This window comes from Macrobrachium rosenbergii, chromosome 57 (genome assembly GCF_040412425.1).
Source record: "Macrobrachium rosenbergii isolate ZJJX-2024 chromosome 57, ASM4041242v1, whole genome shotgun sequence".
Classification (NCBI taxonomy): Eukaryota; Metazoa; Arthropoda; class Malacostraca; order Decapoda; family Palaemonidae; genus Macrobrachium; species Macrobrachium rosenbergii.
In genome coordinates this window covers 6,920,391-7,040,390 of record NC_089797.1, presented here as the reverse complement: position 1 = coordinate 7,040,390, position 120,000 = coordinate 6,920,391, and the positions used below count along the sequence as shown (strand labels likewise).

At 37.6% G+C, this 120,000-nt stretch overlaps 3 protein-coding genes and 2 long non-coding RNA genes across 7 annotated transcripts in view; 3 read left to right on the top strand and 2 right to left on the bottom strand.

The window, feature by feature from the left end:
• LOC136836939 (arginine kinase Met e 2) overlaps positions 1-11,748 on the top strand; it is a 69,589-nt gene extending 57,841 nt beyond the window's left edge. Inside the window, exons 2-3 of the mRNA XM_067101457.1 lie at positions 6,472-6,659; positions 10,588-11,748. Of these exons, the coding sequence (XP_066957558.1) occupies positions 6,472-6,659; positions 10,588-11,489 (1,090 nt within the window). The 3' untranslated portion in view covers positions 11,490-11,748. The remainder of the gene's footprint in view (positions 1-6,471; positions 6,660-10,587) is intronic.
• Positions 11,749-25,840: 14,092 nt separating this feature from the next.
• LOC136836940 (protein tramtrack, beta isoform-like) lies at positions 25,841-55,618 on the bottom strand. The gene is made up of 7 exons (XM_067101458.1): positions 55,509-55,618; positions 47,588-47,676; positions 46,938-47,129; positions 44,064-44,780; positions 43,292-43,576; positions 34,790-34,938; positions 25,841-26,677 (listed from the first exon to the last, which is right to left on the bottom strand). The coding sequence occupies exons 1-7, from the start codon at positions 55,513-55,515 to the stop codon at positions 26,383-26,385; spliced, it is 1,734 nt and encodes a 577-aa protein (XP_066957559.1). The 5' UTR covers positions 55,516-55,618; the 3' UTR covers positions 25,841-26,382.
• Positions 55,619-55,710: 92 nt separating this feature from the next.
• LOC136836941 (longitudinals lacking protein, isoforms H/M/V-like) lies at positions 55,711-91,941 on the top strand. 3 transcript variants are annotated; one of them, XM_067101460.1, is made up of 5 exons: positions 55,711-55,846; positions 73,203-73,995; positions 74,340-74,523; positions 74,802-74,884; positions 79,991-83,366. In XM_067101460.1, exons 2-5 carry the CDS (start codon positions 73,213-73,215, stop codon positions 80,579-80,581), a joined length of 1,641 nt encoding a protein of 546 aa, XP_066957561.1. In that variant the 5' UTR covers positions 55,711-55,846; positions 73,203-73,212; the 3' UTR covers positions 80,582-83,366. The 3 variants fall into 3 exon arrangements, with proteins under 3 accessions (XP_066957561.1, XP_066957562.1, XP_066957560.1); XM_067101461.1 differs by lacking the exon at positions 79,991-83,366 and adding an exon at positions 87,587-91,941 and having other exon boundaries at positions 55,749-56,276; XM_067101459.1 differs by lacking the exon at positions 55,711-55,846 and adding an exon at positions 56,057-56,276 and having other exon boundaries at positions 79,991-82,429.
• Positions 91,942-99,137: 7,196 nt separating this feature from the next.
• On the top strand, positions 99,138-107,633 carry LOC136836961 (uncharacterized). Its single transcript, XR_010852516.1, has 2 exons — positions 99,138-99,913; positions 100,203-107,633. It is a non-coding gene; the product is annotated as an uncharacterized lncRNA (long non-coding RNA).
• Positions 107,634-112,016: 4,383 nt separating this feature from the next.
• The window catches only part of LOC136836938 (uncharacterized), a 235,111-nt gene continuing 227,127 nt past the window's right edge, over positions 112,017-120,000 (bottom strand). Inside the window, exons 3-4 of the long non-coding RNA XR_010852509.1 lie at positions 113,085-113,355; positions 112,017-112,822 (exon numbers count right to left, since the gene is read on the bottom strand). This is a non-coding gene — a long non-coding RNA (uncharacterized lncRNA). The remainder of the gene's footprint in view (positions 112,823-113,084; positions 113,356-120,000) is intronic.

The following is a 120,000-nucleotide window of genomic DNA, read 5'->3' as shown; positions in this document are numbered from 1 at the left end:
ATGTATGTATGTATGTATGTATATAATATATATGTACACACACACACACATATATATACAGTATATTATATATATAGTATATATTGTATATATACACACATGCACACACACACATATATATATACTGTATATATATATATATATATATATATATATATATATATATATATATATATATATATATATATATACACATACAGTATATATATCAGTAATAAGCCATTTCCTTTAGCAGGGGATGGCTCCAAAGAAAACAAGACAAATATTACTCCACTTTTCCACACTGCCTGTTGATCAGGAATGAACCCCATGTGCAGAAAGCTTCCACAGCAGTAGACGCTTCTTACACATAAAAGGAAGGCTCATCATCTAGCGCTCTCTAGTTCTTTCTCTCCTCTTCTCTCCTAACACATCCGAATTAAACAATCTCTTTTCCAGTTAATAGTCTCCCATTCTTTCTACATGACCAAACCTTCTCAAAACACTTTGATCCATCCTTCAGTTTACTCCTATATTTTTACCAGGACGCAATCTTTTGTTCTTCCTGTTCCTCAATACCCGGTCCTTTCACCTTTGCCTCACTGCTTTCTCTCCTAAAACAGAGAAATATTATTCGTTTTTTATTTTCTTCATTACATACATGAACATTTAAATCTTCATATTTATGTATATGTATTATATACATAATATATATATACATATATACCTTTGTATGCATATATACACTTATATATATATATATGATGTATATATATATACTGTATATATATATATATATGCTTTATATATAAAATATATATATATATCATTATATTTTATATTTTATATATATATATATATATATATATGTAATATTATATAATATATATATATATATATATATATATATATATATACATAGAGAGAGAGAGAGAGAGAGAGAGAGAGAGAGAGAGAGAGAGAGTACTATGTCAACGTTACATGCACTTTTCGTTAAAAAAACATCATCATCATCATTAGGGCCTTGATCATCATATAGCATTATAATGATATAGTCCACAGGTGGTCCTTGCAAAGCACAACTCTACGGATTGAGCGCAAAAGATTTCAATTACACCTCTCCCGAAGAGTGTACTGACATTGCAATCTGCGATCACATCACCAGTACCAATTTTTGTAAAGGGTGATTTGCGTCTGTTGTTTAAATACGTAAAAGGACGTCAACTCTTGTGAGTTCGGTACGAAGGTCTCAGCATGCGGAGAATTAATGAAGTGGATAATTTCTTTATCATTTTTTCTTATACTGTAATTACTTTTATGTCAGCATTATTGTTGTCATTATTATTATTATTATAAATATTGTTACTGTTACTTCAGCAACTGTTTGGGTATAGCCTATAATTTTGTGTTGTATTGCCTCTACTTTTTATATTCCTTGTTTATGTCCCTGAGCTGAAATAAAGGATATTTATTATTATTATTATTATTATTATTATTATTATTATTATTATTATTATTATTATTATTATTATTACGCTCCGAAACGTTCGGAATAACCATTTTTCTTAATTAAAACCAGTTTTACGCTGAGATTAATTTTTGCATATTCACGGTAATTTTTGGTGAAATTAGTACACACATTTTCTGTGGTCGCGTGGCCGTGTTGTCGTAAGTTAAAAAAAGTAAATGAATGAATACGTTCCCGGTCCTGAGATGAAACTGTCTTAATATTAGATGTGTTGCCAGTATGAGATTCTGTGTATACTAAATTAATGCCGTTATAAGATAAAAAAATAAATGACAGTAAGAAGTACAACAAAGCGGGAAGAAAGTGTATTAGCATGCTATGAACACCGTCTGTGCATAAGAGAAAGGCATTAATAAGGTATAATTGGCTAAAATGTTCATTATTAAAGGAATAACCTTGGATGAACATTTATATGCTATAAACCTAATTACATAATAGGAAGGGTTCTGTGAATTTTTTTACTGATATGGGAAATATACTGAGAAACCAACAATTGGACTAATGTATAGAAAAGAACAATAAAGCTTGCCAGTGGGCTCATTTTTCTTTTCTTTAATACTTAAGAGTTTCCCGTTCTTATGTTTTAGTTCTGACAGTTCCGTATCATTGCAGTTTTAGTGGTGCACTTTCCAGTTTTTTTCCAATTATGTTTAAAGCCTAAAGTTCATTGCTCTCTCTGTTGTATTGTCCTTGACACTCTTCCTGTGAGCAAGGCCAATTATTGTACCAACCTATCGTAAATAGGCTATTAAATAAGTTCTGCAGATACCATTGCACTAGTTTTTTCCTGAATATCCCCTGTTTATTGATTATATATATATATATATATATATATATATATATATATATATATATATATATATATATATATATATATATATATATATATATATATATGTACATAGTGGCTGTGTTTATTCCATTGTATATTTTCCACAACTATCAATGAGCACTTAACAACCATAACGTATCTGCCACAGCTTTCATCTGGTCCTTTGTGTATTATTATTATTAACTCTGTATGCGTTAACTCTGTATGATGTACAGTGTGAGCACATTAGTAACATACTGAGTCAGTCACATTTCATTCATGGTTTTTGTGCATTGCTGTTGTGAAGAAGCAACAACTCTCATTGGTTGCACTTTCGTGTGACGTCACGCTGTGCCGCGAGTCCCTCCAATGAAACTTTGTTGACAGTTGCCGACGAGTTGATGATTACACTTCATTTTATTATTAATCTGTTTATATAAACTTTAAAAAAACAATATAACATGCGGTGTTATGTTATTTAGTTTTATATTCAAAATACATATCAAAAGTATGATTTGAGATAAAATACTACGGATACCAGGTTGTGGCAGGAAGCCACGCCCCTCTGCAGTTCTAGCGTGACTAATGTTGTTTATAGAGTGGTAGCACTTGCTGTTCAGTGTCATTTGGTGTCTCCCATTTGCGAGGTCTTCGTAATATCTACGGTTTTCGTTGTTCGCAGGTTGGTAAAATCAAAAGTTAATCTGTCAGAAAATTTATTTTGATTTTATTCTTAGTTTACGGCAGTTGACTAAATAAATAACTGTGCTTCTTTAAGAAAACCTATTTTATATAATAAACACTAGCCTAGCATATTGCTATTGGTTTTAACTGGTTTTTAGTTTTAGGGTACAAAAATATTTTTGTGTAGGGTACTGATTGTTTTCTACAACTGTGCATTTCCTTCAAATGCAATTTCAGTATTTTATACCCTTACCAATGCTATCACCGACGCCAGTGAGCCATATGTATGCTCAAGTAACCCTTTGTACCCATGTAAAATTTTAGTTGAAGCTGTCGCAGTTTGGACTTCAAAATGAGTGTGTTCCTTATGTTTCTGCTGGGCCTTTCACTAGTAAATGACTTAACCAACCACACCTAACCTAACCTAGGGACCAGGTTCTTACTGGAGTACATAATTTTTGTGAGAGAACATTCCATATAAGTTCCTTAGTCACAATCAGTGGGATGAATGTCCGTTATTTCACTCGATTCGTGTCACATACTCCCCCCAACCACATTCCTGTTGTGGGCACTCAAATTGTATGATTTATGGGTAGGATCCACCATCTCAAAAAGTACTCATTTGCTAACAAATGAATACTTTTTTTAGATTAAAAATTTTAAAGTCCAATTTTGGACTTGTTCCATGTTATGCATTGAATGTTCAAACATTTTGGTAACAAGATGTTAGATATGCTCAAAGCATACTTTAAAACATAGGAAAATATTTTTGAGTCCATGTGTGAATATTGGTTTAAAGTGTAATACAGTTTCCCCATATGGAATAAAGTAGGCTTAGCGTAAGCAAAGAAGTGTGCAATGCATTGACTATTTAAAACACGGTGGAAAACTACATGTTCCAAAGAATAATTCGGTAGATCTAAGCCAGCATTCTGTGGCAAGCCCCCCACCCCCCTCCATAGCTAATACGGCAAAATTGTAACCAGTAAACACCCCTAGGGTATGATAGGTTGGTATTTTTAGGGGTGTTTACTGGTTACAATTTTGCCATATTAGCTATGGATGGGGTGGGGAGTAGTCTTCAAGGTCAATTACAGTTTAGTTACAGAATGCATCAATTGCTTAGATCTACCTCAGTATGGCTTAGAATTACCAATAATTCACCAATTCGTCAATACTGATTACAGTCTTCAAAGGTCAATTACAAAAATCGTTTAGTTACAATGCTGGCTTGAAATTACGAGTTTTACAAAAAAACCTTATTACTTTGGGGCCAAATTCTTGTAAAGCAAGTAAAATAACATAGGAAAATGCGTCAATTGCCATAATTTCTAGCTCATATTTGAAACTATGGCTTAGAATTACCAATAATTCACCAATATATTTGAAAGCGTGTCAATACTGATTACTGAGGTCGGGTTCCCAGCCATTGTTAGGTTATGACCACCAACTGGTATTTTCCTCCAATTATCCTATGAGAACACCACCAAAATAGCTGGTAAGTTAGTGGTGTTGATTTTAAAGCCCATGTCAACTTGAAATTATGTGCACAGAAGATTCACTAAATACTGTACGACTGTTGATGTTTACTTGGAAGTTATAATTTACCAAAGTCATATATACTGAATGCTCTGAATTGTTGCAATATTAATAAAATAGGAAAATAATTTTATGAACTTCAAAAGTTTTGAGATGTTGTGAATGACTATTATTCTTAATCAAATACTGACAAACCAAATAAGTTGCAACTTAGAACTTATTATGAAATCTGTAACACTCAAGTTCTCCATGTGAGATAGGCTTATTTTATAGCCTTAATCCCATGAGTTACAGGAAATGCTTGCTAATAACATGCTTATTTTCCTAATAATTGTTTTAATAAAAATAAAAGAGGAAAACCAGCAAATCTCTCTGGGAAAAACTTGAAAGTAGTTGACAGTATTTTAAATTTAAAAAATCACTTTTTGACAAAAGATTGACATATCTGTTCCTTGATGAACATTTACTGCACATGTTTCATGTAAGCAGTGCAGATGTTTGCCTCCAAAAGTAATATATTTGCTGATGTTAATCATTTTGCAGTATGTGCAACTGATAGCAGTGATTGCCCTTCCCACTACTTCCTTGTAGTACTCTTCCAAACAAAGTTTTTTGTTAATACACTGTATTATGCTATGAGTGGAACAGTGTCTTCAGAATTTGGAAATTACAAGTTCCTTAGGTTTAGTGCACAAGTTGGAATGAATGCTTGGTTAACCAGTTACATCTTCCTTATATTTTTAACAGTTACAGGGAATGACAGTAAAAAATGGGTTTTAGGGGTTGGTAAATCTAGAGCTATTGAAATACATGGGCTATTTTAACTTGACTCAGGGCACAATATCCTACCAGACCAGGGACCTAAAACCCTCAACTTGTGGTGCACAAGTTTCAGCAGTGACATTGAGGGAAGCACTGAAACTTAACTTAGGGTGACTTTGTGACAGGAAAAAATGGTTGTTTTAAGTGTAATATTAGATAAAATTGGAAGTTAATGTAAAAAGATTGGTAATGGGCAATTTGCAGGGTCATGGGATAATAATAGATTAGGATTGATAGGCTGTTGTACAATTTTCAAGATAAATACAAGAGCATCCCAAGAATTGTGAAGTTCTCGCTGAATTTTAATACAAGAGCATCCCAAGAATTGTGAAGTTCTCGCTGAATTTTAAAGCTTTTTAATTGGAGTTATGTGCTCTTAATATGGAACAACGACCAATTTATTTAATAATACAGAAGAGCACTTCTATTACATACATAAAAAGTCAGTCCTGTGCATGATGCAGATTATAGCGCAGTTCTGGATATAAAATAATTTGCAATATGGTGACTACCTTTTGTAAAGAAACTTTGTGGCATTGGAGTTGACTTATATGCACCAGTAATTGCACAAATACTGGTCAGATAGGCACAAACAAAAAAGTAGTTATGCATATTAGCAAATAAAATTTATGAATGCTAAAAGAAAAGCTTCATTTTTTTTTTTTTTTGGCATTAAGGGAACAGAAAATTAAGTTAAGAAGCATGGTAATGTGGTTGCTCTATGTACTGATGATTCCCACGTTATGGAACTAGCCTGAAATTAACTTTTAACTGGCCTCCAGGACAAGAATTTAGTTATAGCTACTGTATTAAATTTTTGGTTAATTTTCATTTCACCCCATAAAAATGTTTGGTAATGATCCCCCCCCCCCTTATGTCTTGTATGTTTTGCAAGAATGATAGTAGGCCTACTGCACTGTGATGAAAGTTTAATATTTTTTCAGTATTGACTATTGTGATACATAAGGAAAGGTTAGGGCGGCTTAAGCATCCTTGTTAAGATTTGAGCTCAGTGCAAAAATTTAAGGAAAGCTACAATTAAAAGAATACAGTTAAGATGATTAGGCTTGAACAATTATGGGAGTTTAAAATTTGTTTTCATTTTCAGTGACGACTCTGCCAGCAAGATGGTTGATGCTGAAGTACTTGAGAAACTTGAAGCCAGTTTTGGTAAACTGGAAGCTGCAACAGACTGCAAATCCTTGCTTAAGAAATACCTAACTAAGGAAGTTTTCGATGACTTGAAGGCAAAGAAGACTTCTTTGGGTGCCTCCCTACTTGATGTCATACAGTCCGGTAAGCTATTAAACTTAAAGATTACAAAAACTTATAAAGACTTATCATTTAGGCTGCTGGCTCTTACTGTGAATACTACGTGTTAGTTGGATATAGATTTTCATTGTCATAATAGGTACTTTGTACTTCGTTTCCAATGTTTCTTCTGTTGCACATTGTTTGCTATCCTAGTACAGTATGAATAATTTGCATTACCTCTTTTTGTTTGGTATTGCCAGCGTGTATTTTCTATAATAGTGAAATGCCTTTGTTACAGTTTATGCAAGAGCTTTCAGTGAAAGGTAGTCATTTTAGGGATACCACAACTAGTAGAATATCAGCAAGTAAAAGATAATTCAAGAATTTTTAATAAGTCAGTATGTGGAAGTTACATCAGATGTTTCTCAAGTTGTGAGAAATTGGTAAAACAAAGATAACTAGTATAGGCTATATTCTGATTTTTCTGTCTTCTGTTGGATTAAGGCTAGATGTTACTCATCTCTGCTTGTGTAATCCTTCAACCACAAGACCTCAGTATATGTAGGACATGAACTTCAGTACTATTTTGTATTTGGCATTTATGGGTATTGCTGGCAAACTTATTCGGATTGAAACACTCCATATGCAGTCTTAATAGGTATGCCTGTGTATGTTACTGTTCTAGTTTTCAGTTTGTTTTGCTCTACTACATTCAGTTACCTTCGGTAACTTTTGTACTTATCCAGACATGACCTTGCAACTCGACCTTGGCGGTTTGTCAACCTCAATTTGTAGCTATCTTTATAGTTGAGAACTAACTTTTATGGGTTAAATCCTGATAGCAGTTAAGATGATTAAGTTTTTCTGAAGTACTGAGAGGTCCTTCCACTGCCTTCCACCTTGCTTTAAGGAGGCATCACCATATGTCGATCAAAACATAACTTCAAAGACTGGAGTTCCAATAAACCATGATTAACCAAATATACAGTAGTCTTCAACACATTGCTAAGTCTAAAAGATGTTTACACCTCTTAAACTGTACTGATCGCTGCTCATGTAGGCACTAAGGAAAAATACAGAAAAGTCACCAAGTCAAATGTTCTATAAATAAATGAGACAAATATTTTAAGTCCGTCATAATGCGTAAAAAGCAAGATTTCTTTGATGATGAAAGACAGAAACAAATGAAGATAAACACAAACAGATTGTAGCTTTCAGTACAAAGAGAAATGTTGAGGTTCCTAAATTTCAGTGTACAGTGAATTACAGAAAAGTACTGGACAGAGAAGAAATGGTCAGAATCTTTAGCATTTTCAGCATGTCCAGTTAGGAACATTTGTACAAAGCTGTAGGAAGGTGCAATCTAACTTATTAATTTTATAAGATTTATTAGATTTGTATAGGCGATCCTTGGGTTATGATGGTCTCAACCTACGTTTCGTGGTTGCGATCCGGTCCCCATAAATGATTAAATATTTCTTCCTTTTTTTTTTTTTTTTTTTACTGTTTCATTGCATTTTTTACATTAATTCACATTATACTATACTGTATTTTGCATTTATGTCCATATGTTTTTCTTAGTCTCTAAGCCATAGCAACGGTGTTTTGATGTCCTATATTATGTCTTTACTACTGCGTTAGCAAGGTGGGTGACAAAGGCACTTATTCAGGCATGTTCCGATTTGCATCGAGAATTGGGTTAAAACACGTTGTTATGAACGTATTTCCGGTGTAACCCGAGGATTGCCTGTAGTTTGGTGATCTAGTAAAATTTACAACTGGACCACAGAGGGGTTACAAGAATATACTGACACAGGCTACTTGGTGATCAGTTAAATCTATCCAGGAACTAAAAGACCTTTCCTAAGGACTTTTGTAAGTGTAAATTATGGTGTGGTACCACATGGTCTATAATGCCCCCTTTTGCCTGAAGTATGCTCTGTGAAGATCCCTAGTTTAATCTGCCAAGACAGATCCAGCACTGAATTGTCTTGATACCACAAGGTACTAATATATCCAGTTATATTCTGTATACTGTATTTTGTAATAAAATAAAAAAGCTGAATATTCTCAGTGAGTAAATCTGCCGGTGGTATTGTACTTGCTGTGCAGTGCCTATCAAAATGTCAGGTTCCACCTTACTTTTAACATGGCCTGTGGTGTGGTTGCAAAGATTAGAAGGTGTCCATTTTAAGGGGATAAGAATGCCATGAATTTTTGTTGCATTATTTTTAGGATATTGAAAATTCCAAAAATCTAGGAGCAGGCTAGAACACATTGAAAGTTTTCACATGACAAAATTTTCTCATGTAAAAAATTGACAATGTAATTAAAGTTTGTAAATTAAGATTAGCTGCACTTATTTATGTTTGACAGATAAAATAAAATGCATTCTGGCTACCTACTGTAAATTAAGATCAGCTACACTTATGCCTGGCAGATAAAGTAAAATGCATTCTGACTACCTACTGAGACCAACTTCTTTCAGCTTCAGCAGAGTTTACCATAATTTTCTAATTTGGGATACGTTGTTTGCAAAGTGTCTAGGGCTGATATCTTGCTTTCTTTATTTTTCCTTAGGTGAATCTTTCTCAAAAGTATGTGTGTGTCCAAAGTGAATACAGTCCTGTATATCTTGGATGTAAAAATTTGTCGTCTTGGTGGCGGTGGATTTTGTAGCTAGTATTGAGAATGTAGTTGAAGTTGGAATTCCCTGGATAATGTAGAGAGACATTCCTTAACTGCTGATATGGCCTGTATGTCAAATGCACTGGAGACATGAGCAAGTAATGAAAGGTCTTACTACTAAAAGTTTTCAGGATGCAATGCATTAGAGGGATAATTACAAATGATGCTGACAGGTGTCCAAGGATGAGAAATAAAGACTCCCAAGACTTGTTTCGAGCATGTAGAAAGAATAGTGTAGATAGAAGTAGCAGGACAGATACTGGTCGGGTTGAAGAGAGTCAAGATGGAAATGATGGCAGAAATCTGTAAGGGGAGTCTCACTTCAATGGTAACACTCTTGAGCCCTAAACATGAAATTGGGGACATCAGTAACTTTCAAAGTGGGAAAACTTATAAGCAAATTTTAGTTTTAGAAATAAACCAAAAATATTTTTGCAAAACCTAGTATACTGCCACTACTTTAAATATTGATTGTGAACTTTCTTTTTCCATCTAATTTAGTTTTATGGTTGTTGTTGTCTTTCTTCCTTATTCCATGCATGTTTCTTCTCAATCTCTCATGCTTCCCTTTTAATTTTTCCTGCCAGACACTCCAGACCCACCCTCCCTAGCAGTTGCTGTCTCCTAGTGGTCTTAAGCATTTGGCCCTTTTTAAAATTTCTTATATGACATGGAAGACAGTCCTCTGACTTCCTCCACTACCACATCTTTGTCACTTCCAGTGTTTTCCATTCTCTAGCTTATCATCCATCTTTTGCATCCATACAAAAGACAGGACCAAATTTATGTTTCTGATCATTGTATTCCTGTTCTCTATGGACAAACTACTACTTTACTGCTTTTTTTTTTTTTCATTAAATCCCATTTTTGACAAGACATGAATCACAAACACATGAAAACCTTCAATATTTTCCATTTTTTATGAAAAAGAAAAATACAGTAGGAATCCCGCAAGGAGTCACCTTAAGTGTAGATAATAGTTGAGGGGGGGAACTACCTTCTGTGTGGGAGTCTTGTCTGTCAACTGACTGAATATCTGATTAGTTTGTCAGCTGTAAAAGAACTTTAGCCCAAGTTTAGAGGATTTTTCACATTTTACTCAGGTTTAAAACCCCAGCATAGTATTTCCTTTGTTGTTAACTCTTAATTTTTTTTCAAATATTTTCCATAAGTGAAAAACCAAATTTTAGTTTAAAACCATTTTGAATAACAATTTTATACATTAGCAAAACCATTTATATCCTGTACTAATTTTTGTACTAATTTTTTCCATGACTTACAGGTGTGGAGAACTTGGATTCTGGAGTCGGCATCTATGCACCAGATGCTGAAGCATACACCCTCTTCGCACCATTGTTTGATCCCATTATAGAAGACTATCACGTTGGCTTTAAGAAAGAAGACCAACACCCTCCTAAGGACTTCGGTGATCTTGACAAGTTTGTGAACGTGGATCCTGAAGGTGCCTATGTGGTTTCCACTCGTGTTCGTTGTGGCCGTTCCATGGAGGGTTACCCTTTTAATCCTTGCCTTACTGAAGCACAGTACAGAGAGATGGAAGAGAAAGTATCTTCTACCCTTTCTGCTCTTGAAGGAGAACTCAAAGGCACATACTACCCTCTCACTGGTATGTCGAAAGAAGTGCAGCAGAAGCTAATTGATGATCACTTCTTATTTAAAGAAGGTGACCGCTTCCTACAGGCTGCCAATGCATGTCGCTATTGGCCAACAGGTCGTGGCATTTATCACAATGACAAGAAAACCTTCTTGGTATGGGTGAATGAGGAAGATCACCTTCGTATCATATCCATGCAGAAAGGTGGTGATCTTGGAGAAGTCTACAGGCGTTTGGTAAGTGCTGTGGGCGAGATAGAGAAACGTGTGCCATTTTCACATCATGACAGACTAGGCTTTTTGACCTTCTGCCCCACTAACCTTGGTACCACTGTCAGGGCTTCAGTTCACATCAAGTTGCCAAAGCTTGCTGCTAACAAGACCAAGCTTGAAGAAGTAGCAGCTAAATATAACTTGCAAGTGCGAGGTACTCGAGGGGAGCACACTGAAGCAGAAGGTGGCATTTATGATATCTCCAATAAGCGCCGCATGGGACTGACTGAATACCAGGCTGTGAAAGAAATGCAAGATGGCATCCTCGAGCTGATAAAGATAGAAAAGGGAATGTAATTTAATGGAGACTGTGTGTATTAGAGTTTATGAAACCCATTGGCTTTCCAGTGTTCCAGTTGTTTGAAGATCACTGCAGTGAGGAGGAAGGGTTGAGGGAATCTGTGATTTATCCCTGGGAAGATTCCTAATGTAGTACTCTGACCAGTGTGTGGTCTTGTTGAACTGTACATAACATTATTAATGTGTTAAAATGCATCAATACATTGTTTTTATTATATTGCAGAGAATGTAAAAGATATTAAAAGTATTTATCACAGTGCACTTTTTAGACTTAACAATAACAAGCTGAAACGATAACAAGCTGAATTTTTAATTTCATGGGGGATAATTTTACTTGTGTAAGCTAAGAAGAGGAAAAATATTCTTGTAAAAAAGGAACAGTGCTTGAACAAGCATCATTGCGGATTACTAATAAGCATTTGTACATCACATCAGTAAATTAAGGACTTGGTTGTTTAGTAGATGTAATGCCTCAGTTGGTATAGCAAAATGCTTCAAGGCCAATAGGGAGAGCATTTAAGTGGAAAGATAAGTAAATAAAAAACTAAAAAAATCTTAAAGAAAACCACTACCAAAGTGACTCAAGTACTTCCGCTGTAAAAATGCTTTTGCACCCTGATTGAAATTCTGATGTTCTGAAAGTTCAACTACATGAGTAGGAGGGTAATTCCACTATTTGGTCACAGGTGGAATAGTGTTAATCAATATGGTGTTATTGAAACTAGTAAAAGGGCAACACATATTGAAACTAGTAAAAGGGCAAAGCTGTAAATAAGATTAACAAAATTGACTTTGACTTACCTGGTGCACTTTGATAATCAGGATATTTGTGAAAAGAAAACTCAACTTCACACATCACACTTTTATTATGATATAAAAGATACATTAAATACATTCTGACTAGTGAAGTACATTAAACAGCCTCTGAATATAAACTGGGTCACACGGCACTGGAGTCTGTGCCGTTTTTGAGAAGGCGGAAGAAATGTGGCACACGCATCAAGTATAAACCCTTGTTTGCCTTGAATGTGAAGGGATAAACTACATCTGTGCAGCATAAAACAAATTCCTACATTTTATCTTTGATAATACTGCACACCAAGATATTACACCCTTTACTGTAAGGATTCCACTTTGCAAGTACTGGATATCACAATAGGTGCATAAAATGGAAAGAGATGCTTTTCCAGCAGCTCTCGAAAAAAGAATGCCTTATTACCAGGCAACTAAAAAATTTCCCCAAAATACACTCCAAAATATACTGGCCCTGTTCAATATGGGGTTCCCTAACCAGTGACAACTGTCACTTAAACTTTACAGTTCTTAACACTGTTAAATGTACCCAAAACTTGATATTACTCTTTAATCAGTTAATTGTACTAAGTTATTATAGAACATTTAAAGTAAGGGCAGTTGAACTGGCTGTTCAGAGACAGCAAGTTTTAGATTGTGTAACGTGCAATGCCGACCAAACGGAATACGTCTTGAAGGACATTCTTCATTTCAAACCAACTACTGAATTATTCAGTAACTAAAAATTATGGGATTCTTACTTATATGCAATGCAAAAAATTAAGATTTAAATAAAAAAAATCAACAGATTGCTTTAATGGGCAAAAAATTAAAAACTAAAAATGCAGTCGATTATGCAACTGGCATCTAGAATGCATCTTTAAAAACAACATAATTTTCTCAATTACTGTACAATGAAATTATTTAATTTGGGATCGTTAACAAGCACTGCTTTTTAAAATGGTACATCATGGAAAAGAATGGTGCACTAATTTACATATATGGTTCAAATTACCCATGTACAGTACCAGATATATAAGTTTGAGTGGTCATTAACTTCAAGCTACAGAAAAACAGAACAAATCTTTTGAAGAGCAAAAAACAGAAATATCAGATTGTCAATTTCAATGCTATATGGATAAACACATTACAAATCTAGAACTAAATTGTCCTGCTAGGAAACATACAATATTGAAAACTTCACATAAGGTCAAATGTGACAAAGTCTGATTTCTGCATGGCAATAACAGGTTAACTTTCTACTGTGCAAAAAAAAAAATTCATTTCAGTCAATGTATGTTAGTCAACTACAACAAATGAGCTCTCCAAGAGCTTGAAGACTGTCTGCATATATATATCAATAATTGAACTTAAAAATTACACCAAAAAATCATTTCATCCTGTAGTTTATTTATGGATCCCATTCTTATATTAAAAAAAATGATATAAAATAAAATAAAAATTAAGCAACTGACACATCTTTGTACCCTACAAAAAATTAAATACCAACTAAATCACAACTCTGCTACAGAACTGTCACAAGCACGCACTCACACACACATACTAACACAAAACTTGTATCCCCCAACAATCCAAAACAAAAGAACTAAATCAGTAAGTGCAATTATATATTCTGAGCAACATATTCAGCTATTCTGTTTGGTAATGATAAATATAGTTTCTTTGCTGTCAAACTTGAGTGACTTAAAAGAAAACACAAGAAGGGAAGTAGTAGTCCTGAGCCATGCTTCTTGTGAGGAAGGAGGGTCATTATCCCTTTCACCTCTCACTGTTGATAAAATGACTGTGAATACCTTCCTAAGAAGAGAACTAAACCCCTATAGAGGTATGGCAATCAGCCATCTAGGATATTTTTATGGAGATCACAAGTGAGCGTTTCGACTGCCTGCCAGATAGTACAGTATGTCACTTCTTTAGAAGGAGACCCAAAATCATATGATACACAAACTATACAATACCCTGAATATATGCAAATTTGATCCATTAAGCAAGTCTCCTGAACAGGATCAAGAAATATAAGCAAACAAGTTTTGGCTAACATAACTTAGCTTGAGACTTCCTTCATTTAGAAATGAAGTCTTGATTTTTCAAATCATAGAGGTAAAAACACATGCCATCACTGTTTCCAGAAGCACTTCTTGATCAAACTTACATAGTGACAACACTATAAAACGGTAACCAAACATAGAATTATAACGACAATCACGACAAGCAAATCGTACATATACAGTAAATATCTAGAAAATAATACCCTAATTACAGCATCTACAAAAAGAAATTAACCTGCAACAAGTACAGCATAAAGTTTGCAATAGTATCTATAGCGCAATCAGGTATCTATGTACTCAAACACACTGGAAATACTAGGTGAGGCCTGTAAGAAATACAATGAATGTGTAATTATCTAAGTAACCCAATGATACAGAATACTATCCCAAACATCATAAGACATCAAAACCAAGCAAAATAAAAGAGAAACCTTACACATTTCTACTCAGCAAATGAACCAGCTTGTTCCTTAAGTCATTGTCTCCAGACACAAATCAACGCAGGTCCCACTCATTCTTAAAATTAACGCTGACATTTCAAAGAAGTGCGATGTGTATTGTGAAAATGGAGTAACTACAGCAAAAAAGTCATGCCTAAAGCATAGGAATACCATACACATCAAGGTTATGATTATTATTGTAGGGACTTCATTAACATCAAAAAGTATTCAAATCAATTTCACCACAGAGGAGCCACTAACACATTCAGTTGATATCACCCATTGTCTTCCTTGTCATTAGATGTACCCGTTATGCCTTTCACTTTGTTCTTTTCAAACCTCAGGGTATAACAATTTTGCATATATCAGCAATACAGTTTCAAAACTACTACATGCAAAACCACAGACAATAATTCTGCCGTTCCTTCACAATATATCCATGGTGTCAAAGGAACCAATGCCACACCAGAACCTTCAGTCTTTTTTTTTTATTTCAGGAAACAGAATTTACATTTCTTCATTCAAGAAAAAACTGGAAAAGATTTCACTTCCTAAAATATCTAATAGCTGGTACAACTACTTGAAAAAATCCCTAATGACTTCTTAATGCCAAAAGGAAAGCCACATGGGTACTCCTAATGCCACAACTACGCTTTATTAGCTACAAAATAGTTTGTGGTCGTTTCAAAACCATGATAATTTCAATCTTGGCTATATCACTACGCAATGGAAAAAGGAACCTTAGGGGACTCCTATCTAAGGCTTAAAATTGCAGGTCACACTTGTATGTCCAGCAGCTCCTATTAAGCTACGGAACTATTATTTTAAGTAAGGCACATCATGAGCTGCGGCTTTTACACTAAGAGAAAAAAAGCAAATGGCTGAATCTATAGAAAAATTTGCATCTCAAAAATTGCATGTACTGGAATCTATGAGACCACAGACTAAAAGTTATTAGTGGAATCTATCAAGATCAAAATCAAGAAATACAACAATGTCAATACACTGCTCACTGACATCTGTTCTGCTTGCCATCTTCTCTAATCAACCAGGAGTGGTTTGGCTCATTTTAAAATTACTAATGCATATTAAAGTAAAATTTAATTTTACATTATTAAATAATTGAACGACAAAGTTAAATTTTCAAATTATTACATAATTAAATGACAGTGTCAAATTTCTCAGCAACCATCACTCTAAGCTTTCCTTTTCAAAGCAGCTCTGTAATGGGACAAAAAAATAAAAGAACTTCAGCTTTCCTTTTTAAAGCAGCTCTGTAATGGGACAAAAAATAAAAGAACTTCCATATCCAAGAATCAGGTAAAAATACAAATCATAGATTCTTTACAGAATAACTAAAATACTGAAGCAAATAAACAGATACCACTTCCTTAACATCTCAGAAACTGAGAGGATGCTCCTCCGAAGTTTTTGAGAATGAATGAAACATACCACTCCTTTCTTTTCAATAACAAGATCAAATGACGTGACAATCCTTTCACATGATAATAAGCAAGCAAAATCCTTTATGTTAAGAAAAGTAAGACAACAGTCATTGCACAGTATAGCAAAAAGTTTAATACAAAAATTCTAAATTTTCTACAATTATCACATTTGGATACAAATCACTTCGTCTACAGTTAGACATGCCTGACCATACAAAGAACACAAGGCATGGAAGCGCAACAGTGATGGTAAAGTCTCTATCACAGGTGCTCCCACTGAACCACAGCTCAGAATGATGTTTAGTATGACAACTGCAGCACTTGAAGATAAACCTTAATTTGATGAAAGATTTCCTTATCCCTTCCCCTTCACTGAGAAAGGAGAACCAATGTCATAATTAGGCCATACAGTATTCAACATTGCTAAAACTGTCTATAAACAAAATTTACTTACTGCAGCTAAACAGCAAAAACTCAGCTTACGTGCAAACTTCTAGCCTCGTTATTACAATCCATTATCATTACATTTGTCTCTATATATTTTGTCTTGTGCACGTTCTGCCTGAATTCCAATCTGATCTAGTTCTTCTATGACCTCTTACCATTAGTCTTCATTCTGCTACTCCCATAGCTGTTAATTTTCTGACTAACTGCTCCTTACCATTTCAAACATGTTCAACCATCTCATCTTTTGAGTTCTTTTTATTTTAATTATCAGGTAGTTCAATCAGAAAACTTTAGTTGAATTTCTACTTAAACAGGGCATGGACCAAAGATTTAGTTTTTAAAGTAGAGATGAAAAAGAAATAAGAAAAAGTTTTAAAAGGTAAGTAATTTCTATCTTTTTATTTTTCCAGTGGTTAATAACTCCATTTAATAAGTTTCAGTCCCAATGCGGGGTTTATACATCCATACTCAATCTATGGCATTCCACCATCTACTATGATTGCACATACAACTCTCCCTTCCTTATCACCATGAGCATCAGTTGGTACAGATACACATCAATGTGTAAAACTGATGGTCTGTTGAGAGAACAGATCAGCCTCATGGTTTCACTCTCTTCAATCAAAATGGTACCGATATTACCTAACCCACTCTAGCCTACTGATTATGGCTAAGGATCCTTTAAAAACCTCACGGTGGTATCAATCTTGGCTGGCAACACCATAACTGATGATAAAGTAAAGAAGTTGGAGTTCTTATGGCAATGCCCTCAGTTGCAGAGGAAACATGGTAGGTATAGCAACCCTGAATCTTATAAAAACAACAGTCAATGGTCAGGGGGGCCATCACTGGTTAATCATAACCTCTCGAAGTTCCTCTTTCTTCCAGTCTTAACTTGACATCTACAAGGATGTCCTTCCCTGCAGTGGCTTACAAAACCTCTTCATACTTATGGCCACATTTAAAATGTCCCTGACCACAATTCATCTGCAAAAGCTCTTTTTTCAGTTGTTGGGGAGTTGGAAGCTTGAAGTCTCACAGACACTTCCAAAATGTAACTTGCAGAGATCAGACAGCTTTATTAACAAAGAAAATTCCACTAAGTGAATATCATCCACAACTGTACTGAATAGGTCTCATTAGGGTAGATGGAGTGCTTGAACTCAGGGAAGACTGTGAGAAGAAACCCCAGAAAATCTTGACTTCCTTGTCCAGCGCAGACTGAAACATTTGTTGTACTAAAAACGACTCAAAAAGTAAGGAAGACGACTTAATAAAAACCTTTTTCTGCAGTATGCAGGTCTGATCCTAAAGGAAGCCACTGGTAGGTGCTTTGCTGCAAGCTCAGAATAGCTGGTGAAAGGTCTACTTTCCCATGAACACAAAAAGCATATAAAGAAAATATAAGTGACTTCAATACAAAAAGCAATACCATCCTAGTACCAATAAGTAATAAAAACAGGTGAACAAAGTACAGTAACCTCAAACCAAAATGAACTTTAGTTAAAGGTCAAGGAAATGTAAAAAAACTAGAATAAAGCAAAAGAGACTCATTCCAGCTAAAACCAAAGTAAAAAATACAAGAATAATTAAGGAAAAGGAAAAGCCAAATACAGATAGCAATGGTGGGATAATTGGCAAAATAAATAAATAAATAAATAAAAATAAAGTGAAGAAAAAACCTGGCAAGCTGGGAGTTGTTGTAACCAACAATACACGCTAAACAAAGCCAGCAGTTTCTACCTATTGATGGGTGAGAGGTGGTTGATTTTCTAGCCATTCTTCCCTCTTCGAGGCTATGGATGTATCTAGGGAATCTGACACTGAAAATTAAGCTACTTATGAAATAATTACAGCATTGAAAACCAAAATGTCAATTTGCAAAAGTAAACACCCACAAAATACTGGAGACAAAAAATGAAGCTGAATGCATCTTCATTCCAAATAAAGATATTTTCTGCAGTAGTTCTCTCCTTTCTTCTTGCTTCATGTCATTTTCTTTCTCTTTCCTATTTTCACTTTGCCTCCTATTTTTTGCATTTAACACCTAGATTATAAATCTGGTTGTCTCTGCATTAAGGGAATTTTGAAAAGTATGACTAGACTACAACTAATTAAGGTTACGGCCAAATATTTTCCTAAATTCTTTTGCTGAAGGCTAGTGTCTACTGCGAAAGGAGGTCAACATCAGTTATGTAACCCCCATTAATTTTTAGAAAGGCAATCCAATATAAATTCGTGAGAAAATGCATGTCCACAACTAACAGAGAGAGAGAGAGAGAGAGAGAGAGAGAGAGAGAGAGAGAGAGAGAGAGAGAGAGAGAGAGAGAGAGAGAGAGAGAGAGAGAGTTAGTTATGCCAAGTATTCTTTGTTAAGCATGGTCAAACTAGTTGCCTATTTTACTTTAGAGGATACAGGTATCTTAATTCATACAGTCTACATTTTTCTTAAAGTTAAATGCTTCTGAAGTTCTCATGATGATAGTAAGTATTGATGACAGTCTGGTATTACTGCAAAAATCTAATACTAAATCTAATTCTTTCAAGACCAAAAATCCTAACATGACCTTTCAAAGCACTATTCTCAAGGCAGTGCAATGGTGAAAGTACAAAAAATACATCAGTATATTGCCTATCAAACCACTACTTTTATCACTCAAGGTTCAAGAATAAGGCCTCTAATAGGTTTGCTACTTTGTTTCCTACTTGCAATTACCCTTCAACATTCTTTGGGAGAAATAACCGATCTTGAAATGACTCTGATCACAGGGTACACTTTCCCCGAGTAGTTCACTCCCTAAAGGTACAGTAATCTACAGTGATACCTACCTTACAACTAACATCAATCACCTTCAAATAAAATATCTGAGAAAAAAGTTATTGCTAACCTGTGCTTATACTTCTGTTGTCTTACTATTCACACTCAATGTCAATTAGCAGCAACCACAAAATACATATAACGTCAAATAGCAGCAATCATAAACTACTGTATACTGTATAGCATAAACCATTTTAAGATTCTCCAAACTACATTAAAGTTCAGATGCCATCATCAACTTTCAAGCCATAGCTTGATGTTCAACTAGTCCAAGCAAATATTCCATCACTCTTCCTAATTTTGCTTATTGCAATGGTGGTGAAATATCTTCCAAATCCAATAGAAGTTCAATTATAATGAGCTCTTCAAACATGACTCCATAAAATGACCAGTTACACAGGTTTTTATACAGTACAGTATATAAAAACCATAAAAATTGTGGCTTTCAATATTCTTGGAGACTGGTTTTTCAGCTGCTTACAATGACACCAGTCATTTCCTCATAAACACTCCAGGATTATCATCTCCATCAACCACATTCATTTCGTTAAATTGAAGATAAACATTAATTTTAATTTCTATACCCTGTCTACTTTAACTATACTACTAAGTATTATACAAAGGCCATCATACACTATTATAAAACAGGACAAATAAATAAATTAAATAAATACATACATACATACTTGCATACATATATACAAATGTAAACCTTGCAATTTCTAAATTATGAATCCATCATTTTATAGCACAAGAAACATTTTTATACATGTCCAACATACTGAGAGGCCTCCAGCATGGCTAGTGAAGGAGGTGGCCTGTTTGGGGAATAAACCTTTATTTATGGCTATTTATGGCATTAAAGACACCCATATACTGTAAGTATATTTTAACCCACGAAACTAATTTAGTTTCCCACCCTTTCAGTTAATAAAAAATATTGATAAATTTTTAAAAATTTCAAATGCCTACTCTTTCTATATTATTTGTTATTCATGAATGAAATTATTACGGTACAAGGACCTTGGTAAGGAGTTTGAACAAATACTAAAAAATCTTTGTGAAAAATTACTTTGCACAATGTAAATTTTGACATTTTCTATGTTTCTGTTACCCATTGTAAAAATAATTAGCCAAATTTGACCCAAAATGAGATTTACAAAAAATCACAATTATTTCATCATTCAAACAGGTTCAGGCATATTTTGTAAAAAACTTTAAAAATAGGGGCTAAAGAAAAGTTAAAATATTCATCATGTGAGATATATGCTTTTACAGTTGGATGGCCCAACCCTGGTCTGATGCACTGCAATTTTACTTAGACCAATGTGGTCAATTTTCATGGTACCTTTTAACAATCTTATTGAAGTTGTAATGAACAATATGTTGTACTATCAAAAGCAAACTGTCAAAGTACATGGGTGTGTATGTGTGTGTGAAATGCCCCATGAATCATAACTACAACGAATTTTGACAAAATATCCATATTCAGGTAGTCAAATGTCTTTCGATTAACTGGCTGACTCCTGTAAGAAAATAATTCCATAGCTAAGTGGGAGTTTGCTACCAACATCAAGCATGAATGTTTCACGACTGGTAACAACTTCTGCTGAAATTTCTTTCTTTATGTAAAATCAGCCCAGAGAAGGTGATGGTCATTTAATTTAACACTTGTCTCATGAACTGTTATTAACATCACTGTTACTATCATCATTATTCTTGTGGGTGAGCAATCTAACTCTATCAATGAGTACATGAGCACGCTCTCAACTGGGGGGCTTGAAGGATTCACATTAGATTATATGAAACTACTACATTAGGTAAAACTTACAAAAATTTCATCAACAAAGTTCTGTTAACTGTGCCAATTTGAATGTAGGCATCTACTGTAAGTCGAGTCCTGCAGTTTTACACGACAATATATTTAAAGTAAACAAATAGTGTAAGTATATACAATCACACTTAGATATATGAATATGAAAGTGCTAGATAAGGTTTACATTCATACACAATGTATGCATATATGTATGCATAATATACTTGTACAAGTACTGTATACTGTATGTACATAACGTACAAAACTATACATTCACACGAACACAAACACTTCATGTCCAATACTACAATTTTAAATCATCTTTTAAATGACATCAAGAAGTAGCTCTTTGATGGAGCTACCTTGCACATATGGAGAACCAGTGGTAAGTCCAAGTCCACATTAGATATAGTTGGTTAGTTCATATCGACAGCATGTTGAGACTAGAAGTTAAAGTTATGGTTAGTTTTATCACACCAATAACTCACATTAATCAATACCAATGTGATGGGTTAGTATTTAAAACTTCTTCTGACTAGCATTTAAATCCAAAGTTCATTCCAGCTTGAAAAACACTTCACTTTCTTGCAAAGGAAATTTTAAGAGTAATTACAACTGCTCACTTTGCAGACATTGTATGGGGTGGAGAAGTGCACATTCAAAATGCTAAAACATCTAAGAACAATTCAACAACTGGAATTTGCACAAACCTCCTGACTGTAATACCAGCAAGAGTGAAGTATCTTCAAACCTTATAAGTACAGTACATGAACTGCGTAAAATTGTTACCACCGATGTCCCATTTGAACTAAAGATAAGGATAAACTTATTTGTAATACAGGACTATTTTGGAAAATTACATTTCCACAATAAATTACTCTTTCAATATACATAGGACATTTGATAAGAACAGACCCGAAGAGAATTAAATATCAAACACAGAGAAAAGGTAAGACGATTTTCATTTAAGAACTACACATTCATACTTGGGTAATTCTATAGACCTAGATTAAACCTTACTGTACAGTTATTAAGTACAAATTTAGACAAATAAATATTACCAATCAAATACAATTCTAAATACATTAATAAATAACACCCAAACAGCAATTACCATCACATTCACATAAGATCCCTTGGGATGTTTTCACTGGTTACGATTGTAATTGCTGTGCAGTGCATAAAATACATGTAAGTTATACTCCTGGATACAGGACACCTCTCGGAATAGATGACCCTCGGACGCCAAGGTAAGGTACTCTACTTTGAGATAAGTTTATCAATCTACATCTACAATATTGAGCAGGCCGTTTGTGGGACCAACTGACACCTTAAGGCAGGGAAGGCATTTATCAGGTTGAATTGGATTATCACATTATATCTAATCTAACAAGGGAGCCACTACATCACTCCATTTGGTGTTCCTAACGTCCGAGAGTCTTCCCTCGAGAAATGCTGCAGTCACACAGTAATCAGGATACACACGAACATAAACATTTACCAGAATGCCAAGGCCACATTCTTTCCCTATTACATCTACTTTCAATCAGTTTCATAAAAATGCCATGCTCTCAATACATTTCTAAGATTGTCATTTGTTAAATGTCTTTTAAAACACCCTTCAAAAGCACACTTATAATAAAGCCCTTTCTCATTTTTTAAGTGGTTTCCAGCTCAGAAAAGTCATCTGACATGATTTTGCTTCTTAATATTCAAGTGCAAGACCAACTGGTCACGCAAATCAATTCACACCTGAGAGAGAGAGAGAGAGAGAGAGAGAGAGAGAGAGAGAGAGAGAGAGAGAGAGAGAGAGAGAGACTTTGCAAGGATTATTCATGTTACTGCAACCTTTTTTCAGTAATTAACGAACCTTTTTCTTTCCTGATGACTGGGAGGATGAGGTTACTACATCCAGCGTGTCCATTTAAATTGCACACCTATAAGGTTACTTATGAGAAATGAAGCTGCCCTCAGCCTCATTCAGCACATGGCCTGATCAGGGAATGGTGTAGTTGGTGGGGTATGAGGCTATAAGGTTGGTATGTTAAATAAAAGTTATTAGCTCTTTTAGTGGATAATTTATGTTAATGTCTATTTGATCATGAAATGTATTTAAAAAAATGAATGCATAGCCTGGTGGAGGAAGGTGCTCTCAATAGAAACAGTTGGAGAAGACACATCAAGGCAACCAACCCCTTATTCACTGATTACCCCATAAAAAAATGAAAAAATAATTTGCTGAAACTCATCAAATGTACAGTTTAACTGCCACAAAACCTGTCTTTGCTTAGTATACATGGAATTTCTTAATTCTTTCTAAGTGACACCAAAGGCAGACAGAAAATCCTGAAAGTAATTACCATGTAGTCCAAAATTCAGCACAATTTAAGCACTGTAATACAGTACTTCATTCTACTTTTCAACAAAAGCTGCCACCTGTAGCCAAAAATGCAAATTATGAAGGACTATTTTGCTCTGTGAACCCCTTTAGGAACAACTGGTTGCAAGTTCAAAAGTATATTAGACACAAGAGTGGGTTCCATCAAATACGGACAGTATTATAAAGCTTCTATAAACTTCATACCACTGACTTTATTTTTATAGTTAAGTTTAACTGGGCCGCTGAACCATAGCCCCTGTTTCTCATACAGCTGGTTCATTGAATTCAGTTTTAAAAAGGGGAGGGAATTGGTGCAAAGGAATGTTAAAGAATATGGATAGACAGGCAGAAAAAGGCCAGAGGTAATGATAAGGAATAAAAGGCAGAAAGAGAAGCAGGTGGGGTACACTGATGCTTCAAAGCACCTTCGGTATTGCCTATAATGCAATGAACAGGGAACATTGAATTGAAAGATGCACAGCTAGTAATTAGCTGGCACTGTAATTGTAACAATTAAAAAGGATGAAATAAGATAAGCTGTCCTTACGAAAGGATAAATATGACACAAGTCATATTTATTAGTCAAACAAAGAAAAATCTTTGGTATTATTAATGCCTTTTTTGACACATTTTATCACTACTTGGTAATGCATAACTTGTTTGTTAATGCTGGGTATAAACTTAAGTTAACCTATTGAAAACTTTGCAAACTAGGGACACACTGCATAGCCAAACAGGGTCTCCACCAACATAACATGTTGGAGGTGGTTCTATGCTGTATTCCTAGACTAAAGGAAAAAATTCTATGATAAACACAACACAACAAAAAAAAAGAGAGAAGAGGTTGCTTAAAGAAATAGCTAAACCTGAACTGGCAAAGATGTTAAGCTCCTGGGATAATAACAACAGAGTACTGTATTCTATTTATAATCAAGTTAATTCTAAGAAATTGGATCCAACTCTAAATTAATCTTCTTCAAATAATTCTGAATGAAAAATGCTATTCTCCTTTGCAAATTACTGAGTCTGATGCAATACTAACCAGAACATTACACTTGCATCAAAAATTTTACAGAGGGGTAAACATAACTTTACTATGCTTCAATTCCCCCCAAAATCCGGTTCCTTTCCTTCTTATGAGATAGCAATACTTTATTATAAGCAGTGCTTCTGGCTGGGTCCTGACAAACTTACATGGCTTCAGAAATTAAATATTTGTTAATAAATGCTGTAATTTCACAAGAGTTAAATACATCATGGTGACAACTGTGATGTAGGAACATATAAAACTCCCATATAAACATAAACAACGGACACTACACGAACAGAGTAACATTGTTATTCAAATCAAAGAGAAATTACCCCAAGAAGAACAAGATATACATGAGGCCTTTGTTTATACTGATCTAACAAATATTTGGATGACTAGTGCAGCAGAAGCTTGTCTGAATGCTGCGAGTAGGAATAACGGTAGGTAAGTGTTAGTTGGCACTTCTTACGGTTGTGTAATTATACATACAGTAACTGTATATATATAAATGTACCGTCAGCATATATATGTACATAAAGCTGCCACACTTTCACTTCAGAGCTAGACTAGTTTGATTGTCTGTGAACAGAAATGTATTCATAATTCAAATAGTTTCTATTAATACTTCATATACAGTAATTTAAAATTCTCATGTTAAATGGGTATGATTAAGAAATCAAATTAAAGCTGTTGAAGACAGTAAGTATTTCTGGATAAGTCTTAAGAACTAATACTCATGCAAAAGATAAAAAAAAACCAACTGAGCCTTTGAAGAAATTTCAATACCTTGTTTTCCCACCTGAAATAACCATGGGAGACTTCGAGCTGCTGACGACAGTCCGACGACTTGACAGCAAAAAGGATGCAAACCCAAATACTGATACTAATCTTCTCTCTACTACTTCTTGTTGGATGCAAGACTTTAAGACGACAGACATTAAAAACGAGCTCAATATTGATGGTATCAAGATGAAGAGTGCAGTAAGTTGACATACAATGGAAGAAATCACAAAGTGAATTTAGTGTAACTATACCTTATGGCATTTATCAAGACTAGACTATATTATTGCAGCTTTAATGCAACCCAACAGGCATATGAAGGCATCATATGCATATGTACACATGCACACGCACACACACGATCTAACAGACACAAAATGAACTATTTTATTAAGTTCCTTCTTGACTAGACACTACTAGGTACCAAATCTACTATCAATCATTAAATCACCAAGATATAAAAAGTACAATATACAGTGAAACATGCTAGATGTGTCTATAATCTGTACTGATATGAGCAATGAGGCAAGGCTTTTCAAAAATTTTTTTGTTGCATATAAAACTTTTCTTAAGCCTTTTAAAGAACACTATTTAAATCACTGTCAATAAGGCATTTTAAATATCAATACATACAAAAATCTTTTACCTACAACAAATTATCTAATTGCCTCCAGGCACTGATTCAATTTAGTCCACCGTAACCCCAAAGCTGCGCTGTAATCATCGTTTGTAGCTCTAATGGACTCCTGATTAACATAATTGATACATACGGTACTTACATTCTGGTCTGACATGATCAACTAGAGGATGTCATCATTGTATCTATGGGTCAGATAGCATCTCAGGTCATTCCTTAGGCAGAACGAAGAAAATTCACTGACCATCTTCAACCTGAAGACGAGAATCCTCATCATCCTCCTCCTCCTCCTCAGTGTCCTCAGCAATGACTAAGCTTTCATGGTGATCAGAGGAATCTTCCTGGTCACCATCGACACGGTCACAGTCATCATGGCTACTATCCCTCACGTTGCCGCCATTGCTTCCGAGCCCATTAAGACCTGTTAGAGCTACTTTGGCATCATCAGTTCCTTCCACACCATCATTACCACCTTCGCCACGCTGTAATACACCAGCTTCTTGCGCCTCCACTTCAGCTGGGTGATGTTTTCTGTAATTGAGATTTTTACGACAAGCTCTATCAAACACAGAGACCTCAGTGTCATGATGTTCCACCTCCAATGTGAAGGATATTTAGTTAGTTATCACACCCCCTTTCTCAGTATTTAATATTCAACAAAATAATGTTCTTGATTACTCTGCATCATATAACATAAGAACCTAAAAAACAACGCAATGTCATTTCCAGACAGAGGTCAGACCAACTGATTAGATAATAAACAGCAGCCAGCACACCCTTTGACATGCAAGCCTCTTATCTCCCAATCAGGTAGTGAATAATAAATTAAAAATGGAGCCGCATGCTTTATGACATAACCCAGCTGAAGTAATATAAGGTAGATAAAAAAAAAAATAGTTTTTCTCTTCATCTAATTCTGTTAACCTATTAAAATCTGTATCTCATTTCCAGTTTGATATCCATTCTTCATATTTTTCCAGTGTTCCCATGCATTTTGGTTCATTCCAATCCTGCCAGTTGTATGCTGCCTCATTTCTGTACAACTAAATCCCAGTCTCAATTACATTTCTGTTCCAGACTGAAAAGGCCCATACTGTACATCTAGACTCTGGTAAGTCCAGACATAACTTCTCATTTCACTGTGTGATGTGAAACTGGTAAAAGGTACTCTACATTGTTTCCCAGATCTACCATATTAAATGTTTCTTACAAATGTGCAGTCTTTTTCTCCCTACCAGGTTGCTGAGAGTATCTGCTGTTCAATTTGCATTTTCTGTTTTTCATTCAATTTGGGGAATTTCATTTTATGATCCTTTCTTTTCCTGTTGTGAACTGATGTGAATACTTGCCTCTTTTGTTAATTCTTGATTAAGACAATTACAGTATGTACTGATGTCACAGTAACCTGCAGCTTCTGGTTTAACATTCAACATTACCATTATTGCATTTACAAAACAATCTGACATGCAGATGAATTCAGGTGAAGTGTAAATTACTGATTTTTTAAAAATCTAATTGTTTTCTCTTTGTTTAAATGTAAAAAATTAAAAAGAAATCTGTATTTTTCCTGGGACTGCCACAATGGACCATGTTCTACCATATGGAAGGGTTTGTGCACACTCCTTCCTCCTACTCCTGGCTCCCTTCATTTATTTCAGGCAGTTAATGACTCGCAGCTATTGTAACATACCTGACCACAAACCTCAGTGAGCAAAAACCATGAATTTTACTTTCCTCTAACATGGGATGTCTTCTGGAATATGAACAAGCTTCATTTTCATATATAACCCTTATGGTCTGTATGACTTTTGGTCACAGCCCATTTTCCCAGGTTCCTCATGGGATGGATCTGCCTTCTTCCTACCTTCTAAATTGCTATTCAGACACCGTATAATTAAATGAGTTGTGTGAAAATTGATTCTATATTCCAAAAAATTTTTTAACACAAACCCATTAATCATAAGTGTTGCTACCTATCTCCTTTATCCTCACTTGTCCTCTAGTGTTCTTGTTTCTCAACAAAGAGATGAGTGATGTATGGCATCAATGTTAATCAGAACAAGTTCGTGCATGGGTTTGTACTGAGAAACACTTGTGTAAAAACATGATATTTTTTTCATAAAAATATTAAGTTTCATATATACTTATCAAGTAATTACATAGCTAAGGTTTCTACTCACATGGCAGCCTTTTTTAAAAATTCGCGGTAGCGCTTCTATTGTTTTTTGTATAGGTGACAGACTCCACCAACCATCGGAGCACTCGGGAAAAAACAACTGGCCGGTTAGTTCAATTGTGTTTGTGCCTTTATGTCCATAAGAGAGGAGGAGGGTGGGTTCCGATTCTGTAATTACTTGGTAAGTACAGTACATATGAAACAATTTTATATGAAAATATCATTTTCATGTAACTTACCAAGTAATTACATAGCTGACTGCCATATTAAATGGAGGTGGGATACATGGACTTATTCTACTCCAAAAACATTAAAGCATGTTAATGACTTTGAAATAGAAAATGCTTGTTGTTTCCTTACCTGGTAAGAGAGCTACTGCAGGTGAATAACACCTCTGGTTGGTGCTCATCTTAACCTGCAGTGGAGTGGCAGTTGAGCCATGGGTCGCCTTTACTTCAGTGGAAGCTTTGCAGCAGAGGATAGGCCTGATGGCTAGCAAAGCATATAAAAGTACCCTTGCCCTGGGCACAGTACCAAGTTAAAAACAACCAGACAACGTTGTCACCTACTCTGAAAAACACCACAACCCATCCACTAAGACTGGTGGGTACTCCAGGTACACTGTACCCCCAGGCTCCCCAGCAACTCGAGACCCTACACCAAGGCGAAAGGATGGTAGGAGAAAAAGAGTGTTTCCTATGAATCCTCCCCCAATACCATGCCAACCACCGATAACAGCCCAAAGGTACTGCAATTATCAAACACAGTTTCCAACTCCTTTTAGTAGTGTGATAGGAAAACAGACTTGCACTTCCAGCAGGTCAACTGGAGATTGGATAAAGGGACATATTGTGCCTGAAAGCTAAAGAGATAGTTACTGCCCTGATGTCATGAACTTTCACTTTAAAAGCAGGCAAAATGTCCTCCTGAATCCGTGAATGTGCCTCAAAAAGAAACGACAATAAGTTCTTAGTAAGAGGACACGAAGGGTTCTCAACTGAACACCAGACGTTAATGGATGGGCCTTTGATCTTTTCAGTCCTGCTCTGGTAATACCTCAGAGCTCTGACAGGACAAAGTACTCTCTCTTCTTCCTGGGAGTCAAGGATGTCCATTAAATTCTTAATGGTAAAAGAACGAGGCCAGGGCTTAAATGAGTCCTTGGCTATAAAATCTAGGGTAAAGGAGCAAACTGCATCTCCTCAAGAAAAACCTACCCCTTTATTGATGGCTTGAATCTCACTAATACCTTTAGCGGTAGCTAAAGCAACGAGGAATAGTGTCTTACAAGTCAGATTCCTCAGAGAAGAGGAACAAAGGGGTTCAAAGGTAGGACCTGTTAGCCACTTCAATACTACGTCCAGGTTCCAAGAGACTAGATCGTCCTTCCTCTGCTTGGATGTATCAAAAAGACTTGATGAGGATGTTAAGATCCGACTTTGACAAAAGATCCAATCCTCTATGTTTAAAAAATGAGCTACGCATAGCTCAATGCCCCTTGATGATAGAAGACAAATGTCTAGAGCTCCTCCGATACAGAAGGAAATCAGCAATTTGATTTATGAATGTCTCAGAAGAAGAGACATTACAATTATTGCACCATCGACAGAAGACTTCCCACTTAGCCTGGTAGTTGAGGCTAGAAGAGTTATGCCTGCATCATGCAATAGCCTCTACAGCTAACCTTGAAAAACCTTTTGCTCTGACAAGCTTACGGACCGTCTGAGTCTGAAGCCTGTCAGAGCAAGAGTGAACAGCCCTTGGTGGTGTCTCCTGAAATGGGGCTGTTTGAGTAAATGCAGTTTTTGGGAAAGAAGTCTTGGGAAATCCACCAATAACCATACAAGGTCCGGGAACCACTCCTTCAAGGGCCAAAACAGGGCTATGAGGGTCATAGTTACATTGTGATGAGTTTGAAATTTGTTTATCACCTCCCTCACTATGCTGAAAGGTGGGAAGGTGTAAAGATCCAGATTGGACCAGTCTTGCAACAAGGTGTCTGCTGCCATGAAAGAGGATCCGGGGCTGGAGAGCAAAAGAGAGGAAGTCGATGGTTTCTGGAGGTGGCAAACAGGCCTAACGTTGGTCTGCCCAATAGTTTCCAAAGATCCAGACAGACCACAGGATCTGGGGTCCATTCGGTGGGAAGGACCTACTTCCGACAGCTCAGCATGTCAGCCAAGACATTTAATTTACTCTGGATAAACCGGGTGACCAGTGTCACTCAATTTTGATCTGTCCACAAGAATAGAGCTCTTGCTGCCTGGTAGAGAGAAGCGTGAGTGCCGCCTTATTTCTGGATATATGTTCAGGCTGTGGTATTGTCCACATGCACTACTACTGTCTTGTTGCAGACCATGTTCGAGAAATACTGAAGGCCTAGGTGAACCGCCTTCAGTTCTCTAACATTTATATGTAGACTTTGTTGCTCTGGGGTCCACATACCAGATGCCTCCTGATTCCCCAGCAGGGATCCCCAGGTTGAAGGAACTTCCCTTCTGATAGTCTTTCTTCGGACAGCCGTCACTGCAGGTCTGATTTGATCTCCAGGGTGATCGAAAACATGTAAGAGTCCGGCTGCGTTTTCCTATCCCAGTTGGCCTTTAGAAAGAATTGAAGAACTCTCATGTGCAATCTGCCCAACTCAACAAATGACTAAATGAATGCTAGAGTCCCCAGAAGGCTCAGCCACTGCTGGGCCGAGCAGGACGGGAGGGCTATAAAGCTGCAGACGTCTGAAGGCAGCCGGAATCTTGGGCGACAGAAAAGCCCGAAAAGTCAGAGTTGAGAGTCATCCCCAAATAGACAATTTCTTGCGAGGGGTTAAACTGGGGCTTCTGGAGATTGATAAGAAGACCTGGTACCTGGGTGAGGAGAATAATTTTGTGAATGTCGTTCATGCAGCCAGTCATCCGGATACAGACTGACATTTAACCCTATTAGATGGAGCCATTTTGCGAGAGCGAGGACTCGAGTGAACACCTTAGGGGCTGTAGCAAGGCCGAAGCAAAGGGCCTGAAACTGAAATACTTTGTCCTGAAAGATGAACCAGATACTTCCTGGAGTCTGGATGGATTGGGACATGGAAGTATGTGTCCTGCATATCCAAAGTTATCATTCAGTTGTTCCAGTGAATGGATGAGAGGACTGAATGGTTCGTCTCTATCCTGAATTTTGTTTTCCGGACAAAGTGATTGAGGGCGCTTACATCTAGGACTGGCCTCCAGCCCCACGAAAGCTTTCGGAACCACAAAAAGACAATTGTGGAAGCCCTCTGTGTTAGTGTTCTCGACTTGCTCTACGGCCCTCTTTTGGAGAAGGGAGGACACCTCCTCCAAAAGGGCTGAATGTCTCTCTGAGCCTTTCGAGTAAGCTGGCAATGTGCTGGGAGAGGTGACAAATGGGGGCTCTCCAGGAATGGAATGACACAGCCCTCCTTTAGAACCTTGATGACCCATGGCTCTGTTCCTCTGATCATCCATTTTTCCCAAAACTGTAGAAGTCTGGCTCCTACTGGTGTATGAAGGACTTCCATCTCACTTTTTGGGCAATGTCTTGGCTGGGCACTTCTTGATGGACCTGGTTGTGAAACAGACAGGAGCAGGTCCTAGACTGCAATCTGGGCCTACTTCCACAAAAGGGCTGTTGCTGGAGCGGAGAGGACGTCTTAGGAGCAAAAGAAGTCGAATCCTTGGAATGCTTGGAGGATTGTGACAACAAATCCTGTATGGACTTCTTTTGCAAATCAGATGCAATCTGTCTAACCGTGTCCTGAGGGAAGAGGTGGTGATGGTCCAGAGGCAAACACAACAGGGCCGACTTCTGTGTCTGAGTGACTCCTTTAGTGGTAAAGGAGCACCAGAGCTCTCTCTTCTTCAAGACACCATGAGAAAAAAGAGGAAAGCTCTAGAGAGCCATCCCTAAAGGCCTTGTCCTGGCAGGACAGGTCCCCCAGCCAGTCTCAGGCGATACTGGGCGAAAAAACTTGACAGTCTTCAATCTTCTTGGCCAGTGCCCCACTGCCCAGTCAAGAAAACTAAATACTTCAAACACCCTGAACAAACCCTTAACAAGGTGGTCTAGTTCCACCAATGGAAACATAATACTCGCTGACAAAAACGCAGAACGTTGCGAAGAATTGATGAGACCAGGGAAGTCCCCTTGGGAGAAGGCAGCAACTCCTAAAGAAAGAGCTTCCCCGGCGACGTAAGACAAATATCTCCTTTGAACAAGGCACGAAGGAGGAAAATGGAAGGAAGCTTTTCCTTACTCTTTTTTAGCTGAAAGCCAATATTCAATTTCCTTAAGAGCCTTCTTGGAAGACAAAGAAAGCACCATCTTGGGGAGTCTATCCTATCATCCGGATGAGACCTCATCAAAATGGTGGAGGCAGGCGAGACTGGGGCAGCTAGGGCGAAAAAGGTGGGAAAATTCACCATATAACAGTGCAAAAGAGCTGCATAGCCTGACAGAGGAGCAGGCTCTTGATCGCCTTCCTCCTCTGCAGAGGAGACCGGGGACAGGGTAGTCTCAAGAGAACTCTTGAAAGCAGACGAGTTTTCTTCACCAAGCTCATAATCTCAGCCAACTGCTGCTTAATGAGAACCAGTGAAGGTTCATCTTCAACTAAAGGCGAAGGCTACTGAAGAGAAGCAATACATTTGAGAGCGGGCACTTGGTGCTCTGGGGAGGGTGACAGGTACTGAAGAGTTGGCGCCAGGCGCTCGCGAGGAGACAGGTGTTTGAATGTTGACATGGGGCATCTGGGAGAGTTCACTGGGCGCTAAGGGGCCTGGTGAAAGAGCTCAGCGGTTGGGTGCTTGGGTGAGAAAGCCTCTGGACTGTCCCATATGGAAGGACAAGGATGATGGATCAGGGCAGGGACAGCAGAATCCAGAGCATAACTGCATGAAGGCTGTTGGCCAAGCCTGGCCTACTTAGACCGCTTAACAGGAAACGTATCATAACAGTAACCAGCCTCATCTGAACGGCACTTTGGTGGACGTGACGAATCTAGAAATCGCTTGCAGCGCCTCCTGTCTACACTGGAATTGTCGGAACTAGAAGACAACTAGTGGACATCCAATGAGACGCCTTTCCAATGGCTGTCTGTTGATACCTGGGATCGCACAACAGGCTCGATTGAGGGGGTGACTACCCGTGGGCAAACCCAACTGGCCTCCCTCAGACTTCCAGTATGCCTTCCCCCAGGTTCTGGGGAGTATGACAAGTACCTTCATCTAGGAGGGATAATGGGACGAGTAGCCAACTCCTACACTTGCACTACATTGTCACACATCACTTTTTCTGCAAAACTTCGTCCATAAGCACTGTCAGTGACTCTACCAATTCTGCCACTGTACTAACTACAAGACCTATCTTCTTATCGAACCTAGATTCGAGACTGACAATGGGATTAGGGTTGAAAGCAAAGGAGCCAGGCAAGGGAGTAGGTGGATGAAATAGTAGGAGGGCCAGTATTAGGAGAAAAATTGGGAATATAAGTAGAAGGAATAGCAGGACTAACTTCTAAACTACATTTAGGAGTGGTTTCTAGGCTAAACGATCTAGAAGCTGCTTTCCTCTTCTTATCCCTTTGTAACTTATCCAAGTAAGACCTAAGTATTTTCCACTGCTTCTCATCCCAATCAGAACATTCATTACATGTTTTCTCCTTACTGCATTCTTGCCCCCTATAATTATTACAAATCGGATCTGGATCGTATCAAGATTTAGTCAACCTAGTTTTGCATCCTTCAGTGCAACAGTGAAATCTAGAAGAGATAAAATGTGACATAACTCTGTAAAACTAGGATCCTGATCCAAAAATATTAATGAGCTGACAAAAGTTCTGAAAGCTACCAAAATAAAGTGATAATACTTCACCGGCCAGTTGTTTCCCTGTGTGCTCCGATAGTGGGCGGAGCCTGTCACCTACACAAAAAACATTAGAAGCGCTACCGCAAATTTTTTAAAATGGCTGCCGTGCGAGTAGAAACCTTAGCTACGTAATTACTTGGTAAGTTACTTATATGAAAACTGTATTTCTGCTCAAGTCACAGGTACAGTGCACTGGTTTTTGTTTTGAGAAATCTGCATTTCAAAAAAATTCTATGCCTATAAACACTCACACCAGCATTTGTATAAGACATCTGGTTTGCTATATGCTTAAAAACTGGGCTTATTATTATAATCTCCTACAACCACAGAAGTAAATGACATATCCAGACCCTCACAAGACTGGATTAAAAGGATTTGTTTATTAATATGGGGTCAAAACACATAATAAAATCACAGAAGCTAGAAAAAAAAGCAGGTAATAACCATAGGACGAAATTGTATTTGGCAGAAAGAAACAGTTGTGGGACACTGCAAAAAAAATTAACAAATAAATTCAGTATGCCTACATTTTGCTACCTTACATACATTGCAGGTAGTAACCCCCATAGGAAATTCACTGAGCTTACCTTGTATGAGTTTTCAAATTGTCCTTCCGACCAAAAGCAGCTGAACACCATGGACAAGGGAAACGTCTTGGATTTAGATGTTGTTTCATATGTCTTCTGAAGTTTGCAATGTGCTTGATGGTTGCACCACAGAGGTGACACGTCAAACTCTGTAAGCAGTTATGTACTATACTATTTGGTAGTTTAACAAACATAAATCTGATGTTTAAAATAAACTACTTTGATGTGAAATGCTAAATCACAACCAAGACAAACAATAATGTACCATATGATTGAAAAAGAATTTATGATTCAAATGAAATATACCGTAACACTACACAGTACTTGGAAAACGTTTAGAATTTACTAGAACTGGACATAACATTAATAAATAAGTATAAATTTTATTTATAATTATCCACTTTTTGTTTACAAACTAACTGATAAATTTCCAACATGGCTGCATAAACATCAATTTTAATTTAAGAAGTCTCATACCATCTATAAATATATTTTCAACAACAAACTAGATTGCTTGGTTAACTTTCCTAATATCTACAATTTAGTATTCCAGTAATCTTATATATATTTTGTACAAGTATTTATGTTGATATATTTATTTATTTATGCAAACACCTACATAATCATAAATGTTATTAATTATGAAGGTATACTATGTATCCTGAAGACTAATAATGCTGTGATCACTATTAAAATTATAGTTTTTATGATGTAATCAATTATCAATCAATCAATCATTTCCTGTGGCACCCATGTGGATGCATAAGGCCTCGATGAACTCACGCCACCACATACTGTCATGGGCTAACTCCTCAAGATCTCCCCAACACTCTTCTCCTGCTTCCCTCCCGCCTCATTGTCCTTAACCACGTCTCCTTTGGCCTACCTCTACCTCTTCTACCAAGAGCAACCCACCCCGGTGTACCTCGTACTATTCCGTCTTCTATACAGATGGCCTAGCCACTTCCAGCGAGAGAACCTAACATACTCATCGACTGGATGCATCCCCGTTACTTCTCTAATTCTGCTACTTGATATCCTATCCTTCCAATTAATTCCTAATATTCTTCTGAGTGCCTTATTTTCAAATGCTAAGAATTTATTATCTGAAGTCACTGCACTGTACCATGACTAATGCCCATAAATCAAAATGCCCCGGTTTATGTTCTTGCCATGTCGTAACCCGAAAATCGTCGTAAAGTCAAAATCGTCAAAAATCATAAGAAAACCTTACTTTTAATGCTCTGGGTGCATTGAAAACGAGTTTTACATCAAAAAACTAAATTATGATTATTCTGATATTTCTTCCGTCGGATGCACAGAAAACATTGCTATTATTCTAAATAATTTCTGATGAACATATTTGAAAAGCGTCGTAACCTATTACCTGTACTGTTACCTTATAAATTCTGATTTTTGTATGCACAGAAAAATTGCTATTATTCTAAAGATTTTTAAGTATTCCTACTGCCTGATGAGCTTTTGATAATTAATTTGATAATTAACTGTATACTGCATATTATTCTATATACAATTATATTTTTCTATTATATAATAATTCTAATACTACAGGTACTGAAAGCAGTCCTGGACTGCTGCTTGTAATATATACCCTATGAGTATTAAGTGAACACATTCATGGATGGTACAGGACTGTAAATAAACACAGGCACCTCTTGTACACTAATGCTGTCCGTCATTGACTCCACTTTTACTCTTGTGTCATGGGATACATGTAATATTGAAGGTTGCGTACACTATTAAAACTTAAATTCTAAACTCTTTATGTGGTCCTAAGCTCAGGTTGTGTATCTGTAGTTACTTGTAAGTTTTTGTTCCTCAAGTGATAACTCTGTCTAATAAATGTAATTTTAATTTACATTCTCAAATAGTCTTTGTCTGCCCTAAATTCTGAATGATGATTTTTGGTCTTTGGAACTTAACTCTCGCAGGATGGGCTAAATATGTAATTAAGCACACCCTCAGACTATCAAACTTTAAGGTTGGCCAATTTAAGAAAATACATCAATGGAAAGAGAAAGATATGCAAATGCAGATGGTGTAAGGAAAAAAAAAAAAAACACTAAGAACTTTCTGTACCTTTCGTGGGGAGTTGAAAATGACATTTTTATAATAAAAGAAAGTTTTATATATATATATATACTGTACTTACCACATAACAACATAACTATTAGTTTCTAACTATTGCAGCAGCTTAAAATTTGAAATTCGTGGTAACGCTCTATTGTTTTGGTGTAGGTAATAAACTCCGCCCACTTTTGGGGAAGAATAAGTACAACACAGCTGGAAAGCTCAATTCATTTGTGCCCTGTGTCCTTGAGAGGGAAGAGGGAGGGCTCCAATCATGAAGTTGCTTGGTAAGTATATATATATATAAACTATTTCATTATAAAAATGTCATTTTTATATAAGTAACGTACCAAGTAACTACATAGCTGAATCCCACATTGACAGAAAGTGGGATACATAGACATATACCACTCAAAAATGCTCAGCAATGGAGATGAATTTGAAACAGAAAGATAGCTAGCATTGGTGAAATGCTTGTTGTAACCTTACCTGGTGAGAGAGCTACAGCAGGAGGATATTGCCTCTGGTCGGTGCTCATCTCCACCTGTAGTGACGTGGTGGTAAAGCCAGTCGCCTCTACCTCAGTGGGAGCTTTGCAGCTGAGAAGTGCTCCGAGGGTTGTCAAAGCATTACAAAATAAAACAAGTGCCCATGCCCTGGGCACCGTACAATGAAATCAACCAGAACATTCTGTTACCCACAAATTGCATAATATAACTATTACCGATCCATTAAAAGACAATGACTGGTGGGTACTCCAGGTACACAGTACCCTCAGGCTTCCCAAAATTCAACAACGTGTATCAAGGCAAGGAGATAAAGAAATAGAAGGTATAACCCCTATCCTTCATCCCCCAATACCATGCCAGCCAAGGCTAACGGACCTAAAGTACTGCAATTCTTGTATACTGTCTCCACATCACGTAAATAATGAGAAGCAAACACTGATCTGCACTTCCAATATGTGGACTGAAGAATCGTGGAGAGCAATAAGTTCCACTTAAAAGCCAGTGAAGTGGTGACTGCTCTTATCTCATGAACTTTAACTTTGACATAATCTTGGTGGGGTTAATCACTGACCTACACGCTGAGTCAATCAGACTGGAGAAGTCCCCCTGGGAAGAGGCAGAAACTCCCAAGGAAGGAGTTTTCCCAGTGGCATATGACTGATACCTCCTTTGAGACAAGTGAGACGAAGGGGGGCAAAAAACAGCCTTGCCAAGATCCCTTTTCTCTACTAGCCAACCATCAATACTGAATAAAGCTTTCCTTGATGAGGACAAAAGGACCATCTTAGGCAGCCTGGAAGACTCTGCAGGCTGTCTCATCATACAGACTGAACCTGGAGACGTCAGGTCTGCTGGAGTGAAAAGGTTGGGTATCAGAGCAGGAAGTATTTCAGGAGAGCCGTATAAGCAGAAGTAGGTTGCTCCTGCTCGATGGCTTCTTCATCAGACAAAACAGAGGAAGGAGCTAAGTCTGGAGGTTCCTGTCACTGAAGGATGCTTCTGCAGAAATCCTAAAATATTATCCAAACGGCATTGGATAGGTTCCAGTGAAGGATCCTTAACAGCAGGGAGTGGTGTGAACGCTTGGTTGCTGGCGCCAAATGGACAGGAGGACGCACAGACACAGGTAGACACATGGATACAGGTGAACACTCATACACAGGTGGACATTCGGACAATGGCCGCTCGGACACCACTGGGCATTTGGATACTGTACGCTCAGACACTGGGCACTTAGACACTTGGCGTTAGGACACTGTATGCTCGGAGACTGCTGGGTGCTCTGCCACTGAAGGCTCATGAAACCCACGATCGGGACTACCCCAGAAACTGCAGGAGGGAAGTGGACTGCCCTCTTATTCCCTGGGCAGCTTATGAGATAGCGGAGAAGCGCACTCAGCAGAAGGAACGTGACTTTTCAGCAGCCTGGGGACACTCGAAAAGCGCCTACTACACCTTATGTCCGCACTGGAGTCCAAGTCACTGGCTGACAAAGCATGCACATCCATGTGGAAGCCTTTCCAGTGACTGTCAGCTGAGTTCCGGAATTTACGAACAGGCTCAGTTGAGGGGGCAATTACCCGTGGGCAAACCCCACCGACCTCCCTTGGACCTCCAGTTTGCCTCCTCCCAGGTTTAGAGGAGTTTGACAGGGACCTTTGTCTAGGAGCATCGGTGGGATGAGTAGTCACCTCCTCCACTGACACTGCACTTGCACTGACACTAATCACACTCATTTGGTCCATCAGGACCTTAACAGAACACCCAATTTGGGATATGGTATTCACTAAAAGACCAAATTTCTGGTCTATCTTGGCTTTGAGGCTGGTAATGGCATTGGGTTTGGAAGAATGGAAGCCAAGTAACAGAGTAGCTGGAAAAGCCAGAGGGCTGGTAATGGGGGAAAAGGCAGTCACAGGCATAGAAGTAACAGGTATATTAGTAATATCTGATTTCGGAGAAGAAACCTGGCTGGCTAAACCCCTAGCTTCGGCTCTAGCAGCCGCCTTTCCCTGCCTGTCTCTCTGAAATTTGTCAAGTTGAGCGTCCAAACCTTCCCATTTCTCCTCATCCCGATCTTTACATTCTTCACATTTAAGATCAAAAGACAAATCTGCCCTCTGCAATGGCAACACGTAGTGTGTGAGTCGTATTTAGCTGAAGTTAGTATTAATCAAACTAGAATCAGACATAATAAAGTCACAATCAGTAAATTAAAGTCTAAATCAAAACTGGCTAAGCTAATAATGATTGGTGCGCTACCAAACCGAAGGAATACTTCACCAAAGAAGGCGAAAGCCACAACCATCCGGTGAAAATTTCAAACAAGAGCTGCTCAAACAACCGACGATCAGTTGCTGTCCAGCAGAAACGAACTGAGCTCTTCAGCTGTGTTGTACCTATTCTTCCCTGAAAGTGGGCGTTATAGCGAATTTCAAATTTTAAGCTGCCACGATAGTTAGAAACTAATCGTTATGTAGTTACTTGGTAAGTTATTTATATAACAGTGAATATTTACAACCCTATGCAGGGCCTCTTTTCCAAGACACTCATAAAAATATGCTAATTTTACAAAGTTATAGCACATGTTTTTTCTAATGATTAATTTTATTTTATTCTGTAAAATTAAAAAGAGGTTGAGAAGACTTCTAAAAATAGATTGGTCGGTAAGGGAGAGAGACAGAAATTCTCTTCCAACTCTATTTTTATGTCAACCATTTTTTTTTTTTTATGGGTAATGTATTAAACTAACTTTTAAATGAAATTACAGTGACTTTAATTTCATTTAAAAGTTAACTTAATAATTTGGGAGCATGATTAGGGTCATATTTAGTGTTTAAACTTTAGAAATAAACATTTACAGTAAACCCCCGTATTCGTGTTCTCACAATTCACGGATTTCTCTATGGAACATATATACTCATTATTCGCGGAAAATCCACGCATTCACGGTATTTTTCACTGAGAAATATTCACTAATCACTGTATTTTCATCTCATTTTCATGACTAAATGCACTTTTTGTGATAAAACTATTAAAATATTCAGTAGTGCTCGAGTCACAATATTTCACTAAATGCACTTTTTGTGAGAAAACTATTAAAATACTCAGTAGTGCTCGAGTTACAATATTTCACCTTACGATAATTCGATTTTGCAATGGCGTAAGCAATTAATACCGATACGACAACATTTATAAAATATTTTTAAATTCTGCGCGGGCACAGGCAGCAGTGTACAGGCAGTGAGAGAGACCAAATTACAGTAACCAGCTTCTTTTCCTCCAACTCTTTATCCCAACTTCTAGTTAATAAAGTAACAGAGAATGATAAAAGTATTGTTAGTAACGTTATACTCTTGTGTGAATGAGTACAGCGATAGCCAACCGACCTATAAACTGTTGTTTTGTTTATCACCGAATCGGATAACAACAGCCCTTTTGCTTGTATTTCAACCATTGTACGGTAATACACAACTACCATAGGTTATAGTACAAATGACGTTAAATAGAATAGGACTGGTATATTTTTACATTAGACCCTTATTTGGTATGGATAAAAGATCAGCAAGGAAATATACTGCTAAATTTAAGCTGCAAGTTGTAGCTGAAGCTGAGAAAACAATGTTCATGCTGCTAATGACTATAAGTTATTGTGCATCAGCAACATGGATGAAACTCAACTGTAATTAAAATTGGAGAGAAAAAGTATTTTAATCAAAACTACTGGGCATGAAAGAACACATTACTGCTACTTTTACGCTGATAAACAATAAATACATAAAGCTCGTATTATGATGAAATCAAGCGACAAGAGCTAACAGAATCTTGATTTTTTTTTACACAAAACAAACGTCCCCAAATGGTCAATGTCATCTCTTAACAAAAAAATAGCTAAATTAATTTCACAACAAGATGTATTGTATTGAAGTTATACACTATTTTGACTTAAAAACACTTTGTAGAGTATAACGAAAAATAACCTTGCCCCATATAAACAAAGTATCTAGAGATTCATTTACCCTTACTAGAAGGAAGAAAAGCGCTCTGAACTGAGTTAAACACGGTGGAATAAACACTGAGTAAACGATTTCCAAACCAAAACATTGATTGCTATGATCACAATTTATAATACAAAAGCAATATAAGAATATATAATTATGATATTATTGGATACAGTGAATTAAGACAAAACATTTTAAAAGATCCATGGAAAAGATGCATACTCGTTATATTGATGTTTGTATAATGCGATATGTGAATAGAGTACAGTATAACGTAGGCTACGCTACCGTAAGTGTATACGATGTACTATAGTGTAGGCTAAGCTAATTCTTGTCTCTTATTCAATTTCTCTGTACTGAATTATCATGTCACTCTGCATGAACCTCCAGAATTAGCTGATATTAATAATTACTATACCGTGTATGTGTAGAGTATACTTTATAGTGTAGGCTAGGCTACCATATACAGTGAACCCCCCCTATTTGCGTTGTCAACGTTCGCGGACTCACGCATTCGCGGGTTTCTCTGTGGAACATATCTAGCCATCATTCGCAGAAAATTTACCGATTTGCTGTATTTTTCACTGAGAAATATTCACTAATTACTGTATTTTCATATAATTTTCATGAATAAATGCACTTTTTGTGATAAAACTATTAAAATATTCAGGTATAAGCATTTTTACATGGTTTTTCTGTGTTTAAGCTATCAAAATGGGCAGTTCTAAGTGTTTTTAGAGGAGTTTTAAGCATTCGCAGATTTGACCCATTCGCGGGGGTGTGTGGAACGCATCCCCCACGAATACGGGGGGTTCACTGTATGTATACATGGTACTGAATACCCTAGTGTAGGCTAGGCTATATTTGAGATATGTTTTTTCCAACAAACGATGGGTTTTTTTGGAACCTAACCCCATTGTAAGTAGGATAATATCTGTATAAGCATTTTTAATTTTTTTTTGTGTCTGAACTATCAATATAGGCAGTTGTAAGTGTTTTTAGAAGGGTCCTAAGTATTCACAGGTTCTAGCTATTCGCGGGGTGTGTGTGTGGTACGTATCCCCCATGAATATGGGGGGTTTACTGTAATAGCATTTTTAGAGACCGTGCTAAAATTTTGCGAAAATTCACCTTGCATGAGGGGTTCTGGAACCTAACCTCGAGTAAGTTCAGGGTATGACTGTATACATGTTTTATCTAATATTTCTTTGTGCTTTGCTTTACAAAATTACAATTATAGCTGAACTACTATCATAAAAGATAAGAACTAAAACCAACAGCAATCTCTGGGTATATTTATGAGCAAATAAATAAAAAGATGTCCTGGAGCTACAGAGGTATATTTCCCCAAGAAATCTCAAGGCACACTGATCTATGTTTCTCAGACTCTCTCCTGTACTGAGCTACTACAGTTGCCATAAATCATGTATGGCCCATTAAAGTGATATGAACATTTATCCAACTAAATTCATCCAAACCATATGGTGCGCAATATTAATACTCGTATGAGTTAGCCCAGTGTTTGCTCTAAACCTGTTATAGTTCCCCATATAATCATGCCTGTCAATGTAAATAAAAGAGAAACAGCCTTAATTTCTGACATACTGTTAGCTATACTCATGTCTTGTTTGTTACTTTTGTTTATTTTTTACTATTATGCTTTGGTACCTAAGGGACGATGCTAGTGTGTGTTTTTCGCAATAATATGCAAAACTGAACTGAAGAGAATTTTTGGGTTTTAATCTGGCATCAAAGGATAATGAAATCAAAACTCACATTAGCAAATGTGCTTAGAAAACTGAAACATACAACATTTCTTAAGGTAAACCAATTTTAAATATGAGAAGTCCACTACATATATTGTATGTACCCTTAAATGAAATCAAGTACAGTTAGCTTACCCGTGACTCCCTGCCAGTTGGCGATGGGGCTTGTTGCTGCTCTTGTACCGTCGTTGGAATAAGTGGAGAATATGAACGGTCTTCATTACTTAGGCCCAGCATGTGGCGGTAGCTGGCTAACAAAGGGTTTGCCAAGTCTGATATTCCTCCACTAATTTCATTCCCATCATACATAGGCAATAAAGGATTTTCTGAACCCTTTTCAGACTCTGTGGTGCAGGTGGTGGTGGCGGCTGCTGCACACGTCTCAGTACCAGGCTCAGTTTTAACAATCTCCTTGGGGATCTGACAAAATAAAATCCAGGTGCTAATATGCATTTTTAAACATTATATGCTATAAAATAATACACATCAGCAAGTCTAATATCCACATTAGTATTTCCATTTTCACTGGACTGGTCTGAAGGATTCATTCTCAAAAGCCGAACAAAACTTAGAGTACGGGAAGGGTGAGGTAGGGAGAGACTGTGTGCAAGGGAAATACATAATGAGTATATAAGGCTGTTGTAACTGGGGATGAATGGACACTACTAGGAACCTTCAGGTCTGTCTACACAGCACACCACAAGGCACACACACACACACAGGCAATATAAGCTAAGCAGATCTAAATCCAAAGATACCTAGGACAATGACATCCTTTACAGAATAAAATGAGCCTATATAGATTTTGTATTTCCAAAACCTGAGGTGATAGATCACCACCAAATCTCTGGCTGAAAACCTTAGATTCCCTCTATTCTAATAAAATGGAATAACAAAGATTACTAACCTTTGCTTCTTTTTCACATTCTTGATTGTTGGATGAAATGTGGTGAGCTGAGGAAGTTCTACCTCTCTTGCTTTCACTTGCTTCGTGGTGCTTTCTTCGTGAAGATCCACGGCTTCCCTCTTTTACTGAATCACTTGCCTCCTTCCTTGCTGATGAGACTTTGGTAGGAGTGGAAGTAAATAGTGCCCTAGGGACAGTAATGGACTGAGCGACTGTGTGAGCAACAGACTGAGCAAGAGATTGAGCAGAACTCACAGAATCCAAACCTTCAAGACATGACCGCAACTTTGATTCTGAAAGGGAAGGGTCCCACACGATGTTAGGTGTGCGATCTTCTTCCAGGTCATGGTCAGATGGCTCCGGACAACCAGAATCCATCAACTGGGCAAATCCTTCACTGTTTTTGTTGTTATTGTGATTGTTATTATTGGTGGACTTGTTTATGGCATGGCCATAGCTATTTGCTGGTGACAAGAGAGATGCAAAACTAGTCTCCATTCCTTTGGAGTCCCCATTACCAGATGACAAGCGAGCAGCTTTTTTGGGGCGAGGATTAGAGTTATGATTTATGGGTGACGATGGTGAAAATGGAGGCGATGGTCTCTTTTCTCCTGGATGTGGATGCTGATCTCTCTGAGACACATCTCCAAGGCCTTTGATGCGTAAACTCTCAGCTATCTTTATCAAGCCAGTAAGTTCGCTGTTTGCAACACTTACCTGTTGGAAAATGACATATACAGTATAGTCTTTAAGATTTTTTCATTAAATAAACCAATATGAATCTTTTTCTTTTTTTTTAACAATAACCAAGTGACACTATGTCTGGGATAAAAACAAGTACATTTCAGACAAAACAACAGTACCTCAAAATATCTCAGCACTGCTACATCAGCATTAAAAGAACATATCTTGTTCAGCTGCAGCAAGATATCTAGTACTAATATGAACAATGAATTTCCAACTCATTTGTAGGTATGATAAAAATGCTTGGTATTTCAGTGCAAAAACAAATAACATCAATCATCAATCATGCCAAGAGCAGTATGCTTAAAATTTCATATTCTCATGGAATCACTATTCACATGACCATTTACTTAAGGAGGGGAGACAAGGTTGCTAATAAAGAAAAATTAACTTTACATTATGTAAAAACTACAATGTTTATACGGGCATTCCCAAGGCCAACCCAATAAAAAAATTTCAAATAAAGTGAACATAATACTTAATATTGTTGTATGCTTGAGTAAAAATTTCTTTACCTGTCTTTTGCAAGTAACTGCAAAATATTGTAACTACAGAAATAATAAATATATTTGATCCCTGGAAGTTGGTATATTTGCAAGGAAAGGAGAGCCTCATGAAATTAACTTCCAGCAATGGAATTTACATGATGTACTAAAACAGTTCATAACAATCTGTAATGACTTCAATCTTTTTTAACAAAAGATACAGTATTCTGCTATGTCTGTTCCTGTATTTCTTTAAAACTACTTAGGGAGTTAACAAAATGCTAAAAACCTGTGTTTTATCATTTATTCTACGAAAATAATTGCAAAAGCAAAGGCTACTTGAAAACAAAATAATAACAATGATGTAAAGTCTAAATTAAGGACTTCAAAAAAATCCAACATCCACTATTTGTTCACTTTAACCACATTGGTCATTAGTTGCCTCATTTCCCATGTGCATCAACCTGTTATATCAGGAATAAAATCATCCCTTCTTGGCATTCACAGCTTCTCCAATCATAATGACAGCTTGCCTTTTGTGACTTTTTTTTGAATTGTGCAAACCATTTCCTTACAACTATTATTTTCCATTTTGCTCTTTTTTTCATCTTTGTTTTGGGTAGTTAGGAAAAGGATATCAATTCCTCCTTACAGAACTCTCACCTTGGCTCACCCTTTAACTTGTTCAAACTTCCGGTGACTTTATATTATCACCAGTATCCTTACACCCTAGAAACTGTGCCTCCAGCTCCTTACTTCTAGATGCTGCACAACATCTCCCTATCTTGCCTGAGCCTTCTATGTTGCCTCTTTTGGTGAGAGAATCTTTCTTGTGCTTTTTTGCCAGATGAAATTTTTGTGACTCGCTTTAAAGACAGCTCCCAACTCAGTGGCTTAATTCTTTAATGCTTCCCTCAACATTGGTGGTCTCTGTGAAAGTTCAAGTCCCTCCTGAGGAATTATGAAAACTCATGGGACTGTCTGATCTACAGTCCATTCTGGCAGAGGAACAAGTAATGAACCTCACTGGAGTTTACACCACTCTAGTGGCTCTGAATGCAGATGTTCTCGTTCATGTGGCATAAATAGGGATTAAACAATTCTTCTACCTGACACAGCATAAATACCTTCATCTGGTCTTGGTACAGAAATGAAGAGTTAGTTGTCTTCTCCATGGCGTTAACCAGCTCCAATTACCCAATTGGTGCCCCTCATCACCAGTTCCTCCTCACACTCCCAATCTTGGTCTGTTATGTTTATCTTATTCTTTAAGTACACATGGGATCATTATCTTTCAACCAAGCAAAAAAGATTTGACTTTAAAGAACCAAGTCTTGCTGGTAGAAGTTTCTGCTCTGCTCTGCTAGATGTTTTCCTGTGGTGAGTTTGATCTAAGCTGATTATGAATGTTTGGTCTGATGACCTGGCATAACCACTTCTTGGGAGAGTACTCACTACCAAATACTAGCAATGTCGGGAACTCAGATGTACACTGACAATCATGTGGAAATCTCTCACTTAGCTTGCTAACTGCACATGGTAATTCGGAGTAGGTTATGAGTCTACTAAGTAAAACTGTTTCAAGTAATATGATACACTTATCTTGAATGCTTGACAAGAAACCATAAACAACTTGTGACCTTACCTCCCCACGATAAATGAACTCAAGAAGTGCCTCTAGTTCGGCTTGTTTAACATCCCTGAGGTAAATGAGCGGATGCTGGGTGGGTAGTCGCGTGAATAGTTGGTGGAAGTAAGGTGAGCAGGCTGCCAAGACAAGGCGGTGGGCTGGGTATGATCCTCCATCACAAAGAAGTGTTACATCAACAAGTTGGTCCTGTAATGAACAAGCAAAAATCAATCACAGGTGGTTATATAATTATTATATGTGATGTAGGATGCTCATCTTTTGATACAAGTCCGGACACCCATTTACTTGTCCTTGTTAACCAGACTATCATAGAATTGTCCATATGAGAAAACAGAAAATACCTTAAGTCCAAAAGTATCATAATGAAAATGTATCAAAACTGCATGCATAGACTTAGCAATACAATACAGTGTTAGTAAAACTAACTACATTTCAAAGAGACTAACCTAAAGAAATAAGGTGCATATACTTTAACCCAATGTAGTTTTACAGTAACAAACATTTTTACTTTTAAAAAGCACAAACTTGAAGATTTTTTTTGTCACTCCTCAATTTGTAACTGCACAGTGGAACCCCCTTACTGATGAAATAATTATGGAAGCTGTGAAACTGGCAATCCCAAGAAATTAAGGAAATGGTTTTACCTGAACGCGAAGTTGTGTGAAGACTTCAGCAAAATTGGAGCGGTGGTTGTTCCAAGTGAGGAGGAACTGGTCCGCCCCCATGACTAGATCTGAAAATGATTTTACCCAATTAATATTAAACTAAAAGCGAGATTTCCTGGCACTTTAATTAAGCAAAAACATACACCTATAAAAATAGCCACCCTAAACATTTTAGCTTTGTGCTACTGTTCAAGAAATTAACATATTCTATGCCAAAAGAACTTACTGACTTTTAAGCATTAAAAAAGACTGCAAATGCAAAAATATAGTACTGTATCAGTGTACTCTCGCAGGGGATACATCTTTGTTAAAAAATGTAAAGTGAAAGAAAATTAGTACTAAAAATATAAAATTTCTGAGATAAATTGTATTTTTCATAGCTGTACAAACCACAGCCTCTTTTATATATGAGTATTCCCAATGAGAACTGAAAACACTGCTGTTGAAACTTAAGTCACAAACTAGTTACTAAGTGGCAAGTAAGTGGTTGTGTACCACCCAGTGAACTTCCAGTTACCCATCACTTTTCCCTTTGGCAAAAAGAACTGTGGAGCTTTCTGAAATGAAATTATAATGAAAGGCTCCGGTTACCTTATCTAGGAAATACATATCTTAAAAAAATGTTGAATTTGTTCCTACAAGAATACAAAGCAACACTTATCATACATGAAACTTAAACTTGGAAGGGCAGAAGGCTTGAGGAACATGAAAGTTGTGACCACTGCTACTGCACTTTGAGAAGGGCTGGAGGGAGAGTCAGACACCGACCTAAATTGTTTAGATTTCTGGTCATGTTCATGACTCCTGTAACTTCCTAAGCAGCTGGTATTGGATGCAGAGGTTGATAGGGCTTGATACCTGAGTTTAATTTACCATGCCAAACTGCACTAAGGAAAGGTCCACGAAAATTCAGTCTTTTTTGTGTACAGAATGGGAAAAAAAGGTCAGTAGGTGAACAAATCATCAATCTGGGATGAATGATAATGCTCCACAACACAACTCACTTGTTAATGAGTGACAGAGAGCACACTGTCAGACCTTAATTTTTCAGACAGGTGTTTAGCTTGGATCCAAGGTATCTCTTCACCTTCATAAGCCCATCGATACACCTCAGGTGGGATGCATACTTCTCCGAAAGGAGCAAGAAAAAACTACATAACAGCTGAGCAACTGTTGTGAGGCTTAAAAAAAAGAGAAAAGAGCCCTGCCCTCGATGCCCACCCAGTGTGCAAAAACAAGAGGAACCCAGATTCTTCTCTTGCAAGAAGACTGGAGATTCCATTCAAAGGTGAAGTGACCGAGTAACCCCCTCAAGTCTCAAAGAGATGGAATGAGGTGTGGTAATCATAGGCATGGGAAGACAAAACGAAAAGAATCATGATACTCCATCTGTTCCATAAATTAAGCTGAGGTAGAGAGAGAGAGAGAGAGAGAGAGAGAGAGAGAGAGAGAGAGAGAGAGAGAGAGAGAGAGAGAGAGAGAGAGAGAAATAACACACAAGACTGCAAGGTGAGATCTCTCATTTCTTCCACAGACTGAGGCTACACAGGAGTCAAGTGAACTGGCACTGATTCACCAAAGACTCAGCTGCAACAATGTAAACACTTAGGGATTTCCTGTGGAGGAAGGGAAAGTCAAAGCCTCCCCTCCAAACAAGGGAATCTGTTACCTACAACCACACAATGACTGCCGAGTTCACCAGATCCTCTGGCAAAGAGAGGGGTACAAGGTTATACATTAATAACAAGAGTGTTAACTGTATTAACTACTTCCCTTGGGCTTTAGAATTTTGGCATTAGCCATAAGTAAGAGATCTTGCCTAATGCCCAAATTCTAAAGCCCAAGACTGATGGTGTAACTATCCCTGAAGGCCTACCAGTAATCCCCTTCACAGATCTGAAGGAACTCTGAAGGAAACGGCATGATGAATAATGAGCATCAGACTTCCATTTCTCCACAACCACGGCAACCAGACTCTTTGAAAAAAATTAAAAAGTATCTGGGCCCAATCTGTTCCTAAGTGTGACCGTGGTCAATTTAAAACATGTCATGAGAAGAAGCTATGAACAGTGTCACACCTTCAAAGGCAAGGCTAGCCTATAGGTTAGTGCAAGAGGAAAGTCAAAATCCTTCTCTGACATTAACAATCTTCAGGAAATTGCTTTTTCCTTCTCCAAAGGGAGACACCAAAATAGGAAGTCTGCCATCTTGTTGAACCAGAGGTGCAACCACGACGAGGTCTGGAATGAAGCTGTGGTGATTAAATTCATAGTTCCTGCTTTGGCAACTGAGTAAGGAACTCCTTTACACACAAATTAGTTCCAAGCCATTCTAAGGTTGTTCATTTGTCTGCAGGATGAGTCCACCTATAGCAGGCAAACCTTGGCATCCCCTAATATATAGTACTTTTGCTACTCTGTTAGAAATGGGGAAGCACCTGGGAAGAACAAGTGAAGGTAAGGGGTTTCTCTGGTCTGGAAATCAGAAAACCTACCTGAACCATCCACAACTGTCCCATGCAGAGTGGTACTGAGCAGCAGACTGGCTGGGTCAATACTGAGTCATGTATGCACCAAAATGGTCCAGAACCAGAATAAGTTAATGGAGTACAAGCAAGTGGGCAACACTTTGGGAATGATCATGAGCAGGTCCCAGATGGAGCAAGCCAGTTACAAGGAACTAAAGGAACTAAGGTTGTTCATTTGTCCGCAGGACGAGTCCACCTATAGCAGGCAAGCCTTGGCATCCCCTAAGGTGTAGTACTTTTGCTACTCTGCTAGAAATGGGGGAAGCACCTTGGAAGAACAAGTGAAGGTAAGGGGTTTCTCTGGTCTGGAAATCAGAAAACCTACCTGAACCATCCAAGCTAGCCTCTCTACACAACTGTCCCATGCAGAGTGGTACTGAGCAGTAGGCTGGCTGGGTCAATACTGAGTCATGTATGCACCAAAATGGTCCAGAACCAGAATAAGTTAATGGAGTACAAGCAAGTGGGCAACACTTTGGGAATGATCATGAGCAGGTCCCAGATGGAGCAAGCCAACTACAAGGAACTAAAGCACCCAGTAGTCCAAGGAAATGCAAATTCTTCCTTCCATGCTTCCAAAGAAGCACATACATGGCAAGAGTCAGGGTCAGCCTCCTTCCCCTAGAAGGTTATGCAGGTAACCTGGAGTGACCAGGATTGCACAAGTGGACTTATGTACTGGTGGTCAGTCTTGAGTGAGATCGTGAGCCTACCCAACAGTACTGCCTACAATCAAATGGCCCTCACAAACAAGTACCCAGATCGCCATCACTCTTAGCAGAAGAATGGCAGCCATGAAAAGGCTTCCTAGCTGTCTTGTGAACAGAAGCCTTCTGGCCCCTCTTCCTACTCTTCCACTAATCTGGAGGTGGGAAGGGCAAGGAGGAAGGTGAGGAGGAAAAAGAGGAGGAAGGCAAAATATGGCAACATTTCTTTGACTTCCTATAACCATGGGTCTCTCTAATCCCTCCCAATCCCACCAGTTGTAGGCAGAAGCATGCATCCACAAAGAGACAGAAGCAAAGACTGCTGGAGCAGCCACAAAAGCAGCAGCAGGAACAGAATTGTTATTACTATCATTACTCAGAAGACGAACCCTACTCATCATATGGATCAAGCCCACAGGGGCCATTGACTTGAAATTCAAGCTTCCAAAGAGTATGATGTTCACTAGGAAGAAGTAATAGAAGGTAATGGGATATACAGTAAGAAGAGATCACTTATTAGCAAATAAAAATAAATCAATAAACTAATAAATAAGGATAAAAATGTAAGTAAATTATTAAAATACAAAAAGAATTGTTTTGGGGTATTAATGAATTGCGTCTTCACTTGAACATTTGAAATTCCAATTGCACAACATCCTCAGGGAGACTGTTCTACAGTCCAAAGGTGTGATGAATACAGGACCTCTGGAACAAACTTCGACAGCGAGGCATATTTACTGCATATTGGTGCTGCTGTTCAGCAAATCTGATTGCTCTCGGCAGGAAAAGGGGATAACGATCAATTGTGAATGTGAAAGATCTCTATTAAAATACAACTTAATAAAAATTCACAAAACAAAAGACCATCCATCGATGGTCCAAGCCATGAATGCTAATACATTATTAGGAAACAGAAACCTACTACCATGAACCACTCTATCTAAAAGAAATATATCTCTGGCAGAAGCAAACATCCACACCAGAGAACAGTATTCTAGTAACGGAAGGACAAATTACCTAAAACAGGTTGCATTTATTTTATCACTGTTATTATATGTATATGAGGCCTTACATACAATACCTAACTTTCATGCAACATATTCTGATGTTTTAAAGCCTCCAACTCATTCAGCAGAGTCCCATCTACCTGAAGGGGAGGATGGGGTGGAAAATATGTATGAGATCTTGTAATCAATGGCATTTTTCCAGGAGTTCAGCCTCATACCCCACCGACTACACCAAGGGTTTTCAACCTTTTTCTCCCCACGTACCATTTTGGGTATTTTTAATGTCAATAATACACCCCCATCACTTTGTATAAAGTAGAAAACAAAACAAATGCAGAAAAACATTGCATTGTGTACTGTATTGAAGGGAAGTAAGTACACAACTCTCCTGAAATAACCAACAGTATTGTAAACACAAAGAATTCCATAAAAATAAAGAAAATTGTTGATAATCATTTACCTGTGGCTACGCAGTCAGTGGGCGGCCAGGCCCCTAACCCTAACACCCGTGGGGAGAGCGTACCCCCTAACTGACCTTTGGAGTACCCCCTGGGGTACACGTACCCCAGGTTGAAAACCCCTGGACTACACCATTCACTTATCTGCTCCATGTCACAACTGAGACTAATGGCAGCTTCATTTCTCACAAGTGGAGCTTTTACTACACCCGAAAGTGTTGCATCATCAGCATACTGTGCAATCCTGTTTTCCAGGCCAACAACCATATCACCTGTATACTGTACACTAAAAATAACAGAGGACCAAGAACACTAACCTGTGGAACTCCAGACAAAATAGTTCTCAGTTCCCTGAAGATCCCATCAACAGCAATTTGCTGCTGCCTACCTGAAAGGAAATCTTGAAGTATCTATGTCCACAAGAATGGACTTGGGCAAGAGTTACCAACAGAGGCAGTGGGAAACACCAAGACAGTGTAGGAGAGGAATGTCTGGCTGAATTCAAATGTTCCATGAAGGCATACAGGGAGAGGGTCTCCTGAAATACCTAGGAAAGGCCACAATGCCTTAGGCAGTTCAGAAGTGGGATCTAGAGCAAGAATGATAGGGGTTATAGGTACCAATTCCTGCAACAGCGAACTAGTCGATTGCCATCCTGTCACACACATACGCTCCTTGGCCTTGGCAAGGGGAAAACAAGTGGACACCATCCCAACAGCATAACCTGGAGAATACTCAACACATTTTAAAGATGGTGTGCACTTTGACCATAAGCAGGAAAATAGTCAGGCACCATCACTCTTACAATAATAAAAATCAAAGACAAAAATAAAATCCAAAGTCCACCATTTATATAGCCTAAAAAAAGCTTCAACAACAGCCATGATGGACTGTCACCCAAGACAAACTCTTATAAGAGAAAAGGTTTCAGATTTGTATTCTTGTAACAACAACATCACATTACAGTATATATCTTCCTGCCATTAAGTTAAGATCCAAGGCAACCTTAGATTCACAAATCCTTTGATTCTCTTTGAGCTCAAGCTACAGTACTGGGGAAATCACCTGAGAAATACTGACCTAATTTCTCAGAAACCTCATAAAGAGTATCATTCACTTTTAGAATGGGCAAGGGAGAAGAGAAACACTTCCCACTAGCTTCCCTAAACTCTTTCCAGACAGAACTCATTTGGATCATATAGCTGATTCCCTTAATGCCATTCAGTCATGAATCTCTTGGATTTTAAAAAATAATATATTCACTGCTTTATAATCATTCCGCTGTACTTCAGAAAGCTATTTTCATACCAAATGTAAAATATTCTAGTAAATTTCCTGAAAATAAAAAATGTTTAGTTCCACCATGGAACTGCAGGTCTGTAGGGCCTCCCTTTAGTTTTTGGCATTAGTCATAAGCAGTTTTCAAGGTTGCTTTGATAAAAAAAATCTTAAGTTTCAACATGTGAACCAAAAGACTCAAATTCTCCATGGTAACACCATAACTGAATCTGCTTCATCTACCTCCTTGGCTTTCCATTAAGGAGTTGTGGTCACTTCTATTCAAATATTCACAAACTGATCATATAAAATCTAAGTGAGATATAATACCGTGTAGTGTTAATAATAAGAAATAAGGTGGAAGACTGCACAACCAGAACTGCATGAAAATCACCAGGTTTTCTTAAATTGTGGCAGAAAAGTCACATTTTAAGTAATGAAAAATAGTTTTCACACTAAATGGCAAATGAGTGAGAAAAACCTTTGTCACAATTGTGTCAGTTTATTCATAAGTGTACACCCATATACAAGATAGAGGTCTACATTCTTTTTAGTGATTAATCTGGTTAGTGCAAAGTATAACCTTGCTGTCAAGTACAGCTGATTGATTGAATTTTCATACCATTACTGCACTTAGGACTTGAAAATATCGTTTTGATATGTTTTAATGTATGCCCTGAACATGTTACATTTGTTTTGTAAGCAAATGACCTAAAAAAAAACACCTAACCTAACCTAACGTTACCAGGTAACCTATTGCATGATACCAGATTGAGAACATTCTATAAACTTAATTTAATCTGAATGAGAACTATCAATGGGGTTAATGCCCTTGTATTTCACTTGTTTTGCTTTCCCCGTTGGAAAAATCCTGTTTATCCACTGCGTTCCCCCAAATTTTATATAAGGTGGGGCTCACCAACTCTAAAAGTATCCATTAGCTACCAAAATGAATGGCAAAAACATTCCAAGCAAACATTAAAAAATGGCAAAATGATATTTTCAAGTCTAACAAGCAATAATGGTTTAAGGTAAAATAATACCGAAAAGAAATATAACTAGCCTTACATTCAAAATTTGATTCTATTTTTTTATATATGACTAGGTTAGGTATGCATAACCACTTATAGATATCTAGGGCACTAGGCTGGGCTACGAGTCTTGTACTGATGTCAGATAATAAATTCCATAAAATTATATGAATGGTGAGAGGAAATACTGCTCTAAGAGACATAAATTCAACGTTCCGTGATAGGGTTGGTAGCATATCCGAAAGCAACACTGGTAGACACTTGCGGATGTTTTAATTTGAGGACATTTCGATGTAGCACCAACTACGCTTTGCTCAACCCCACCAAAAGACAGCAACTGAAACAAAGTAGCCTTAGCCAATTTATACCGAAACATTCAAAACTGATCTTTGTGAGAACGGACCTAAATGCTAAGCAAAGTCTAGCCTAGACAGCAAGCTCGGCTGGATGTGATGCTGCCTAGATGAAATCTGCATAAATTGGGATAATAAACACTCCTATTTGATGAATATACCCAACCAATATGTTAAAACAAATCAACGTGGCATCTCTAACTACTTTTGGCATTAGGCTAGCAGACGAAGGCTAGCCTTCCCAACCGTAGGGCATCCTTCGGGCATTTAGCGAGAAATAAGAGAGTCTAAGTAATCATAGCGGTGCCCTACTGCCGCCACTCATTCCAATGGGCACTTCTGTCACGACCAGAGACGAGACATCAGCGGGAAAAGCGAGACTAACGGTTTAAACGGGTTTGTTTTGATTATGGATATGGTGGCACTTCGAACCCAAAGGCAACATTAGACCGGATAACCCGATTATCCTCGAGGTAGGGCGGATCCGGAGGGCCCGTCGCCCCCCTTCGCCTCTCCGCTCCCTTTCTGTCGCCACTTACCATTCATTGACGAGATAATTTTGCTGGAGATGTCGGTATTTTTCACATTTTTACTGATGTTTCCTTTCAACCACAGCTTTTGTTGTGGTTTTTGTGGTTATAGGGAGGCGGAAAATAATCACGACGCTTATGGCAAGAAGAGATAACGCGGGCGAGGAGGCTCCGATCGCCCGCCAGGGAGGTTCGAGCCCCTTGCGATCCCCTTGGCGGAGGGGATGGACACTCATGCGGAGGGGAGTCGGGCGTTTATTCAGTCTGAAGTGAGGGCAGGGAAGAAAATCTCTTCTCCAAATGTTTCTCCAAATATTTCAGGATCTCTGCCTTTGATTTTGGATCGAGTGAGTATCCCGCCTCCGTCAGTGTTCTCAGGTTTCACGAGAGGCCCCCACCGCCCCCAATTAAGGTCCTACGTGGCCTACATGTGGAGAAAGTGATGGGCGGAGGTGGGTGGGTGGCTTGCGTGGCGCCCGCATTCCGCGCACGGACCGCCCCTGGCCGCCTCCGCCCGTCGCTGCCCTTCACCCACCCTACCCGACACATTCCCACACGCCCATGGTCCTTGCTTGGACGGCGTTCTCACATTCGTCGCCCCTCTCGACCTCTTGACATTTGGGGCAGATTCGCTCCATTACTGCATCCAGCTAGGCTAGGTTAGGGGCTGGCTGCACACCGCCCACGATTCACTCCCACCTTGGCGAAACTCATGCTCTCCCACCCACCCTTGGACGCACCCAGTCTTTTCCTTCATTCCGCCCCCAAGACGTCCAGGTGAGTAGATTGGCAGAACCATGTTTCTTGTGTCCTGTGATGGGCCTGCACAGGGCCCTAAGCACCACTACACACCTCCTGCTGGTGTGAGGTTAGAAAAAAAAAAACCTCACTGTACAAGGATTTGTAAGTTTGCTTCCTCTTGGCAATGTTATTTTGGTGTGTTACTAATTCTGCTTGCGTATAGGAAATTATAATTTAGCACTGACACAGATCAGACCTCTGGTTGCCACCTTGTACAGGGCCTGTGTGGTTACCGTAATTGGGCAAGCTTATAGATGGTCACTTAGCCGACATAGACTACTTGGTGTCAAAATATGTATGTTTGTAAAAGACTAGACATTTAAGTTTCAGCATAACCTAGGCTCATCTAAGTATTACATCAAATAAAGATCTAACAAATGTTTGTACGAGTATTAGGACACAATGTACATAGTATAGGCTATGCAAGATAATTTAGCTTGATTAATTTATCATTTGGTCAGCAGGGGCATAAATTCTCTTCGTAATCTAGTGACGTAGGTTTTATATAATAAATGGGCTTAATTCATCTGAAATATATATCAGAATAAAAAAGTGAAAATGTTTTAAAAATATATTTACATTTGTATAGAAGGTTATTTTTAGTGTGTTGTGAGTTGTGTAAATAAAGCAAATGAAAAAGCATTATTCTTCTTACTGACGTCTACGAAAAGTTTTACATTCATTAAAATAAAAAAAAAAACATGTTAAAGGACCCTTTCAAGGAAGCATATTTGGTTGTGACTCATGCAAGCACTTGAGTACCACAGCCTAGATTTTCCTGTGTAAAGTAAAAATATTGTACTGTTAAAGACAGCATATGTATGCTTTCTTGTATAGCATTTTTTTGTTTACATTAAACTGAGACGTTGCTTTAGGAGGGTAAATTTTGACATCAGATTTCACCTTGATTTGACAAAATTGAAATATTTAGGTAGATATGAAGGCAGAATTAATAATTGCATCGGCCAGATTAATTGCCACAAGTACCAAAAAACTTGTTTCCCCTTGGGTACCCAAGACAACTGAAATGATTGGAGACACTCCCAAGAGATTACCTTAAATGTTTGTAACTGAGGATTATGTTGAGTCTTTCATCATGTAAGTTCTCTGATCAAATTAGATTTCCATTGTGCTATTAAGCAAACAGTTGGAAACATGAATGGTAAATAGGAGAGCAAAACTTTGGTTAAATCATGTTTGTTCGTATGGAAACATCCCTTGAAGCTTGGCAACAAGGAAAATTGGAAGTAGACAGTGAGTGAGGAGGTCCCCACTCACCTGCCATAGGCTAAGTGAGCGCTTTCTTTTGTGTTATTGTTTGTAAACATGTCTGTCTACCTGACTAGGACGCTGAAACTGTTGTTTTGTTTGTATTGTGTCATGTTTAATGTGGTGTGCCTCTTAATTTACTGTACTGCCATTCCTGCTGACTTTTTTCATCTTGCTGTCCAGCTTTCCTAACTAGGCTATTGCATCTTGTGCATCTGTGAGGGTTTTCTTCCAGTTTCAACTTTAGATCCTTGTACTGTAGATTATTTTGGTGAATGTCCAGAAGAACTCCGCATGCATAAAGTACCAAAATTAGAAGTAAAATGTAATATTTTTCATATTTAAAGCATTTTAGACCACTTCTTATGATGAGGAAACACCCACAATTTTGCCATATTAGCTATGGAGGGGGTTGGGGGACAGGTATTGTCTAACCTTATAAGTCAAAAATCGAAAATCATTCGATGGGGAACTAGTTTTTCTGAGAAACATTACAGTAAAAAACCTCATTTTCGAACTATCTCCAGTAAGACAACTACACGAAGTGCTACTGGATGTAAACAAACGACTTAGAAAATTTTCGAGGATGCCGATTAGATAATCATTAATATCTTATGGTGAATCTCCTCAAAAGTATTCAGAGACAAAGTTTTATTATTTTATATTGTGAAAATTATAGTGTGACTATTTTCTTATATCTCACCAAGGAGTTGTTCTGGACATTGACCATTATTTTATGTATTTATTACTTGGATATCTTCATCTTGTTGTCTAACCACTCGAACTCTCCTTGTAATTGTTTTACATTTTGAATGGCCAAAAGTGCTCCAGTGCTTGGTTTTATAGCTTGGTAAAAATTTAATGAGTCATTCATTCACAATGTAGGTGAAGAAATATTTACAGTGAAGGTATGTGGGATGTGAGCAGGTGTGTGGCTGCTTTATAACATGTGTGTCTCTTGGTCCCTGTCACTTTTGCTTGTTCTGCAGGGATAGGTCCCGCAGTCTTGAGTTTCCCTGTTTGATGAGTGTGCTGGCTGGTCTCCTTTATAGTGGAAGAGGTATGGAAAGAAATGGAGGAAGGTCAAAAGATGTTCACAGGTGTCTTCAATGAGAAATAACTCACCCTTGACACTGTTGAATCTTTTTGGCTCCATCCTTGTGGTTTGCCTTATGTTTGTAAAGGAAGGTGACCAGCATGCAATCTCCAACAGTAACAGGCCAAGTATGCATACCAAGCTTTCCCCAGGGAAGAATGCAGTGCAACTGCATGATTTGTCACCGGCTACCCCTACCTAGTCTTCTACTCTTGGTATGTCTGTGTATCACTGGAATACTTTACCTGCATAAGATGTGACCAATCTTCAGTGTTCCAGGCGACCCATCTTTTGCTAATTTTTTGGACCACTTAGCTTTTCCCGATGGGTCCCCTGTTCCTGCAAAGGAACTCAACCATGTTGAGCCTCCTGTAATAGCTGTCCTGCTTGTGAGATATTCTTCCATGGTATCGAATACATGCTGTACTCCAGTGAATCTTTTACTTACTTCGACCTATTCTGCTGTAGTTTAGGAATGTAACTCTTGGATAGAATCTAGCAAAGAACTGCAAGGGCTCATCTTTCTCCTTGTCGTCACTGAGCTCTTCCTCCTCTTGTGCCCCATTTCCCACCTGTCAAACTTTGAGTGAATGCCTTCACTCACTGGGGGTTCTCTCACTGTAGGTGGGACATCAGCCTTAGGTACAGTTGGCACAAGATTTTCTGAGCGTGCTTGTTACCTAATGTTTCCCTGCCTTTCAAGACCTGAATGCTGCCTCAGACTTTTCCTCTTGTTTGTACTTGTTGCACTTGCAGATTGAGGGTTCAAATGGGACTGGGTAACATGGTGACCTGTGTGTGCTTGACCACGTAGTCCCTAAGGGTGTTCCTGGTTTACCCAGGACTCTAGATGTACTTTTGCACAATAGCATGCATGAGCGTTCACCCATGACCTCTACTAGTTCATTTCATCCAGTTAAAAGATTCCTACATGAAGTTTAACAGCTGTTCATAATGTGCTCCTGATCACGAGTGCACTCACCATGGCAGGCTGGTGTGTCGGCCTCTCATTTTGTGATAGACCCCAACTCATGCCTAGGTAGGGGGGAAGATCTGTTAAGACCTGAGGGTCCTCTGTCCAACTTCTTTAGCATCAGTTGGAACAGCATTTTCAAGAGGTCTGTGAGCTCATTTGTGAACAGAATAATCTCAGGGGAAGCAACCATAACAGTGCTGCTGTTGAAAGGAAAAAGTACTGGCTTTGGCAGATGAATGAGGGTTAGTCCCTATTCACTTGCCTACCTCCAATTAACCACTATGTTAACCAAGTTTCAGCGACAATCTCTAGCTTGTGCTGAGGAGTATTCCTTCATAAAAAGTTCCAGTCTGTACACCTAGGACATAAATTGAAATGTATGGACCAGTTAGCCTTGGCTAAGGGGGTTCTCTGTACTTGGTGCAGTTCCTTCCAAGGAGCCCAACACTGATCAGCCTCTTGTGGCAGTCATGTTAGCAGTGAGAGATGCAATACTGAACACAGGCAGTACTCTATCACTGTTGCTACGCTACCTGCCTTGACCATACCTTTGTTTTTGTGTAAGAGAGTAAGACTTGTTAGGTGAAGGAAAGCAGGCACCCACTTCCTTTTCCTTTTCATCTTCCTCCTCCTCAAGCTCGTTGTGATCTTCATTATCATATTTTTCTCCTTAGCCTTGATGGAGAAGTGGTTTCAGAAGCCCTATCACAAGAAGTCTCATTGAACTTCAAGTGAGTGCCTTCTCTGTAAGGGTTGGCACTGACTTCCGCTGACCCACAGGTGGGACTTTTGCTGTAGGTTAAATTGACACTGGTTTCTCTGAATGAGCATGTGACTGAGTGTCTACCTGTTCCCTCTTGGACATGAGAACTTCCTTGAACTCTTTTCTTGTCGGCACTTAAGCTGCATTATGTGGAGAAGAGCCAGTGCTACACTCATTCTGCATGTTCTTGAACCGTTGCATTCTGGAAAGGTTGATTGCCTGGTCTATGGACCAGGGAATTTCCTTGTCTTTCCCCTTGAGTAGCCATAGAGGTTATACCATGGCTTTGTTGCTGATGATATCTACTGAGATTTGTGTTCTTAAGACACTTTCACTGCCTATGCCTCCTTTGTCTAGTTTTATGTTCATCCTTTCCAAGTGGATTCTTAAACTACAAAAGCCACTTGCCCCCTTTACTTCCCATACCGTACCACATTTGGTCTGGGATGGGTCAAAACTACCCATGGGTGCACAGCCTGCACTCTCTTTGGGACTTCCATTAACTTGGGACTCAGCCTCATTTCCTAATACAGTAACTCAAGGTGTATGAGAAGCAAGTGCAAAGGTATATCTCCAGCTTCACCTCAGCTTTGCCTGTTTGATACTCATTTTCCTGTCTTTGGCAGTCAGGGTTCTCTTTTTCCCCTAGTTTCCAAATCACAACCAAGAGGTAAAAGGAAAGAGGGGAAGGGGAGGAAGACTGCAAAGAATGAAATAGGAAGAGATTCTTTCACATACTCTTTCCACCGTCAATGGCTCCCTATGTCTAGTTTTCCATTTTTCCCTTAGAAGTGGCTTTGTGAACTGAAAGGTTCTTGCCTCTTCTTTTTACCATACCGATTCATGATCCTTTTTGGGTGGGTTGACACGGCCCACGAATGAATCACAGTAAAGTGTTATGGAAGGTGCAAGACCCACGTTAACTACTTGAGATATATAATGGCTTAGGGGCAGCTCTGCCTTCACCTCTGCTTTGTCTGTTGGGCTGATATTTGTTCCCTGTCAAAAGAAATATTTACATGCTTGCTCTTTTGTTCACTGAGAGCCTCACTCCCCTCTCATGCTCTCTTGCTACTTTCAAGCTTCAATGGTGAACCTTGTTGGTAATATCTCCCTCAAAAAATGTGAATTGGAAATTACCCGAAGCAAGCTTAGGATTCAGTGTGATGATTTGAACTTGGAAAGATAGGTGAGGTATCTCTGTCAGATATGGAGTTGAAGGTTGTCAGGTGCTATGATCTTTCTGTTATATCATTACATTTCTAATATGGATTCCACTTTATTGGGAAAAAAGGCAAGTACCAGTAATTGGGCACTCACATTGCCAACTTACGGATGTAAAATATAGCCTGTTTGAGCTACCTCAAATTTTCCCCATGAATAAGTTGGCCAATGTTATTGCATCGGCACACTCAGCTTGAAGTCAAATAAGTGACATTTGATGGTCAACATGATCTAAATGGAACCACTGAGGTCACAAATGATGATTTATTTCAGACCTCTAATTACACCCTGTGGATCAAAAGACACCAGGAGAATAGAGGTATGGCTTATAATCAGTTTAAAGCCCTTTATTTTAATTATGTAGCAGAATTTCTTTAGGTGTGATGTAGCATCCTTATTATATATTCAGTCAATAACAGTAACAATCAGTCTGAAAGACAATCACTGTAAATTGTATAATGGTTTGAGTTAGCATTTGAAGATTATTTGTTATGATTGCTTCACTAAAATTTTGCATTTATAATGAAGGTTGTGCTATTCTTACACAAATTACTTTTGTCAGTTCCATGGTTCCCTCTGCATAGGTAAGATTAGGGAACCTGTGAAAGTTTTGGAGGATTTTATTAGCCAAGTGTCCCTTGTCAGTATTAAAGAAAACAGTTATCTTCAGTGAAGATTAGTTTTGGTGTCAGGAAAGACCCTGTCCATTGGAAGAGTGTAAATCTTTGATATGAGCTCTCTGTTTTCTCAGTGTATCTGCTGTTATGTTCTCTCAATTTATATACTGTTATCTAATGAAGATTAACTCTTGAAAGCTTTATTTAATACAACAAAAGCCCTGTAGGGGGGTAGCACACATCATGCGGTGCACTGTAGGCATTACTTAAGGTCCTTTGCAGTGTCATTTCGGCTACTAGCTGTAACCCCTTTCATTCATTTTACTGTACCTCCATTCATATTCTCTTTCTTCCATCTTACTTTTCACCCTCTCCTGACAATTGTTATTAGTGTAGCTGCAAGATTTTCCCCATTACACCTTTAAAACCTTTTTACTCTCAATTTCCTTTAAAGTGTTGAATGACCTCATAGGTCCCAGGGCTTGGCCTTTGGCCTAAATTCTATATCTGTTTTATTTAATACAACAAAAGACACACACTCCTTTAAACAAGTAAACCTACTCTGTGATGGAAAGTTAGGTAACTTACACTGTATGAAATATTATAGGCAATAAGATCATCATCACTCCTACTTTCACTTATCTAGAAGATTCTCGTGGGCATAAATAGAATTACCATAGTAGTTTTATTATGAAATGCGCTTTATCTCTTTAACTGACATTTGAAAGAACTGCAATGAAAAGTTACTGGAGAAACCTCAAAATTGCATCTCATTTCGGAAAAGCAGCCTCAGATCCATCATAACTTGAAGCGACTATTTTTATACCATTCTCTTCCCCACTAAATGTTACCATTAGGGCATATGTGAGACTATGCAGTAGTCTAAACAATATGAACAATTTGAAGTTCCATATGTAGATCAAATCATGATGAAAGAGAGGTGAAGATGGCTTGAACTTGCTGGAGGATATTCCAAGGTAGTGCCAGCTGGGCTCCTGTGGGAATCACAGGAGTTGGAAGACCCCAGACCAACTTGGTTGAGTACTATGAAATGGGGGGAGGGGAGGGGGAGCCCCAGGAGATGAATGGAGATTGATGAGAGCGATGGAAACGTCTTGATTGGTAGAATTTCAAAGGGGCTCTTTTTGCATCAAAGTGGTGATGGAGGATGAGTTTGATTGCAGCCATTGCAAGTGGTGGCTGATTGAGAATGTATAGATATTATGATATGTTGACAGGAATTTTTGGAAATGTCACTAGTTTTAGGGCTTTTGAATTGTTCTGCAACCATTGTAGCTTAGTTTACAAATCAGTTGTATGGTTTATGTAATGTAAGTCACTTTTATTGTTTATCTTACATAATTTATTGCCAGTTTTATATTCAGTACAAATAGAATACAGTATTCATAAGTGGAAGTAGATTACTGGAGTTATTTTGAATTCTTTCTTTTTGCTGTTGAGTGAGTTTTGAGTTTCATACTTCACCCTTGAAGACTTGCGTATTAAGCTCTAAATAATGCAGAGACATACTGAAGTATGAGGGGAAAATAAATGCAGCATTTAGTTTGCAATCAAGATATGTGGAAAAGGACACAATCATTAAACTAGGAGAGAGAGAGAGAATCTTTTACCCAACAGGGGGACATCTTTCTCTCACTCCCCACACCACAACCACCACCACACACCACAAGAACCACACGAGGTAAATATCACCAGAGGTTCTTCCTGTGGCTGTACAGTATTGAAATCCTCGTCTCTCTGGGACCATACGAGTATCACGTTCTTCTCTTGTTGAGTGTTCCCAATGTAAGATACACAAATGTTTGTTGTATATGTTATGGAATTTGGGTAGCTTAAGTGTTTTTTTAGGAGGTATAAAAGAAAAAACTGTTGGTCTGAAAATGCTGATAATTTGTAATGGATGTTTTTGCCATCATAGTGGTACATGATTATTTTGACGTTAGTTTGAAGTTATGCCGTGTTTCTTTATATTTCTCGGCATTCTGCTGTTTATTGACCCTCACAACGGCGTGATCAGGAGACATTTATTCATTTTAGTTCCATTTTAGGGAATGACTTTCCCATTGACGTTCCATTTGAGGGGGTGAAACTCTTAGTCCTATGTTAGTGGTCAGACAAGTACGGAGTGGCTGTTTAGGTAGCAGTGGAAGCCACGGTGACCTATTGGTGCGATAGCAGTTACAACTGCTTAAAGGTCAGAATGGCTGGGGTGTGTTTTATTTTGTAAATAATTAATTAGGCCCTCTCTTTTCCTTGGGAAAAATATGCTATAATGTTGAGTTTAGCCTTAATAAATTTATTATGGCCCCTGTTGGGAACTTCATGATTTGGTTTGGTTCAAATAGACCTATGTTGCTCTTTATCGAGCACCATATTTGAATCTTGAAAAGTAATGTGACAACCTCTCTCTCTCTCTCTCTCTCTCTCTCTCTCTCTCTCTCTCTCTCTCTCTCATATGCAAATGTTTAACTGTACTATATCCTTTCCAAATATACCATATTGTGATATAACCTGTTTAGAGAAGGCTTCTTATTTGGTTCTCCACCGAAGGCGTTCTGTGAGACCCACAGATTCATTTGTCGTATACACACGACAACAGACTATTGTATTCTATACTATTGTATTCTATATACGGTTGTTCTCTTGAGCTTCAGCTTAATCAATCTCTTTTATAAGGTGTGTTGATTTGTTTATATCCCTTGTGTGTTTCGTCTTAATGAGAGTTGAATATGTAATATCACTGCTATCAGCGACAAAGACAAATAGCGAAAATTGTTTTATCTCTCTCTCTCTCTCTCTCTCTCTCTCTCTCTCTCTCTCTCTCTCTCTCTCTCTCTGGCGAGTCATACCGGTCACTCACATGCGCTTTGGAAGCTCCGTAGTAACATGATCGTGCAATTGATGTTTCTTCTTGTAATGGCCATATACCAACACGGGTCCTTTGCCTTATGACTTGACGCGAGACTGTTAAGGTGTGACTGAGCTATATCTTGTTTAAGCCGAAGAGGATCTTTAGTCTACACCAAGAAGTGCAGTTTTGAGAGTACCCCTCCATTTATGTTCGTGGAATACAGCAGAAAGGATTTCTTTATAGTCAGATTGTATTAATTTTCAGCAGAAGCATTCCGTGGGGCGGTAGTGCCATCACGTGGTGAACTGTATGCATTTACTAAGGTTTGCAGCCTCCCTTCGGCCCCTGGCTGCAACCAGGTTTTGGTCCTTTTGCCTCCATTCCTGTTTTTTTTTTTTTTATCCATCTTGCTGACCAACCACTCCATTCTTCACTGTCTTAAGTGCGTAATGTGCCTCCATCTTGTGAGCCTAATTTTCACGAATAAAAAAATAGCACAGAGGCATAAGCTGTGAGTCACAGGACTTTTCTTGGGCATAATTATTTCCTGTCAAATCATATCAATTCGTTTCTGAAAGATGAAAAGTCTCATCACTGATAAGACTTCGTCTTCAGTACGATAATTCGACAAAGAATGAATTCGCCAATTTAAATGGACAACACTGCCATTTAAAGGAACAGGAGGGTCAGCGGACGGAAGCGAAAGATCGCTCAAAATTCGATGCCGGTCTCCTCGAAATTTATCATATGTTTAATAAGAGGAGGGCACACGATTGAAGCTTCCTCACTTTTAATCAATTAAAGAAACTAAAAGCTCATCCAAAAGTCCCTTGATGGTGTTTTCATAGAAAAAACTAAACAACACTCATTACCACATCCATATTTAAATGTTAAATCGTGAATGCGCTGAAAACTGATTTAACAACAGCTAATTAAATACAGTTATAAAGATGGCTCATTGGCGGCTCGTCGGAGGTTACTCTCCCCCCCCCCCCCCAATAACAGGAAAACTGCTTCTTCTGCCTCTATCTTGTGAGCATTCTTACGGTTCATGTTTACAGACCTTTCCTTTCCCGTACCTCTCCTTCCCCGCTTGACACTTTTATATTATACGCTTAACACCCGTCTCTATCGTCCATTACCTTTCCTGCGACCAAACCACCTCGGAATACTCTGATCCAATCCATCTTTAGACCTATGCTTAGTACTTGACCACTTCTACTTCCCTCCACGTTTCTCATCCGTTCAATTATGTTACATGCACGACACAAACAATTCCATATCAGTAGCTGTAACCATTTTTACATTCATTCATATTCAACATACACATGTTTTCTTCGTCCTTTCTTTCCTACATTTACGATAAGATCTTCCGTAGGAAGCCACAACAGGCGTAGCGAACACTTGTTCAGCACGATGTTCATACGTAGTAAGAACATTGTATTGTAACTAGTGACGATTATATATATATATATATATATATATATATATATATATATATATATATATATATATATATATATATATATATTTAATTATATGTACACGTAGACAAAGAAAAAAAGCTTAAAATGTTAAATAGTATAAATCATAGATTTCCTAACCTATAAAACCTACAGGCCGTTTGTTTTTTATTAAGCTTTCTTTTTCGTCATCGTGTTTGCCGCTATCATTTTTTTTTTAATTTTCATATCTTGCAATCCTCCGCATAGTGGGAGTAAAACTACCACTTGAGTCCGGCAGTTACTGTTACCAAAATTACCCAAGAAAAACAGCTGCTCCATTTTCCAGTGTGGAAAACACACTTGGCAGGTGTTCACTCATACACCACAAGCGAATGTTCTCGCACTCTGTGTGTGTGTGTGTGTGTGTGTGTGTACATGCGTTTGTATATGAGTTCACTTGTATGGTCAATACGTATACACACACGTGACTTTATTTGAAAGAGCGTTTGTACCAAAACTTGCAATCTCTTTTTCTTCTAATCTCGTGTTTAGTGAAGGCAGTTTCTTATCTGATTAGCCGTATCCTTTTGGTAACCCCCTTGGCTGTTTTTGTGTCACTGTGATGACACGCATCTTGAGAGCATATATGCAATGTATTTCTATAAGCCACACAATGACATTAGTTTAATCAAGTTTTGAGGGTTGAAACCCAACAACAAAAATCTTGACTTCGTGATAGGTTCGAATCCCACCATGTGAGTTGGATTTCATTCTTTTGGCAATACTGTGGGTATTTACAGCTACCCTACAGCCCTAGATGATCCCACATTTCAGCCTCTTGCTCTGTTCCCACATCCTTTGTCTGCCAGCCTATCTGTTATATCTCGATGCAACTGTGGAGTTTTCTCAACGTTTTTTTTTACCTGTCGATCCTTGTGTTTCATCTCGTTTGTGTACTTTTTGGATATCCGTATCTTGTTGTCTCACCACTCCAACTCCCTCTTTTCAGAGTCTTAAACGATGAGTGACAGAAAGCGACCCTGTACTTGGCTTATAGCCTATATTTCAGAATCCATTCATTCATATTTTTAAAAAAAGTCTTTAAGAGTGGGCGTATTCAAATTTTGGAAAACCAGGAAGAGGTGTGCGGCCAGCATAATACTTCAATATATATACAGTATATCGGGTGAAAAGTGATACATACATATATATACATATATATATATATATATATATATATATATATATATATATATATATATATATGTGTGTGTGTGTGTGTGTGTGTGTGTGTGTGTGTGTGTGTGTGTGTGTGTGTGTGTGTGAGAGAGAGACACACCTCTGACTCATTGCCCTATTGTTTTTCAGGCTAATGTAAGATTTCTTTTCAACACGAGTGTGCATGTGCGCTTGAATGTGGTTGTGGTAAACGTTTTTGTGTTGACGGTGGTAAATGAAGTAGATATTTCTAGCGTTCTCTCGTACCGTAGATGTGACAGAGAGAGAGAGAGAGAGAGAGAGAGAGAGAGAGAGGCGACCTTAGGTAGCTTCAGTGGAAGATGAGGATGTGGTGTGACTGGCAAGGGCTAGATAGAAGAGAACGGGTGGGTAGGTGGGTGGACCTGAGACAACGTAGAGGTGCTGCGGAAAGTGGGCGCTTCGCTTCGGGGTTGGGGGCGGGTTTGGGGGGGGGGCAGAGAGAATGCTTGGGAGTTATAAAGAGTGATGCGGGTCCCCTCCCCTCCTCTCCCCCACATCACCCATCTCCCCCCTCTCTCCTTCCACCACCCTTTTACAACGGGCGTTGGGTTGAGGGGACCTTGTGCAACGAGGGAGGACAGGTGGGAATGCGGGCGGATGGATGGACGGGCGGGCGGGCGGGCTTGCCCAGGGACGTAAGGAGGAGGAGGGCTGGGAGCGGGTGAGGTGGGCGTCCTAAAGGTAGGATCCGGTGAAAGGGCTTGGGTGTTGGAGGGGTGAGGGTGAAGGCTTGTGTGGGTTAAAAGTTAGGAGGAGAGTTTGGGCGAGGTACGAGGCGGCCCGACCGAGGGTGAGTGGGTGGTATTTCGACCGTGGGAGGATGGGTGGTCTGACGGGGTTATGAAAGGAGGAGGTTGAGTTCGTTGGGTGAGGTATACGCAGTTGGTGAACGGTTGGGAGAAGAAAAGACGTGTTGAGGGCGGGTTCACAACGAGCAGTCAAATCCTAAAGTGCTAAAATATAATATAAATTATAAATATTGAACAGCTGAATCTTAAGATGTCGATAACAAATTAAGTGACCAAAGAAACTCGACCAGACAGGAAGACCTCTGAAATTATAGTCAATAAACGCACTAAATACATTTCACCCTTTTTATATACTAAGAATAAAAAGAGCTGTTTCAGAGAGAGCAGATAACAGTCGCCAAGAGGTCGCAGCGATTCTCATCTGGCCTGAATACTTTGCATTCACGAGGGCCACCAAACCTAACCTTGCGGGACACCACCGTTGGGGGAACACTTCAGAGAGAGAGGGAGGGACGGGGGGAGGGAAAATATGATAGTGCGGATTACTTTGTCGTAGCCTCCCTGCTTTCTTTTGTGATATGAAGGTTTACATTTTAATGGACATAGTTTCTCTCTCTCTCTAAACTCCTATAATCTCTAACCACTTTTTTCATCATCTGATCCATGAGGAGGGCAGACAGTAATGCTCTGTACTATTTGCATATCTGCATTTGATTCATTCGTGGATAACTGTAGTTATCATTACATAATGCCAAGTGACGTTGGAAGGTATTGGTCTTTGCTGTAGACCGAGTAGATATAATAGTTGTATTTAAAATCTATCCATTTTACATATTTTTGAAATAACCGATCGAGCTCATATAGTCTGTTGCTAATATTCACAGTCTTACAAAAGCTTTCTTTTACAACGCGGGATTCTAGAATGTTTCCTCAGTATATCATTGAAGTAATATCATTGTATCCCTAGAGAGACCCTAACTAATGTCCGGGACGCGGAAGAGTAAATGACGCAGTGTGCGTAGGGGAGTTGGACGCGCTGCTGGTGAACTTAAGGGTAATGTGGCAGTAACCTGCGTCTTGTTTTGTCTCTGAAGCTGCCCGGTTAAAGAAAAAAAGACAATGCAACTCTTTAACACCCTTCGCGATTAATGTGTTCGTTCCTCGTTTTTTTACGTTTGCCTTCTTAACTCGGACAAATTCACAGTAGCGTCTGTTCTTGATAGTACTAAAGATAAGACAGTGGGAAGTGGATCTTAATCCTGGTGTCACTGATTACCCTCGAGATGTCGGCAGTATCGCCGAGCGTCTGATACGACGTTCGAGACTGGTTTAATTGTTTTCATGGCATGAAGTCTCCCCAGTTCTCTCTGCATTAGTATTGAATTAAGAAAAACACCCGTTTAGTATGGACAAGGGCACATGTCAAGATTCAATTCATCTTCTAAAAAGAAAGGACGCCTCATGCTATGTATCGAGGCCCACGCCACGTGCACACGCGCGGTGAAGCACAGTGCTGCATTCAGGTAAATGGTAACAATAGAAAAGAGGGATGCGTGTGTGTGGGCTGAGCACCGCCAGCGAGATTGGGTGTTGTGTGGGTGGCGTAGAGAGAGGGGGAGAATGATGATTCAGCGCATGCCTTTCTCGCCCATCTGGGCGTGTGGAGGCGTGGTTGATGGTCACCGTCGTAAGAGGGAGTTATGTGGGCGGCTAAAAGGCGGAGCAGACAAAAGAAACGGCGGTTTTGAATTGGGCTAATCCTTTTGTCTTATCCCTCTATATATTTCATCCTTTTTAAAGCAAGTTAGCTGTTAAAAACAAATTAACGTCTGTGTTCGAGGAAACGGTAATTATGTCAAAGACAAGTTCAAAACATCACCGATGTTTTTACACCTCGGGAAACGTGAAAACGAATGTGAACGAGTCTGAACGGGAAGAACGTCACCTCCTTGTATAAGCTTGGACATCGAAGCAAAAATTTTGACAGATTCTCTCTCTCTCTTGAAATAATCGGTTTCGATGGAAAAAGAGAATATGACGTAATTTTTTAGTCTTTCCACTTGTAACGTGTTGCACTTCCAGCAATTTTTTTTAATTATTTTGTCCTTAGTGCGTTGTTTTTATTTTTTTATTGTAACGAACCATTTATAAATATGTTGAAGTAATTTAGACTTACCGCTACCAGTTTCTTCTGGATAATGGTAATGAAACCATATTCGAGATAGACTGGTGTTTTGATAATGAACTGGCGCTAGAAGAATTATCCATAAGCTAAGACCCAGGTTTGTTTTCGCATACGAATAAGTAGTTTGTTACTTTGAGTGAAATATTATAGTGTACGTTAATGCTCTATATGTATGTCATCATTATAGCCCCTGGCACCGCGTGACTCAAATGTCATCTGCAAAATTCCGCCACTTTGTGTCTTTCCTGTGCTTTATCTTTCCGCAAGTGTACGTATGTATACGGTAGACCATTTTCTGAATAATAATAATCTTGGCATATTGATAGAATTTCAGTTCAATCCCTTAATTCAGCTTTACAAGGACTTATCTTTGTCAGAGGTAATTAAACTAGACCTAATTTAAAGAACGTGATTGTTTAATGTATATTTTAAAATGTTTAAAAGTTGATGAAACTCACTGATCAAACGGGGTGACATAGCTGAAGGTAGTGGGTGGTTTCTCTTTGGGTGTGGTTAGCATGGGCGGGAACTGGACAGTAGAAATATTCTCACTGTTTGGCCCTAAGGGTCTCTGGGGTCGAGGTTGGGATGTGTTTTGTGGGTGGGTACGCCTACGCCCACCCACTCGTTTAGTCTTGAACCCATGGAGGATGGTGTGGTCCTCGAAATCGTGTCTGTTTGTCAACAATAATTTGAGTGTTTCCATTTTGTTTTTCTTTCTTTTCCTGTCCTTTCACTGTGTTCTTTTCCTAGTTCGGTATTTTTTTATAGCACTGCATTTAAGAGTGTTGTGTCCCTAACTTGGAGTTGCTCCAGAGAAAATCAAGTTAGGTTTCCCTGCCACATTCTTACTTTAGATGCTGAATCTTGGATGTGGCCTCTGTGCATAAACTTCCATCAAACTAACCACTTCTACACAGAAGGCTTATTAGCAGCAATTAAGGTTGTGGTAAGTCATACTGCCTGGACACTGTTGTCTTAGGGGGTGCCAGTGGCATGGGATTCTTATTATCTATATCCTCGACAGAGGGTTGTGAACCCTTTAAGGATGAGTCTCTGTTAAAGCCAATGGGAACTGTTTGTGCAAGGTCAGTCTACTTACTCAAGGCTTCTGCCGCATTAGTAGTATGATGTACAGCATGAACATTGCTACCCTAGGAAGTGTCTTGTACCGAGGGAGGAGGGTTTCCTTCATTCTTTGGTGTTGTGAGTGGGGTCTCTCCAGTGAGAGTGACTGTTCAGTAGACTGTTGACTTCTGCCCCATACTTTTGCTCATTCCTTTTGATTGCTCTCACCTCACTATCCAATGTCTTTAACTTTACCTGCTCTAATTATCACCTCTCATTTAAAAACAAATCCTTTGAGTAGGCTAGGTCCCTCGAGAGGTTAAGAGTGGGACTCATTGCTCTTGTTAAACTTTTATTATTACATTAATAACAATAATACCGAAGTAATGTCTATCCGGCTGACAAAAGTGATGTCTATTTTTTATTTTAGAGGAAAATACTTGTTTATCACTAACAACCTAGTCTTTCTTTTTTCATACTGTTGATTTTTTTTTTATTGTAAACCATTTGTTATCATAAGTACATGTTTATGACATTTGTTTATTGTCAAGAAATTTACCAGATCAATAGTGGTATTACCTTCCACCCTTCTTTTTTGTAAGTGCCAGTTTGTTACCACATAAAAGCCACCCCCCATTTTTTGTCAGTGATATAGCAGGATGTGACCAACTTTGATTATGAAAAAAAAATTTTATGTAAATAGGAAGCCTGTATTGAGACTGTTGAATGGGGAGCTTGAGCCAAGTATAGCTACCAACATAAGAGTGATATCATCGTGACTCTTTTAGTTGTATTCTCCACCATTGTCAGGATCTTCACTAACAGTTTCATGCCAAATTTGTCTTTGACATGCAAAGACAAGAAATGAGTTTATTCCTTACTGTCTTGTCTCTTGGGCCTTCACCTGATACTCATCTGTTACTGATTTTCATTTATGAACTTTCTCCATAATTTGCTTGTCTTCATTGTGTAACTGCCATAGTTATCTTCTGCTTGCATGACTTTATCGTCCTTTCCCCTTCTTATCTCAGTTCTAATCCATCTCAATAGATTGAAATCACGAAGCCTCTAGATGGGTTGAGCTTTGTCAGCATAACTTCAAAATCATATGTGATTTTTTTTTTACTCAGTGATATCAGTGCTAAAGTGATGGATAATGACTATACAGTATTCCATCTGGATGCTGGAAGTAGCACCTTGTACAGTGCAATGCAACTGATAGATAATTTTTATTTAGCTCACTTGTCCTCTAGTTAAGAGTTCCTCAGTGTTATATGACTGTGATCTGATAAGACTTAAGCTTTTTTCACCTTATGGTTTATGGGTTAGTGTATCTTATAAGAACTTGAAGAGTAAAATATCCTGTTTCTCTTCGCAGGAAGTACGTGATGAACGAGGAGGAGTTTCTTCTGAAATGGAACAACCACCAGACAAATTTTGTAGATGTTTTCAATCACCTACTCAGAGATGATTCTTTTGTGGATGTTACATTGGTTTGTGGGGGAGAGGCTGTTCTCGGCCACAAGATGGTGCTTGCTGCTTGCTCCCCCTTGTTGCACCGTATCCTACGTGATAACCCCTGCAAGCACCCAGTCCTCATCCTCAGCGACGTCCCTGCTGAAGACATGCGAGCGATGATGAAGTTTATATATCAGGGAGAAGTGAGTGTCTCCCAGAGTGAATTGGCCAGTTTTTTAAAGACTGCCGACAACCTCCAGATCAAGGGGCTGGCAGAAGACAAAGAGAAAGACAAGGAACACAAATCCAAGGAAGAGAGAAAGAGGAAGGACAAGGAAGACAGGTCAGAATGGCGTTCGAGCAACAAAAGACAGCGTCTGTCGGATTCGCGAGCTGCGGAAACGTGTTCGCCTCTTCTCTCAGGCTCATTTAAAACAATTAGTGATTCTCACTCTAGTCATAAAAGCAAGAGCAAGACTTCCAATGATGACCACTCATCAAAGGGCAGTGGGGTTGGAGGAGTAAGTACTCTACATGTTCCAGCCTCAAAGCACGTATCGTCAAAGACTTCCAGCTCAAAGATCGTTGTTCATGGCATTCCGAACAAAGTCTTGAATACTTGTTCTACGAAAGAAAATTGCACTTTACAGACAAACTCCAGTATCAGTATGGAGGAGAATAACTTACTGAAGGCCAATTTGTCAGAGGATTTAGTGAGTATTAAATTTGTGTGCTTAAATTTGATAAAGTAGGAGGTACAGTAATAGTAATTGTAGGAAATAAATTTAGTGAGGCATACAGAAAATATAAAAAGATTAGTTTCTTTTTAGTTCATAGCAAATATCCCTCTAAATAATTTTTCTCTTTATAGATCAGTACTATTACCCAGTCTACTTTTCAGATTATTGCCAAACATGGATTTATAGGTTTATTACTATTCTCCAGTTTGATTATTGTAATGTGAACTTTGAAGAGATGACTTGTATATACTTAGATATTTGTCAAAATTTCTTTTTGAAGTTTGCAATTTTGCAGTATTGTTTATCACTTTCCCCAGACCATCAAAACAGAACCTTTGGACTATCCAGGGGAAATGGTTTGGACAGAGGGCCATGGTGCCATTAACAGTGATCTTCTGGATGATCCTCAACCCATTATGCCACTAGGTGCCATACCGGGAACGCTTGAAAGTGTTGCTGCTGCTCTGACTGCTTCACCCAATCTACCTGTTTTGGAACCAAGTAATTAACTCTTATCTGAATGTTCAAATACTAACTGTGTTTTGCGTAATACAGTACTGTAGTATATGTTTACGGCCACTTTGTCTTTTGTTTCCGCAACATATTTCTTTCTAATACAATACTAGGAATACTGCAATACAGTATGGTAGTTGAATGAGGTGGAAAAACTGCAGATAGCATTTAAGGTGCATTGAAAAAGAAATTTGTGAAATGTGTTGAAACTGAAATGCACTGTACTGTATTGTTGAAATTTGAGCTAATGTTCGTGACATTTTCAGATGAAGATGGTCGATGTGATGAGGAGAGTCGAGGAGATATGTCCACTGCCTCAGATGACATCAATGCCAACACAACCACAGGGGTAAGTACCTGAGTTGTTTGGTTGTGTCTTTGTGAATGATTTGACTTCCTGCAAAACAAATTTTGTTCACTGTGATAATTCTTACGATCGAGTGTTAATGGGCACTGGGATTCTGGTAGGTAGGTGGCTGTTTTATGGATGGCTTTGACAGTTTTTACTGATTATAGTCAGGAGTTTATACAAGATATTTTGTTGTGATAGCAGAATTTGAAAAGATTTTTTTTTTAATACTTTGAATTTGTTTAATGGTGATTTGGTTCAATGATAATGTTCTCATTGTATTGTATTGACTTTTTATTGAAGATATAAATTCAAAGAAACAAGAGTATCATAATCTTTTGCTGGGGAATTTAGTTTTGAAAATGTTCCAGTCATGCTGTCGTTCCTTGTAGTGATAATGGAGGGTTGTTGCTGTCACCACCAAGGAAACTAATACAGATAAACATTACTTTTTTTTATCCTTTATCGTCTCCCACTGATATGCTGTCTTCCTATGTTGACGGGTCCCAACTTTCTGTAGCTTGTGTTTGGCTTTTGTACATTTTATTATCCTTTTAGGGTGGTTTGTTTTTGCTATGGACTCGCTACTCGTATTTTTAGACACATTTTTCCAATAAAACTATGCCAATGATATTTAACTGGACACTTGCCTCATACCTAACAGGAATGCTAATCTTTATGTTTAAAACTGCAGATACTGCTCTTGACTTTTCTGTTCTTCATTAGTTTCAATTTCGCAAATCTGTATATAGCCACATTCATGAGGTATTTATTAGCAAAGGTTGGCTAACCCCAAGATGAAAGGGTTCTGTTCAGCCTAACACTGGTAGCCATCATTCTGGTGGCCTTAATTTTATGTATGTATACCTTGAGCCATAGATCAGCATTTGTAATGCATCCATTTCATGTTAGCAACTGTTCTTACGTGATTGTTGATGTCTTGTTTATATTTCTTATTTTGTTGAATGATATTACACTGAGATGATAATTATGGTATGTCGCCCATATTGCTTTGTGTAGTAAAAACTTGGGCACTGGCAAAGATGTGATATGGTATGTAGCCCATATTACTTTTTATATTAAAAACATAGGCTCTGCCAAAGAAAATGGAAATTATGAAAAGGCATGACTAGAAACCTTAGGATTCAGTGCAGATTGCAATGGAAAGATTGTATTAGAAAAATTTGCAGAGATGTGGTGTCTAGCAGCTGCAAAGTAGACCAAAATCTCTATTTATTTGGTTTGGAAATGAAGAAGGGATAAACAGTTACAAAGAGAATAGATAAAGAAGCAGCAGACATAACACCTGTAGGAAGAGCCAGTAAATCTTGGGGAAAGAGGGTACATGAAGACTAAAACATAGAAATATTTATAACAGTGATGGGAAAATTGAATTGCTAGTGTTTTTTTATCACATTATGTGGCAACATACAGCTTCTGCTAGCAACAGAATTCTCTGGCCTCCAAAAATGTGACTTTTTGCTTCTTGGGCTGCTCCAGTGTTTCTGATGTAATTTTTCTCACTGTTGGCTGTGCATGTACTATCCATATTCCATTTCAGCATTGTTTATTAATATATCCAATTATTGCCTCTTTCTATTTACTATTCTTAGATTTTTTCTTGCTTTTATTTGGCACTGGCATAGTGTGCATGTTCAAATGCTAATGGGAGTTTGACTGATGATTATAGCTACATAAATGAAAGCTTTATTAGGTGAAACGGTTCATTGATAACCTGGACTATTCAGTCTCTTGGTAAGAGTTCCAGATTTTTGTGTCACATAGAACCAATTGGACCCTACTAAACTAATTTCTGCAAGTTTACCTGACAAGACATCATTACCGTTAACTTTGCACCTCCTTGGTTCATGCATAATTTCATGTATAATTGTAATGAATCAAGTACAGTACCAGTATATGAAGAAACAACCAACTTGGCTTTGGCAAGTCATTCTCAGTTGGCTGTTATCTTTGAAGAAGCTTGTTCTGCACAGGTATCTCCACCAGCACTCAGTCGAGTTTTGCCTGAAGCAGCACAGGTGGCTGCCAGCAAACTTCCTACTCACCATGTGCCTCTCACCCAGAAAGTAAGAAACTAATCATTTTGGGTGTCTGTGCTGGAGACAACCTTTATCGGTACTTAAACATCTTAGAAGTGAATACTGTATTATTAGCGTTGCAAGCATTCCAGGATCAAGTGATGGGCCACTTTGTAGTTTTGATCAGTGACAGCATGACTGTTCTGGTATATTTCAACAAGTGAGGGTGAGGGTCTCTTTCCTCTGTCAGTTTGCAGGGTAAATACACGAATGGGTGGTTCACCGTGTTGTCAAGCTGTCAGCCAGGTACACCCTGAGCAGAAGGAATGTCTTGGCAGACCAGGTCACTACTGGCAGATTTTCCAGCTTGTGTAGAACAATGTTGATTGACCTTTCCATCATTCAGCTGAAGAAGCAGCTCCTGGTGTTTTGCTTTCCCATCCTAGACCCATGGGTTGCTCTGGAGGAGGACACCTTCAGCACCCATGGGACCATCTGGATATGCATCATTTATCACCATTCAGTTTTATTTCCCAAGTGATCAACCAATTCATAATAGTGATGTACCACTTTTTGATCACCCCTGGTCACAGATAACCCTGGTGGCTGCTCCCATTCTACTATGTTTTTTGGTAGCTGCACCCTGAGATATTTCCCTGTTGACCCACTCTTCTTTGTGAGCCCCACATGCTGAGGTGCCACCAGTCTATGGAGGCCCTTTGTTGCAGGACTGCACAGGTGTCTGGCTACCTCTGGAAGAGTACATGGGAAGAGGGTCATCTAATGCAATTGTCTCCAAGATGTAGTCTCTCAGGTCAGAGGCACTGTACAGCAGATTGCAGCCTCCCATGTCCACCATTGTTGAGATGAGTCCCCGTCCCTATCTTTTCAGAGAGGAAAAGGGCTGGCATTTACAGAGCACCTTCTCATTCAACCAGAGGGATGTCCAATGGACACCTCTTTACAAGCTATGGTGGATGCCTAATACTGTAGATTATAAAGCCACCCAAACCCCATATGAACAGAAAAACAGATTGTATAAGTAACTGGAATTATATTGATACAGAAGGGTTGGGGTACATGGGTGAGTGACACTCTCTCTCTCTCTCTCTCTCTCTCTCTCTCTCTCTCTCTCTCTCTCTCTCTCTCTCTCTCTCTCTCTCTCTCTCTCTCTCTCTCTCTCTCTCTCTCTCTCTCTCTCTCTCTCTCTCTCTCTCTCTCTCTCTCTCTCTCTCTCTCTCTCTCTCTCTCTCTCTCTCTCTCTCTCTCTCTATGGAATGGAATGTTGGAATGTCAGTGAGTTGTACAATATGGTATCATATCTTAAGAGCTTCAGCTTATGCCCTCCTCTTCCCTTGTAGTGAACTTGGACTTGGTGGATGATGTAATTGCATACCAGACTGTATTTTCCCATCCATTTGGGAAAGGAGAGGATCCTCCAAAGTTTAGAAGGGATGAGTTTTCCACACGTAAAACATACTCGGGCTTAGTAGTTAAGCAACCTTTGCATCCCTATGCCAGGCTGTTTGGTATGTTATAGGAGTCATTCTTTCCCTTTTCATGATCATGGCCAGGAGAGTAACATTGGGGGTAGAGTAAACTTGCCCGTCAATTGAGGAACAATCTTTCCATCTAGAGAGTAATTCTGCTTTATTTAAGATTCTCATTGGAAGAAATATAAAATATTTATGACTTTATTTTTCCTCGATATACAAACCAGAGTCTTTTATCATTAAGCCCAACAAGCTTCAATGATCATATCCAACTAACTCCTTGAATACTTCATTTCTACATAAAAGGCTCTTCATTTGTAAAATTAGGAAAAATTTTATTTATCTTTTAAACTTTATATATTTATCAAAACTTTTATTATTTAATTTATTCTCTCACACTGCCAGCACTGTGAGTCTTGAGAATTTTGTATTAATGTGGAAGATAATTAATTGGTAGTAATAAATTTGCCAGATTTTTTTTCAAAGTATTAACCCATTTCAAAATATGGTTTTTGAGTCAGTGGTTAATAGTAGTTACTGTACTGAATGGGAGTGATTCTTATGGGAGAAGTGAATGAGATTTTAAATGATATTTTGCTAAGGAGAGAGAAGCTAAAATATGATAATTATTGTTAACCAGACATAGGTAAGTAATGGTAGTTATTTAAGGATTTTTCAGTATCATTCATATTAGACAGGAATTTATTTGTGCAAGGGTACCATCTGCAAATATACTGCATCTTGCAAAACATCTCTTCTCACCTTTCTTAAAAACAAAAGAAAATACCAAAATAGAACTATGCTCTTCTTTATTCTTATACTAGCATTAAATTAGTGTCTTACTACCAGTATTTGTGTGTTGTGATTCACCAAATTTTTTTTTATTAAAGTTTATTTTGCTTAAGCTATGATGTTTAATTTTTATCTTTAATGTTTTGTTTGTGTTGCATGTATTACTCCCTATTATTATGTTTTCCGTCTTGTAAGGCTGGTCATGTATGTTTGTTTACTTCTCATTTTGTCTTTGTTGTGTTTTGTCAAGTGTTTTGATCAAGCATCACAATGCAGTGGGTTTTTTGTGACAAGTCTGCATTTTGAAAAATGTCAGAACTCAAGAACATTTCAAAATCCCTGGGGATTTGACATAATTTTAAATGAAAATATTTTTGCAAGTCGTCTTGGAATGTGGTAAAGGAACTAAGAAGAAAATATGGGGAGCAGCAATGTTTCATTAATTCTTAGTTTAGGAATTGTTTTCTGTGGTGAAAATTGTTCAAGTATAGCCTATGAATCATATCATTATTCAGAGATTGGAGGCATTTGGACTGTGGCATGTGATATACTGCACTGGAGTTTTATGTTTTTTGGTTGAACATAAACGAGGTTATACTGGGATAGGAGGAGGCACTAGGGTTGTTCAGAAGTAGCAAACAGAGGGGAGGGACTGGTAGGTATATACCACAACAAAACAAAATTGAAGTATGCAGACATGCTGCCTCTTAATCTTTACGGCCTTTCAGTTAACATTTTCTCTGCCAACATGTTGTGGTATCACCTACCATTCTCTCTGCCAGGTAACCTGGTTGCCAGGTATTGTAGTCCCGAGTAGTGCATCACCAACTAATATCAGCCATCTGGATGTACTGTTGCCACCACCTCCACCATTACATCCACCACCACCATTACATGCAACTGTTCTGCAGTCTCTGCAAGTACCTCAGTTTAAAGGACAGTCACAGGAGCATCAGGCCTCTGGTGAATTTATTCCTCTTCCAAGTACTCCACCTTCGCTCACAGCCACAAGCAGTGTCAGTTCAAGTTGTAATGACAGTTTGGTAACTGTTTCATCTTCAGTTTCTAGTTTACCATTTGCAACAACTGTCACAAGTCTAAATAACAACAATGTACACAAGTGCCAGCAGTGTCCGTTCTTTACTTCGAACCCCTATACATTTACACGTCACCTTCGTATTCATCTTGGCACTAAAGAGTTTCGTTGTCGAATGTGCACCTTTGCTTCCTCTCGAAAGGATTCCTTGATTAGGCATTTCCGTTTTAAGCATTTAACTGGAGAAATGTCGGTATATCATGACCTAGAGTCAAGAGACATTGAGGAACTTGCCCTAGCTAGAGGTGCACACGAAGGATTGCATCAGTTCAGTTAAGCTGTATTTTAAGCATCTTATGTATGTTGTTTAGAATTAAAGTTAATTCTGAAAAGATAAGAGATCAGTACAGTTTCAGCTTTCAAAGTATTGGATGATAGAGGCTCAGTACTATTGTTAAAGCGATATCCTCAGAAAGTGATAAATTAATATGGAGATAGTATGGGAAGCACTTTTGATGGAACTGGCTACTGAAGAAGCTTACATGAAGTATCATAAGAAATTGACCTTTTGAGTTGGTCCATTAACTGAATAGTAGTTATAGTTAAGAAATCTCCAAGCTTTATTTTCTGTGATGTAGGAACATTTTGAAATCATGTATAGAAAGGTGAGAGGAGATCTAAGAACAGACCAGAGTGAATGTGATTTTTCATAATTGTTGTTTATGTAAATATATATATTTTGGATACATGCAGTACTTTTATATAAATTGGCCATCTAAAGTCGTTTTATAGTGAATTTTTAAAAACATTTTGTAATTTATTATTGTTAACATACCTTTGTAGTGAAAGTTAAAAGTGTTTGTACTATTTGTAATCATTTTATTATTAATTAAACTGGCCACCAGCATTTTGAGAGAAATTTGCATAATGTAATGCATTTTTTTTTTTCTTCCAACAGTACTCTACTTGCATTTTGTTAGTATCATTGCACTATGTTCTGGTTATTACTTCTTGATTAACAAAGTTAGGTTTTACCCCAACTGAAAATTGACCAATGAACTTATAGGAAAATTATTCATTTTAGTTACTGTTTACCATTGTGGATAGTGTATGGAAGAGGACATTATGAAAGAAACAAGTCATTGTAGCTGATAGTAGTATTTTTATAGCTATTATTTAAATAGGAGAGAATTAGTACGCCTTCATTTCATTGACGTACCTTATATTTATGAAATATTTATGAAATAGCTGACATGGCTATATTATACAATAATTTATTTAGAATTGTGTTTCATTTACCAACCCATCTTTTACATAGCCTACATTCATGACCTTCATGAGTCCTAGACAGTCAGTTCCTGAGTCAGAAAATTATCTGAAGGCTGACTAGAAGCATCTCATACTTGTCCCTATGGATCGTAGGTTTCAAGCAGGAAAGAAGGCCAGGTTGTCTATAAAGTGCAGAGCTTTTTGCTACATTTTCTCCAGTCTTGACAGGGAGTTGTATCCTCACTTCATTGGCATTATCAAGTCCAACAGGAGCAGAATCATCCTGAGACAGTTGTCTTATGGTAGTGTGCCCTTGAGAGAAGTCATCTGTTGGCTCTCCAATAGTGGCTCCATCTTAGGATGATAAGTAATCCTTGTCCTCCACAGAAAAACCAATGCACCCGTGTTGATGGGAACGTTCTTGAAGCCCTTTCTAATGAAGTAAAATGGGTTGACTGATGTTGAAACCACAAACTGCTATTTCTAAAGTGTTTGGGCTCAATAAGTCCCCTTGGATGATAGCAGAAGGTAGCAGTTGGTTGTGTCATGCAGTTTAATGTAATTTCACTTTTAATTTCTACCTTTTTACATTAGGGAGAACTTGTCTTTACTTCTGATACTTGTCAAAGTTGCCCGTTATTTGTACTTTTGTTCTTTTATTTAGACCTGTTAGCTCTTTCATGCTGACATCATTCAAGTTTTGAGCATTCTGGAGTAGTGAATTTTTTCATATGATAGGGTATTAACTATGAAGTTATGACTCCCTGGTCTTCAGAGCATTGGGTACCTTGGCCAGTCTTAAGCTCATGAACTCTCATTCCAGTCAGCTAATTTTGGGCCAGTTTTAACCAGCTCAATTTTTCCCTCCAGAATTGCGAATAAAGTTAGGTTTTTAAGTAAAAAGAAAAAATAAAAATTAATATTAGAAGTACAAATACTTTACTTCTTATGATCAAACCTTCCAATCTTGCCAATTTTTTGCAGCCATTGACCAGGCTATAAGAGAATTGATGTTCTTTCCTGCCTGGAACCTAGGATCACATAGGAGCACATTTGAAGTGCTGCTAGCCAGTGATTTTTTCTATTATAGATTTTTTTTAACAGAAATAGTGTCAGGATTTATGAAAACTGGATTTGGGCTATGTAATGTGGGTTTGTAAAAAATTAATTTTGGTAAAGTCAGTGTTTATACTTGGGACCAAATTAGTGGAATCTCTTTTTCATTGGTTTTAGGGATTTGAAATTTTTCTCTGTATGGTCATAATATAATTAATACTTCATAGTTAAGCTTTAACTTTAACAATTTATGATACCATTTTGAATATCATTATTGTGTACAAATACTGTATGTGCATGTTGGGAATTTAATGAAAAGTAAGTTGAGACTGGTATTGGGGTGAGATGGGAAGGTATGCTGAAATGCCTCTATTATTTATATTTATTTGTTATAAACTACGACACTGTGTGTAATTCGAAAGAATTCAGTGGTCATGATTTTTAAAACTGACATATATTTCCTAGTCTTCCCTATAAACTTTTATAAGTGTTACTGTATTATAAAATGTTATGTTGTATTGAGTTTCTTGTAAGAGCAAATAAATCAGACTAGCGTTTTACCAAATTCTGATTAAATTTGCTGATTTGTTGTATATAGGTTTTTATACTTGGATTTTTGAACATTGTTTTTTTATACAGTTGTGGGAGAGGAATAACCTGATGTTTACTACTACATTAAAATGTCTGTAACTGGTAAAATACGAGTAATCAGATCAGTTTAAAAGGAATTTGACTAAGGATTTCCCCTGGTCTTATTTTGGTTTCTAAAGCAATTAAATATATTTTCCTAATATTTACCAGTTGTCTGAAATACATCCCCTTTTTTGCTTGAGTGAGAAAATTAGTCACTAAGCTTAGTGTAGTGAAAAAATCTCACACTGAGGAAGGACAGAATAGTTTTTATAGATAAAGTAAAAAATCTTGGAGTTTATCTAGGACAGTAGGAAAAAACCAGTGTACAGCAATATATGACTTCAGATGCTGGAGAGATGCCAGGAGTCATCTAGCTATTAAACAACGAAATATATCAAAATAATTAAAGTACATCCTTACATGACCGAGCTCACTTTTGCTGAGATATTAGGAGTACACTTCATGGATTTACAGTAATAAAAGTCATAGTATGATGTGATTTGTGCAAATAAAAAAAGGGTGAATTGAATTAGTTTACACCAGATGAAGACTTTTTAATCCAAAATTTAGTGGACCTTCATTTATGGTTTCACTCCAACAGCCAATGAAAGGGTTGTATTATGAGTGACTAAGTAATAGGATACATTTTCTAATTCTCATAGTCTAAAATGATTAAAGAGAGTGTGCTCATCCAAAATGTTGTTCAGCTTGTCATTGTATCCAAATTAACTTGACCAGGCCCTCAGGCACTTTGGATATGCACTATCTGACCCAGACCCACAGCTTGGGGTGGTGGACCAACTTCATCTCTAGAAAAATTAGCCCTTATTGACTTGGAAAACTTCCTAATGACTTCTGAATCTTCAGTTCAGCTTAATGGCTACTGGTTTGGCACGACTGCTTCCCAATGCTGAACCATAAAAATGCCCAGATGTCCTAATGAAGGGGCCGTTAGAACATTGCTACAAGACGTATAAAGTGGACAACAAAGAAGAGTGAGGGAAGAAAAAATTACTATGGAAATTATAATTTCCCTCATACTCTACCCCTCTAAAAACCAGACACTGATGGGGTTTATATATAATATATATAATATATATATATATATATACTGTATATATATATTATATATATATATACAGAGGCAGTCACCGGTTATTGGCGGGGTTCTGTTGCCGACAGCATGACGATAACTGAAATTGCCAATAACAGCATTAACGGCGCTAATAACTGGAGATCGTCGCATGTCAGCACCAAAAATCCAGTTATTGTCATCGCTAGACAAGCGCCGTAAAACCGGATCACCAGTAACCAAGGCCGCCAATAACCCGGGACTGCCTCTATATAGCTCAATCAAACTACAAGGTAATCCTCCAATTATTAACTTTTTTAAGGCCCAGATTCCATTAACCATTAATCCTAAGGTTCCAAAAGACAAACAAATTAGAAAAAATCCTCATGCAGTAGTTAATCTAATTTCAACAAGACATTTCAGACAATGCAGGTTTAACAAAGAAGCCACAGATCAATAGTAGGGACAAACAACAGACAAATGAATACAGTAATTTGTATAGCCGCAGGAAAATCTGCTTATTCTAAATCGGAGGTTGTAACAAAAAACAAATATACTGTATTAGAACTGGCCCACAGTAAATTTCAGCTTGGCAGAAACTGTTAAATGAATTCTAGTGTGAAGTATCAACAAAAAAAAACTGGTGGAACAAAATTAACTTATAATATAAGTTATAAAATTAAAAACTATATTTTAAATGTATTTCAGTTAATTTAACATGGTGCTCCAAAGAAATCCAAAATATGAAAAAAATTCAACATTTTAATGTAAGTGTAAACAAAAGTGACATTGATTCGGTATGAAAAGAATTTCCACATGCTTTAGCAGAAGTTGTGTATTGTTGAATGGATGAAACTCCTATTTTGTTTGTAGATATCATTCTGACTAATGTTTTCATTCTAAATTCTGATTCATTTATCACACATTACCACAGGTGAAAAATAAGGAACGGGTGTAGGTCCTACACTCCATTCCTTATTTTTCACCTGTAATGTATGATATATATATATATATATATATATATATATATATATATATATATATATATATATATATATATATATATATATATATAATTATAATAATTTTTTATACTTGTACACTGTATATGCAAGTATATAATATCAGTGTTATTCCCCTTCCCAATTTGTTAAGAGTAAGTTAGTATTGATGAATAAACTCGTATGTACATATTCTTTTTACTTGTTCAAAGCTTATAGCTATTTCTCAGGTAATTAAAGCAAGTATATAAGATCAAAACAATTTTATAAATCTTAATATTGAAATTTCTTTGGAACTGTGTCAGTAGCCTATTTGTATATGTTGGAGACATCATCACACAACAGATTTTCTGAAGTTTCCAGCGTTGTGTGTTTTGTATAATATTTCTCCCGGAAAAGTGTTTGTACTTAAAAAGAAGTGCACACATATATATATATAAAATATTATTATTAATAGAAGCTTGCACTTCTGGATATTTTGTACACTGAAAATTACCAAATAAAGAATTCTTGTCAGTATGAATTTATTGTCTGTTTAGGACTTCAAATAAGGTCACCTTCCAGTTCCATTTTTAAATCAAGAGTACCGTACTGTATAATTTTGCTAATGTTTCTAGATTCCAACCTAGTATAATTTAGAGACAAAGTACAGGGGTGCTGCTGACTGCACACCATGAGTTGTGTGTGTTAAGGGTTTAAAGATAAAGTAATGTAAAGTTTAGTTTTACACAGATATAGATAAATGGATAATGTGAAGAGCCAAACACAAAATTTTTCGTATGTTGCACATTTACCAATATATCCATGATTCCATGTTTTTCATAACTTGTCTTTTTTTTTTTCTTACTGAAAGCTTATTATTACAAATGAAGAAAATTTGCAGTTGAACCAATAATTCTCTGGAAAACATGTAAAAAGTACAGTTTTGAAAATAAAGTGTTGAGAAGAAAATAAAGTTTTTGGACTGGGAAATCTTGTAGAAAAATGTTACAATTCTTTTGAGCATTTAAAATACATATACTCTGTCCCTAATTCCATACATCCATCAATCCATCTATATATGGTGCAGTACTACAGGGGTTTACATATCAAAACACTGGAATAATACAACTTTTTTCCAACCGCACTTAATGTGCCAGAAACCAAAACGAAGATCACCCAGCTGACTTTAGTAGCATGCTGTCACACTACCCAGTACTCTTAATAAAACAGCAAAATAGTGAATAAAACTAACGATAATGGAACAGTGGCATTAGTGTCTGATTTGCAATTTTTATCAGAAGTTCTATTTGAAAGATGATTTGAAGTTATAAACCTGACGAGTGTAATGCCTGTTAAGCCTGCAAAGAGTTGGTGCTCATAAACACAATTTTAATCATTGAGAGAGAGCATTTCCAGATCATAGGGAGAGTTTGTAAGCAACAGTTTAAGAATTGCTGGGGTATGGCTTCAAGTGTTATGTGGTGAATATATTTTTTAATTCATTAAAATAATAAAATTAAGAGTGTTTTTTAAATTACCATTGTGCATCTATTAGGGATGCTGTATACTGTTGGTTTTGAAGCTAATATGACTGTTTTATATCATGAAGTAGGAATAAATACATTTCTTTTTAGAATATCATGTCATCTTGTCTGTTCCTCAATTGCAAGATTACAAAGCTATAAATGTCTGGAAATGTGTACTAAATTGACAAAATAACAATTGCACAGTCTTCACTAATTCCCTTTTTCAACTTAGTTTTGGTGATAGTTTGCTCACTTTTTATGAAATAATTAGAAAAGAATTAAAATATAGAAGCCATGCCCCTTGCTTAGAAGCTACGCTTCTCATTCATAAGTAAAGTATCTGAATGGTTCATAATGAAGTGTTCATATCATTCTTCAGTGATTCATGGATTATTATCAGACATAATCTTCTGTATAATAATGTTGAAATTTGGTAACTAAAATTTTGATGCTAAGGCATTGGAAATCTTGCTTGTGACTTCAATTCCTCTATTAATGATGAGTATATTGTGAATTTCAAGATCCTGTATAAATATCAGCAGTGAACAGTAGATCTGTCTGTCTGTAAAACTAAGCAAACTTTTCAAGAAGTTACCATGTACTTGGGAAGATGTAATCCTGTTGTTCTCTCCGCGTTTAAAGTGAAACCACAGAAATTCAGTAAATTATGGTCAAATAATTATCCACGATTTGATTTAACAGGATATATTTGCAAGTTGAGAAATTTGTAAGGATTTTCTGTATTCCTTTTGAACTGTGTTTTCTTGATAATTTTCATTGTTATTGTACTTTTACAACTTCAGGAAGTTGAAGAAGTTGAGGACGAGACCACAACCACAGGGTCGCCCAGCAAGTTCCGAGGGGGCCGTAAAGCTTGCTGCTTCTGTGGCAAGACATTCTGTGACAACTACACGTTGAGACGTCACATGGTCACCCATTTGTCAAGGGAGCGTCAGTTTGAGTGTCCGATGTGCAGTGCTGCATACTCGCGTAAGGATCACTTGATGGCCCACATTCGCCGCAAGCATCCCATTTCGGATGATGTGGAAAAAATAGAGTATAACACAGGACAAGCAAGCTAAGTATAGCACCATAGAGTGTTTATTATATCCTTTTAGTTGTTCATAGATATTCAAGGTGTAGCGATGTTCACAGTGATTGTAGTATTCCTAATTCTTGTTATTGTGAATGTATATCCTTTGCCATTCCAAGCTATCAGGGCGATACTGGTTTTTCAGTGTCACAAGATGGATATTAGGAAATATATTTGAAAAATATTGTATAGGAACTAGAAAGTTTTTGTAGAGAAATTAATAGGTTACCACATTTAGAAGCTGAAAAATAAACATGACAGGGTATAGAGTATATTTTACCATCCGATGCTACCATGTTGTAATGGGTGCTGGAGTTAGGGCAATATCTCGAGTACTCTGCAACGTAACACATGCTTTTGAAATGCAGCAGATTTCCTTTCATCCTAAGGATGATGTTCAGTAGTTGTCACTTTTGTTTTGGTACTTTTTCCATTATGCACACTCGTATAACATAGGTGTGCGTGAACTGTTTATGGCGTGTAACACGTAAACACACGAAGCATGATACGTGCACACAGTTGTAAATTGCTATGCTACATTTCACTGTCCTCCACTATAGTGGAAATATAATGTACTACTTATGTAGACTTAACGATGACTATCTTTTAAAAGAGAAAGACAACTAAGTGGCCTGCAATTTCTAAAGAATAGAAAAGAAAAAATTTATTGTGTTAGGTTATTTTTATTCCAGTAATCTACACAACTTTGCTGGGAAAACTATTGTGATAGCTTGCTTGGAATGCTTCTATATAAAGTATGTTTTCATATAGGTTTAGAACAAATTCCATGATTCCCACTTTTCTCACTCTTCTCCTGCAATATCTGACAGAAAATCCCATATCACAGTTTTGTACATATTGTAGAATAATTATCATCAATATTCCAGTGTTTCGAGATTGATAGTGAAGCTTAAGAGCCTAGTTTTCTACTGCGAGATATATCATAACCTAGAACAACATCCAGTGTCTTGTGGTTTGTACCAAAGTCTTACTTGCCATAAAGTAATTTTTACATACAGGTTATTTAGGACCTTGAGAAATGAAAAATAGACTGTACCCATTATATCTTATCGTTATACCCTACAGCAGAAGTGGATAGCTTTTAGTACAACACAAACCAAATATAATGGTGTGATGGGAAAAATATGCATCGATACATCTAATGGTTTAGCCACATATATCATCAACATTGGTATTTTCCTCAGTTCGTACAATGAGTGATTTCTAGGTTACAGTACAGTACTTCCATTACAGTAATTGATTCCAGATTTTCCTTTAACAAAACGTGATTTTCTGGTACTGTAGTTTTTAAATGTAACCTCTTTCTTATCAGTAAAATGGTTTGCCAGTTTTATGACTATTGCTTGAAAACCTGTCATTCATTTGTTACATCATCACAGCAAACAGTATTTCTTATAATAAAAATAAGTAAAGTAAAATAGTGCAAAGATTTTTTAAGGACAGGAATGAAAGGATGGCGAGTACAGTACTCACTGCTAGGATATTTCTGTTTTTTCCAGTAGCTAATCGTTGATTTCCTTGACCTCTTTCTTAGGAGCCACAAGAGGCATTACTCAGCTTTATTTGCCAAACATGCAGGCTACAAATAGCTGAAGGCTCTTCCACACATCATTTGGTGACTAAAAATACTTCCTCACCCATTTTCATAAATTGTGTTAATTGATTTACAATAGTTTGTAAAAAAAATTATGCTCTTCAGTTACTTTTCTCTTGAGATATTTTGTTAAACCTAAACATTGGATGTTTTCCACTTGATTTTAGCCTTTGTGGCCTCACCTTGTGAAATTGTGCAGAATATGAACTGGTTTGATTATGTGGATTAAAGTCAGAATTGGTAGGATTTCCATCTCCATGTTCTCATCCTCATACTCATCCAACTTCCCATGGCCTGCCACAGTCGTCCCTTTGCTCTCGTGTGCGAGTTGTTTATAGTGTGTGTGTGTGTATATGTGTGTATGCATATGTGTATAAAAATTTCAAAGTTAGTAAAGGACTGTACTAACTTTTTTAAGAACCATTCTTTCACAGGTAAAGAAACATTTTTACACGTACCAGTGTATTTCATGATTAATTTAACTAATGTGATTTTCAGTTTACGTATGTGATTTCCAGTTTACGTATGGTAAATTACTAAGTTTTGGTTTTGTGTTGCAATAAAAGTTTGCACCTTGGGGGCCTATTGTCTGTCATTGGGCTTTTCGTGCCTTTTTGAATTCCATCATCACACTTTGAACATTTATGTGAAGGTCACAGTGTGTGTAAATCCATTGTGGCAGTCAATTTACAGGCAGTCCCTGGTTAACGGCGGGCTCGGTTAATGGCGATCTGGTTTTACGGGGCTGTCTAGCGACGAAAATCGCCGATTTCCACTTATTGGTGCCGACACACACCTAACAGAGGCGCCGATGACTGAAAATTGGCGCTTTTCGGCGCCGATAAGCCCCGAAAACCGCCAAAATAGCGCCGAAAATCACCGATTTTCGGTTAGTGGTGATTTACAGGTATGATCACACCCTCAGAATGGAACCCCCGCCGATAACCAAGGACTGCCTGTAGGTGCAAAAACTATTGCAGTATTACCAACAGTAGTATAGTAACATTAAAAGATGGCTGGGTAATTGTACCCAGAGATTGTAGGGTCGTTCATTCAGTTTATATTACTCCAGTACCTTTTTTTTTATGGAGTAAAGCTTTCAAGCTGACTTTAATCACCAGAAATAATTTCTCCACCACATGCTTAAAGACCATGGTTTTAGGTTTTAGATTGTCAAGGAGAAGCTGACTTTGTTTAAAGGTGATATTAAAGGCATGCAATGTCATGTCTGTTTCAGTATAGTTTGTATCTCTGTGGAGATAGTTATTTGCTGCAAAACTTCAGATAATTTTACAAGTGTCTGTTTCAGTGTAGTTTGTATCTCTGTGGAGATAGTTCTTTGCTGCAAAAATTCAGATTATTTTACAAGTTAATGGGCAACATCCAGCAGAATGTCTATGTGATAAAGATGTTACTGTATTTTCCATGATTTTTGCATTTTCATGGTATATTCTGCTACAAAAAGTGTGTGGATTTGGTTTTAATACTTATAAGAAAATGTTATGTGTTTTGTCTACTATCCATGAGAGTGTACCAGAAATGTTTATCGTCATCACACACTCTAAACACCATTATATTGTTGCTTTAAATAAGTGACTTACCAAGCAGTTACATAGCTACCAGCTTCCTATCAGGGCAGACCAAAAGTTTAAAATTCGCAGTGGCGCCACCATCGCTAGTGTGGGTGACAGGGTCCTGCCCACCATTGGGACTGACAGGTACAAATCAGCAGGAAACACCAGTTCATTTTCTGCTGGTTCCCGATGAACATCGGTGGTTTTTGGGCAGTACCTTTCGTCGTTTTTCAGATTTGTTTTCCAGTATCCGTAACGTATTCAGATTGTGTGTGGCTTTTTTCAATTAGTGGATAGTTAGTTTTTGATTAGCTTTTTTTTTTTTTTTCCTGTAGTGTTCGGTTTTGTACCAAGGGGTGTAAAACTAGATTGAATAAAGTAACTTATGACTTGCATACTAAGAGGCCTTCTGCCTCTGCGGACAGCTCTCCATCTCCTGTTAAGAGGCTTAAGGAAGTCAGCGTTAGTCCCCAACCCTCCTTCAGCTTCGCTGATCCGCCTCCTTCTTCAACGTCAGCACAGTTACGTCTATCGGTTTGGGACAGTCCAGAGTCTCTTGGTTCTGGAGATCGCCAGGTCTTGTCTCCTAAGCACTCTCATTGCAAGTGCACACCGCCTCAGCCCAAGCGCACCCATGTTCCCAAGCGTCTGTCTTCTCCCGAGCACTTGGTGCCAGCTGCACTGTCTCAGGTGCCTGCGCATTTTCGTCTGACGCCAACTTCGGACCGCTCAACTCCTGCTTCTAAGCACTGGCCGTCATCGCCCACTCGCCCACCTTCGTCACCTCGAGGGGATTCGTCATTGGCCCCGATTAAGCGCCAGTAGGATGACCTTTTGAATTTTATGAATAAAAAAAAGACTGTTCTTAAGGCTGAGGAGTCTGCCTTGTCCCCACTTTGGTCAGAGGAGGAAGAAGCTGACCATGGACCATGGACTCTGGCAAGGCTACTTTTGCCTTCCCTCCTTCGGAGCAGCTTAAGAGGAGGTACCATTTCTATGCCACTGGAGAAGCTCCTTCCTTGTAGGACTTCTCTGGCTTGGTCGACGCTACTCACCATACTGCTTTCGCCTCTGCGAAGGTCTTTTTCTCTTCTCCAGAATTAGATCACCCTGTTCATAATATCTTCAAAGTTCTGGAGATTTTTAGTTCCCTGGATTGGCCAGGAAGATTGAAGACTGTCCAGTTCTTGCAGAGGACTTTGCTTTGGACTGGCTTAATGTTCTGTCTTGTGCAGACTTGGCAGTTAGGGATGGTTTGACAGAGCTTGCTTCTCTGTATGCAATAGGCTCCTTGAAGAAGCAAGAGTTATGGTGCTCCTTTGCTACCAAGGGGGTTACCGTAATTCAGAAGTGAGCGGTTATGTTTGCTCCACTAGATAAGTCATACCTCTTCCCTTAGGACATTGTGAAAGAAGTCCTTTCTGCTTTGCAGAAGAAATCTACTCACGATCTTCTGGCCCAATCTTCGAAACGTCCCAAGGTAGTTCCTGCAGTCATTTGGAAGACCTCTCCTCTGCAACCTCAGCCCTTTTGTGGAGGACAACCCAGATCCCAGTCGAGACCCCATTCTAATCTTCGTCCCCCAGCAAAGTCCTTTAAGAAGTCCTCTTCCAAACCGGTCACCAGCGAGTCCCGTGTCCTTCGGGCCTGGTAGGTGCTAGGTTTCATCTCTTTTGGAAGGCATGAAGTTTTAGGGGTGCAGAACCTTGGGTAGTGCAGGTTCTGAAAACAGGCTACTCCATTCCTTTCAAACAGAAGCTGCCGCTTTCCAAGTTGCCAATCACCTTGACTGCTTACTCGGCAGGGTCCGAGAAGTTTTCAGCTCTTCCCCGAGAGGTAGAATCTCTTCCTTGCAAAGGAACAGTGGAGGAAGTTGTAGACCAGTCATCGGAGGGGTTCTACAACAGACTTTTTGTTGTCCCCAAGTCTTCTGGGTGCTGGAGACCGGTACTGGATGTCAGCGCCCTGAATTTGTTTGTGGTGAAAACCAAGTTCCACATGGAGGCAAACCATTCTGTCATGTCCTCTCTCCATCAGGGCAACTGGATGGTCACCCTGGACATGCAGGATGCCTACTTTCATGTCCCCATCCATCCAGACTTGAGAAAGTTCCTGAGGTTTGTCTTTTGGGGCCATGGTCTCCAGTTTCGGGCTCTGTGCTTCAGCCTTGCCACAGCCCCACAGGTTTTAACCCAAATCTTTGCCAAGTGGCTTCATCTTCTCGGGATCAGTGTGCCCCTATACCTGGATGGCTGGCTTCTCTGCTCTTTGTCAGAGGAGCAGTGTGCGAAGGACTTACAAAGTACCCTCTACCTTACATAGGAGTTAGGCATCCTTATCAACGTACAGAAATCCCTAATGACTCCGACTCATAGTATTCTTTATTTTGGGATGACTCTGAACTCTCGAGTTTTTCAGGCCTTTCCCTCCCCACAAAAGAGTCGAGTCATGCCTCCAAACAGTACAGGAGTTTCTCAACCTGTTGACCTGTTCTGCTCTTCAGTGGATAAGCCTTCTAGGAACTCTGGCCTCAGTGGAACCTTTTGTGAGGTTGGGCAGGCTTCACATGAGGCCCCTGCAGTTCCTCCTGCAAGCAAATTGGTGCAGGAAGCCTCATTCAGCTTCTGTACTCTTCCCAGTCACATCAGTGATCAAGAAGGATCTCTGATGGTGGTTATCCAAGGAAAGACTTCAAGAAGGAATATCTCTCTTCCCTCTGAACCCCAGCCTAGAATTCTACTCCAACGCCTCTGACATGGGGTGGAGAGCTCTGTTAGGAAGTCAGAAGGTTTCAGGAATGTGGACCTCAGTCCAGAAGTCTGCATATAAACGTCAGCAAATTGAAACCCATACACCTGGCCTTCAGCAGGCATTTTCTCCACTTGTCTCAGGGGAAAATAGTAGCAATTTACTCGGACAACACAACAGCTCTGTCCTACGTTCACAAGCAGGGGCACCCACTCCTTCACTCTGCGAGGCAGCAAAAGACCTCCTTCTCTGGGCGGAGCAGAATCAAGTCAAGCTGCTACCTTGCTTTGTTCAGGGAAAGATGAATGTTCTGGCAGACGAATTAACCTATGGTCACCAGGTTCTCCCGAGAGAGTGGACCTTATATTCCAGAGTCTGCAGCAATCTGTGGAGGCTTTGGGCCAAGCCCTCCATAGATCTCTTCGCTACGTCAAAAAACAACCGTCTTCCTCTTTTTTGCATGGACGACGGACACAATGCTGTTGGACTGGACAGGCACTTTCATTTTCATTTTTGTGATAAAATAAAGTTTTATATATACTTACCAAGCATTTACATAATCAGAGCCCTCCCTCCTTCCCCACAGATGGATATTTTGGCTCAAACAAATTGATGTTTCCTGCGGAGGTGTACCTGTCAGTCCTGATGGTGGGCGGGACCCTGTCACCTACACTAGTGATGGTGGCACCACTGCAAAATTTGAATTTTTGGCCTGCCATGGTAGGAAGCTGGTAGCTATGCAATTGCTTGTTAAGTATATATAAAACTTTATTATATCATAAAAATGTAATTTTTCCTCTCACATTACTTTTGTTGGTCATTTTATAGATGCCTTCTTAATGTAGGATCCTTTTTATATTACAAGGATCCTTTTTATATTACAAGAATAGCATTAGGCTGTTCTGGTGATTGCTGCAATGATTTCATTGTAATACTGTACCAGTAACAGCTCAGAATTCACCTTTAGTCAGTAACCCCAAACTTTAATTGGCTGTCAACTGGTCAGTGAAGTGAAGTGGAAATACGTTTGTGGAATTGGAAATGTTTTTGTAGCAGTGAAGAAAAATGAGAGACATCTTAGTCTCTTTATACAGTATTTTATTTAGTTTTTCATTGATTAACCTCTTTTGGCGCTGCATTCATTTGTGTATACAGTACTAAGGGTACTGTTTGCCTTGTTCCATTGGAAATGCCTTGACACAAAATGGCACACGATAACTTCGCTGCCTTAGAGTTAATAATCATAAAAGTGTTGTAGAACAATTGTCATGATACAATAACAGCCTTTCAGTCTTACTTATAAACCATATTCCTTTTAATCTGATGAAGTAAAATAGTAGAATTGAGTTGCATAATATAATCAAGGAACCATTTATGAAAACCATTTTGTTAGGAGCTGTTAGAAACTCATTTCTGAACACATTGGCCGAGCAGATTTGATGAAACACTTTAGTGAAATAAGTAGTAATGAGTCTGATCTGATGCTCTTTAGAATGTTTTTATATTCACATTTAGATAAATTACAAAGACGTGTATGTATGTATGTGTTTGTTGTAAAGCAAACTCACACACATAACACTGTAATTATATTGTCTGCATATGTTTGTGCAAGTAAAACAGTCTATCTCAATGCCTTAAACCACTACCTGGTCTTCATATTTTCATACCATATTTGTAGACTTCACTCTTTTCTTGTGTCTGTATGCTTGATGTTTGTAATCTGTATAATAAATTATTTACACTGTTGCATCACTCTGTTTTTCTCTCGCTTTGCCAATTTTCTTCTATCCTTACAATTCTCTAATATTTTGTTTTGCTTTACTATAGCTTATATCATTTACTTCATATTTTACCTATGATTTTTCACATTATTCTGTACATACAAAGTGTATATGTACTTGGTATTCTAATTCTCTTATCTAGATTCATGGATATACATGTACATGCAATCTGTGCTCCTTTCTACACTTGTAGATGTAGCCTATAGTACCTTTAACTAAATATGTATGTCCTAAATGCTTTCACAAACTCCAACTCATGTATTCCTTTGGGTCAGGCTTTTCAAGATTTTAAGTAGTGCATTAGTTAATATGTACATATAAAACTATAATGAGATAGTTATACAAAAGATTAAAGAATGAGGTGATGTAATCCAAGATTAATTTGAAAATATGATATGGATTGTTGAGAGAATTCTTGTAGAAATAATGGAAATGCTTAATCTTACAGTACTTGAAGTTGACAAAATATGATAGGTGTTAGTGTTATGATATTGCTAGAATGTTCCACAATAATCTGTGACTTATGAAAATAAATACTGTATTAGCTGATGATGAATGTGAATTCAGTATTTTTATGGCACATGAAAAAAGTACATTACAGCTTGGGACATCCATCTTCAGTTTTTAATAAGAGCTCTAGCATTCCATCAAGGAAAGCGCTTAGAAAACTGAGTCAGCGACCATATCCAATGTAGCTCAGATGTATCAACTGTAAGACTAATCACTATAATTGAGCCAAACAAAAGTGGTGCGTGAGAGACTGAATGTATCACATGTCAAAATCTACAGATTTTGGTCATTTTACCTGGAGAGCGCAGTTTAGAGAAGTCCTGAATTATGATCCCAGGTCAATCAGAGCCACACAGGGAGTGCATTAATAGATTAAAAGTGTCTTCTTCATTCAAAAATACATTTCTCCTTATGACCCAGATAACTTCTTCATAGGATTGTTTCTTTGTCTTTAATTATGTATATATATATATATATATATATATATATATATATATATATATATATATATATATATATATATATATATATATATATATATATATATATATATATATATATATCTACATTTATATTTTGAGAGAGAGAACTAGCTTATCATGAGGGAAGAGAAATATACTTAAAACTTTAAAGTGATTGCAAATAATTCCCGTATACTAAGAACTAAAACTATAAAGAACAAAATTTATTTTGTCTGACATGCTAAATCAGTTAATCCACAGGTACTAAGCTGGTCAGATTGTTCGCTTGTATCTTCAGTGAGTGGTCTTTAAGGTACGATGTCCGAAATTTTTTTATGCCGATACAATGCACTGACATGAGAGCTTCTCTCATACACCACTTTCATTTGGCTCAGCTATAGTAATGGGTTGTGAAATTACAGCATATATGTTCTTGGATACACATTCCCTCACAAATGCAGTACCAAAAGGTGACAGAACAATAAGTACTTTCTTGTACAGTATGAAATTTGTTCTTGACCCCGACATAAATCTACTGCTTTGGATATTTGACATATAAGGCTTAACCCAGACACTGATATCAGGAAGGCTATACTGCCATGCTCTGCATCTGGGTGTGTAGGATGGTCATAGATCTTTCTTTCTTTCCTTCACTGGTGGCTTTTGGGCTGCACTGTGACACAGACGCATCCGATGCTAAGAATAACCTGGTGTTTTTTCATCATAACCAAATTAATCATACATATGCCTCTACTGTATTTGTTTCTCAAAATGTTCCCAGGATCACCAGTATTTTGTCTGGAGAAAAGGACTGCAGTGTCGGTCCTCAGACACGTCTTTGCCAATAGACTCACTTTATGTGGTCCTGCAGTGGTGTTCATAGCTCTATTTTCACAATCCTTAGGTGTGTGTATTGCATGGAGGATTGCAATGTGCGTTGATTACGGAATCATTTTCAGTTTTCTCTCATGTAAAATAATTTATTTCCACTCTTTTTCACACAAAGTGCTCTTTGTAAGTAAGAAGGTGACTTTTTATTTTTATGGACACTACAAGTTATCTAATTAAAACTCAGAAGTCAGTTCCCATTTACTCTGAAAACTTCCATTTCTGTAATCTGGCTTCAGAAGTCAGTTCACATTCACTCTGAAAACTTCCATTTCTTTAATCTAACTAAGAACACGTATACCACATATGTTTTGCATTGCTCTGTTTCTTGGTAAATGCTTTGTGGGGCTTTCTGAGTGTACCTTTGTAGTATTGGTTTGGTCAATCTACATGGATTATTTTATTTTTCATCTAATTTTTTATTCTTAATTAGTGTCTCAATTACTGCTGATAGTATCTCTAATTATACCTATTTCTAAGGAATCAATTTTTGCTTGTACTCTGAGATCTGTTAATTCTGTTAATAGTAATTTTTTTTTCAGTATAATAGGTTTTTGTTATAATATCTGTTTTTCCTGGGAACATTTCAGGCTGAAATATTGGCACATGTGAATGATAGGTTTGTGTGAAAGAAATGTATGTATTGTACTATTGTAATACATAAATTTACAAGTTTGGGATGTTAACCCCATCCTCAACACTCCCTCTTTTACCAGGGGGTTTGCCCCTACAGGAAGATTAACTTCCAAAGTCTTGATGACAGGGCCCCTTAGGGCTTGAACTAGTGTCTTCAGGTGCGAGAATCCACCACCCTGCTGACCTAACTGTCTGAGTCATTTCAACTTGGTCATAGAAAATCCTCTTAATTTCAAATGTCAGTGTTTAAAAATAGTTTCTGAAATAAGGCCTGAAATATCAAATTACAAGGGACAATGTTTTACTAATCTAAACTATGCTATATTCTGTTCACGTAATTTTTTAGTCAAGAATGGGTATAGAAATTCTTTGCATCTTGGGCCTCATCATATGCCTACCACTCTTGCTGATAGAGAAAAGAACAATGGCTTGTGGGCGCCTTGAAACTTGAGTCATATTGTAGACATTGCAAGATTCTGGTTTTTATTTGCAAATTCCAAAAAAATCCAATCAGTTAAAGAAATATACGATCATATTTGTACAGCGTAACATTTTTTTACCCCACTCTACTGAGCTGGTGACTTGCGACTTGAAGGCTTTGATTTGGGTCCTGTTCGTGTCTTGAAGGAAAACTTTATTTAAAAAATCTAGTATACATGTAAATGCATTGCATGTATTTACTCACTGTATATTTGCAGTTGCTGCACATATTGTGTGTAATTTCTAACCACTTGTTAAGCCAAGATGTTTATGTCTATGTCAAGACTGGTGCTGTTACTTGACCTCTACCTGGAAAAATTGGGCTCATGGGCTCTCCATGTAGTTGGTTTATGTTATAATTTCCTATTATCTTATTTTCATGTACTGGAAGGGAGGTGTTCCTAATTACAGTACATACATTATATATATATATATATATATATATATATATATATATATATTATATATATATATATATATATATATATATATATATATATATATATATATATATATATATATATATATATATATATATATATATATATATATATATACACAGTATATATATATATACAGTATATAGAATGAGACACATCATCTAGTCCATGATTCCTAACAGTTCCTCTCTGGCATCCATACTTAGGGAATCAGGACCTTGAAAGAAGTGAATGACACTTGAGAACACTGCTCTGGTCTTATTAGTAAATGACAGTGATGTAACTTAACTTACTCACTGTATCTGTGATATTGGGTTATTGTGGTCTCTTGTGAAATGGCTGTACTTCAGTGTCCAGTGGATGAAATTGCTTATCAGGTAGTGTACAGTGGAAATGCTTAGAAGAGATAAAACTAGGCAGGAGAACAAATAAAAAACAAACAATTTCACATCTGCTGTATATGCAGTCTTGAAATCAGAGGCTAAAGGGTTACAAAACTTGAAAATACAAATTAGAGGCTAAAGAAAGTTAGAAAATAAGCTACAGCAAAAAAAAAAAAATCACAGTACTAGACATAGAGGCAGTTCAACGTAACATATGAATGTCGCATACATAGCTCTTTTTCCAATTAGACAGGGATTTTGCTCCAAAAGGGGTACATTGATAATTAAAGAAATCAACAAATTAACCCTCATATAGAGCAAAAGTAGTGTGATTATTTTCAGGCAAATATCCCAGGCTAAACAATATTAAAAATGAAAGCCATTACAGTGAGGCTTGATGTTTTATCTTTTTATTTTGTGATTTCAGGCATGGTGATAAAAGATATGGTCAGTTTCACTGCATTTGGAATGCACTTAATGCTTTCAGTGCCTAGATGGCCTAAGTCTTCTCTCATATGACAGTGAATTATGATTTTGTTTTGCTGTAAAGACTGACATTTCAGATAAATTTGTTATTGTTTCGGTGAAGTTTCAAGTTTATATAGACATTGAATGCATAACAGGAGGACCTATACAGTAGTTGTATATATATCGCTTAATTCGACACACAATGTCTTATTCATATTTGTGCCTTGACAAACCTCTTAGCTTTACTCACTCCAACTACTTCATAGATTACTCTTAAGCTGAATGTCTAAATAAGGGTTTTGGCCTTTTTTTTATATACTGACAGAAACTGACTGTTTTCAGGTTTGGTACTTAATTCCAGCAGTAGCATAAAACTACAAATCACAGAACAGTTTGAAATTTTGCAGCACTTACTGTGATAGTCAGTAGTGAAATTAGGTACCTGCACTATAGGTAGACTGGGTAAAAAAAGTGAACTTCATCCAGAGTGTGTGTGGTGTGTCAAGTTTGGATGACTGCTAGAGTGAATTTGCACAAGAGGCATAATATTATATATAAAATGGATGGCTGTTGGCAGACATGTTTGAAAAACCAAGAACCCTAAATATGATTAAATTTATCAAGGACTAGGGCAGTATTTAGTTATTATTAATACACTACCAAAATTCTATTATTGACATTAGCAGGAGTTTGCCTCCTGAGAGGAAATGATCAATAAAACAGTGATATTTAGGGTTATTGGATAATTTTCCAACCACGATTGTTAATAGTAAAAGGCTTTGGGTTATTATGAAATAACTCATAGTTATAGCTGATGCTGCAGTTCTAATGTAAAGGTCTTCAGTGCTGAAACTCATGGAAGTCTTGGATGAATTGCTTTCAAAAGGAAAATTCAGGCTTATGATATTTAAGGTTTGGTGTACAGTATAATCTTATTGTCTAGAGATTAGATACTCCTGCAGCAAGATGAGCCAATAACATTTTAGAGTTGCATTTCTTTGAGGCTGCAGGTTTCAAATTCATAGAATTTTGGCAAAGAAAAGGTCAGATTTAAACAGGTCAGTTTTTTTTATCGGTGGAAATCTAGACGAATACAAGCCCGCCAGAAATGCCTCCTGCTATGTAATTGGGCCATACTGCTCTATGCTCAAGAAATATTTTCCTATGATATTTGAATACTGATACTGTAGTGCTTTATGAAAAATTATGAGACCTCTGTCAAAAGATTCCAAAGATACCTATCACTTTATAGTTCATTCTCGTATTCCTGGTTATTTTCATCTTTTGTGTTTTGGGAACATCCAAGAAGATGACAAACACAGTAGACTGATGATGCTACCAAGTGGCATTTCAGTGCTATGCTGCAATCTACTGTTTTTGTCATTTTGTCACTTTTCTTTTTACTTCAAGTTAGATTATTATGGTTATCTGTGTGTCATGTGTTTTCTTTAATCTCATTTTTAATGTCTTGCATTGATAAATGGACATTTAAAAACCATATATCAGATTTGTTGTACTTATGACGTTTTGTCATGAAGGTAACAGAGCAAAGGAGGATGACTTGTGGTAAGGAACCGTAAAAGTTTTCATGTATTAGTCATTGTTACATGCAGTTTCCTTCCAGTTCTTGTTTTTGAAATTGTAACAGGGATATGAACGTTTTATATTAGTATTTGAAGTTTTGACATTACCCCTGTGCTTGCTGTAAAAGACAGTTAATATAGCCTTTTAAATATTTTCAGTGGTATTTTGGCTACAGTTTCATTGTCATTTTTTGCAATTTTAGGTTTGTATGTATCTTTGATGGTTGGATTAACAAAATGTCAATATTCAATCACTGTGTGTATGTATATACTATATAGATATGCTTGCATTGTGTTGTTTTTATATATACAGGTGTGCTGTATATAATGTCACAGATTTTTCTGTTTACAGCATATAGTCAATTGTATATGCAAGAGAGAGGGACAAAGCGAGCAGAAGTTATGAAATAATGACAAGCATAATGTATACAAAATCAAAGTTCAAAATACTAAACTATGAAATACAAGTAAAAATTGCAAAGTTGGATTAGGGCAAAGCCAGAAGGCCTTTTATGGGATGCGTTAAAGGTTATAATTGTGTGTTTGGTGGGTTTAATTCTATAGAAAAGAGTCAGTGTCCTAAGCTTTTAACAAATATCCAAATGTGTATATTAAACAGCAGCTGTAGTTTTGAAAATTTTTTAAATGTCAACAGAGTGGAAAGGCAAAATATTTTCCTTGTTGACATACTTATCAGACTTCATTTAATAAAGAATAGTAACTAAATGTGCAGTAGGAATTGAGCTTTAGTACTAAGTGTGGGGGTCAGACCAAAAGCCACTCTTCTCCATAAGGAGGTATTATAATTATCATTATTTGCAATAGATGTATAATTATCCATATTGTTATGTCCAAGATGATAGTAATGATGACAGCAGTCACAATCCACTTGGCAAGAGTGGAAGCATCTGTGTCGTAGGACTTCAGCCTTATGTTCCATATTTTTCACTGTTTATGAAACTGAGCAATGCTCTTTGAAAATTGAGCAGCATTTTCCTAAGTTTTTTTAGCACTTTTTCCATTTGCTTTTCCTTGACACCACAGATTTATTCAGTAGTAGTGTGTATAAATAAAAAAATAAAAAATAAAATAAATTGTCTCGTTCTTCATAACAGGTAACAAAAAAGAAGCACTAAAGTGACCCCATAACTTTATTGTTGGATGTTATTGCGATAACATCAGTAGTAGTAATGGACGCTACCTATGCTCAGTTCCTACTGCCTCTTCATGCTCATTGTCTCCAGTAACTTTTTTCATCCAGTTGCAGGTGGTTAGTTAAAAGGGTGTTTTATTTATCACTGTTTAAATTTATTTGCAAAGTGCATCAAGTCTGTAAAGGTCACCATCAAAAAATCCATCACCATAATGTACCTGATGAAAAATTTTTATCAGCTGAAATCTGACAAGCTGAGGAGCTACCTTTGTATTGTGGTCAGGAATTTGTGAACTCTGATTTTGTATATTTTTTTCTATATACTGAATCTTATCTTATATTAGTGAATACTATACAATATCGTCATCCCTGGTGGTGGGAGGGTAATGTGAATGTAGGTTTGTGTATCACAGTAAGAGCCCATCTTGGAGAGCACTAATGTTAAATGTGATGGCAGTATTTTGCTGCATTTAGCATGCATCGTCTTCAATTTTCAGTATACAGTAATTTTCCTATATACCAGTAGAAATTTTTTTTTCTAAGGTGGATTTTGCAATATCAGTCCAGAGTAGTGAGATCTTAGTTGGTATGTAATTTCATGCTGGATTCTGAGTGGCTCCTGGATTAGTAGGTCTTGTGTCTTGCTTGTAATCTTGTTTGCCTTTATTTGGGTTGTGTAGCAAGTATGCACTGAGGAAGCTGTTATATCAACAAGGCTGCAAATGAATTATCAAACTAACTGAATTATAAAGGTAACATTTCAGGTGTTTACTTATGTCCTTTGACAGATAGTCCACATGCAGAATAAAAGAAAATTATAAAGAAAATAAAGAAGACTATAAAACAAATACAGCGGAATACTGCTGTCGCGTTTAACAACAGTGCTCTAGAAAAGGACTCCTACGACAGTATACAACATGAGACTATATGTGGAAGAATGTCAATTTCCAGTTTATTACAGATCCAGCTTTTGATTTACAATGTTTATCTGACTTATGCAAGTGCATACTGTAGAAGGCAACAGAGAACTCATTTCGTGTAACCTGGTCAGGGGGAAATCTTAGGTAGAATCGTTAATGATGATGATAATAGATGTGGGTGGGATCTGAATACATAATTACCTTCGATTGCAGGCAAGCTGCAGTATGTAACAAGTTTTCCTACTCAAAATGAGAATGCCTTAGGCAAGATTTGAGGCCAAACACTTTCACACCCCATACACACTTCTGTAGGTATAACAGCTTATAAATTTGTCACCAGTTCAGTGTAACAAATCTTTTGACGCTTTCAAGTGCCCTACATTGGAGTTTATGCCAAGACTTTTCCACTTCCTTTGGGAAACTTTCTATCCACAACCATTGTAAGTCAGATGTTGAAATAAATGGCATTAATGCCGTGTGTGTGGTATGAATGTTTCAGCTCATGTGCACTAAAGTGCAGTTGTGATTTGTGTCGCCATTGCAATGAAAAATTGCATGAGTAACTATTTTAACACGTATATTAACGAAACAGACTTTGTTAATTTAAAATCTATATTATTTTCCTGTGCTTAAAGACTACATACATTTTTCATGATGTTCAGTGAATCTTTTGTTTGTTTTCAGTAAGGACACGGACATTAGCTAACTTTAGGTTTCCTCATGAAAGGAAAATTTTAAATATGCTATATGATTTATATTGTTATGAAATACTACTGTGTTAAGTTTTTACCTGTTCTGAATCTGAACTAGTGCCTCTGTAGTACAACTCAGTTTATTTCTGATGTGATCCAGAGACCATGTAGATTTTCTCACACTTGATATTTCAATGAATGGGACAGTTTTCCATTATTGTCTAGATGCACAAATGTTCCATCGACTTGTCTTTTGAGGCAAAATTTTCTTCCTTTTTTTATTTTTTTATTCAAGTGTAATTGTGCCATAAAGTCCTTCACAAATTAAACTAATCCTATTACAGTAATTTGTTGATAAACTTGGATACACCAGGCTTCAGTAAATTCAACCTGGATTGGCCATATGTATGCAATGAGGTATGAGAATACTGTATCTGTTATGTATTGGTTTAGTGAATTGTAGAATACCAGACCCTTTCTTTTGGTGCTAGCAAGTTCAAAGGGATAATGCAGAGATTTTTGTCAGCCAAATTGTTTTACACTGTGCCATACAAAATAGTTTGTGAAACTTTTCTTTATGAAGTTTCAGTTGATATCAAATTTCATTTGTACCTCCGCTCATGAAATACATATCTTGTTTTGTCATTAGCTTAGGTTTTTAAAGGTTGCTCAGCATAGTGGAACTATTGTTCTCAAACACTGTTCATTCACTGTGTTGTACGTTGCTTTTTTAAGATTGATGAAGTATAGTCCTAACTATATGAAAGACCATTGAGAGGAATTTATTAGGTCAAGGGTTTTTGTATATGTAATTAGTTCATTTTTTCCTATGCCTTCATATATAGCTCACTTCATTATTATAAATGTAATTCAATAAATTTTTTTAGTAAAATTCCATAATTTTTAGCACAGATTATTTTATTTGGGATCGAACATTCTTGGCCATAACATTTGAATGATAGTGATTATTTCTTCTGGGTTTTAGAATGTGTTCATATATCCATAAGATATAAAATATGTACATTAGATCACATTAATTTTTAATTTTTATGTATTGTGCAATATTCATAAAATTGTCCATAGCCTTATTTCCACAGAGCCAGTTGTTGTATAAAGTTATTTACCAAGTACTTTTTCAGGTAACCAGTTGTACTGAAACATTATGTACATTTCATTAATTGAATTTTACTGTAACAATCTTATAAGATGGTACTTGAATTGTAGTAGCAAATGGTAAACATAATTATGGGAACCTTACAGAGTTTTCAGTCATACTTTGTCTATTGTGTTTAGAATTATTGACCTCAGGAAGGTTAATTTTGTAAATTCTTTATATGAATAACCAAGTTATCTTTTAATCTGTAAAAGGTGAATACAACTACTGTTAGAGTACTGCTACTACGTTTCTGTACTTCAAGGCTTTGGAGTTCATTTCTGTTCATTGATAGTTTGATTTACTGAAGTACTGGATATGAGTAATGTAATACAGTATTTTTTATATAGTGAAAATGTGCAGAATTATGGAACCAACATAATGAAGTGCTATTTTTTTAAGAATGTTATGGGAAGTGGACTTGAATTTTCCTCATTGTTTTGTGTAGTTCGATCGCCTAGTTGTAAGTCATTTGTTTGCAGCATTTTCTCTTGAGGTTTTAGTCATCTCTTCTCTCTCCTCTGGCCTCACTGTCACCTCCAATTTTCGCTCCCCATTTCTGGGGTATCCTGTGTTTTCGAGTTTCCTCGTATGGATTCGTGTGTGCTCATTACCCCATTTATTCCTTATACTTTTTAATGGCAAAAAGGTAATTTTTCATCCAGTTGATACCCTTTTTTCAAATTTAGGTTTCTTGCCAATGGATATTTAATATCCATTAGTTCAGGGTTTAATTTCGAGTCTCTAGAGCTACTGTCGTTGTAGCGAAATCTCGTCCTTGTCCTTGTTGAGGTAAGCCCCCTTTATATTTACAGTTGCAGTGATGCTTTGAAGTATTTTTTTTTCTAAGTTATACTGTATTACTGAATTACATAAGCTTCACTGCTCTTAATATCATCTTTCATGATTGAGTGTGATATGGAAGTTTGGAGAGTGAGTTAGAATTCAAGAGCCTGATGTGTACCTGATGCATGTTGTTTATTCCAAATATTTTTTTTTTTTTTCCAAATGTATATGTACTTTTTCTTGTATCATAACCCTGACAGATAATTAATTATTCCCCACAAAGGAGTTTTCCACTTTCTGTGTATGTTCAAAACTTATGTATGTTAGTATTTTAGTTTCAAGTTGCAGTATGTTATTTGTGTTGTGTGTCATTGCCTATAGTATATTTTATGTTGAATTTCCCTGTATTTCTACACATTTTCATAAGCTTTGGCATGAAAGTGCCTCTAGTCACTAGCTACCAAGTTTGTACAAATGAGCCCTTTCACAAACCCATGAGATGAACATTAGTGTTTGTATGTACTGTAGACTGTTAATGGATGTTATACTTTAGATTTTAGATTTAGCCTTTTCAGAGGAAGCTCTTTTTTTTTCTTTTCAATACTGCTACTACACTTCGGTGCTTGGATCACTTCAATGAAAAGGCCCAACTAACATCATAACTTTGTACCTGTAGAAGCCCATGTGACTAGAATCTGTTAAGATTCTTTTCGTTCATTCTTTTTTGGGGTCAACCACTGCCACCTTTTTGCTTTATCGTTCTTCTTTTGGTGATTCTCTGTCCTCATTCAGTTCCGGTCTTTAATCAGTGAATTAATCACGACTCTTTACCCTTGCTTTCCTTTGCTGTAATTAAGCGAAACTGTGAAGCTTAATCAACTGACTTGTGATTCGGCAACTTTATATGGGCCTGGAGTGTTGGGGGACCAATGTATCTGTGCCTACAAAAGTGACCACTTAGCTATAGTCAGTAGTCTACCTGTGTGTATAATTTCTGAAAGGAATCATTTTGGTGTTCAGCATTGAAAATAAGTTATGCATTTCAGTACATTTACTTTTTGTAAATTGATGTACAGAAAAATAGTGAGAAAATGGCCTTACGATTTACGACACAACCTTCAAGAGTAGGTGAGCAATCCTCGTCACTTCCTTCCCTCTCCCTTTAGACTACTGACTTTATCTTTGATCGTCATCCTATTACCCTCAGGTCCTCCTATGCTCTTGCGCTCAGGGATGTACATTTCTTTTTGGACATATTTATGAATTGTACAGAAGGTGTATCTTTTATGTCATGATATTTATGAGTTGTACAGATGTAATTCTGTGTGTAAGGTGTCATTATAATTATTAGTTGTATGGTTTCGTGTTACCAGATTGTAATGTGGCTTGATCAAGCTCATGTACCTTTCAATCTTTTGTACTGTCAATACACTATACTTTGTAATCTAAGCTTTCTATGTAATAAAGTTTCAACAGGGAATCCAGACATTTGAATTTTCTTTATTTCTTTTTGCCTTGAGTTATAATTCTAGGGAGAGAATACTTTTTTCTTTATAGTAAGACAAGTCTTACTAGGACTAGTGCACTCCTCTTTTCCCACTGTAAATGTCATTCCATAACTTAAAAGATTAAACATCAGTAGCACCTTTTTGACAGTGGAGCTGAAGAAATATTAATTCCTACATTTCCTTATACAAATGAAAGTCATTTGATGTGGTAATTCAAGGGAAGATTGTGTGCCCAAGTAAAGTTATTATGGTATATACATAATAACCAGAAGGAACCTTGTAATGAAAGCAATATAAAAAAAATAACGTGCCAGTATCAAAAGACCACCATTTCACTTACGCCTTAATTGCAAAGTAAAAACAAAACATTTTCTTCAGCGCTGAGCTTGAATGTAGAAGATAAAAATATATACAGTGGAAGTAAAGTCGGTACAGAAGGTAATAACTTTTCAATTAATAATATCATTCTCTTCTTAAACAAAAATTAAATTGATAAGTAAAATATAATCTTCCCCCTTTTTTCTCTCCATTTTTTTTTCTCTTTCCCTCTTGATTTTTTTTTTAATTCCCCCCCTTTTTTATTTATTTATTTATTTAACTACTTAATTTTTTATGTACTCTTTCCCCCCTTTTTTTTCCCAGCCCGAGAAGAACCCTAAAAGAGTTCAGAGGTCTGGTTAAACAAATCATTTATAACTAACTAACTAACAGTAGTAATAACACAACTACAAAATTTTTGGAATTATTAAAAACTACGAGGGGGAAAAAGTTAAAGCACAGAAATTAATTCTAAGCCATATTAAATCCTGGTAACAACTATAACCCAAAGAAATTTGCCTAATTGAGATTAAACTTAAACTAGCATAGCCTAATATATCTCAAGGTGGCTGACTGGTCTTGAAGAGTCTCACAAAGACTGCATTGACCAGTCAGAACCATATTTCAAGGCCCAGATGCTGATGAGGGTTTTGTGATTATCTCACTGACTAGAATAAGATAAAAAAATATCTAAGCACTACAATAACACTTCACCTGAAACACATTTCAACTTAATGGGATTCATGTGTGTAGACAAAACCGAAATGACTTGAAGATATTATATGAAAGAGAGAACAAAAAAAGTCTTCAGAAACTGACCTTGCTGTTGGGTGGGGGTTTCCGGAAGCAATTACCTAGAACTAACTCATACCTCAGCCCTATTAGTTATTATTATTATTATTATTATTATTATTATTATTATTATTATTATTATTGTTATTATTATTATTATTATTATTATTATTATTATTATTATTATTATTATTATTCAGAAGCTGAACCTTATTCATACAGAACAAGTCCACCACAGGGGCCACTGACTTGAAATTCAAGCTTCCTAAGAATATTGTGTTCATTAGAAAGAACTGCCAGAAGATAATGGGAAATACAGAAGAGATCAGTTATTAGAAAATAAAATAATAAAAATTAATAAATTTCATAAATAAATAGTTAAACATATAAATATATTATCAAAATACAAGGTGTATTGTTCTAGGGTAGTAATGCATCGCATCTTCTCTTGAACTTTTGAGGTTCCAAACACAAAAATCCTCGGGGAGACTTTCCCAGTCCAACGGTGTGAGGAATGAACAACTTGACAAAGGTTTCTTTCCACTCGTTGCCTTCATTACCCTGGAAGGATGATCATTGGATAAGTAATGAGTGGCTTGACTTTATTTTCCATCCTTCGTAAAACATGAAGCAAGGTGAGAATGGATGGTATGCCTCCTTAACTGCAGAGATTGAAGTGGTCGACCTAGGTAAAAGTCTAATGACATTGAAATAGTCGACCTAGGTAAGAGTCTAATGACAAGCCCTGCTCCCGGTGGTTGGTGCGATCTCACAGACTGGCAACCCCCAATGAAGTAGAAGTTCTAGATCTAAGCATTATTTGGCCCATAGGAAAGGGTTACATCCCACTTTTAAGTGTAACTTCACAGTAGGCATGGGAAAAATAATAACCAATATTTAATGAATACTGTACATTAAATGCATCAAATGTTGAAAACCAAGATGCCTAAGGAAGGCGTATGGTTGGTGGGCATAATGGAGTCTGGGCACTGGCACCATTGATATTGCTTGAATTGTCAGACACTGAAGTACCAGTCTTTCCTGAGTGTTGGAAGAATTGTGTAAGCTCTCTTCAGTAGTTCAGACCCATTTTGGATGGCTACCTGCTATTCTCCTTTCAGAAAAAGGAGGTATTCCTGGATCTGGACCTTGGGTGATTTATTAGTTTCATCTAAATTCTGTCAATATCTCTGGATGTCTGACTCTTCTGAGAGAGCACCAGGCCATAGTTCCTTGAACTATCCCAGTTCTTGTGCTTCTGAATTCTAGGTTCTGTGAGGGATGGAGAGAGATGCCATCTTGTCACGCCTTGGTGGATATTTGATGATGGATGGATTGTTGGGATCTCAGGTTTCTACCTCATGAGGGATCAGATAGAGGAACTAACAAAGCAGGTTTCCCCAATTTCCTTGGGGCATAAAAAATTTGAAAATTCTAAAATATTGTTTCTAATAAATACGACCAGAGCCTGAATCCACATAACAATTCACACAATAACTTACTTTTTTATTAACTGTAAAGGAAAAACAGGAAAGAATGGCGGTTCAGTGGCAGTCAGCTGTTAAACCTGAGAAGGAAAAAAATTCAAGGTCAGCGGAAAGAACTCATTCAAGAGACCGTGAAAAGAAATGAGTTCTAAATTCAATGAAAAGCCGCCTGATGCAAATCCAGACAAAAATAAAATCAAACAGTGAGGAGGGAAAAATCCTGAAAAAAAAACAACGGAAACACCATCACAACAGTAAAAAAATGGCTGGCAGACGTTTGACTGAGTAAATGACCGGGAATTTGGCGGGCAAAACAAAATGGTGTGCCAATTAATGCCTATCATAAACAATAATGTAGACAGACAAAACCCTAGTTCCAATGTGTATTTTTCACTGGAATTCTGAAAGGAAGGTATTATCCTAAAACTTAAACTTCAACACGAAAGGGAAGCTACTAAATCATACACAATAATACATAAATAAGTAAATAAAGAAATCAAGTAAAATAAAAGTCAAAGCAGCCGGGTTCTCGTTGGTCTTGGTTCACCTCCCTTGAAAAAAAAAAACTTAGGAATGGGAGTCCTCTACCCATAGAAAACTGAAAAGGGTATACTCAAGAAACTCTGTTCCCAAGGCATCTGAAATAATGTTACAATTGAAACGATGGAAGATCAATCCAGATGAGTAAGTCTTGAAATGTTCCTCCCTGAACACAGAAAGAAAAATCCAACGATGAAAATCTGGGAGCCTAAAAACCTTTTAGTTCCATAAAACTGGGAAAACTTGAGTAAAGCGACTCTACCCAATCTTGAACTGAAAGCACCCAGATAGATTTCGCTTTAAAGGGATGTACCGTTGCTTTTAAAAATGTACCAATTCGTAAAGTTCACATTAACATCATACAGGCACATTTCTCCACCAAGATAATAAAATTTCAGGTTGCTGGTACGGAGAGTATTTGAATAACCCTAAAAAAAAGTAATAATATCAAATGCCCTATAATTTGTGATGGATGTATTGGTCTCTACCTTACCTTCTTTCCCGGCTCGAATATTTACTTTTTCTCTTCGTCGTATTCATTTGAATTTTTTTCTAATGCTACTGCGTGTTTGTAATAGCGTCAATAACATCATACCTAACACATTTGCTTCAAGTTTCAGTGTCGTGTTTCAATATCGTAACATGGCAATCAGATAACTCTTTTCAACTAGTGTGCAACGCCTTGTAACCGAGTTTCTATTGTCATGTATTTTGCATCTACTTCATTATTTTTCCTTTCTTTCACCAACAACGTGCGAATAGTAGGCTAGATGGTAGAACGCATTCAACGTACAATGTGCTGAGAAAAATAGCATCAGTCTGGCATACAGCGGGTAATAAGACTCTAAGTTAATGATAATGCGATAGTTACTTTCTCTCGCTATTTTTGCAACACTTGTTGTCACTTTTCTGTAAGCTTTGCTTCGTTGCAAACCAATGAGTTATTTTAAAATGAAGAATATTTACAAAATCGCGAAACATCTCCGATGAATACTGCTGATCATCTCCTAGACCAAAGACACCCAATCTGAAAATGGCTCTTTAAGCATAGTCTCCATCTGATGTGCTTATATGGTCTAACTTCATCCTTCTCTAAATACCGAGATAAGGTATCTCCCTCCAAATACAACCATATAAACTAGCCACATCTACCCCCTGCAGTTTTACCAACAATCTTGTCTTTGTTCACCTGCTACCATGCCTACATCCCCTCCCCGCCTAAAGTTTTTTTTTTTTTATGTCGCTGCCCTTTCTCAGTTTCTCTAATCTTTTCTGATATAGGCCTGGAAAGCTTGTGGAGTTATATGGAAAAAAAGACAAGAAAAGTAGATAAACCTTAATTCTTCATAGTCCAGGGTCCGAAAAGTTAAACCAAGAAAACCTGGGTCACCCTCAATAATAACTTTAAAACAACAAGGCCGACACAACACAAATCACACAACACAGCGGCCAGACTGCACCTAACCTCACAACAACACGGCAACTCTACCCAAATATCCTACAATCATGCCTAACCTACAACAGTCAGGGCACCTCTACTCGGGCATCCTCTAACTGCCTCTAACCTAGGCTAGGCTGTAACCCACAACAGGTCTGCAAAATGCATCTGACAGCCGGTTCCCCTCATAGATCACTGTTCTGTGATTGCTTCCATTAGCACCCCACAGACCCATAACAAATTTAACATTAGGAATGGTCGAATGATGGTCATTTCGGCGTCTTTTTTTCATGGGGGATAGGCCTAGGGGGAAGGTGACTCTGCATCGATTTCTTGGATATGGGAATTAACAAATGCTATTCACTGGTGGTATTTCCCGTAACATAATAATTACGTACCTTTTTTTTAATGAACGGCATACTTGGTGAGAGGTATAATATTGTTTCAGACGAATAGAGAATAGTTGTTAACTTAGCGTCAGGCAACCAGTTGCACTGCGACTGCATCGGTTTCTTTAGGTTCTTGTTTAGAATCCCTCTTATCAAGGCGACTGACATTGTAGTTCCGTGCAACCAGTTGCATTGTAGACCTACTGGAACATTTATGCAATTATGAGATTCACAACGTCCTGCAAAGACTTTATTTAATTTTAATAATAACTCATTCTGTCTCCCAATAACAACGTTACACAGAAAGAAAGGATGATTATACTGGAGCAAGTATTATATATATATATATATATATATATATATATATATATATATATATATATATATATATATATATATATATATATATATATATATATATATATATATATTGTGCATGATGAATCAACCAGCTGTTGTACTTACTCGAGTATTATTAATAAGCTTCTTTTTTCCTGTGAATTTTATCCTTCTTAAAAGTCTTAGGGCCCATCAATCGAACTAGATCACTGAAAGTTTCTTTAGACATTCTGTAAAATTCTTGAAATTCCACAGGACCCACATCCAACTCACGAGCAACAACAAAACTTGGTTGAGCATTTTTGACGTAATAGGGATGAATCTATGATCTTCTCTATTTTCCCTCTGCTTAGGGCACCAAGCAAATCTGGGTCTTCATCCAACTTCTTTGCGGAAACTGAAAAAAAAAAAAAATGCCGGGCGTGAGGACATTAGAGAAGACTGCTCGTAAGCAACCGGGTGCGCAAGATCGAGTGCACATCTGGACGGGTAAAATAAGCATATTAAAAAATAAGCATTATGTTTGTGAACATCACTGCAAGACCAAACTACGGGTGAAGCCACATATAAATAATATATAGGTATGACTGGTTGGTATGGCCACAAACCAGCACAATATTTTACATTTATGCTCTGCAACTGCATGTGAAATGCTCACATAGGTCTAACGACCTCATACCAAGAGCAATGATAACGTGGGAGATCTCACACTGCGCTAATGATCGTCGTGAATGCCTCAAGGCCAGACTGACTGCAAAATAATGACAATAATAATACTTCCTATTTAACAGCCTCGACGAGGATATAATATATCTAAACGTTAACGGGTTCTTGCGGGTTAGTACTAGACCCATGTTACTTCCTGTAGGGAGGCAGATACAAGTTAACCCAGTCTTCCCGGTCTGTTGAGAAGACGCCATACATCTGAACTGATTGCGAGTATAATCATGTGGACAAACGGCGATTACAGTACTTTATCACATTTTATTGGTTCTCAGTTCCTAGAGTAAACTAAAAATTAAGAAACAGTGAAAAACCCACAGAATTTCAAACACACTGACATGCATCTGAACTTTATCCATCGTTGTTGCGAAACAAACAAATGAAAAACACATACGCAGAAAACTCCCAACGCGCACGTCTCTCTCTCTCTCTCTCTCTCTCTCTCTCTCTCTTGTTTTTTTGTAAAATCTGTCCTTTGCTTCTTTTTGTAAAACACAGAGTAATCTATAATCAGTTTTAATCATTTGGTGGTTTTCGCATAGTAAAAAAAAATGCTGAGCTCTCTCTATCCGTATGTTTTCTTTGTTGTCCGCGGATGCTACTACTCTCCCCTTACCCGTCCCCCTCCGACACCCACCCACCCACACACACACACACACACACACACACACACAGTCAACAACCGAGCACACATGAGAGGACTGAAAACAAAAACAAAATAAGATTATACGCAATGAAATCTAAATACAATAGCGAAGCAGGTGACCGGATATCATTTGACATCGCTCAGACGCGAACCAAAAGAACACACAGATGAGTCCAACGTCATGAAGAGAGTCACTTTTCTCATTAGTTGCACAATGGGCGAATTTAGTTGCTTTAATTATTCACATGAGTACGTTTGCTGACATTGTTTAGCTATATAGTACTAGGACCAGGACTGAAGCCAAGTAAGTTTATTGGCGTTCCCTAAGGATTAACTCCACTCTTTTTTCCTTCTTGCATTTTTTCTACTAGTCTTGGGATATCTAGGCTTTTGTATTAAGAATGGAATGAAACATCAAATTATGGCCAAAGGCCAAGCGCTGGGACCTTTAAGGTCATACAGCGCTGAAAGGGAAACTGAGAGAAGAAAGGTTTTAAAGTTGTAACAGGTTGAAACCCTCGTGGTTGCACTATGAAACAGTTGTTGAGAGGTGTTGGAAAGTAAGATGGAAGAAAGAAAATATGAATGGAGATACAGTGAAAGGAATGAAAAGGGTTGAAGCCAAGGGCCCAGGGGACGCTGCAAAGAACCTTACGTATTGCCTGCAATGCATCCCGTGCTAACCCCCTACGGAGACTTTTGCATTAGTATGAAGTGAAGAGCCAGGAGTCAATGGGAAGCCATTGTTGGCTTGTGATAAACCTCAGGAAATTCGGAAACTTGTGCATACATATTATTATTATTATTATTATTATTATTATTATTATTAGTGAAAACATGTGAGGTTCACAGGGAAAATCCAAGCGGTAATTATGTCTTTTTGGAACGCAATTTGAGTACTTCACTTTTTATGCGTTGAATCAATATGCAGACGTGAATAACAATATTATTAATATTAATATATATATATATATATATATATATATATATATATATATATATATATATATATATATATGTATTGATATTATTATTCGTCAGAGGATCCATTTTCTTAGCCCCAACCGAATGGCCATACACTTCCCTAGCCAGACTCCCTTAAACACTGTCAATCATCGTAATAAAGAGTTGATGAGCAAGCAAAAGAAAACTAAGGTAAAATCCTGATGTGAAATGATAAAAAGCAAGATAAAAATAGTATGTAATAAATCAGCAATTGCTGAGTCGCGATGTGAACCAGAGAAAAACTGGCAAAGGAACCTTAAAATTTTACTCATTCTGCGGAAGTCTCAAACCTTTACTTATTTATTTACTTGTCTAAATTCTGTGAGCAACGACAATTCTGACTGTCTCGGCTCACTTCCAAATCAACCTTAACTCAACTGATTTATTTTTGTTGTACAGTAAGACTTACCGCTGTCACTAGTTGCCATTCTGGTTACTAGAATATACTTGTGACCAACTGCTGGCTTTGGTAAATCTTCCGCAATTTATCCAATTTCCCTCATTTTTATCCCATATTTTGCTGTTTTCTTTTCATTACACCCTTCCCCACTTGCCATCCATTATTCTGTTCGCTCCTGCAAACCCTACTGTTAATGACCACGTGAACCTGGATGGTTCAAATTTCACTCTCAAGCATGCTAGACACATCTCTTAAGCCAGATAATGGGGGTCATCGGTCAGGGCTAAATTAGATCTTTTGTGAGGGTGGGAGGATGCCGTTTCCAGGTGGGTATTCATATTCTGGTCATCCTTTTAGTGTTCAGAGTGGCAGGCTGGAAAGGGTCTGTAGTGACGCAAGTGGCTCTGAGGTCACAAATAACTCTTTCTTAAAGCAAAATGTCTCACCTGAGTGGAAGGCCTAATCTCACTTCCTCTCCTTCTTTAGTCTCGCCAATTAGACCAAGTGGTCTCAGAGGAATGTGTTCCTCATTCTGCTGACGACACCTGACGTCAGTGTGTTCTTTCCGGACGTCGGTGATTTACTGTAGCGTAAACACAACCTCCCCTAGCAGCAAGATGTCATTTCAAGAAACTGCTGATTTATTAAGAATACACGATGTCAAGATTTGTCACTTCATGTTCTCTTGCCCTGAAGTTGGTTATAGTGTATGTTGCTTGTATAGTGAGACTGCATAACCGATAGGGCTACCAGACTATTTCGATGTTATTAGTTTAAGTAGGCAACACTCAGACCTCTGGAAACTGAGGACACAAATCCTGGAACACAGTGACACTGCCTGTTGCTATAAATAGAAATCTCCTTCTCTTCCTTTTCTTCATTTAATCTTTATATTCTTGAGAGCAAGAGCTAACTTAAATCATTTTTTCTTCAAATTACAGCAAAGGTAAAATTATATGAACTTAAAAGTAAAAAAAGTGAGGACTTCTACTGTTGGTTAACCAAAGATCTTATAAGGCCTTTGGGTTAACTTGGTCATTCAGAATTTTTCTCATACAAGTCCGCATTGCAGCTTCATTGCTCTTTGTCGTCTTGTTCTCGCTGTGGGTGACTGTGCAGCAGCTGTGCTGTCGAAGGAAACCTGAAATTTGTTCAAGTCTCGCAAGGTTAGAATTTCTGAGATTTTTAATTTAGCTCCTGGTGTTGGGTACATCATTAGTAGTACTATTGTAGGTTTTTTGAATGAGTATTTTCGATTTTTTTATGATATGCAATGATATACTGATGGTATCATCAACCACTTTAACATTCTGTTCGTGACATCCTGATCCTTCAAAATGAAATGTATGTCATGGTTAGACCTATGACCCTTCCTATTAGAACTATGACTGACGGGTACCTCTAGCTGCACTTCAGACCTCAGGATCAATTCATCTTCCTTCCTTCATTCCTTCTCTGCGTTCTTGAAGGAAGTTGCTTCGTGCAGTTGATCTGTCTTGAAAATAATGTAATTTATACAAGGCAGTAACTTCTAATGACTACAGCTCTGTCATTAAAACTGATATTGACAACACTGTGCTCTCTCTCTCTCTCTCTCTCTCTCTCTCTCTCTCTGCCACACACACACACACACACACACACACACACGACGTTTAAATATGCAACCAGGAAGGAGCTGCATTTATCTTAATGGTCATAACACTCTTCGCAGCGATCGTAAAAAATCTGACAAAAAAAAAAAAAAAATGGCTATCAGTAACATAGACCAAACTGCACTTTTTCGCTCTATGGAAGGCATTTGACTCTTAATCATACGAATATGAATATTATTCAGTCTTGGCACTCTTACGAAATGACAACAAACTGGAAATTAAGGAAACTTGTAAAAATGCAAAGAGGACTCCCGATTTAGTGTACAACCCAAGAGCCGCAAAGCCACAGATGATGTCAGCGAACGAACTCACTGAGCTCTTCCTTGTCTGACGCAGTTACTTTGACTGAAGCCTCTTTTAAATCGTGAAGGTTTATTAAGATTAAATATGCAGAGAAAATCAGTGAGGGAGAAAGGAATGCTGTGAACATCGTGCGTATTTCATTTAACATTATCGGAATACTGTGCTCAGAGATGGTTTGTTTGTAGACAAGTTGGGAACTTGGTACCGTGTCAGATTCTCTCTCTCTCTCTCTCTCTCTCTCTCTCTCTCTCTCTCTAAATACTTCTCAAACGAGTGATCTCAACAAAATCAACCATGCCAGTCTCCAATCACGGCTCATTCTGTTATCTAACAGTTTTATACCTTTGTGTAATCTCCTTTCCCTGACATCTTGGATGACTCCATCACTGTAAATAGGGCACAGCTATGGAAACATAACCCGTCCTCTTCTAAAACCCACTTCTACAACAAACCAGTCACTCTCCCACCTACGTACTGTAACAAATGCTTCCATTTTAAACAATTCTCGGATAGTGTTTTTAGGATGAGACTGCCAGCCCGCTACTTTCTCACCCTGCTGCAAACACTATAGTCAAATAATTACCATATAGGCTAATATATACTGTATATATATATATATATATATATATATATATATATATATATATATATATATGTGTGTGTGTGTGTGTGTGTGTGTGTGTATACATATATTTATATATGTAAAAATATATATATATATATATATATATATATATATATATATATATAATATATATATATATATATGTATATATATATATATATATATATATATATATATATATATATATATATATATATATATATATATATATATATATATATATATATATACATATATATAAAAAAACTAGCTGCGCAGTACTAAGAAACTATACGTGACAGCACAGACCGCACTGTGACCAATACGAAGACAGCTGGAGAACATCTCGCCCAGCCCGTGAGAAAAAGCCAGTTACCCTTCCAACCAACCGGCCTTCAGAAAACGGCATCCCACAAGGTCATCAGGAGTCTCTGTCTCTCTCTCTCTCTCTCTTGGAGACTTCCTCATAACCGAGTGTTTGCGTGTTCTTTGATAAGCAGCGCGTTCGCAGTTGTTAAGTAATTGGTATGTTCGGTGAGGATTTGGTTCGAGTGCTGAACGGGGGTCGATTTTTTTGGTGGCTGAAGGAGTGGGTACTGACTTGGTAATTTGGGGATGATTGGGGGTTTTCAGTGGCAACGAACCTTTTGAATTATATACATACCCACGCCCACGCCCACACACACACACACACACACGAAAAATTTTGTTCTGTTTTTGGCTACACTTCAGAAGTTCAAGCGAAGATGCAGTCCGTTGCTACCCTAATGCAATTCTCTCTGCATTTTAATAATTTAGTTACATTTTTATCTATTTATTTATTTGTTAACTTATTTTTTCCCTTTTTTAATATTCTCTTCTTCCCGTATTTCCCTTCATTCTAAATGAGTACCATGGTCTTTGGAAGCTTGAATTTCAAGTCAGTGGCCCCTCTGGTGGGCTTTCTCCGTATGAATAGGGTTCCTCTTCTGAATAATAATAATAATAATAATAATAATAATAATAATAATAATAATAATAATAATAGTTTGCTCAACATGAGGATGAGCTGCGTCTAAGAAAAACTTTAGGATGTCATCTCATTTAATAATATCTTATGCGCGTGCAGCAAATAAACGTTGCGTCTATAAACCAAATAGAATGGACAATAAAACATATTCTGCATGTGGTATGTACACGTAAATATGGATGAAATACAAATATCACATCAAACCTGATGAGCAACAGAACGCGAAAGTAAAACGAAACGACAAAATTATCAAGAGGTTTAAAGCAACCCTAAAGAAAAAGAGGAAAGTAATACGAGATAAACAAAGACGGATTAGAAATATTAAAAGGGACGTAAGAGAGAGAAAGTTAGGAAAGCCATAAGGACCACATAATGTATAAAACTAAGAGGTACTTGTCTATATAAAAATGAGAATACACAGAGGACAACAAAATAGCATTGGAAGGGCGACTCGAGAACTGGTGACCATCGGCTGTCTGGGAATTAGAATAAAGGTTTGAATACTGAGTTTGCGAGTTTTGTTATTTTATTACCCATTCATTTATTTTACTTTACGAACCTTCCACAGCCGACTGGAGTTTCCACAAACATTCCCAAGATCGATTCGCTTCTGACAGCTGGTCTTTGGACCTGGCGAGGCTATAAATCTTTCAAGTTTTTTGTTAATTAAAATTTTATTTAACAATTGGGTACACGATGC

Excerpts from the sequence above, each read along its gene's own strand:
- LOC136836940 (XM_067101458.1), bottom strand. Across the intron at positions 47,130-47,587 it reads TCACACAACTTCGCGTTCAG|GACCAACTTGTTGATGTAAC; the intron begins GTAAAACCATTT and ends TGTTCATTACAG. Across the intron at positions 43,577-44,063 it reads AATGTGAAAAAGAAGCAAAG|ATCCCCAAGGAGATTGTTAA; the intron begins GTTAGTAATCTT and ends TTATTTTGTCAG.
- LOC136836941 (XM_067101459.1), top strand. The coding sequence starts at position 56,212 with ATGCTCTCCCACCCACCCTTGGACGCACCCAGTCTTTTCCTTCATTCC. Across the intron at positions 73,996-74,339 it reads CCAATTTGTCAGAGGATTTA|ACCATCAAAACAGAACCTTT; the intron begins GTGAGTATTAAA and ends CACTTTCCCCAG. Across the intron at positions 74,524-74,801 it reads TCTACCTGTTTTGGAACCAA|ATGAAGATGGTCGATGTGAT; the intron begins GTAATTAACTCT and ends TGACATTTTCAG.